Consider the following 120,747-nt stretch of genomic DNA (forward strand, 5'->3'; position numbering starts at 1 on the left):
ATGTTGTGTCTGTCCACTATGTTTGTTATTGCAAGGGTTTTGTAATACACATACACCCTGGTGTCATTGCAATGCGTTTTTTATTCTTTCTTATACAGTAAAAAGGGGGAAGAACACTATATCGTGGGTGTTCATATGACTTGTATTCTGCTTACAGCTTCGAAATTCCACTTGTTTCGTTTAACGTAAAGCCTTTTAAATATAATCAAAACGTTCCCGTGTTTCTGCGGTCTGTGCGCAAAATAATAACGAGTTGAGCTATGCGGAGCGCAGTCAGTCAGTACACCCCGTATATTCCGATAACGCTATATAAACCATGCTGCATTCATTCTGAGAGAAAGATCTATTATTCCAAATGCTATTTATAGGGTTTTGACCATAATTACACTACTGTTGCTATTTTACAATGAACTATAATGAATTACGGTTCATACAGAACATGCCAGTGTTGAAACTAATGCACAGAAGCTCATTTCCTTGTTGTAATAATATATTCTACCAACGGGCGCCAGGTACGCATGGTCCGAGCTGTGCGTAAATATAAGCACGAAGTCAAGTTCAAGTTGAAATTGATGAATCCCACACTCTGCTTAGAAATGGTCGTACGCACAGCTTAAGCACATATCTGTGCGTAAATCACGTTGATGAATGAGGGCCCAGGGCTCCCTAGACCGACCAGTGGGGGGCACATGCGCGCAACGACCAGGAAGGGGGGGGGGGGGGGGAATTGGCATAACGACAAAAAATTGGGATGGGAGGAAAATACAGAAAAATAGGAGAAAAAGTGGATAAAAAAATAAGAAATAATCGCTTTCAATCATCCCCTATGACCCACTAGAGGTGTGTGGAGATATCTGTATCTGCAGAGACCCTTCCTTCTGCCTGGAACTTCTTGTGTTCAGGACGTTTCTGGAATACAGAACAGCTGGCTTGTGATGGAAATCAAGTGCACCATCTCACTATGAGCAGCAATACAAATGACTTGCAAGAGCCCAGAGCGTTATATGCACCTGTATCGTGTTTTTATTATCTGCTTTCGTGGACCACTGGAGTAGGACCCAATATATTGCCTTCAGTTGTACCTTGTGTTTTTATTTACTTTCGTTTTTAAAAGCTTGTCAGTCGTCCGTTTTCACTCGACTCAAGCCGTGGTATTATTCTGTTGCATCCAATTTTTCTGTTTCAAGTGGATTATTGCTAATTCATCATACCTATTCTGAAATCAAATCAATGGAAAATATTGGTTTTGCACAAGATGAGTGAAATCTGTGGTAGAAAGAGATGCTGAGGTGAGAGGTGTTTTCGGTGTGCTGTGCACATGTCGGATTTAGTTCACACACAGGATTAACAAAAAGTAGTCATGAAGTATGTAGTTATTTTGTATAATGAATGTTTTATTGAATTTACAGAAAACATACTATATTGTGATAGACCGTATATTGTTATTGAGATATAAAATGTCCCATATTGTGATAGAAGATTTTGTCCATATCACAAAGCCCTATTTCTGACAACATTTTAGGTGATAAATCGGATATGCAATTGCTGGATCTTAATTCGTATTTGATCTGCAACACCTAGTTTGACAGTTTGATCTGAATTCCGTGAGCCGGGCTCGTCATTCCGCTGTGAATGTTGTGTTTTACTAAGAACAACAAATGCTAACCTTTGAATGTTGTGTTTACTAGAACAACAAATGATAACCTGACTCATTGTGCCCTTCATGTCATGGTCCATTTTACCTTCATCAGAATCAGACAGATAGCAAAATAAAAAGGTGGAATAGAAAAATAAATTGCATATAAACTAAATTAAATAAGAGCACAATATAATATTTAGAGTATAATTACAAGTAAAAAATGTAAGTAAAAATAGGCCAGGGCTGTACACTGTGGTCAAGTATATACACTAATTCTAATAAAATAACAATAGTGGGATGGGATATTTAGCAGGGTTGTGCAATTGGGCAGTTATGTGCAAAAAGTATGAACAGTGAAGTATGAACAAGTATGTTTTGATTGTTACAATGCAGCATTGCGTTTGAAGAGACAATGCTAGCAAAGTAAAATAAAAAGTAGTTAGTCAGTGTTCGACTCCTATAGTTGGGTTCCCATTCATTGTTTTAACCTCGGCTTCCCATTCATTACTATCCAACTCTCAACGATGCCCAACACACATTTAAAACCATTGCTCCTGGGCCCTATTCCCCGTACCTGGTTCAACTAAGTAGATCAAAAGTCCCATTATCCAGATTCAATTAACCCGATGTTTGAATCCAGGCTTTCCCTGTTCCTCGAACGCTGATTCAGTCTCGTTAATTTGAACCAGACTTGATACTCTGGATAATTGCGCGCAGCCGCCTCTCCTGAAAAGACAGCAGGTGTCGATCGCAGAAATCCTGATTTTCTAACGGCATTGATTGATTGAAAACTTTATTAACAGATTGCAGAATGGGTACAATACAGTACGGCTCAATAGCCTCGCCGACAAGTTAAATGCATAATCTATAGGCTAATTGTAAATCCCTCATTACCCCAATCAATCAGATTATATTTCTTTAAATGTGCCTGCTGGCAGTAGGCTTAATGGAATGAATAATCAAATGAGTTCAACTCTTTCAGAATAAGTAGATAAAAACAAGCCCAAAGAGTATCTAATTGATGCAAATTATATTACGAGGATATCTGTACTGTATGTGCTCGGCTTAGGTATCATGTACTTTATATATAAATACAGGTTCCCAAAGTTTTCAAGGCGCGACCCCCGAAATAACTGTCAGAGAGGCTTGGAGGGAGGCTATACAGTTTCACTATTAATCAGGTTTTAATCTGTTTCGGACATCATCCATACATGCATTGAATTGATTAACCTTTGGTTTATACCAGTGACACCTCATGTTCATCATCAGATAGCAGTGCTTGAAAAGATAAATGCATTTTCTCAAATTCATTCATCAAAACATCAAAAGCTCATTCAATCTATCAAGTCACGTCATCAAATCCGTCAAACAGCGCATCTCCTCATATATTTTATACCCAGTTACAATATCACAATGTGTGAGTGACAGTGATACAATTCAACAATCCACAGATTCAGATTCCTCGTAATTCATATCCACAATCCACAGATAAAGACGCTTCAATTTATGCTTGAATGAAACACAATCCGGGCGCTCCGTTAAGCAAATACATAAACCGCAGAGAATATGAAACGAATCAGAGCCAAACGCCCGATAGGTTTCATTCATTAAAAATATCCCAGCGGGATTCACATTTGCAATGTTACGTTATTAAAATAAACAGTGTGTGTCGTGTTCGCGAGCGCCGTATCCGTATAACTATGACGTGCATTATTTAGGACAAAGTAAATCAATAGGCTGAATATGATTTATTGTCAGAATTTTAGGTCTATTATTTTACATTTCAAAAGCCCCCTCTAGAAAAACAAAGCACAAAAACATAATTCAGAATGGTATAATGGGATCTAGACTGAGAATTATTTCAGGAATCGTGCGTCGGGGGACCGAAAGATCTGGCTTAAGTCAAGTTATCCTGAAAATTATCCGGCTAACTCAGTTAGCCAGGTACGAGGAACAGGGCCCTGGCCACAGTCAAATCACAAACCTTAAACCTTTGCAGGCCAAACAAGCTAGCAAGCACGTCAACATTAGCAACTTAAAAAAACATGCTGAACAATCTAACATTATTCAACTGTTTAAAACAAGTTGGGAAGAAAGCAAAATCTATAAACCAAATAAAAACTACCAGTTACCAGCCAGCAGTGACTAATATTTACATTTGAAGGATAATGTAACTTCAGTGTTGTGGTAGATACTGAAAAATAGTAACTAGTTACCATTACTAGTTACTTAATTTCAAAAACTCAGTTACTTTACTGATTACTTACACCAAAAAGTAATGTGTTACTGTGAAAAGTAACAGTTTAGTAGGGATGCCCCGATCACGCTTTTTGCCACCGATACCGATCACCGATAGTTTGTGAGCCATATCGGCCGATACACTGCCGATACTACTCGTTTTTGGTTTTATAAATATAATTTTTTTTTAATATATATATATTTTTTTATTAATAAAAAATATATATTATATAATTATACTTGTAGTTGTATTATCTGCGAGACATCGCCACCACGCAACAAGTCAAAATGCTCGCTATCTGCAAACAGCTCCACTGTCTGTGTGTATACTCTGACTAACAGGGTCTGAAACGTATAAGATGTTCGCAGTGTTGTTATGAAGCATGATAGCTAATTAGCCAACAGCTGCAAAAACGAATAATGTCAATTATGTTATAAGACATTGATATCAGGAGCCATCTGTAGCTACTGCTAGCCGGCTAGATAGTTAGACAATGCATCATGTATTAAACTAAAGTGAACAATTTAGTTTACTGGGTAATTTAGTTTAAACAGTGAGCTAACGTTAGCTACCTAGCTAACGGAGCTGCTCATGCAGACTATTGGCAGAGCTTGTTGATATCAGGAGCTATCAGTAGCTAGCCAGCTAGATACCGTTAGACAATGCATCATGTAATAAACTAAAGTGAACTATTTAGTTTACTGGGTCAATTCGTTTAAACAGTGAGCTAACGTGAGATAACGTTAGCTACCTAGCTAACGGAGCTGCTCATGCATACTATTGGCGGAGCTTGTTGACATGAGTCTGGGAGGGGGAGGGGCAGTGCGCTGCAGCAGCAGCAGCTGTGTGCCTGAGAGAGAAGTCAGCGAGTGAGAACTCCGCTGAGAATTGGATCATGTTTTCCGCGCGTCTTCGATCGGTTTTCACGATCGGCGAAAATAAAGCATTATCGGAATTCACCGATCTCATATTTATACCGATCGCTGGCCGATCGATCGGGGCATCCCTAGTTTTTAGTTACTTAAAAAACAAAAACAACATTATTTAAATAGCTCCCATTAATGCCCTTGACAGTTTCTATTCATTTGCATTCACATCACTGAACTCTGCTAAGCAATGTGGTCATACAAATTTAAATTACCCCATTGTATAGAGTGGGGTAGTGTTGTAAGATTAGGGTGTTGCCTGCTGATGCGTTGTGGGATATATAGGTGGTCTACGCAAGCAGCGAATAGTCAGAGTGTATGCGGGAACGGTAGAGAAAGGTAGCATTTAATTTGTGTGTAACGTTAGTCAATAACATTAAGAATAGAGAGCTGTTGTCAACCCTGCAAATGGAAATAAATGCCCAGTCCTCGAGAACGGTTTCCTGGTTTACTGTCACCACCTTACAGAGGGAATTACCCCGAAGTCCGGCTAGCTGTAAAAAGCACATTACATGACCGGCACTTCGGCCCTGGAGGGCTAGGAGAACGCTCCCCTGTACTCTACTACGGTTCAGATTAATTACAGGAAAAGGTAACATTTTAACAATACATAAAAATAACGCAGTAACGAACCATTTAGTAACGGTAATTGAGTTACTGAATTTAAAAAGTTATGTGTTAGAGTACTAGTTACTACCAAAAGTAATGGCGTTACTGTAACGTGTAACGCGCTAGTCCCAACACTGTAACTTACATTATTCTGAGTTTCGGCCATTTAAGTTGTATTGTTATTAAACCTGCAAGTGCTACCATGTGAGGTGACTTGGGGGTCTGTTCACAGCTTTTCTACAACATAGCAGAGAGCAGCCTATTCAAAATACTCACCTCCATTAACTACCATTTGAACGTAAATATGATCCTGAACATAATATAACCCCTTCAGATGACAATGTTATCTGTTTTGGGGAGCTCTGATAGACAGAAGGAAAAATAGGAGAATATTGAAATCATTTTCCAGAACAACTCAAGATCGTCCAGGATATTCTTCCTTTTCCATGTTTTCCATGACTGGAAAATTGGTCAATTGTTTTCTAGGATGCTTGGGAACCCTGCTTTATGTTTCTTCTCCTGTATGAGTACGCTGGTGTCGCCTTAAAACAGATATTGTTCTAAAACACTTTTCACACTGGTCACAGTGGTAGGGTTTTTCTCCTGTATGAACACGCTGGTGTTGCAGTAAATTAGATGACTGATTGAAGCACTTTCCACACTGGTCACAGTGGTAGGGTTTCTCTCCTGTATGAACACGCTGGTGTTGCAGTAAATTAGATGACTGATTGAAGCACTTTCCACACTGGTCACAGTGGTAGGGTTTTTCTCCTGTATGAACACGCTGGTGTCGCTTTAAATCAGTGAAGCACTTTCCACACTGGTCACAGCCGTAGGTTACACAGCAATATGGTATGAGATTCCTCTCTGTAGTAATGTTTGTCCCAAACTGGTCAAACCATTGCCTTGGTCTGTCGATGTTCTTCTGTTTGTTAGTGGAGGGAAGACCAGGGAAGATATCTGTGTTGGATAAAAGAGGGAGGAAGAAAAGAGATTTAACTCAAATAACTAAGAGAACATAGAGGTTCAAGCATAAACAGGGACAACTAGACATTTACAATCAAAGTTATATATATATTAGTGCTGTCAGGCAATTAAAAAAATGTATCTAATTAATTACAGGATTTGTAATTAATTAATCTAATTAATCACATTTTAATCGCATAACAATTTTAGGCCTGATATTCATTCTATAATCATATTTCAAATTGCATGTGTCCGGATGGCAGAATTCAGTACTGCAGTGGTTCTCAAACTGTGGTACGCGTACCACTAGTGGTACTTGGTGGTACTGCTGGTGGTACTTAAAAAATTATTCAATAATTTTTTTGAATATTTTTATTTTTTTGCAGTCAGGCCACTGAACTTAGAAGCAGGCCAGGCCAGTGTTTCTAGTTGCGGCGGTGCGATAGTTAGATAACCTAAGTGGGGAACAACCAAGAGATCACTGTGACAGAGAGTAATGCAGTCTAAACAGTCACAAATCTTTTATTAAACTTCAGCCCTGATCATAACTCTCTCTCTTTCTTCTGTACCGAGCTCCAAATATAAAAACAGCCTTGGACCACTCACGTTAAAGGGGAACTCCACTTTTTTTGGAAATTAGCTTATTTAACATCTTCCCTGGAGTTAGACAAGAAGATGCATACCTTTTTTGTCTCTGTGCGTCCATTTTAGCTTTGGGAATAGACGCTCCGTTAGCATAGCTTAGCTTCATCACTGGAAGTGAGGCAGGACAGTAGCCTTACAGTGCCTTACAGTGTATTGCAAGGTCTGACATTGACCAAACTTGATATGCATGACCTTGGTGGGCTCTAGGTCAACTCCTGAAAAGGGGGTCAATGGCAGACCTTGCAATCAAAAGTTAGGGGGCGCACTGAAATTATGGCAAGGGTTATTAGCCCCCTAACTTTTGATTGCAAAGTCTGACATTGACCCCCTTTTCAGGAGTTGACCTAGAGCCCACCAAGGTCATGCATATCAAGTTTGGTCAATGTCAGACCTTGCAATACACTGTAAGGCACTGTAAGGCTACTGTCCTGCCTCACTTCCAGTGATGAAGCTAAGCTATGCTAACGGAGCGTCTATTCCCAAAGCTAAAATGCACGCACAGAGACAAAAAAGGTATGCATCTTCTTGTCTAACTCCAGGGAAGATGTTAAATAAGCTAATTTCCAAAAAAAGTGGAGTTCCCCTTTAAGACAAAAACAGGATTCTTAATGTATCAAATAAAAACTCAAGCCTCCCACACTCTAAAAAACAATGGAAAATATTTTCCACACAACCACAGAAAGGACATTCATTTGAAACATTAGGATTCATAACCTAAATAAAAGCATTTACAGCAACAGCACCATGGAGAATCCTCCACTGTAAATCCCCAGTCCTTTTTTTTGATGGGAGTTTGTACAAAGCTCTCCATCCTGGACTTAAAACACAGTCCACATCAAAATGTTTTCTCCACACAGAGTCCTCTCTCCCATTTAGCTTGCCCGCGTTGAGAGCTTTGACACAACAGTTGTAAATAACTTTACCACCGACAGTATATAAATCCAGTCCTTTCGAACCTGTTTCGTCCAAAAGGCGCCCAGAACAACCATTAACATCAGTATAAAGTTCCACCTCTGGAAAAGGGTCCTCTTCATCTGGGATCTCCTCCCCCGCACAGTACATCCTCAAAAGTTCGAAATCTTCCCACCGTTTTAAAAAATAATCCATTTTTCGAACTGAATTCAGACCCAGCAGTTTAGCCACAGCATGTCCTCTAACCTTGGCCCAGCTATATCCACAATTTTCCCCAGCGTGAGTATTCCGTTTTTGCACAGTATATGTCTGAGTCCTGGTGTCGAACTGCCCGTAACATCCAATCTTGCCCCTCCGACAAGAGGTTCTCCCAACAACCAATACAATGAAAGAGCAGGTTCAGACACTTTTCTTTTAAATAAATTCCATGCTTTAAAAACCCCTTTGTAAAATGGAGACAATTCTGACAAACTTAACAAATGACCATCCATTAAAAACAAACCAGCATCAACACCGAACCCATTTGCCCTCCTTAAAATCACACTTGCAACATTCCTCCACACTAGAATATTGCCTGCATAAGTGAGGTACTTTTGTACAAACTGAAGATGGAAAGTTGCCATCCTACTCTCTAAGTGTATTAACCCTTGCCCCCCCTCATCCTTAGGCAAAAACAGAACAGCTTGAGGTACCCAGTGTAACTTGTCCCAAAAAAAATCCACTAAAATGGCTTGCACGCTTTTTAATAATCCACTAGGTGGCTCCATACAAGCCAAACGATGCCATAGTGCAGAGGCTACCAGGTTGTTTATTATCAACACCCTTCCTCTGAAGGACATCTTTGGTAACAACCACTTCCATTTATCTACTCTTCCTTTCATCTTTTCTATTAGCCCTTCCCAATTCTTTTTTACTGTTACCTCATCACCTAAAAAAATTCCCAGATACTTGATACCCCCTCTTTTCCATTATAATCCCCCTGACAAGACTGGTAAACCACCAGACCACTTCCCCACTGCTAATGCCTCGCTCTTTCCCCAATTTACCCTTGCCATTGTTAAAAAACTAAAATCACTAACACATTCCCCTAGAACATTAACATCTTTTTGGTGTGTGACCAGGATTAAAACATCATCAGCATATGCAGATAATATCTGCGCATTTTTCAAACCTGGTAAAACCAGACCGGAGATTCCAGCCCGTATCCTATACAGTAGAGGTTCAATTGAAATAGCGTACAACATTCCTGACAATGGACACCCTTGCCTAACCCCACGTTCTACATTGAACGGAGCACTCAAACCCCCATTGATCTTCAATACACTCTCAATGTCCCGGTACAAAACTTTGATCATCGCTATAAGACCTGGGCTGAGACCAAAACGCTCCAAAATCTTCCAAAGATAGAGGTGCTCAACCCTGTCAAAAGCTTTTTCTTGGTCCAGTGAAATAAACCCAACATCTAAGCCCAAAGAACTAGAGACATCCAAAACATCCCTAACTAGAGACACATTGTCTGTAATGGATCTGCCAGGCACACAGTAGGTTTGATCTTTATGTACGATTTCCCCAATCACCTCCCTGAGTCTGTTGGCCAGGGCTTTCGACAGGAGCTTGTAATCCGAACAGAGAATCGCAACAGGCCGCCAGTTCTTAATGTCTTGCAGATCTCCTTTCTTGGGTAACAAAGTTATCACCGCTCTCCTGCAGCTCAAAGGAAAGGACATTTCCTCAAAACTCATTGAGCACCTCCAGCAGATCTTCACCCATCTCCTCCCAGAAAGCTTTGTAAAACTCAATGGTCAGTCCATCAATGCCAGGGGCTTTCCCCCCCTCCATTCCCTGCAGTGCAGTGTACAGTTCGTTCAGACCCAGAGGGTCCCCAAGACCGGTATTCTCTTCCTCAGAGATCTTCGGAAGACCCTCACAAAAATAATCAAACAGCGGTTCATTCTCCTTATATTCACTCTTATACAACCGTGAATAAAAACTCACAGCTTCCTGACGAATCTCTCCGTCCTCTATTAGCTCTCTTCCTTCAGCCGTTCGCAGAGTGTGCAGAAAACGTCTATGCCCATTCTTCTTTTCCATACCAAAAAAGAAACTGGAAGGTGCATCCATCAAATTAGCACTTTGGAACCTCGACCGAACCAATGCTCCCTGTGCCTGTATGCCTAGCAGATCCTTAAGCATATTTTTCTTGGATTTTAGAACCTCAAAATATCCTCGACTCAGTGTGGACTCAAACATATTCTGAAGGCCCTCAATCTCAGCCTCTAGATCCCTCATTGACCTTGTAATGCCCCGTGTGACATTAAGAGTGTATTGCTGACACAACTGTTTAATTTGAACTTTCCCACAGTCCCACCACTGCCTCAGGGACATAAAATCCTCTTTTTCACCCCTAAACATTTTCCAACGAAAAATAAAGGTCTCCTTAAAATTAACATCACACAGTAATGTGGAGTTAAAATGCCAATATGCACTCTTTGGTTTTACCCTTGAAATAAAAACATCACTTAAAACCAACGAATGATCAGTAAAACCCACAGGCATAATTTTACACACCTTAACAACTCAACAATGATGTTTAAAACAATAAAACCTATCCAACCTAGCTAGGGAAATAACATTTTCTCTAACATGAGTCCAAGTATATTGTCTCTTGTTGTCATTTAACCTTCTCCAAATGTCTACAAGATCATGCGTCTCTACTATTTGATTTAAAATCCTCTGCGATTCTCTGAGGTTCAATGTGATTTCTGTCTAAAAAATTATTCTGAGTGCAATTAAAATCACCACCCAGAAATAAAAAATCATCAGAATTACAACTCCTCAGAGTGTCATTGAGCTCATTTAAAAACAAAGCTCTCTCTGAACCAACCACGGGCGCATAAATATTAATAAAAACCATAGTATGCCTTTCAAACTTGGCTGTTACTACCATCAGTCTCCCCTCCACTTTCGACTGTATATCATAAGACAAAGGTACAAAACGTTTTGAAAATAAAATGCCAATCCCCCCACTCACTGAGGTCAGGGAGTTTAAAAACACCTCACCCTTCCATTCTGTATTCCAGTCTGTTTCATTTGACATATCACTATGCGTTTCCTGCACCAACATAACATCAATGCTTTTCACTTTGATCATTTCATATAACAGAGCTATTTTCTTTATGTCCCTTGCCCCATTCAAATTCAACGTGGCCACTCTAAAATTACTGCTCATAAAAAAAAAAAGAGTAAAACACCCATGTGAACAAAATCACCAAAACAACAAAACTATACCGATTCCCCCCCATCATCATCTTCTTTGTTGAGGTCCTTCTTAACCCCCTGTACCAAAACCCTCAACCGGTAAAGGGACACCTTAAAATGTCCATCCCCAAGTGACAACACACCAGTCCTGTCAATTGGGACCTGAGGTAAGAAAATCAGTGATTGATTGATTGATTGATTGAAAAGTTTATTAACAGATTGCAGAATGGGTACTGTAACTGAGGGGTACAATTCCCTGACTGTATTACTAGATATGATACTTACTACCACTACCTTTGTACTTTATATTCGGCCACCCAGTACTCGGCATAAATATATTATGATAAACACTCTCACGTAGATGAAACGGATCCAACACAAATGTACGAAGTCGAAGTATGCGTTTATTACTACACAGCAATGGTGTGTAGAGCAAGCACTTAATCACTTAATTACATTTATGAATTGAAATAGTATGCACTTTTATGGCAAAGAGTATTCGTTGGTATATCAATAGAGAATGTCCAATCTCTGGTGGCGCAGGCGGTAAATATACGACCTGGAATAGTTAAGGAATAACAGCAATGATACTTTAATGATTATAAGACTGGATACACTAGGGGGGTTAATCCGGTCGCTTGTAAGACAACAGGAGTAGGAGGGGGGGGGGGGGTAGAGTCTGGCTGCCTCGTCCGGCCAAGGGTATCCTGGGTGAACCCACAGTTGTGCAGCTCGGTGCGCCAGCGATCCTTGGACCACAGATGAAAGCAGGTGGACTCTCTGTGAGCCGGCTCTCTCCGGTCCACGGGGGAGAGACGTGAAGCGACCTCGTCTTGCAGAGCGTCTCCTCACCTTGCGTCCTCTCCAGGGGGGGGGGTTCCAACACACGGCAGTGTCGGGGGTCTTTATCCATGGAATAATCACTGTATACAAAGCATAATCCGTGCCTGGGAAGGCGGGCTGTCGTCGGTAGAATAATCCGGTATACAGGTCCACTCGCTCGTCGGCTCTGGGGCTCCTCAGATGCAATCTCACATGGGGTCGACCATCCTGGATAAGCAGCCAGTTCTCTGCCCGAAACGATGGGGTACTGACTACGGTAGTATTCTCACCGCACGAAGCACTATATATTAACAGACTATTATTAGCTTAATAGACTACGTCCAACTCGACGATATAGTGCCAAATATGACTATTCAAATATTAATATACACGATGTCTCAATACCGATGGTAGGCCGAACTTGGCCTTACTCCCACACGTGGCGTCGCGGGGAGGCTTTACGTCTGTCACTCTATTGGAGGGTAAGAAACTGGACTGAAAAGGAAATCCTACTTTAGTAGCGCAGTATATATACGCACTATGAACAAATAGTACCGTTAGTGGTGCGGTAGCCAGATTCCTACGCGGAACTAGGACTTGTTCGTACATGTTGAGCGGTACGTTTGAACTGGGTCTGGGGGGTATGGCAGCCTGGCACCAAGGTCTCGACCAATAGTAGAATGGAGACTATTATGGGATGTTCAGTAGGCTAGAATGGATATTCAATGCATATTGTACAAGGAATATACAAGGGATATCAAGGAATATTAGAGAATATACAAATACAATTAAATATATATATACAAATAAATATATATATTCGGTTTAATCTGGCCCTTCACAACAGCCACCCCCTGATTGGTCCCAGACCTAATCAGTTAAGCAGAGACAGATTAATCGCGTTGTCTATTTACACATAGGGGTTTGCTGTAGGGGTCAGTCAACTTCACAAAGTCATAGGGTTATGGGGTCATGGTCATCATCGATTGTGTCTGGGAGTCGGGGCAGTTCTATGAGCCTCGCCACGGGACGGGTGTAAGTGCGACCCTGGACAAGCACTTCAGCTGCTCGGACCTTGCCGTCGGCACCGGTGATCACTTTGCTTACGCGGCCGGCCGGCCACATAGCTCTGGGCAGTGATTGATCAATAATCATGACGACTGTTCCTTCTGTCAAATTGTCTCTCTCCTTTACCCACTTCTGGCGGGTCTGTAGAGACGGTAGGTAGTGCAGTCGGAATGTCCTTTGTTGTGCACTCTCTATGGTAGTGCAATCATCTATGTTGGGGTCTGCGGAGATAACAGTGCTCAATCCACAGAACACAGGCTTCTTATTCTCAGCCTCCTCCTGACTGGCTTCCCTCGGGATAGGCGTGGGCCACTCTCCTTCCGGGAGCTTTAGGAATGCTGGGCCGTCACTGTAGACATTGCGACGGGTGAGGTCATCTAGGGACATTCCCCGGGTGATGACGTCAGCTGGGTTCTGTTTTGTATCAACGTAGCGCCACTCTGTTTCTCCGGTTAACTCTTCGGTTAAGTCTTGAATCTCGGTGACTCTGACTCCCACGAAGACTTTGTACTTGCATGAGTCCGATTTGATCCAGGCGAGTACTGTCGTGGAATCTGACCACAGGATTGTTCTAGACACCGGTATGGTGAGCTCACGTTGGATGAGCGTGGCTAGGTGCGCTCCGGCTAGGGCTGCGCAGAGCTCTAGACGTGGGATAGATTGTTGCTTGCGTGGGGCTATTCTCGAGCGGGCGAGGACAAATGCTGTGTAGATCTCTCCCCCCTCTTCTTGGGCCCGCAAGTAGGCTACTGATCCGTATGCGACCTCTGAGGCGTCACTGAAGACGTGTAAGTCCATTTTACATGTCTCTGGCCTCACCGTGGGTGGGAAGTAGCTTCGGCGCATATTAACGCCTGGGAGTGAGTGGAGCTCCATCTCCCACTCTCTCCAGGTGGATGCAAGGTGTGCGGGAATGGGGTCGTCCCAGCCCTGGTCCTTGTCCCACAATGCTCGTACAATCATTTTTGCCCTGGTGGTGTACGGTAGAATACATCCTAGCGGGTCATATTGTCGGGCGAGTGTTGTGTACACACTCCGTCTGGTGGTCGGCGCCGCCGCCGGCCTTCCCTGCTCCGTAGTCAGGGGCTTGTGTCTGTAGTGAAGCGAATCTGTTTTGAATCGCCACACCAATCCCAGGGTCATCTCCTGGGCTTCTCCCGGGATTGTAGCCATCCAGGTCTCGCTGCTGGCTGCCTTGTCCTCGGAGGAGAGGCTGCGCAGTACTTGTGGATCGCTGCTGGCCCACTGCCTGAGATCAAAGCCGCCTTTGATCAATGAGGCGCAGAGTTTAATCAGGAGAGCCTCGGCTTCTTCCTGGGTTGAAAGGCTTTGTAGACAGTTGTCTACGTAGAAGCTGTTCTTTACGCTGTGTCGGACCTCTTCGTCCGCTGCTGGGTCCTCTGCTACATGTTTCTGTAGTGCAAATGTAGCACAGCAGGGGCTGCACGTCGTTCCGAAGGGGAGGACTTCCCATTGGTAGATGGCTGGGTGCTCATCTCCTGGCTTCTCTCTCCATAGGAACCGTAACAGGGGCTTGTCCTCCTCTACTAATCTCACCTGCAGGAACATTCCTTTAATGTCCCCGCTGATGGCCACCTTTTCCTGGCGGAAGCGGAGTAGAACGCCGAGTAGGGAGGGGCCGAGTGTGGGACCGGGCAGTAACTCTTTATTCAGATTTTGGGATCCGATCTGGTAGCTGCAGTTAAATACTATGCGGTCTTTACCGTTGTGATGGACCTTGTGGTGAGGCACGTACCACGATTCAGTGGTCTGGTCAGCCTCTTTAATGTCCATCTTTGTGACGTGTCCCGCTGTGATGAGCTTCTCAATCTCAGCGCGGTATACACTCTCTTGGGCGGGGTTCTTGGCTAAGCGCCGCTCCGTGTTCAGCAGGTACCGTTCTGTGGCGTCTGTCTTGGCGTGGAAAGTAGGCATTCCTTCTCGCCGCAGGAGTGGCGTGGCGTATCTCAACACGCCGTTGACCGGGACTCTCTTGGTCCCTGTCTCGAGGAGGTGAATGGCGTAAATGTCATCTTTAGAGCGAATGTCTTTCTTTCCGTTCTTAAAGGGCATTTGTTCCAAGGTCCATAACCGCTCTACGTGTTGCAGGAGTGCGGTTTCTCCCTCTGTGACTCGGGAGTGGAGACATCTAGTGGCTGTACTTCGGTTGAGAGATGTGGCGAGCGGGCCTTGGAGAGTCCATCCCAAACGGGTCTCGACTGCTGCAGGACAGCCTCGGGGTCCGGTATGAACCCGGTCTATCGGGACAATGAGGTCTGCATGGTCGGAGCCTATCAACAGGGTCGGCATAGCATTGTCTATGAGCGGGATCGGTAACTTGCGCAGATGTGCATATTTCTCCATCAGCTTGGCGACGGGGTATGTGTACCGCGACAGTCCTATTTCTTGGCTGGTGAAAGCGTCTGTAATCTGGTACCGTCGCTCAGGCTGGCCGCTTGCTGCGATAGAGAATGAGACATTCTCGCCCTTTATCGTCTTCAAATCTCGTCTTATTGTCCGAATTGTCATTTGGGTTTCGCTTCCCCGCAGCCCTAGCTGGGCCGCAGCGGAGGCGAGCAGAAGGGTCTTCTCTGACCCGTCATCGAGGACGGCGTAAGTGTCCAGGACTTTATTCTGGTAGCTTAGTGTCACACGCACTACTTTTAGGAGTACTCGGGCTCCACTGCTGCTGGCGGGATCGATGTACATGACGCTCGCTTTGCTGCTGGATGGTGCGGGTGAAGGGCGCCGTCTGTTACTGTCGTGAAGTATGTCCAGATGGGCTCCATCGCACTTGGTGCACCTTTTCTTTAAGCGGCATTCGGCTGCCATGTGTGAGCGCGCACAGCGAAAACAGCGCTTGTTGGACTTTATCCATTGACTTGCTTCCTCCGCGTTCAGCTTGGGGAAGGAGTCACATTGCGCTAGCCAGTGTTCTTTCTCACAGTAGGGGCACACTATCTTCCACTTCTCCGTTCTGGAGGGGGTACTGTGGCTCCTGCTGCTCGGTACTGACTCCGATTGGTGCATCACAGTCACCGATCTTCTTCCATCATTTAGTCGTCTGGTTCCTTCTCTGGAGCCAGGGGTGCTCCGTCCGAATGTATCTAGCCGTAGGCTGCCGACTTCTCTCGCCAGGAAGTCTGCTAGATCGAGGAGGTTCGGTTCGGGGCCATTCGGGTCTCGGTGGTCTCTCTGCCGCCTGAAACGCTCCTGTCGAGCGGGCGGCAGCTTCTCCAAGATCCTTTCCACATTTGAGTTGGCGTAAAGTTCATGCCTCCCCTTCTCTCTCTGCGCTCCCAACATCCCTACCAGGGACTGCACTCTGATGGACAGGTCGTCCAGTGCTCGATTGTCTATTGCTGGGGGTAAGCGGTCGATGTGTCGGATCTCCTGGATCACGTAATCCCATATGCGCCCATACCTCTGGTCCAATGCTACCAGCGCTGCTGTGTATGGGGTGGTGGAAGTCGCTTAGGCGAGCGCTATATTATGTGCGCGGGGTACCTTTAAGTGCTTCAGTAGGATGGCGTATTTATGGCGTTCATCCAATACATCCACCAACATGGTCTCCAGACACATGCAGAGTTCTGTATACTGGGCCCGGTTCTCTTGGGTGAAGTCGGGTACCATAGGCGTGCCAATGTATGACGCTGACTGTGGATACATCGGCGAGCGTTGGGGGAGAGGCCTCCTAGGCGAGTCTCCTCCCGCTCCTTGGTATGGGCTGGTACCGGCAGTGTACCATGGCCCGCTTGTCCAGGTGCTGTTCCTCGGTGCGGGTCGTGCGTCGTGCTCACCCGTGTATAGAGTCGGGGGTCTGTAGCGCAGCTCCGCGGGAGTATAGCCTGGGCTGTACCGGACCTCCTGGTCCGGTAGAGTACTGTGCTGTCGTCGGGCGTGGTTCTCCTCCTCTTCCTCTTCGTCTTCAGTTAGGTCATCCAGTGCTTGTAGTCTCTGGTTTAGCCTCTCCACAGGATATGCTGCTCCTTCCCGGTTGCTAGGTCTCGCTTGGACCGGTGGGGGGAGGTGGTCTGTGGGGGGTATAGACCTCGTCTGTTGGTCAAGTTCAGGGTTGTTTACTCGGCTAGGGGATGCCGCCCTGGAGGTGTGTCTAGACGAGTTCCTGGAGCCTCTGGCGGAGGGAGAGGGTGTTGTCCGTCTGATCAGCTGTTCTATTAGTTGCGCTTGCTGTCTGTCGCGCTCTGCGTCCCGTAGAGCAGGGGTTCCCAAACTTTTCAGGCCGGGGCCCAGAAAATAAGGCGTCAGAGAGCCGCGGCCCAATCGTCTGGCTTTTTTTTTCTTTTTTTTTTGTCAGGCGACCGATTTTTTAAGCCAAATATCACTTCAATCCTATTAAGTTAGTTCAAGTTAGTTATTCATTTATATGTGCTATTTATGAGAGGGCTAACTTGTTGCAAAATAATAATGATAATAATAATAGCCTCATTAAAATACTATTGTTGCTTCGGTTGTTTTCAGCGTTTTATGTGCATAATCTGTTATTTAGTTTGAAATGTTCGTTGAAATAAGTAGATTTTTCGTTTTTGTTTATTTATTAAGTTAATATAAAACCATATAGTCACATTTTAGAATACAATAGAATAGAATTTTAGAATACAACTAGAAACACTGTCCTGGCCTGCTTCTAAGTTCAGTGGCCTGACAAAAAAAATTAAAATTAAAAAATTAAAAATTAAAAAATTAAAAATTAAAAAAAAGTTTTTTTTTATTTTTATTTTTTATTTTTTTAAATCATCTCGCGGCCCATCCGTGGCTGCTCGCGGCCCACCTTTGGGTCGCGACCCCGACTTTGGGAACCACTGCCGTAGAGCACCAGCAGCTGCTCGCTGGCTGTCTGCTCGGTCTCGGGCCACATTCTCTTCCCTCTGAATGAGTCTTATTTCTAGACGTATATGCTCTTCTTCGCTCCGCTGCTGGATCTGCAGTCGGTCGCGTTCAGCAGCGGCGTTCAGGCTGATGAGGAAGGCCTGCTGTAGGGTCCTCTCTGCCTCGCTGGGAGAAGGCGGTTGTATAGGGGAGCCTTCCCTCGGGGTACTCCTTGCGGAGCCTTGGAGCTCTATCTCCACGGTGCTCTCCCCGTCTTCTTCCGTGCCGAGTTCTCTCTCGGTAGCGTTGTATTCCTCCCGGGACTCATCGGGGACTACTTCTTCAGTACTGGCGGGGTGTGAGGTCATGTCTGGTTCCCACTGGTCCCCACCGTGAACTTGGTCAGTTACATTAGAACCCGTAGGGGCCTCTATGGTCGGGGTAGTCTGGGCGTTGGGGTTAGACATACTTTTACTTTCTAGTTTTACCGCGTTTACTGTTAGTAGAAGACTAGGTTGTTGACTGACAGCGTAAGCCTCTAAGTACTGAGGGAGCCGTCGTTCGCGCTGCGGGTGTTGGTTAGGAGGATCGTTTCGTGGAGTGTTCATCATAGGCCATTTCAATATTAATAACACTATATTAATATTACACTAATTACCATCCGGCTCGAAGGACCAATTGTAACTGAGGGGTACAATTCCCTGACTGTATTACTAGATATGATACTTACTACCACTACCTTTGTACTTTATATTCGGCCACCCAGTACTCGGCATAAATATATTATGATAAACACTCTCACGTAGATGAAACGGATCCAACACAAATGTACGAAGTCGAAGTATGCGTTTATTACTACACAGCAATGGTGTGTAGAGCAAGCACTTAATCACTTAATTACATTTATGAATTGAAATAGTATGCACTTTTATGGCAAAGAGTATTCGTTGGTATATCAATAGAGAATGTCCAATCTCTGGTGGCGCAGGCGGTAAATATACGACCTGGAATAGTTAAGGAATAACAGCAATGATACTTTAATGATTATAAGACTGGATACACTAGGGGGGTTAATCCGGTCGCTTGTAAGACAACAGGAGTAGGAGGGGGGGGGGGGTAGAGTCTGGCTGCCTCGTCCGGCCAAGGGTATCCTGGGTGAACCCACAGTTGTGCAGCTCGGTGCGCCAGCGATCCTTGGACCACAGATGAAAGCAGGTGGACTCTCTGTGAGCCGGCTCTCTCCGGTCCACGGGGGAGAGACGTGAAGCGACCTCGTCTTGCAGAGCGTCTCCTCACCTTGCGTCCTCTCCAGGGGGGGGGGGTTCCAACACACGGCAGTGTCGGGGGTCTTTATCCATGGAATAATCACTGTATACAAAGCATAATCCGTGCCTGGGAAGGCGGGCTGTCGTCGGTAGAATAATCCGGTATACAGGTCCACTCGCTCGTCGGCTCTGGGGCTCCTCAGATGCAATCTCACATGGGGTCGACCATCCTGGATAAGCAGCCAGTTCTCTGCCCGAAACGATGGGGTACTGACTACGGTAGTATTCTCACCGCACGAAGCACTATATATTAACAGACTATTATTAGCTTAATAGACTACGTCCAACTCGACGATATAGTGCCAAATATGACTATTCAAATATTAATATACACGATGTCTCAATACCGATGGTAGGCCGAACTTGGCCTTACTCCCACACGTGGCGTCGCGGGGAGGCTTTACGTCTGTCACTCTATTGGAGGGTAAGAAACTGGACTGAAAAGGAAGTCCTACTTTAGTAGCGCAGTATATATACGCACTATGAACAAATAGTACCGTTAGTGGTGCGGTAGCCAGATTCCTACGCGGAACTAGGACTTGTTCGTACATGTTGAGCGGTACGTTTGAACTGGGTCTGGGGGGTATGGCAGCCTGGCACCAAGGTCTCGACCAATAGTAGAATGGAGACTATTATGGGATGTTCAGTAGGCTAGAATGGATATTCAATGCATATTGTACAAGGAATATACAAGGGATATCAAGGAATATTAGAGAATATACAAATACAATTAAATATATATATACAAATAAATATATATATTCGGTTTAATCTGGCCCTTCACAACAGGTACAGTACAGCTCAATACATACAATTGTTAAGAGGATGCAGACCTGAAAAAGACTTTAGTCTTGTTTCCATCAGGGTCCCCCATTTTCAATTCATCATATGACACACACGACATACAGATAGACAGTACTGCTTCATCTATACATTTATGACATACCAGATTTTCAAATACAGTACTGTTTGTGATACTAAAAAAATCCAGAAATATTGGCGATATTAACGTTAACATTGGAGTGGATGTGGGCATTCAAGGGACTAATAAGAAATTACACTTGGGCAGTCAAAGTGTTAAGATTGGGCTCTGAAAGTGTTAAAGCTTGGTGTATTGTTTTTATTGACCTATAGTCCATTCATGCTGAGTGAATCAGTTCCCCCAGCCACATTTGTGCATAAAACTTTTTGGGGGGAATTAACTGATCGAAAATGAATCTAATCTAATCGTGGTCAAATGAAGAGATTTCATGATGCATTGAATCGTTACCTGAAGAATCGTAATCGAATCGTTGCGGGGCCAAATATTTACACCCCTAATGTTAACGTATGCCAACACTGAAATGCAGAAGATTCTGAGTCGGATACAGATGTGGTGGGGATTGATGTGTGGGATGTTTGGGGGACTGGCTGTTCCGGGGGGGTTCACATGCCTTCGAGCAACACTGTACTTATTTTATGCCTAACCTTATGTCTGCACGTCGTCTACAGTACGTTGCACTACTTTTATTGTCTTTTATACCTATTCTTATGTCTGCATTTTATGCATTGTTTTTATTCTGTCAACTGTGTGTAGATTTTATGCCTATGTTCATTTTATACTAATTGCTGTGGGGAACTCTGGACTGCGGTCCATGTGTGAAAATGCTATAAAGATAGTTATTCATATTTATTATTATTATATTGTAAAGAATGTATGTTTCCGTAGCATATAGATTTGATGTTTGCATGTTGAAAGACCAGTCAATAAAGAAGAAATTCACAATACAACTCCGGAACAGATACCAAGCTCTCTCCAGTACTACAAGGGATGATAATGTTGATGGGATTGACATCAACAAGCATTGGGAAAATATTGTTGAAACATACAAAGAAACCAGCAAGAAAACTATTGGACACAGGAAAAAACAGAATAAAAAATGGATCAGTAATGAATCATGGAAGACCATTGAAGAGAGAAGGAACTTGAAATCCAGAATAAATAACACCAAATCATCCAGGATCAAACAAGAACTTCAAATCCAGTACAGAAATACCAACAAACAGGTGAAAAGGCTAGTAAGGAGGGAAAAGAGAGCCTACCTAGAAGAGCTGGCAAGCACAGCCGAAAAAGCAGCATCCCATAACCAACATGGAACGGTCTACAAAATCACAAACCTGATATGTGGAAGAAAATTCAGAAACACCAAACACATCAAAAGCAAACGAGGGCAATTACTCACCACAGAAAAAGAACAAGAAGATCGCTGGACAGAACACTTCAGAGAGATTCTCAACAGAGATCCCCCTCTATACCCAATAGAAGCACAAGAAGCCGTAGAAGATCTGGACATTAACATCAACCCACCAACAAAAATAGAAATCATCCAAGCCATTCAAACACTCAAAAACGGAAAATCCCCAAGCGCTCATAATCTAAACACAGAACTCTTTAAAGTTGATCCGCAGATAACTGCAAACATCCTACTCCCACTATACACCAACATCTGGGGTGGAAGGGAAGATACCATCAGACTGGACAAAAGGAGTAATCATTAAGGTTCCAAAGAAAGGCACACTATCTGATTGTAACAACTGGAGGGGCATCACACTTCTTTCTGTTCCCAGCAAAATATTCTGTAAAATCATTATACACCGTATTACATCAGCAGTTGACAAAGTACTCCGTGATGAACAAGCCGGTTTTAGGAAAGGAAAGGGATGTGTCGACCAGATCTTCAATCTCAGGAATATCATCGAGCAGTGCAGTGAATGGCAATGACGGCTCTACATAAACTTCATCGACTTCCAGAAGGCTTTTGACAGCATCCACCGTGATAGTCTCTGGAAGATCATGAGAAGCTATATCCCGCCAAGGATGTGTGATGTGAGCATTACTTTTCAACCTTACAATAGACTGGGTTATGAGAACCACAGAAGACAAGGCAAAGGGGATTCGTTGGACACTCTATTCCACCATTGAAGACCTTGACTTTGCGGATGACCTGTCACATACACACACACACATCTCCAGGAAAAGACAGACAGACTCCAACACTATGGCCATCAAGTTGGACTGATTATAAACAACAATAAAACCAAAGTCATGCCCATCAACACCAATACATATAACAATAGAAGAACAGGTCTTGGAAAATTCAGATAATTTCACATACCTTGGAAGCATCATTCACCATGACATCCAAAACCGGATTAACAAATCATACACAACCTTCATAAGACTTAAACAAATCTGGAAGTCAAGCCAATACAGCAACAAAACAAAACTCCGGATCTACCAAAGCTGCATACTCTCAACACTACTATACGGTGCAGAATGCTGGAAAACCACAGAAAGCAACATCCATAAATTATCCACTTTCCACACCTCATGCCTGCGCAAAATCCTACGTATATTCTGGCCCAAGATCATCTCCAACAATAACCTCCTCAACATTACCCAACAAGATGACATGCACTGTATAATTAATAAACGAAGGTGGACCTGGATTGGCCACGTACTCAGAATGGACACCAATGCAATCCCAAGAGTCGCATTACACTGGACCCCAGAAGGCAAAAGAAAGAAAGCGAGGCCTAAAACGACATGGCGTAGGAGAAGGAGCTCCAGCAAAACCACCAGAGCTGGGGGACCATAGAGAAGATGGCCAAAGACAGATGCAAGTGGAGAAACTTTGTTGCTGCCCTATGCGCCAGCCGGCGTAATGTGGATAAGTAAGTAAGTAAAAGAATGTATGCATTGAAATGTTTGCAAGTCTCGACGACATTGAAAATGAGGGTGACCTCAATTGTCCTTTTGAAAATAAATAAAGGTTTGAACCCATGAGCACAACCTACTTTGATAGACAGGCAGTTAGCTCGTTAGATTTCAAGGGAGACCAATCAATTTGAAGTACAAGAGCATGCTTACACGCTTCTTCAAAAGAGTGTTGTCATCTACTGTAGCCTATACTGTGCACTGCTTGGAAGAGGTAGAGAGAGAGAGACAGGTGGAGAGAGAGACGCTCAAACCGAACACTTGCAGTTTAGCTTGCCCAGCAGATTAAAATAGAGTGGAATGGAAAATGTACACTTGTTGTGTATTCTTTGAACAAATATTGGAAGTTATTGGAACCAATGCAACCTAAAAGGGAATTAATTGGCACATCTAAGTAAAAAGGTGCAAAATAAGGACGATCATCTGTTTCAGTGAAGTAAAGCCACTGGAGAACGTTTTGCTTTCGACATGATGCTATTGCTATTATTATTCAACTACCTATAAGTAACGCAGTGGAAGTTTAGATGCTTACTTGCCCGCCTGCCTGCAACAGTCTGTAACTGTTTTAGATTTACTTATATTAGTTAGTCTTTTGTACCTATTCTTATGTCTGCATTTTATATGATGTTTTTTATTCTGTCGACTGTATGCAGATTTTATGCCTGTGTTAATTTTATGCTATTTGCTCAGGGGCACTTTGGGCTGTGGTCCAAGTGTTAACTCATTCCCCGCCAACAACTAGTTTACTCGTTATTGGGAGCCGACGCTTGAACGCCAACAGCGAGTATACTCGTTATTTGATAGTTTTTCCTTTTTTCCGATATTTTTATTCATTATTCATCCAGGGACCTTAGTGTTACCATAGGGAATGAGTCTGAGATTGCCAAAGTGCAATACCGGCCGCATCCAGCTAGACGGCAAGTGCAATACCGGCCGCATCCAGCTAGACGGCGGTATCAAGCACCCTTTGAAACCTTGTATCTTGGCCTGTGCAACGGTCAAATGTCACCGGGCGAACTTTTCTTTGTCGGGCGAATGGAGCGGTTATAATGTTCGGATTGAGAAGCGTCAAATGCTCCCGATCCATGATGTGTGGTGGATTATGTTGGCGACACGATCGACACCAATACTGGGACTCGCGATCAGATAATTGGAATATTCTTTTTGGGGTACATCCTAGTGAAGGTAAGGGCTATATGATACTAGGGGTGGGGGGGGAAATCGATACATAGTAGTATCGAGATACTTTGCGTGGCGATACTGTATCGATACAGGGACGCCAAGTATCCCTTTTTTTCTTTTTTTGTATAAGGAAGTTGCATTGTTCATTTCAATACCTGTAATAGTACAGTAGTCCACACACATGTGGATTCAGTTAAGTTGGAATATGACTGTAATACAAACAGTTCAGTTTGTCAGGTACATGCAACACAGATTACAGTGTTTACATCTGTCTGCTTAAGAAAATACCATGTTCTGCAATGAAAATGATTGAAGTGAGATGAACAGACTGAGCTTTATTTTATTAGATAAAACATGTTGTCAAAGTTTTACTTTGCAGTTGAAAAAAAAGGTAATAAATAAAATTTGATAAAAGAAATAATAATAATAATAATATTTTTTTCCGCAATACTCAGCGTATCACGATATATTTAGTATCGCAATACTATCGTATCGTGACCCAAGTATCGCGATAGTATCGTATCGTGAGGTCTCTGGCGATTCCCACCTGTATATGATACCAATCCTGCCTTGATCCAACCATGTCTTCACCCCGATCGCAACGTACGTGTGTAACGTTACTCCACAACGTATGCCGTTGGTGACGATCAAAGCATAATAATAATAATATGAATTTGTATTGCACTTTTTGTTCACTGGGATCCCAAAGTGGTACAATTAAATTGTTTTTATAATTATTAGTAAGAAATTAAATACAGAATAAAAATAAGATAAAAATAGAACATAGTTAAAAACATAGTATAAACAGAACATTAAAGACAACAGCACAAGAAAAAAATAGTATCACAAGAAAAAAAGGAAAAGAAAAAAACGCACCCCCCCCCCCGTCATGCATTCACGATGAAACATAATACCTATGACATAGATTTGATTTGGGAATAGTAGTGTGTACAGGCAAGAAACTGCAACGTTTATAGTAGAATTGACGTATAAGGCTATTACTCAGCCTTTCGGGAATTACCAGACCACGCTATAACTATACTTATATTCACCATGGTATAACACAAGAACGTATGGATGAGAAAATGTATTCTTTTTCACATATTGAACCTATTGATAGATAGGTGATTAGGTGATGTATTGATATAGGTGATGTCAAATGGGCCATAGTATTGTATCCATAGCTATAATATAGAATATAGTTATAGCTCTACAAACAAGGTGACGCACTCTTTTAAAGCGTGGCAGTGCTACCACGGGGCCTGTCTAATCCATGGAGGTCAATGAGTTAAGAGTGCTTATAGAGACTTCCGGTTTAGCGAGGAACAGGTAGGCAGCTGCAGGACAGAGCTCCTGGGATAGGAGAAAAATAGAAAAATAAGGAGAAAAAGTGGATAAAAAAAAGAAAAAGGTAATAAAAGGTTCTAAAACACGATAAAAAGTAACAACTCGAAGACAAGAGAACGATGACAAGACCCAGTGCACAAAACTCAAGGATAAGTGAGAGAAGAACGACTCCCGACAAAGAAAATACAACAAAGGAAAAGGTACAACACGAGGAGATGACGCAACAGGTAAAACAAGCTAACGTAACGTTAGATAACAGCGAGGAACAGCCCGGCTGGGTGACGAAGCTACAAGCTAACATGGAAGCTAACACGATGAATATTGTTCTGAAGGTCCAGATTAACACTGAAAGTCTGCGTTTATTATTTTGTATAACTTATATATTGTTTATATATATAAGATATATATCTTTACGTCGTCTGTTTGCCTAACAGTATTCATCATTCGCTTATTGTATATGTCCCATTCTTAATGCCGTAGGCGCCAGGGCGACGTTCTGAATATAACTATTCATCAAAGACTTCATGCGGGTTAGCCTAGCACCAAGGGCTAACTAGCTATCAACCATGCCAACGGGTGTTTGGACTACTAGCTATTAATCCTGCCATCGGGCGCTAGGAATACAAGGACCGGTCCGTACGAGACCCATTCTCCCAGTGACGACAGGATCATCCCACCAGTCTACAGTTTCTCTGGAGCCGGAGCTCTAGAGAACCACCGTCTCCAGCCACCATCTTGCTTTTCCCTGTTCTGCGTGCTTCGTCTCAATCCACTCCATTCAGAGCTCCACCGGTTCGGGTACCCGTAGCATAGGAACTATCGTTACCGCGGACATTGTGGCATTGATATTAAAGTAATAAAGGAGAGCTGTGTTATGTAATATGTATGTTTACTATTAACATTAAAGTGATTGTTTACCTCAGTTTCACTGTCCCCTCGCAGTTAATGGAGTGTCTGCCATTTGGTCTACCTATACTGTCTGGCTATTAACATTCTTTAGCAGTGGTTTAATCTAACATATCTCAATACAGTCAGGGTTGTGTAGCCCCTTAGCTACAAATATGCAAGCTAGCATACAGACCGGACTAGATGCAATACAGAACACTATAGATGCTAACAATAACATGCAAGCTAACACGCAGATCGGACTCGATGCAATACAGAATATTCAGAGGAGCATGGAGACTAATTCAAAAGAAGTAAAGGACGGGAAGGACGTGGGGACGTTGGATGCACCTGGACCAACCGGGATTCGGGCAGAGATGCAATCACTGGAGATCGCCCAGACCAGCCAGGATTCAAGCATTGAGGCCACGCCCACCAACCGGGATTCGGGCACCGGGATCGACCGGACCAGCCAGGATTCGAGCACTGAGGCCACCCAGACCAACCAGGATTCAAGCACTGAGGACACTCAAACCAACCAGGATTCAAGCACTGAGGTCACCCACACCAACCAGGATTCAATATCACATATGCATATTATTTGATAATAAATGGATGTTATGACTCGAGACACATTATAAGTACCACACAAACCACTGAGAAAGGCAATTAAAAATTTGGATTTGGAATACGTACTACGAATACACATTAGCTGAGAATAAATAGACGCTTTGATACGAAAAACAATTCAAGGTTAGAGTTAGATGGATGTTTGGATTCGGGACACATATTATAAATAACAATTAAACTAAGTGGAACCAGATAATTTAAATATATACAAATAAGGGGGAAAATAAAACAATTCAAGTTCTGATTTGGAATACATACAAGGTATACATATTATTTGAAAAGAAATTGGGGTTTTGATTCGGGACATATATAAAAAATATCACATACTAGGGATGCACGATAATTATCGGGCCGATATCAGCAATTATGACGTCATCCCGATAAACCCGATAAAAGTATTGATAGCTCCAATAATAAAAAATAAATTAAAATTAAAAATAAAAGATTTACACATTTTTATTTTCATGTCAACGTTCACACGCACAATATATGCTTACTTAGGATTTGACTTGATTCAACAACAAAGCAGTCGGGGCAATGGCAAGCCGAAAACGGTCGAAAATGTGGTTATTTGAAGTTTGGATATTTTTTTCCACAACTGAGGTAGGTAGATTACATTTTTAGAGACTAAAGTACCGAAAAAGGGTACCGTTGGGTACCGGTATCGATTCACAGGTACAGGTACCGTATGCCTGTAGCCTTTCTCCAACGTGTTCGTGTTTCCGCGTCTCTGACTGGCCAGGTCATGTGACATGTACGCCCAATCGTGGGACCGCAAGTTTCTACACTGGTTAAGCTTAGGCGCTCTTTCGAAGTTGGTTATGGTTGGAGTTTGTCTTAGAGCATGGCGATAGAACGCCTGCCCTGATTCCAAACTCTAACCATAACCAACTTCGAAAGAGTCGCCTAAGCTTAACCAGTGATAAACTAGGCATTAGGTAGTTTGCAGGCTGTTCGACCCGGAAATAGGCGCAGAACTTGCCGTCCCACGATTGCCGCACATGTCACATGACCTGGCCAATCGGAGCGCAAAACGGGAACCCGGAAACACGGACACGTTGGAGAAAAGCTACACGCGTACCGTATCGGTTCAAATGTGAACGGTACCCATCCCTACTGACAAAGCACAATACATGTTGGTTTTTAGTTCACTCATTGTTCAGGGAAACACATTGTTAATGACATTGACGGATTGTGAATTTTGTGATTGACTCAAATTATATTTATTTGGAAAAATAAATATAGTCACTTTATTTGAAGAGTCAAAACTGTTCTCTTGGCTTTGTTTTGTTCATAGTAGTAACGCCCATGTCATGATAAATCTGGTTAGGTCAAAACGACAGGAATGTACATAAATTTTTTTTTATAATACAATAAATATATATATATATCGGTTATCGGTATCGGTATCGACCTTGAGGAAAGTTATCGATATCGGGATCAAAAAAACTATCGTGCACCCCTATCACATACTAGACTAAACTGAAGGAACTAACACACATGACGCCGGGGGGAGCGCCGGCGGGGGGGGCCATAGTTTCGGCGGTTCGGCCCGGGAGAGGGGGGCCCGGCGTGTTGTGGGGTCGGTGTGCGTGGGGTGGGGTTCTTTTTGGGCCCTCGGCCGCTACATCTGGGCGGTTTCGTCTCTGGGCCGGGGGGCCCCAGACTTGGGGGGTCTGGGGGCCATTGAGGCGTGGTGCTCTGGCCTTCTGAGGGCCTGGGTTTCTCGTGGGCCAGGGTCTGACGGTCGGGGAGGGGGCTCTGGGTGCTCGGCTCCACGCATAGTGGACCTGGGATATGGGGGTGTCCTGTTTCTCGGGGGGGGATGGCGGGAGGGAGGGGTTCCTCTTATGGTGGTCAGAGCGGCTGAGCTTTGCCCAATCGTCCGTGAATAATTCAAGGGACCCATGTCATTACATAATAATAATAATAATAATAATAATGGGGCGGCTACGTGGCGTAGTGGACAAGGCGCTCGCCACGAAATGCTAGAGACGCTGGGCTCGTCAGTTCGAGCCCAGCGCTCCACATTTGCTTTCAGTTTAGCTGGTCGTCCGTACTAATACACATTGGCCGTATTAGGGGGTGGGAAACTGATGGGTGGGGATCGGGCGTTGTGGACAGCGACTCCTACAGGTCGGTTGGTGCGCCTGCGCAGTAGAATCAGGAAGTGTCTGGGGCAGCGTGAGCCTCCCACGCGTTACTCCTCGCCACTGAGAGATCGAGCTGCGCAGGTGAAAAGATGCGACTGCTGTTACCTCAAGTACCGGAGGGGACTTGTGCTATGTATGACTTAAGGCCTCTACATGCTACAGCAAATTCAAAGCAACTTCAACACAACATCGGCGCGATTTCAGCGCGCTTGTTGCAGACAGTCTTGTAGACTGTGTTGCGAGGACGTTGCGTACCTGTCTCCAAAATCTAATCTAAAGACCCGTTGCGTTGGTATTGCGTAGCAGTGATTGGTTGGTAGTGAATGGGGGCGGGGCTGTCTGTCACTTCTAGTGTTTTCCTGGCTCGAGACCAAAAGAAAACTTTCTGACAGGAGCTCGAGACCAAAAGAAAACTTTCTGACAGGAGCTCGATAGCTAGTGTATTGTTTCATTACACTTGTTTAATTGTTTGTTTAAAATGAATCAAATGCAGGAACGTATTGCAGAGGAGGTCCGAAAGTACAAACATTTATATAATAGCGGGTCTAAAGACTACAAGGATAGCATTATGACGATGAATCCGTGGAAGGAGATTGGGGAAACAATGGGGATGGACTGGGTTGATGTGGCGATATAACTATATTACACTATATACAAGAACACAAGCGAAAACAAACATAAACAGGGCTATTATTATACTAACGATGTATGGTTGAGAAGGGAAATCCGTTTGTAATTGCTAGAGTGCGCACCTTCGGCTGCCCAAAGTATTCAGGCGGGCTGGGCGCGCTCGAGCCGCACATCCGGGGTACATTTTGTTGCATCATAGGCTGCGCGTTGATTTTGCAGAAGCATAAAGGTAATGTGTCTGCAACACCGTTGCTTTGTCGATGTTGTAGTTGCTTTGAAGTTTCTGTAGCATGCAGAGGCCTTTAGTCCACATTGCAGCCGGCTTGTGGGAGGCAAGAAACAGCGTTTGTGACAGGGGAGGGCTGAATTGGATGATACGAAATTGGGATGGAAGAAGAAGAAGAAGAAGAAGAAGAAGAAGAAGAAGAAGAAGAAGAAGAAGAAGAAGAAGAAGAAGAAGAAGAAGAAGAAGAAGAAGAAGAAGAAGAAGAAGAAGAAGAAGAAGAAGAAGAAGAAGAAGAAGAAGAAGAAGAAGAAGAAGAAGAAGAAGAAGAAGAAGAAGAAGAAGAAGAAGAAGAAGAAGAAGAAGAAGAAGAAGAAGAAGAAGAAGAAGAAGAAGAAGAAGAAGAAGAAGAAGAAGAAGAAGAAGAAGAAGAAGAAGAAGAAGAAGAAGAAGAAGAAGAAGAAGAAGAAGAAGAAGAAGAAGAAGAAGAAGAAGAAGAAGAAGAAGAAGAAGAAGAAGAAGAAGAAGAAGAAGAAGAAGAAGGAGAAGGAGAAGGAGAAGGAGAAGGAGAAGGAGAAGGGAACCGCGGCGGCGCGCGAGGGGCCGGAGCCACACACCGCGCTCAGGTTTTATGGCTCACGTTGTACCTCACTGCAAGCGTCAATAAACAGTGTTCACTGTTCAGTAGCCTATGTTGTCTGTGTTTCACTTTCAATAACGCTATAAGCTATATGCTATAAAGAATAGACTACAAAAAAAATTAAAAAAATGCATTCAAATTTTTTTTTTTTTGGTTACCGCAGCGGTTTGAATAGCTTCGCAAATTTGTGAGGTAAGGAAAAAATCAATACCGCGGCAGCCCTACTTATAGAGTTATTATTATATTATTTTAAAATGTATGCAATAAAATTTCTGTAAGTCTCGACGACATTGCAAATGAGGGTGACCTCAATTGTCCTTTTAGAATAAATAAAAGGTTTGAAATGAAATATTCAGCTTATGTCTGTGACTTTTGAAGTGCATGTGAGGCTGCTGGCTGGGCAGCAGGTGAGATGAAATTAGTTTTGTGTCTTCCCATGCACTCGCAAAGCATGTCGCATTTTAACTTGGACACTCAAAAAAATTACCGCAGTCTAGAGCCCTTCTTATTGTGCACAGCTACATCCTTCTCATCTCTGCTGTGTGTGTGCAACATTATATCTAATGGGTTGGCAATGTTATGTTATAGCTTGCCATTAGTTACTTAATCATGAAATCAATCCTATGAATCAAATACTCAATGTGATGTCACTGTCAAATAGTCCAACATGATATGTTACCTTATAAATATGCAGGGATATGTTTTTCGTTGTCGTTTTTTTTAATTCTTTTTACAACCTCCGACATTTAATTGTTGCTATATTTGTGGTCTATTAAATATGTGTCTGTCATCACAATCAACCAACTGCATTATACATAGAAATCACTATTTTGCCAGCACATAACGTTAGTTAACATTTGCTAAAATTCCATCTCTCGCTGAGGTATCTCTGACGGTTGACTCAGACTACCGATAGATAATGTTAATGTTACTCTTGTGGAAGATGAGCGATAGAGAGCTTTATCTTTCTGTCTGTAACGTTACTGTTTTAGGCCACCGCTACATATTAATGCGACGTGACTGTTATGAGTCAATAAATGTTATGATAAAGGAACATTTCTTACTTTGACTTCTCTGGTTGCCTGGTTGACACTGCTTGAAATGTTGTTTTTGATGAACGGGGCTAACTTTTTTATGTAGGCGGGCTCGTCTCTGCTACATTTTAATGTGCGGGCCAATCCCGAATCTGGGAACATGGAACGAAAGCACCTGCGCTCCCCTATAAATGTTTGTGCGTTCCATACAAGCTCTCGCCAGATGCACCAAGCTCCCGGTAGCCCCGCAAAAAACAACAACTTGAATACAAAAACATTTCATATATTTTATATTATTTCATCTCCCAACAGCCAGGCTGCCCCCCAAAAATCGTATACCTGTACAAATTAAAATTAAGACATTGTAAAGGCCTTAAGAATTATGAATTTAAGACTTTTAATACCCTGCAGATACCCTGTAGTAGGAGGTTTGCCCCCTGCTTAACAGCTTTTCTTGGGAAACCCTGATGTCTCAAACTTAAGTAGGTAAATGTGAACAGTAGGTTGTCTTATAAATGATAGAATGACAAGAGATAAAGATATAGAGAAACAGTCTTATAACTGATATAATGAGAAGAGATGAAGATATAGAGAAACAAAGTCTTATAAATGAGAGAATGACAAGATTAAAGATATAGAAAAACAAAAGTCTTATAAAATGTGAGAATGGTAGAAAGAGAAAGTAACATACCGATATCCTGGTCTGTGTCGTCCTCCTTCATCTCAAAGGAAATATCCCCGGGTGGGTCAAGTGTGCCCTCATCCTCTTCTGTTTTAATAATCGGTAGGTCGCTGGCTGAACCTGGGGCAGAGAGAGACGGTAACTAAGTATTTATAGTCTACTACTTTGTTTATTATGCTCATCCGAGTAATAATTTAAGATAAGATAATATGTACAGGTATAGGCAGGGTAATAGAAGAAATACATAAATATACAGTTGGAAATAAAATTGTATCTGAATATAAAAATAAAACAGAACAAAATAAACAGTGCAAACAAATGTACAGATGAGGATCATTTATATACGTTACAATAAATAGACAATACAATTTATTTATTTAATAATTATTTTTAAACAAAATGTTTTGTTTGTGTAAAAAAAGGTATATTAAAAACAGCATTACAAACTTCTGAGGAGACGCCAGAGACGGAACTTGATAAGACTCACACAATATGCAAGCTTTGCAAAACGACAAGTGAAGTATTTGGGGAATATTACACTATCACTGATACATGATCCACACTTTAATTGAGCCCAGGTATATCATCCTATCTCCTTTTTTACTCAGAAAGCGGTGCCAAGAGACAAAGAAAAGGGTTGCAGCAGCCATCAGTCATTTGTTACCTTCACTACTTACCGGTACTAACGTTTTATATCACTGATGACTGGTAGCTTGAGTCTTGTCTTCTACAAACTAGCATGAAAGCCACACAGGTGCAAATGTGAGACGTTTCATACCGTCACATATAAACTCACAACTAACAATACCGACCTGGTAATATGGATAATGCTGCTCACATGCTAGCTTCTACACAGCTTGGTAACGTGACAAACTCTGAAGCTGCCCTCCATGTCACGGGAGGATGAGGTGAATCAATGGATTCTTCTACTGCAGCCTCATCACAAATCATGTCCTTGAGCAGAAACAGAGACAGACTACTGTACTGGAGCTGCCACTAGGGCTGCTTGATTACGCAAACTTCTATTTTGATTATGATTTTGGCTTACCACGACGATGAAAACAAGATCATCTACATAAAAGGTTCAGTGTTTCCCCTGAAAAAAAAATCAGCAGCGGTGCTGTGCCTCTTTTTTACATTTTAAAGTTAAATGCATCAATCTGGTGCACTTTGAGAGCAAAATAAAGAGGCTAGATCTATGATGAACTTTGTGCTCAAAACACAAAATCGACTAGACTGCAGTGCTTTCTCCCTGCAGCCTTTTCCTCAGGTCAGTCTTTTACATTAAGCACCCCCCATAGCCGAAATGAAATGATTAAAAAAAAAATATATATATACCGTATATATATAATTATTATATATATATATTTTTTATAAAAGAAATGTAATAGTCTAGTACTCTAGTTCATAGCAGCGGCGGTCCTAATTCAGCAGCACCGCAGCTGAATGCATATAGGGGAAACACTGACGTTTCTGCAAGCAAGGAAGCACCTCCAATATGACAAAGCATTTGCTTCAACCCACGTGCACCATTTTCGTGTTGCGATACCCAACCCTACTGAAATAATTACGGTACTAAATGTTTTCACTGTGCTCCTAAATGTCTTAGTTTGCTCCTAAAATGTGCCATTTGTACTTTCTCATTTAGGAGTAGGCCATGTGCTCCTTGGGAAAAAGGTAAATGTCAAGCCCTGTGATGTTCTCAAATCAATGAGTAATCATGTTTAATAATCGTGATTTCAATTATCAAAATAATTGTGTTTATGATTTTTGTCATGATCGAGCAGCCCTAGCTGCCACCCCCCCAAGCTGAAGACTTGTGAGAACAATATGGAACAGCTCATTTGAGATGGCAGGCAAGGTTTACATTTGATTCTTGTGACTCCAAGAATCAAAATTCCTTTGGAGTACCACCTCTGACCAGCGTCATCTTTAGGACATATTTAAAATTGTTCACCCCTAGCACCATCTCCTACATACCAATTATGTTGGTAAGATGATCAGTAGAGTCCATGCTGTTCATACTGCATACTCACAACTCTGGCTAGTTAGACACAAAACTAATGTTATGTAATGCTGTTCATACTGGATACTAACAGCTCTGGCTAGTTAGACACAAAACGTTAGTTAACATTTACTAAAATTCCATCTCTCGCTGAGGTATCTTTGACGGTTGACTCAAACTACCGATAGATAACCTTAATGTTACTCTTGTGGAAGATGAGCGATAAAGAGCTTTATCTTTCTGCCTGTAACACAAAACTAACTGTTAGACAATAGACACAAAACGAATGTTATTATTAAGTAATGCTACTCATACTGGATACTCACAACTCTGGCTAGTTAAGACACAAAACGAATGTTAAGTAATGGGCCGGGCCACGCTTCAGTCTATTAAAAACCTGAAATAAGGGGCGCCCTCGTGGCGCATACCATAGTGCCTCGCGCACCTACGCGGCCGACCCGGGTTCGATCCCAGCACCCGACGTTATTTGTCGCATGTCCTCCCCACCTCTCCTCCCGTTCGCCCTCTCCTCTGTCGGTCCTGCGTGACCAAGAAAAGCTGTAAAAATGCTAAAAAAAATAAAAAATAAATAACTGAAATAAACACTATACTGCGCACACAACACTAAAATAAGTTTGTTTTTGAGTATGTTGTGTTTTACAGTGCTCCCATTCATTTCACATTAGTTTTGTAGGAGGAGCTTGGTATCAAGTATGAAGTACAGGGTATCTGCAGTTTTCAAAAAGTTAAATGGAAGACTTTTTAAGACCTCCAGTGGCAGCATTGTATTCAGCGTGCAAACCCTCTCTCTCAAAACCTATAAGGCATTTCTTCTACTTTGTTGTCCAAAAACTGTTAAAACTGTGGCAAAGGTGAAGGAAAGAGCATTCAGCAAGCTGTATGAGAGGTTGGACACCAAGGAAGGAGAAAAGAACCTATGTCAACTGGCTAGGCAGAGGAACCAGCAGGTCAGAGTGATAAAGGATAAGGAGGGCAAGACGCTGACCAGCGAGGACAGTGTGGTGAGAAGGTGGAAGGAGTACTTTGAAGAGCTGATGAATGAAGAAAAAGAGAGAGAGGACGGACAGTGTGGAGGCAGTGAACCAGGAAGTGCAACAGATCAGTAAGCAGGAAGTGAGGGCAGCTTTGAAGAGGATGAAGAGTGGGAAGGCGGTCGGCCCAGATGACATACCAGCAAAGGTCTGGAGATGCCTATGGCAGGTTTTTTTCTAGCACGATTGTTTAACAACATCTTGGAAAATGAGAAAATGCCAGAGGAGTGGAGGCAAAGTGTGCTAGTGCCGATTTTTAAGAGTAAGGGAGACGCACAGAGTTGCAGCAACTACAGGGGAATAAAGCTGATCAGCCACAGCATGAAGCTATGGAAAAGGATAGTGGAGGCTAGGTTAAGAGTAGAGGTGAGGATTAGTGAGCAGCAGTATGGGTTCATGCCAGGTAAAAGCACGACGCCCTTAGAATGCTAATGGAGAAGTATAGAGAAGGCCAGAGGGAGCTGCATTGCGTCTTTGTAGACCTAGAGAAGGCGTATGACAGGGTACCAAGAGAGGAGGTGTGGTACTGTATGAGAAAGTCAGGAGTGGTGGAAAAGTATGTGAGAGTAGTACAGGACTTGTATGAGGGCAGTGCGACTGTGGTGAGGTGTGCAGTGGGAGTGACTGAGGGGTTCAAGGTCGGGGTAGGACTGCACCAAGGGTCGGCCCTCAGTCCATTCTTATTTGCAAGAGTGATGGACAGGCTGACAGACGAGGTCAGGCAGGAGTGGACCATGATGTTCGCACTTCGCAGATGACATCGCGATCTGTAGTGGGAGCAGGTGGAAGAGAACCTGGAGAAGTGGAGGCATGCACTGGAGAGAAGAGGGGTGAAAGTGAGCAGAGGCAAGACCGAGTACAACATGTGTGTGAATGGGAAGGAAGACAGAGGGGTGGTGAAGATGCAAGGAGTAGAGGTACCAAAAGTGGACGAGTTTAAATACTTGGGGTCAACTGTCCAAAGAAATGGGGACTGTGGTAGGGAGGTGAAGAAGAGAGTGCAGGCCGGGTGGTGCGGGTGGAGATGGATGACAGGGGTGATCTGCAATAGAAGTGTACCAGCAAGGGTAAAAGGAAAGGTCTACAGCAGGGTAGCGAGACCAGCTATGCTGTATGGTCTAGAAATGGTGGCACTGACCAACAAGCAGGTGGCGGAGCTGGAGGTGGCAGAGATGAAGATGCTAAGGTTCTCTCTGGGAGTAACAAGGTTGGACAAAATAAAAAATGCCTACATCAGAGGAACGGCCCATGTTGAGCAGTTCGGGCAGAAAGTGAGAGAGGCAAGACAGATGGTTTGGACATGTGCGGAGGAGGGAGGTGGGGTACATCGGGAGGAGGATGCTGGAGATGGAGCTGCCAGGAAAGAGGAGGGGAAGGCCCAAGAGGAGGTTTATGGACACAGTGAAGGAGGACATGCAGGCAGCAGGCGTGACGAAGGACGACGCAGAGGACAGGAACAGATGGAAAGGGATGATCCACTGTGGCGACCCCTGACGGGAAAAGCCAAAAGAAAAAGATATAATAACATATTGCTAATATCAATAACTGACTGAAAAGCTGTTCCCTAGCAACACAATTCCAGTGAAACCATCTATACTGTGGGTATTTATAATGAGTAAATATGCATATTGTCCGTTCAAAATGATCAGTAGGGCAAAATGACTAACTGGTTGAATTAAATATCGAAATATGTTTATTAATGTGAACAAATATGTGTCCTTAATGATATTAATCACTACAATAGTCTTACAGCCAGAGTCTGTAATGAACAAAGGGCTCCTCTAGGCCTACTTTTCACAATAGTGTATTGTGCTACCTGTACGAGTGTGGCTTCCGTGGTTGGGTTGGCCATGTTGAGACTATATCAAGGTAGAAGTAATTTAGAACATGGTTGTATTATGGTGGTTCTCTGTTTCATAGTTTATACATAGCTTTTAAATAAATAGATGACAAAATAAGAACATTTAGCCTAAAGGCAGTCGGTTGTCATAATAAATCTAGTCAACTTCCTCTTGTTGAAATGGACCTACTTTTTACAGATTGTCCTTTGCCCAAATATTGGTACCGTTAAGACCATTTTCTACCTGGCAATATTTCAGACACACTGGGGCGACAGTGGCTCAGGAGCCGTAGAGGGCTCATCTGGTAATCAGAAGGTTCCCGGTTTGATTCCCGCTCCCGGCAGTGTGTCGAAGTTTTCCTTGAGCAAGACACTTAACCCCTAACTGGTCCCGGTGAGCACTGAGCAGGTTGGCACCTTGCATGGCACCTCTGCTGTCGGTGTGTGACTGTATGGGTGAATGGGTGAATGTGAGGCATAAATTGTAAAGCGCTTTGGATAAAAAGCACTATATAAATGCAGTCCATTTACCATTTAGCCTCCATTGTTCCTCGCATTTATATTCTGAATAGGGAATGAATGAGGGACAGTGCGATGCGAATCAGCAGTTCAAGTGATGGTTGCAATGACACTTGTTAACTATCATGAATGAGACTTGGTCTGAAATACAGGCGATTAACAGGAGAAATGGCTATATGAGCACATAGGGAGAGCCATCGGTCAGGGTGTTTGCAGGTTAGCTAACTAGCCATCTCTCTATACCATCCATACAAATGCAGACGCAACAGCCAATCACGGGAGAGTGGACAGAGATAAAGGTCAACATCTGAGAACACAAATAGCAAACACCAAAGACTAACGTGATATAAAGGTTTTACTTATCGATTTCACCTAAATATTATTTTCCAGGCATTTGGCGCTTGCCATTCATTTTAGACCCTGCTTATAGCATTCAATAAATACATATTTAAGACCTTATCAAACAGAGGACTATTTAATGCTTTTAAGTCTTTAATTAGTCAAAGTGAATTTTAAAACTCTTTATGGACCAGCAGCCACTTGTTACACAGAAATAAACTTAACTTACAGATGTCCTGATCATCTGTGGGCTCCTCCTTCAGTCTGGTGGAAATGTCCCTGGGTGGGTCAGGAAAGTCCAGAGTCTCTTCTTTGATGTTCAGTATAAAGTCTTGTGGGTCTCTGGGTTCCTCCTTCAGTCTAGTAGTGGAATCATCCATGTCTCTGGGTAGATCTGGGGGGGAAATAACCCATTACTTTACCAACTGCAGTTTGAAACTTCACTTGTGTGCACCTATATGATGACAATATAATGTTTTGGTATAGTCAAAAGGCAGACAGGGTTTAATTACCTTCACCAAGGAAATTAAAAATATAGTTTTGCCCGGTGTGTGTGTGTGTTGCACCCACCTGCCCACCATCTGCAGTTCATGCTACAGCAACGTAATGTAATCTGCAAACAACATAAAAGGTATGAATTTGCGCTACGGTATGGATTTTGACTATATTTTCATACCTTGTGACCGGTAGACTAGAACAGCTACAGCAGTAGCAATGACGTTAACGCTACTTGATGATTCACTCAACGTTTGCAGTGGTTGCATAGTGTTTAATTGTACCGAGTTTTTCTCCACTTGCTCACGGACCTTGCCATATAGTTTGGGCATTTCAATTTGGCTAAGGAGGCGAGTAGCCTCCAGCTGCAGCCCCGGAGATGTTCTCTCACGGGCAACTTCCGCCAGCCACACGACATTTCTGCCGCTGACAGGACACACGCTGATTGGCGGAAAGTACGGAAGTATCTCGAAGTACGTCTAACGTATCTCGAAGTACGTCTGACGTATCTTCAGACGTACCAGCTAATGGGGATCCGTAATAAAATCAAATCGCTTAGATCAATAACACTTGTGTTACCTAAAAGCTGTAAATAGTTATGTAATGCCATTAGATTTTAAACGCATTTTAGCATTACAACCCAATAACTGAACTATGTTTGTATTTGTTACACCTTATCCTCAGTATTTTGAGACACTGGGTAACACCATTAACCTCTCATCTAGGGACATCTATGGATCTCAGGTATGGACAAATCCATTATTGGAATACAGGTAGGTACAGAGCAAACGCTGTCTGATTGACAGGACTCCCTGGAAGAAGAGATCTTGTATCTCAATGGGACATTCCTGGATAAATAAAGGATAAATAAATTGATTGATTGAAAACTTTATTAACAGATTGCAGAATGGGTACAGTACAGTACAGCTCAATACATACAATTGTTAAGGGGATGCAGACCAGAGAAAGACTTTCGACTTGTTTACATCAGGGTCCCCCATTTTCAATTCATCATATCATATATGACACACACACGACATACAGATAGACAGTACTGCTACATCTATACATTTATGACATACCAGATTTGCAAATACAGTATTGTTTGTGATACAAAAAGAGTCCAGAAAAGAGAGTATATACATTTGACGTAGAAACTGTACATTGGAGGAGGTTGGGTAGGTGGGGGGGGGACTGTACATTGGAGGTGGTTGGGGGGGGGGGGGGGGGGTCGGGTAGGAGGGGTGGGTGGGTGGGGGACAAGCAGGCATGCGTTCTTCATGGGACGGGGTTGCAACCCCAGATAAGTACTCGCTATTTGCATATCAATAGCGCCGGTCGTCAGGTGTGTTAAATACGTTCTCAGATACATTCACACCTAACTTGTTGTGAATGCCATGTGTTACATTCCATTCGTAGAGGCAATTAGGCACCGTCTTTAGTCTGTGCTCAAGCGAGGGGACATTAAATGCGCATTCGCGGGAGCGCGCGCACCGTGCATGCATTAGGTATAATAATAATAATTTATAATTTAGGACCTGCTCAGAGGTCATCAATCGGCACACATGCGATGCATGCATGCAATTCGTATCTGCGATTAACCCATCCCGTCGTCCTTCCCCCCCAAGGGCAGCCGGGAGCAGACAGGCGTCAACGTGAGCCGCGCCAGGGGACCAATCCAAGTGCTCCTGTCCGTCTTCGTCAAGGACGCCACAGCGTTAGCGATCTATTGTTGTGCATGTTTTTCCATTGGGTTTATCTTATCGGGGGGGAAACCCTTGCGAGCACGGGGAGAACATGCAAACTCCACACAGAAAGGCCTGGGAGATACCCCACCTGGGTAACTGGCATCATGGAAACCTGGTCCCCAAGCGGGAATCGAACCCTGGACCTTCTTGCTGTGAGGCGACAGTGTTAACCACTACACCACCGTGCCGCAACCCCAGATGATTTCAATAACGCACCACTGTGTACAAGCAAAACTGTACATTGGAATATTGACAACCATACTTGGTCATTTACTGTACATTGGAGGGGGTTGGGTTACAACACAGGAGCAGAGTACAGTACAGGAATGATAAACAGTCTAAATGGGTTTTAACATTTTAGTTTATTTCATGCGGATATGATCTGTAATACCTGATCGGTACAATATCTACTAACCTGATCAATACAAGCCCCCCCCCCCCTCTCATGGAACAAGGAACTCTTCAATCAATCACTCTCAACAACCGCACGTCAGCGCAGACGTACTTGCTTTTGACGTTCAATTAACGTTCGCTAACGGACGTAGAGAAACGTCAGATGTACTTCGAGATACGTCAGACGTACTTAGAGATACTTCCGTACTTTCCGCCAATCAGCGCGTGTCCTGTCAGCGGCAGAAATGTCGTGTGGCTGGCGGAAGTTGCCCGTGAGAGAACATCTCCGGGGATGCAGCTGGACCGTGTCTCTACATTTCGTAGCCGCATTTCTGCAGACCCCTCTCTGATTGGTTGAACTCCATTTCTGCAGACCCCTCTCTGATTGGTTGAGCGAAGCCCCTCTATGATTGGTTGAGCGTCATGTGAGCGAAGCCTCTCTCTGATTGGTTTAGCTCGTCACGCGGTAAAAGGCGGATGTAATGTTATCATATCAAGAAGATAAGCAGAAATGTACTACCAGATTCGCGTATAACGTTATTTATTTCCCGTGACTTCGCGGTTTATTCATAACGTTATGCACATTTCACAACACAATGTTATGGCGTAATCAATACTTCCATGCGTATAAATTGCGTTCGCGACCTCCATGTTTTGGGGCTATTCATCAGAAAACTCGGATCCGGGATTCGGCTCCCATCCGTCGGGCAACAACTGTGGGTTTTCAGCCTCTCTCTCTGGAGCTTAATGGAGTTTCGACTCCTGGCTAGAGGAGCTTGTTGCGGCTCATGCGCATGCGCACGCTCGGCCAATCAGAGAGGGGTCTGCAGAAATGGCCTCAACCAATCAGAGAGGGGTCTGCAGAAATGCGGCTACGAATTGTAAAGACGCAGCTGGACCCTATTGAAGGAGGCTGAGAGGAGACTTGCTTTAGCGCAGCAACAGGCTAACGTTATCGTTTAAGCTAACGTTCTAATGTGACTCCGCGGCACCAGTTTAATTAGTGAGGAAAGGGGGGGGGGGGTTATATTGACGAGGCTTGACAACAGAGGTTCAAAGATAACTTCACATTTATTGGCTATTTGTTTCTTTATATCGCTTTATCCATCGGGCTGCTCTCGTTTCCAACTCTATGTGTTGACAATGACATCCTGGTGTGACATCATCAACTACGGCAACTTAGGACGCTCAAACCTCAAACTCAAACCTATTACATCACGCTCTCTCTCTACGTTGTCAAACATGTATTGTGTTTGAGTTGTTTGAGGGAAAGAAACCTCCTGTCCTGCAGTAGTTTTTATTTTCACTTTGTGCCGCTTGATTTGATTGTATTTCATGAAAAAAGTGTTTTTCAGAGATGGAAGTAACTTGAGAAAAGGTTTAGCATTTTTCTATTGCAGTTTTGCACAATAAATGTTCTTAAAATACCTCTGTACTATGTGAAATATGTCGTAGTAATACAAGAGTACAGTAATAGCTGCCAGTGTTTACCCCTTCAGAAGCATTTATAGACATTTTAAGATAAATGAATATACCGTGATATATACTGTTACCATCTATGCTTCAAATTATAACGTGATATAAATTTTAGACTATCGTCCAGCCCTACAACGCTCTCTGCAACATTTGTAACGCGATGTGCAAAGCAGGGAAGGGTAATACAAGCAACTTGAGGAAACACTTGGTCAAACACAGCATCTTTTTGAAAGCTGAAGATTGTAGCATCTTTGATGCAAAGAAATGCAAGCCTAATGAGCCTCTCTCTTTGGGTGTTTGCAATTCATGGGGACTGGGGAGCAGGCACGTGTCGTGCACACATAGAGGCCAAGGGGTGCTTGAGCACCTGCCTTTTTGAGCCTCATCAAAAAAGTGCCCCTATTGAAAAAATAAATAAATAAAAAAAGAAAATTACCGTTACGCATATAGACTGCCCTTCCAACTGAAAAATGTCAGGATAGAATCAAAATATTAGGTAAAGAGAGAGAGATGCCCCATATTCCATTGCAGTTTGCACGGACTCCTCAGCGTGCCTCTCCGCGGACCTATATATTTTATGCATAGCGTGGGTGGTGATGATGATGATGATAGAAACCGCTGTGGCGCATACAGTTGAATGCTGGTATTACACTCATTGAGGGACACGAAGAAGTCAAGTCCGATGGGATTTGGGAATCTCAAATACAAATCGGGATTGGAATAAAAAATTCAAATTTATATTAAACAATACAGAATATACAGCACTTCTTGGGGTATGTAGGGTAAGCACTTATTCCCTCCCCCCTGAACATTTATGGAGATGTATGGGCCTTTTAAGTCAGTGATAAAAGTGTCTTTCAAGAATAAGTGAGCTCCTGCACTGATTATTATAGTTCAATATTCAATATTTGATCACCAAAACCCCCCAAAAAGCATAAAAAGGGGGCCCCCGCCCGAAAAGGGCCCTTAAAAATCGCGCTTGCGCGCTCGGTTAATATATACACACAAGTGTAGTGCCCTTTTCAGCCTTTGAGCACCTGGCCCTCTAAAGTCCTGTGCACGTCCCTGCTGGGGAGTATATGTCTCTGATATCTTGGTAGTGGGCAGGTTGTTAGAAAGTGTAGCTCAGTTTCCACATCTGCTCTGTCTGACATGGCTGTTAGCCTAGCCACAGAGCGTCTTTAGAGGAGAGGAGATTGAATCCGGGACACAACGGTTACGGGACACTGGCTCTGTTCATGGTCACGAATGGATTCCAGCTTCATTTATTTACTACAGATGACAAACGTGTTGTTTCTGTTTTTCTTTTTTACATACTTGCCCCACACGGAACAACTCATCACTACAGCCCAGCATCATATTACTGTATGACGTAAGTAGCCTAATGTTTGCCTAATGTTGGCCACTTAGAATGGCCGCTACATTAGATAGGCTATGCAACATGCACTATTGGGCTTAACGCTATCCCAGTGATCGTGGGGACTGGGGGAAGCTACTAGGGGTGGGAATCACCAGTTTCATCACGATACAATACGATATCGATTCTTTGGACAACGATACGATATTATCCGATATCACACAGTCTGCCACGATACGATACGATACGATTCGATTCAGGTGCCTGCGATCGATATGAGACGATATTATATGCCCATTTAACACAATCAACAAACAAAAAAGGCAATGGAAATATCATTTGACATTTTTATTATTGAGCTCTTCCAGACATTTAAATGAAAAACAATCTATTGTTTTTAATACAAATAGACCTCCTGTTCACTGTTTTTGGTTTGTTTATCTTTTTTTTTTCAATATTAATATCCTATTCACTGTCTGTCACAGAGCTGTATTTTGGCTGGAAAAGGCATATTGGGAGTCCGAAGGTGCAGTACCGGCCAGATCCTGTTAGTGGGGCTATCCCGAGAATGCACCCTCCTTCCCAGTCCCCACTTCTCTCTGCCTATGGCTCTGGGTTAGCTTGTTAGCTTACGCTAACGTAACGTTATCTTTGATCTTTAACGCGACGTGGGCATAATCGAGTGGCGAGGATTGCAAAGCAGGTTAGATGCATTGGACCCGTTGCGGAATAAAACAGCAGGGACATGTTTTGGGTCACAGAATAGGCACACTAGTCTTGCTCTAGTGACGCTCTAGACGCTACTGCTGTGTGCTGTTGATCCGAGCCGAGCGGATACCAGACATGGGATTTTCAAAATAAGAGATATGAATTGATCTTTTTACGTTGCATCGATCCTATTTGATTATTGATAATAGATCGATATATCGATCTGGATCGATGTATCGTCCCACCCCTAGAAGCTACATGACATTGTGTACTCCATGTTTAACTGAAATGTGCATTTCTCTCACTTTTCTCACTCCTTGCTGGTTGTTCCAACATTCAGAATCATTACTCATTACCTGTTACCTGCATCACTTACATTTACACTAGGGATGCACGATAATTATCGGGTCGATAATTATCGGGCCGATATCAGCAATTATGACGTCATCTCGATAAACCTGATAAAAGTATTGATAGCTCCGATAAAAATAATAATAAAAAAAAAAAAATTACCTTTTTCTTTTCATGTCAACGTTCACACGCACAATATATGCTTACTTAGTGTAGGATCCTGAATATTCTGCTAAGTATTCAGAAGTGCTGACTAACTGTTACTTCCCCTGTGTGTGTATAAAGTGTGATAAACAGTGTTCCTTTTGATATCTCGCCCGGACTACTAATGATGCGAGGTGCTACTCTTTCTCCGGCTTCGATATGGATCACTAACATAACATTGAAGCATCTTTCTCCCTTTCTGGAGTGGTCCTATAGTGGGATCAGTTGCGGTTGCCAGCAGGGGGCAGTGGTGGCAGGTGGAGCGGAGGAGAGAGAAGCAACGAGCAAGAGATGATTACCTGGAGGGCGGAGCACCAGGAAGTCCTCTTTGACAGTGAACTCGGACATGAACGGTCGCAACGGGTGTGTGCTCAGGAAGAGCCCCGTTGGAAGAGTGATGTTGAAGAGCCCCGTTGGAGAGAGACGCGTGATAGAGAGTACTTGCTAGATAACGTGTTATCCTAGAAGTACAAGCGATAGTGCAGTGTGTGAGTAAGCGATACGGAAAGAAGGACCAACGTCCATAGATAACGTGTTATAGTAGCAGTGTGTGCGGTGTATTAGCATGCTGCTAACGGCTATATTGACTCAAGTATACTACCGGGCGCGCGGCGCTGAAGACCGGTGGTGCATACAGCCACGTTGCGTTAGTAGTACAGACGATAGCAGGAGGGTTCACTAAGACCCACAGTTTAGCTGTGTTTAAGGTAGCCAAACAGTTTAGAGCGCGCCAGCCCAGACAGCAGCCCGCAGTGGACGTCTCATCGACGCTGCAGAGGACACCTCTCCCCACCAGCAGAGGTCACCACAACACAGCACGCTCCTCCAGTTTCACCACTGCTTATGCTTTCTACCCCAGGCCGCTGGCTGTGCTCGCGGGATCGCCCGACGCCATCTTGTCACCCGGACGAGAGGTGATGAGAGTGGGTCCGCCATCTTGGCTAAGTACAACAGTACCTTGTGTGCCCACCACAGTATCCATTCGAGCAAACATTAACGACCAGTGTCTAGGGGTACCCCAAACATTATAAGCCGGCTTTAGAGTAGGTTTTATTTGGTAACGTGTAGGGATGCCCCGATCACGTTTTTTGCCACCGATACCGATCACCGATCGTCGTGAGCCATATCGGCCGATACCGATCCGATACCGATCGTTTTTGATTAAAAAGAAATTAAAAATTATTTTATATAAAAAGTTTTTTTTTTTTAATAAAATATATATATTATATAATTAGACTTGTACTTGTATTATCTGCGAGACATCGCCACCACGCAACAAGTCAAAATGCTCGCTATCTGCAAACAGCTCCACTGTCTGTGTGTACTCTAGTAGCCCTAGCTCCAAAAAGGATTCTCCGGCGCTGCAGCGGGACCCTATTGCCTTGGTAACGTTATGCTTTGGTCATTTCACATTCAGCAAGCCCTCAGCTCGAATACGCATTCAATCAATGTTATAAGACATTGATATCAGGAGCTACTGCTAGCCGGCTAGATGACATTAAGACAACTATTTAGTTCAATCGGACATTTCGTTTTGAACCGTGAACTAACGTCAGCTAACGCAAGCTAACGGAGATATCAACATGGGCTACTAGACTTCCTGGGGCATTTGTTTATACAAATCGCATATTTATACTGATTATCGGCCGATAACGATCGGTGGCCGATCGATCGGGGCATCCCTAGTAACGTGGGCCCACATTTAAATGATTTATTTTGTATTTGTGCATTACTGTGACGTTCTTGAATTCCCATTGAACTACTTACCTTGTGCCTGGGTCTCCCCTAATCCAAGCAGGGTTTATTATTAATGTATTGAGCACGAGGTGCCTATGTGGGGAATAGTGTTCCCCTACACAGGGCTGTACAGTGCGACGAGCTCGTCGCAAATTGCCCCTTTAATTGGCCGTTGCGATTGGTAAATAATATTTGGGGGCGGGCTTGCGAGTAGGGATTTCAAGCCTTGCATTCGCATTTCACTCCTAAATTATCCAAGCCGTGTGATGACGCCACTCACGCGAGCTGAGCACTCAGGTATGAGAGTGGGGAAAATCGATTGAGCACTCTTTAGCTATGCCTATGAAGAAAAGTAAAGTTAGTATTGCTTCATATTTTCGACGCGTTCCACCTCCTAGTGAGCCGTCGAATGAAAATGTGACCGTCGAGAACATTGAGCCAGCAGTGGCAGTAGCCACCACCGCAGACCTGCCTTTGTACTAGGGTTGGATGCAGTTCCCTGTTGGTCAGTCTGTGTCTGTTATTCCATCTTCTTCTGCTCTGTTTAACGTTATACACTTCAAATAGTGCAGCATGTTTGAGAGTGCTCCCTTGACTGAGAGGATGGCTAGAGGATGGCCGGAACCACGAGAACTTTTATTAAACATTCTATTAAACATTCTGATATTTCCGCGGGTCTCGTGCAGTGGTCTCGTGCCACTGTCAACTAAAGCGAGCACTCGGAAGACACGCACCGTTTGACAGTGATATGCGCACTGACAGTCGGCGCAGTTGACATTTTCCAAGTGGGGGAAAATAAATCCTCTTCGTCCCGACTGTGTCCCGGCCCCGTGGAGGATTTTTCTTCATCCCAAATACATATTTTATTTCCCCTGGGACGACGGGACGGTGTTAGTCTCAAGCCCTGTCGTCGTATACCATTATCGATCCCCAGGTACTGGTTCAAATGTGAACGGTACCCAACCCTAACTGTTCAAAACGAAACGTCCCATTAAACTAAATAGTTCAGATAGCTCCTGATATCAATGTCTTATAACACTGAGTCGATGCGTATTCGAGCTGAGGGCACGCTGAATATAGTCAATAGGTTCCAGCTGCAGCGCCGGAGAATCCTGGCCGTAGCTGGAGGCTACAGTATAGGGTCCAGCTGCAGCTCCGGAGAATCCTGGCCGTACGTAGCTGGAGGCTACTCGAGTACACACAGACAGTGGAGCTGGTTGCATATAGCGAGCATTTTGACTTGTTGCGTGGTGGCGATGTCTCGCAAATAATACAACTACAAGTATGATTATATAATATATATATTTTATTAAAAAAAAATATATAAAATTATTTTTTTTATTTATTTTTAAATCAAAAACAATCGATATAAATAATGGTAAAATTGTTATTTAAAAATGTGCCCCTAAAAAATATTTTTTGCCCCTAAATTTCTCATTTAGGGGCAAGTGTGCCCCTAGTGAAAAAGCTTAGCGTACAGCCCTGCTACAATACAAGTGAGAGCACCCGGTGCCGTTTATGAATACATGCCATATGAACCACATAAAGTACAACTTGTAACTGATAATTGACCAGGCTTATATAAAGTAGATGTAAATGGGCCTGGTCTACAAGATACACTATACGACTAAGGTACCCATGTACATGTCAAAATACTTCCCAAAGGTCAGTGAATACCACAACCACTACACCAGAGGAAGCTCAACAAATCATGTTAAACCCAGATTCGGCTCAAACAAGGGACTAAATACGTTCCGCAATTATGCCACATCAATGTGGAACGCCCTACCCAAAGCTGTAAAGGAATGTGAATCCCTACCCACATTCAAAACCGCTCTTAAAGAGCACCTACGGGAGGCTGCAATTCGAAACTGGCCACCGTAAATGCCCAAAACCCCCACCACCTCCTAATAGACAGTCTCCTCCCCACCGCATGTATATATTCCCTCCCCGCCGTATGTATATCTCTCTCCCACCCACCCATCCCCTCCTAATGTACAGTCCCCTCCCCATCATATGTATATACTCTGTCAGGATCTAGGGCTAACAGTACTGTATATTTGAATACCGTTTATGTCACAAATGTATCAGTACTAAATACCTATATGTCCCTATGCCATAAATGTCATGTATGTTGTGTATGTCATAAATGTCTATATGAATTGAAAATGGGGGACCCTGATGGAAACAAGACAAACGTCTTTCTCAGGTCTGCATCCCCTTAACAATTGTGTGTATTGAGCCGTACTGTATTGTTAATTTGTACCCATTCTGCAATCTGTTAAATAAAGTTTTCATTCATTCACGGTGTGTGTGTCTATTTCTGATCATATGCTAATCTTGTAACCGGGTAAATACTTGTGACTGGTATAATTATTTAACCCTTCCACCCCATTCGCAGCATATTCATTGAGGGTCTATACAGGTTTAAGTTTAAGTTTATTTGGATCCCCATTAGCCACAGCAGTGCTGAGGCTATTCTTCCTGGGGTCCATAACACATAAAATACAGTTACAGACTTATACACTCACAACATTTACATGTCATACAGACAATTAAAACAATAAAAACCCTAATCAAATTCATAATACAATACAACAATATATACGCCTTATGAATTCATAATTCAATACAATAATACCTACTCATAATTCATTCATAATACAATACAGCATAATATACTATTTAGCTTTTACATACATTATCTATGTTCATATCAGCCAATTATACAATATTTTAATAATATATCCCTATCAGACACATGCCTTTTCATCCACCTATCTCTTTATCAGACACATACATTTTCATTTACGTACACACTATCTATTAGGGAATGTCAATTTCTTTGGTTGAAAATGTTGTTTTGGTCAAGGAAGGGTACTGCTTAAAGGGAAGCCCAATATAACTATTGAACTGACAGTCACCGGGTGTGGGAGGGCTGACGGAGGTACTGGGGGAAGTGAGAGTGTGTGGGGAGCTACTGCTGACCGCCTTGGAAGGCGAGGAAGACCAGAGTACCACCCCCAAGGTTAGTAAATCCTGGGCCCCATCCACTCCTGCTGCACGCCCTCCAGAACGACGTTCCGGGCCAAAGACGGGGGTACAGATAGATCCAACTCTATTGTATCCTGCTACCAGGTGGCTGTGTATCACTACTCCCATAAGCAGGGATAATCCACCCTTCTACATTAGGATTTGACTTGATTCAACAACAAAGCAGTCGGGGCAATGGCAAGCCGAAAACTGTCAAATGTGGTTATTTGAAGTTTCACAACTGAGGTAGGTAGATTACATTTTTAGAGACTAAAGTACAGAAAAAAGGTGCCGTTGGGTACCGGTATCGATTCACAGGTACCGGTACCGTATCGGTTAAAATGTGAATGGTACCCATCCCTACTGACGAAGCACAATACCTGTTGATTTTTACTTCACTCATTGTTCAGGGAAACACATTGTTAATGACATTGACGGATTGTGAATTTTGTGATTGACTCAAATTATATTTATTTGGAAAAATAAATATAGTCACTTTATTTGAAGAGTCAAAACTGTTCTCTTGGCTTTGTTTTGTTCATAGTAGCAACGCTCATGTCATGATAAATCTGGTTAGGTCAAAACTACAGGAATATACATTAAAAAAAAAGTTATAATACAATAAATATATATATATATATTGGTTATCGGTATCGACCTTGAGGAGTAGCAAGTTATCGGTATCGATATCGGGGTCAAAAAATCAATATCGTGCACCCCTAATTTACACATCTGTACACTAGCTGTCTCCCTTTCTCTGTAGTATCCCCACCATGATGTTGTCATTGTGAAAGTCCATGTACTGTGTTTGTCCACGTAATGCAATGTCTGTAAAGTGCTTTGAGATACCATATGTAAGGCGCTATATAAAAACACATTTATTATTATTATTACGGCTTGTGTCTGTGTTTTAACAGGCTGGCTTCATGCATGTTGTCCATTTGTAAAAATTTACATTATGAAGGGCGGCTCATTATTACCGTTTTGTATTTCTCTGTTATGTAGCACAGTGTTAACAAGGTTACTTATGACATTCTTCCGCAGCCCTGTAACTCAAACCATTTTCTGATGCCCCAAAAATAAATAAATGTAACTATTCACTTTTTATATCATAAACATGTGATGACTAGTCAACTAATGGCTTGAACTGACAAGTAGTGGTCGACCAAAAGAATCTTTAGTCGGGGGCAGCCCTAATAACAATAACAACCCATGATGTTGGGTGATGTTTCCTGTTATAATGTGAGCATTATATAGCTAGGATTTATATTGAGATGCAATAGCTATGTTTTCCCACCAGGGGGAGTTATCGGTTAAGGGATATTATTTCTAGGACTATACAGATGTATTTCCGGGTTATCTAGGCCATTCCCTGCAGCGTCTATGCTTTAGGCAAGTGGCTTGTCCTTCCGCGTTGCTCTGATTGGCCACTGATCTACGCTAGTTTCGCCCCCACGCTAGTTTTGCCCCCAAGCCGGTATGAGCGAGCGCATGAGCCTAGATAATAATAATAATAATGCGCGAGCCCTCGCACACACGCAGGTTTTGCCCCCACGCCGCTAGATAATAATAATAATACTTAGACAAACGCACGCAATTGGCACAAGTGTAAATTATGCATTCGTCACTCAGTTTTTACATCGATGCACTTAGCTCAACTCGTTAGTCAGCTGGCTGTGGAGCCTATGGTCACAAATTCAAATCACTCTTAGTTAATTTTTTTTTTTTTTTTTACGTTTAATTAACACTTTGGTTGCCTAAGGTTAAATTAATGATATACCATAGATTGCCAGCGCTATTTGTCTATGGAGAAAGTCCCCTTCTTTGCAGGGCTATAACTTTTTAAATTCTATTGCTACATTGCCATTATTAGGGCCCATTCAAAGTCCTATATGTATTGTTCATTGTGTAGCAACGTTAAACTTTTTCATTCACATATTCATAGTAAAGTATGGTCTAATGTATAAGTATGTTTTCATCTCTTTCTGCAGCTTTCTCCAGAACGTGATATATAGCCCCAAATGCATTATATTGATGATGAAATACAGTTTGATGGCAATCAGCGCGATATAAAAAATTCCAACTAGACGTACTTCTAGAAGTTACTACACGTCATCTGATGTTGACCGGATGGGCGAGGGGGCGTTTATAATTCCGTGGGCAGCGTTATACCAATCATCTAATGTGGGTCAAATGTTGATAATATCAGTTATTATCGAAGACGGTAACGTTACACGCTGAAACTCACCCCAGTCTCCGCGCGCCGTTGGGCGATCATCGTCGAGTAGAAATTTTATCATTATGGGATATATTATTACCCGGTCCATCTCCAGCTTGTATAATGGTATATACGTCCAAATCATGTTGTTTATCGAGTTATTGGCAATCGATCGCTATGTAGAGTGACGAGCTAGAGTGCCGGAACCTATCCCGAGTGGCCGGAAGTACTACGGACATCTAGCACAACCTCTACTGCGCTTCCTGTTAAGCGCTTGCGCCGATCGGCCACCAGATGGCGCTCCTGAACCGCCAGAGAGCTCAGTGGGTCCTGCTGGTGAATCTCAGGCCAGCGGAGGGACATTATGAATCCGATCGCAGATTTTTGAAATATTGATATAAAGACGACGTACAGCGTCCCCCGGCAACTTTAGCATGGCCAGCAAAGACGTCTAAAGACGCCCCCTGGCAGTCAAAGTGTTAATTTATCATCCCTCTATATTAACGTAACTAGCTATTCATATCAATCGAAAATGGGGGACCCTGATGTAAACAAGACGAAAGTCTTTCTCTGGTCTGCATCCCCTTAACAATTGTATGTATTGAGCTGTACTAATAAACTTTTCAATCAATCAATCAATCAATCAATCATGTAACCTACAGCACACCAGGTTTTAGAATAAAATGCATTAACAACACCCCTTAGCTGTTATAACTATGTACTAAAATGTACCTCTGCTTTGGCTTGGCTGAATAGCAGTGATCGTCCATCTTAGTTAGTTAGGCGGCGTCTCAATACAATGGACCTGTCTCAAAACCCTGCCCTCTTTTCTTGATCCTCCAATCACAGCTGTCGCTTACCTCTGACTTCCTCGTACAAACAAAGTTTGTACGAGGAAGTCAGAGGTAAGCGACAGCTGTGATTGGAGGATCAAGAAAAGGGGCAGGGTTTGAGACAGGTCTATTGTTAAGGGGATGCAGACCAGAGAAAGACTTTCGTCTTGTTTACATCAGGGTCCCCCATTTTCGATTGATATGAATAGCTAGTTACGTTAATATAGAGAGATGATAAATTAATTAAACGTAAAGGGGAAAAAAAATTAACTAGTGATTTGAACTTGTGACCATAGGCTCCACAGCCAGCTGACGAACGAGTTGAGCTAAGTGCGTCGATGTAACAACTGAGTGACGAATGCATAATTTACACTTGTGCCAATTGCCGGCGTGGGGGCAAAACCTGCGTGTGTGCGAGGGCTCTCACATTATTATTATCTACCGGCGTGGGGGGAAAACCTGCGTGTGTGCGAGGGCTCGCGCATTATTATTATCTAGGCTCATATGCGCGCGCTCATACCGGCGTCAGGGTTTCCGTTAGAAAAAATTGTTGCCGGTCTCAGTGTCCGGTAGATTTCAATCTACCAGACAAATGGGATCAATTCCGGTCAGAGTTTATTGAGCTTAAAAACAATTGATAGGCAGGCTATATAAAGAATGACATCCTCAAGGCATGTAGATTTATAATATTTTAACTTAAAGGGGAACTCCAAAATTTTGGGAAATTAGCTTATTTAACATCTTCCCTGGAGTTGGACAAGAAGATACATACCTTTTTTGTCTCTGTGCGTGCATTTTAGCTTTGGGAATAGACGCTCCGTTAGCATAGCTTAGCTTCATCACTGGAGGTGAGGCAGGACAGTAGCCTTACAGTGCCTTACAGTGTATTGCAAGGTCTGACATTGACCAAATTTGATAAGCATGACCTTGGTGGGCTCTAGGTCAACTCCTGAAAAGGGGGTCAATGTCAGACCTTGCAATCAAAAGTTAGGGGGCGCACTGAAATTATGGCAAGGGTTATTAGCCCCCTAACTTGTGATTGCAAAGTCTGACATTGACCCCCTTTTCAGGAGTTGACCTAGAGCCCACCAAGGTCATGCATATCAAGTTTGGTCAATGTCAGACCTTGCAATACACTGTAAGGCACTGTAAGGCTACTGTCCTGCCTCACTTCCAGTGATGAAGCTAAGCTATGCTAACGGAGCGTCTATTCCCAAAGCTAAAATGCATGCACAGAGACAAAAAAGGTATGTATCTTCTTGTCTAACTCCAGGGAAGATGTTAAATAAGCTAATTTCCCAAAATGTTGGAGTTCCCCTTTAAAACTAGGCTACTTTTGTGTATATAGAGTCATTAATATATTCCAAATAAAATAAGTCCCTCGAGACATCGTGCTGCTGCCGACTTGAAATCAAATAGGTGTCGGTGGGCAGTCGGCCCGACATTAATAAACAGCAGTCTGTTATAAATAATTACATTTTTATGAGCTAACGAATTCCGTTATATTGGACATTTGTATTAATTATATCAAGCGAAGAACTGAGAAATTTGGCAGAGAAAGACGGCAACATTATCGTGGGTTTGCGTGATGACTATCTCCACCTCCCAACGACTTGGTGCTGGATTTGCAAGAGCATGCAGCTGCAGAGCCGCAGAGCCAGCTGTGTTTTCAGGTCCGGTCTGGGGACCGCTCAGCAGCGCCCCCCACCCAACAGCTGAATTGCCAATGGCTGAATTGGAGTATTGCACTGTGCGGGCACAGCTCTGTGGGCTCTGCGGCTCTGCAGCTGCATGCTCTCACAAATCCAGCACCAAGCTCCCGCTGACAACATCGTTGTCATTATTAGACCTGCTTGGTGAAGCAACCATGAAACAAATGTAATGATTGTTTCGTTCATCGCATAGGCTATTTAATTTTAGCCTATTTTAATACAATTCAAATAATCAAATTGTGCTTAAAGGGAATTATTTTCACCGGACATTATGACCGGAGAGATTAAATATGTCGGACTTCCAACAGATTTTGCCGGTCAAAAACCGGTAATTACCAAACAACGGAAACCCTGACCGCAGTGACCGGCGTGGGGGCAAATCTAGCATGGGGGCGAAACTAGCGTAGATCAGTGGCCAATCAGAGCAACGCGGAAGGACAAGCCACTTGCCTAAAGCATAGACACTTCCCGGCATTACAAGCTGAGCAGTCAACTAACGTATGTGAAAATGTCAATATGATTACCAGGTGCAGAGCAAGTTGCAGTTGGTATGGTGAAGTTGATCATGATTTAAGATCAATGTGGAAAAATACTGCTATGGAGTAGTCGGAGGCCACGAGTAGAACTATTCTACACCTATTTTATTTAACTATACTCGGCCTATTATCTTTGAAAATCGATGATCACACAGTCACACAATAAATGTTTCATCTCTATTTTAGGACAAGATGTGGTATTCATTCAAACCTTTATTTATTCTCAAAAAGGACAATTGAGGTCACCCTCATTTTCCAATGTCATCGAGAGTTAAACATTTCAATGCATAATTATTTTTACAATATAATATAAGTAATAATAACCATCTATATAGCACAATTTCCCCTACCCTCACTAGATTATGCCTCTAGTGAGGGTAGGTTTAACTAATAATGTGCCACGGCTTGGGACACAACTGATGTAGACGGCAAAACTATTTGCCCCACTTCCATGTCACTTGCTCCATGTATTAAAGGTGTCAGTCTCTCCCCTTCTGAAAAGACCATGACACAGCATGGCTGAAAGGTGGAGCCCATTTTGGGCCTTCTCATGATGCACGCACGGAAAGGTGAGCAAGTGCGTGTGATGCCAATTTTGAGACGCCATTGGAAGGAAAGGCTGGCCAACAGCTGAGTCACACTTCTACGCATTTCCAGGAACAAAAGCATTAATTCTGAAAGTTACATTGTTGATGCTTGAAATGTCTGAGCTTCCACGTTCACGTATGGCTTTGTTTTCACTTAATAGCGAATGTGAGATAATCCAACAAGCAAGCAAGCTGGCTGCTGTCATTGTAAAAGCATTCATTCTGAAATGTGAGCTTAATGAAACAACATGACAAACGTGCAAAACATTGCTACCATGTAACATCTCAGGTCCGTCTTTCTTTTCTGTTCTCCCAGCTGTTATGCTAGCTGGCGAGCTGTACCCAGCATGCCGTTCAGCGGTGTGTAACAGTTAATAGGGTCCCCTCTCAATACACTACACAGTGTAGTTAGTAGTTACCAGTAAAAACAAGGGGAAATATATTTTTCGCATAAACTATCCGATTTTGTTAATTTAACAAAATCCCTACAATTGATTTTATATTTATCATGCAAATTGAGGCGTAACGTTAAGCTAGCCTATTTCCCATATTGGAGGTATTCGGGTAGCTATTAGTGCAAACAAGTAATGCTACTACCATTTCAACCTGTGCACTGCACACTGCAATACACATGTTTATAGGCTGCTCCAGTCCTTTCCTATTGACTTTTCAATAGCAAATTGATTAGGGGGAGGTGGATGTGTCCACTGTATCTCACTGCAATACAAATGGTTATTGCGTAATGCTGGGCCATTGGCTCTAGTGTGTTAAACTTATTTTGTTTCATTATCTACTTGCTTCAAAAGTGAAAAACAATATTACTGTGACCACTGACCAGTCTATATAAGCCTATAAGACAAGTAGAATAAGAAATTATTGAATCTTGGATGTAGCTTTATGGTGTGTAAATAGATGTCTGGGTGATTATGGTCAAATGAATGGATAGTGATGGTATATAATTTCCTTACATTAGTGTCATAGAAAATCCACACCAGTGCTGGTGTCAGCTGTTGATCTAGCATTGTGTTGGCAGCTAGGAAATATTCATTATTTTAAAATCTACGCTACGCTACGCTACGCTACGCTACAATAGATGTTAATGACAGCCTAGCTGTTCCCCTGACATGTCCACGATATTGGATAACTTGTTTGGAAGAAAAAAGTTAAAACACTGCTGGCAACCTATGCCATTAAGTTGATATCATTCAGGAATACCAAAATCAATAAATACTCAACTATTTCTAATACATAATATATAAATAAATACTAAACTATCTAGAGATAGATAGCACTGTTAAGAACTGCTTCGAGTCCCTTTATATAGGCTAGCTCAATGGAAGATCTCTGTCCTTGTCTCATGTGAAGACTTGGGTCCACAAACCATAGAAAGCGTTCGAGCGGCGAGTGGGCGGAGCCAAACGCCACCGGTCTTCTGTTAGACTGCAGACGACCACGCAAAAGTGAAAGACGGCTCACTTGACCGCAGTCTTCTGTTGGGGGATCGGTTAGAAAGGCCCATAGACACTGTTGTGTATCAAATAATATGTTATGGTTTTGAATAATTGTCGTGCTATAAATATCCGCGTTGTTCTGTGGTTTTAAATGAACTAAGGTAAAACATTCACAAGATAGCCGAGCATTTGTAAAATCAGCATATGCACTCCATCGTTGATAAATAAGAAATACAACTTACTCAGGAGTCAGAACAGGTAGACATATCCCGCTAGGAAGATTATCACAACTTTGATCCCACGATAGTCTAGTCGTCATAATTACAGGAACGAGTGGTGGGCGTCATGTTAGTTAGACGTTTAATGCAGGCTTTTGACCAAACGTTTTCTAAATGATCGGCAAGACAATGCTAATGGCGTCGTCTCTCAAGACACACTGTTCCGCTAGCGCGAGTAGAGACACCAACAATAAGATTTCCGGTGGGACTTTTTCCAAAATAAAAGAACTCTGCATAAGTCTAAAGCACACGTTTCCCCCCCAAAAATAATTGTAATACTTCAATTCAAACAATAAACTAAGCTATAATACAAATGAAGCAAGCAGTAGAATGGTTGTTCACATCAGAAGCGTATTTCTCCTCTTGCTCTTTATAATTACACTTAGAGCTGATCTTTATTATGGGTATGTAACAGCCTCATCAATTTATTATTGTATTTGAACAATATACACAATTCACTATCTGTAGCTTCACTGATTTACAATTGACATATTAAAACATTAATAGTGTGTTTGTTCATCCAGTTTTGATGTTTTGGTATGTGTCGTATTCGCTAGCAGCTCACTGACTGACATCAATCATGTGATGTATCATCTATCTCCAGGGCAGCCAGCGTCGATGCTAACCTTTCGGGAGACTTCACGGCAGCCAAACTAAGGACAGCAATGAAAAAACTGTAATTACAAATAACAAACTCAGCAAGACCGACGGCTTAAAAAAAAGTCAACCAAAGAACTCGATTCTTGTACCGGATCTCCTCTCTGGTAAACAGGAATACCCTGAAGACTCTGGCAGGAGCACTCATTCAAGGGTACTACGACTATGCTTGCACCTCATGGTACCAAAGCACCTCAAAGGCGCTAAAAACAAAATTACAAACATCTCAAAACAAACTGGTCAGACTACTGCTTGACCTTACTCCTAGAACCCACCTCACCCCTGCCCACTTTGACAACCTAGGATGGCTTAGAGTAGACGACAGAGTACAGCAACTTGCAATGGGCCTGGTCTACAAGATACACTACACGACCAAGGTACCCATGTACATGTCAAAATACTTCCCAAAGGTCAGTGAATACCACGATCACAACACCAGAGGGAGCTCCACAAATCATGTTAAACCCAGATTCGGCTCAAATAAGGGACTAAACACATTTCGCAATTATGCCACATCAATGTGGAACGCCCTACCCAAAGCTGTAAAGGAATGTGGATCACTACCCACTTTCAAAACCACTCTCAAGGGACACCTACGGGAGACTGCAATTCAAAACTGGCCCCTGTAAATGTCCTAACCCAACCCCCTCCAATGTACAGTCATTTACCTAGTATGGTTGTCAATAGTCCAATGTACAATTTTGCTTGTTTGTACAGTGTCTCTCCCCCCCGCCCCAATGTACAGTTTTGCTTGTTTATACAGTGTTTCTCCGCCCCCCCCCCCCCCCCCCCAACCACCTCCAATGTAAATTACCCAGTATGGTTGTCAATATCCCAATGTACCCAACCCCCCCCCCACCCAACCTCCTCCAATGTACAGTTTCTACGTCAAATGTATATACTCCCTTTTCTTGACTCCTTTTGTATCACAAACAGTACTGTATTTGCAAATCTGGTTTGTCATAAATGTATAGATGTAGCAGTACTGACTATCTGTATGTCATGTATGTCATATATGTCCTGATGAATTGAAAATGGGGGACCCTGATGTAAACAAGACTAGTCTTTCTCTGGTCTGCATCCCCTTAACAATTGTGTGTATTGAGCTGTACTGTATTGTACCCATTCTGCAATCTGTTAATAAAGTTTTCAATCAATCAATCAATCAAACACCAGGTAGTTTAGATATCTATGGTTTGCACTGCAGGCTGTTCGATGCGGAAATGGGCAAAGACACAGCTCGTCACGCGATTGGGCAAACATGTCAGTGGCCAATCAGAGAGCGTCAGTCAGTGGCCAATCAGAGAGCGTTTCCGAGAAATGCGGCTAGAAAAAAAATAACGCCCCCCGGAACAAGCTGGCTTCCGCCAAGGCAGGTCAACAGTCGACCAGGTTACGCTACTCACTCAGGACATTGAGGACAGCTTTCAGGACAATGAGAAAGCTGGAGCAGTATTCCTGGACCTCACAGCCGCCTATGACACCGTGTGGCACCGTGGACTACACTTGAAACTCTTGAGGACAATCACCGGCCCGGCATATGGTGAGGTTTATCATGGAGATGATATCCAACCAGAGCTTCATCCTACAGACCAGCGATGGCCAGACCAGCAGGCTCAGAAGGCTGAAGAACGGTGTCCCGCAAGGCTCCGTCCTTTCTCCAATGTTGTTTAACATCTACATTCATGACCTGCCATTAACAACATCTACTAAGTATGGCTATGCGGACGACTTGGCCATCATGCTTCGACGCCCAACATGGAAGGCTGTTGACAGAATCAGGCTATAGGGCAACAATAATGTGGTCAAGAGGCATGGTTTCTATCTTTAGCCTTTAACTGGCGTGGTTTATTTATTCACATGGTATGAGCAGTAACACATGAGTCCTCCTCTCTGTGAGAGGTAGGTGGGGGAGAGAGGTCGAGTAGGAGGAGACATCCCTATTTATACTCGCCACCTGGTGGTGTCTTGAGTGGCTCCGCCTAGAGCGCCCTCTAGTGGAAACAGTTACATATGCAGTTAGACAGTTAATAACAATCCTACCTAGAACCTCTGACTTCAACAAAGGCGATGGAAGATGGCCTCAACCAAGATATGGACATTCTGGCAAACTACCTCCAGAAGTGGTATCTTCAGCTCAGCATTGGCAAAACAGTGTCTGCAGCTTACCACCTCTTTAATCGGGAAGCAAGGAGGGAACTGGATGTGCATGTGGGCAACCACCGCCTGGAGTTCCAGCAAGCCCCCAAGTACCTCGGCGTATGCTTGGATCGGACACTCTCCTACAAGCAACACCTAGATGAAGTGAAGGCCAAAACAACAGCAAGGGTCTCGCTCATCCGCCGCCTAGCGGGTTCTACTTGGGGAGCTTCCCCCCAGACCCTGCGCATATCCACGCAAGCCCTGGTCCTGACCGTAGCAGAATACTGCGCCCGCCTGGAGCAGAAGTCCCCACGTCAACAAGGTAGATACTGTCATCAACAGCGCCCTCCGGACAGTAACTGGTTGCCTGAAACCCACCCCTGTGTCCTACCTGCCAGTCCTAACTGGTATCGCCCCAGCCAGTCTCTGACGTGATGCGGCTACCCGCACCCTGGCAAGAAAAGCCCAGAAGTATGACTGGCACATCCTGCACAAAGCCACAACAACACCGGCACCACCAGGCAGGCTAAACTCTCGCACTGGAGTCGGGCGCTTCAAGTCTTCCATGAAGAAGTGGGGCCTCACAGACAGTGCGGCATGCAAGTGTGGCGAGCCTGAACAGACTGCCGAGCATATAATCACTGGCTGCCCCCTCTACAGCCCGCCCTCAGAAGCTGGTCTTTTCGACGTAGGACCAGAGACGAGGGTGTGGCTGCAGGTCACGGAGTTGGCCATCTGATGATACACGAAAGAAGAAGAAGCAGCTCATGGCGAAAATAGACTAGAAACATCATGTCAACTGTCTTAAAAGCGTTGGACAGATCAGTAAAGAGTGAAGCACAATATTGTTTCTTGTTAAGTGCAACAGAAATGTAGCACCTTCAGTGAAGCTGTGATGTGCTATGTTTTGTTTCTTCTAAAACATTTGATTGGCATGTTGATAAAATGTAAAATGTCATTGGTATAACAACTCCTTTAATTCATCACTCGCAAGGGATTCAAGAATTTTATATACTCAATTTGATTTAACCAGAAATTCCCATTGAGATACAATATCTCTTTTACTAGGGAAATCTGGCCAAGATAACAGCAGCAGTAAATATACATTACATACACAAAACATAAAGTATACATAACAACAAAAGTGTATAGCTGAAAACGCTACAGAAATAATCATTGGGGATAAAAAAATCACTGAAATCAACAACACTCTTCCTTCAAGGAGCTCTGCAATTAATATTAAAATTTGCCAAGTGAGGCCAAGTCATTCCATGCCAGAGGTATAAAGTGGGAGAAGGCTGTCTTTCCTAGTATTTTTTATCTACCTTAAACGGATCTTTTTCAAGTTCCAAGTTTTAATACTCTTATCAACATGAGTCAAAAATGCTTGCTTTATGCAGCCATTTAACACAAAAGGATGACCCTCATGCATTGCAAATTTGCATCAAATTCAAAACAGAGTGATGCACAAAATAACTTAAAAGAAAATAATAATTTAAAACAATGAATAAAGTGTGCATGAAATAATAGGGGAAAGAAAACGTTAGGAACTTGTTACATTCACTCACACAAGGGCTGAGTAATCACCCCCCCCCCCTCTCTCTCACACACACACTCTCCCAGCTCTTTCTCTCTTGCCCCTTCCTCATCTCTCTCACCCCTCCCCCTCTTTCTCTCTATATCTCACACACACACACACACAATTCAGAAACAAACATAGTATCAATGAGAGCATCAATAATACACCTGAGTGAAGTCTAGTTTTTTTTCTTAAAAGTTAATCGCGAGTTAAAAAAATAGTGGCGTTAATAGAATCGGGCGATAACGCGTTAATACTGCGTTAACTTTGACAGCCTTAATATATATATATATACACACACACCCTTCTTCTGATAGTATGAAACATTTACATTGCCGTGCAAATTCCCTCATTTTATACTTTGGGAAAAACAGGATGAACTAAAAGCAAATTTTCATTGTATAACAAAACAGTGCATATTTGATAAAAACATATTTGGTAAACTAGGCTACATACATCACATACAAAATATAGTTATACATTACAACAAAAGACAAAACTATAAATAAGGCAAGGGGTAGACTACCATAGACCTGTTCGCTGTTTGTTCGAGCCAATCAGCAATACCAACTGAGTCACATGACTAAGTTGCCCACTACCTGCACGAGCTTCTGCGCTAAAAAAGTATGATGGGGAGAAACCATGACACTGCCCTGACTAAAAGTTGTTTCAAACTAAAATGACTGGATGTCATTTAGCCAAATCAGCATGGCTGTGAGTGTGAGTCTTTCACCTTTCCATGAATAGGAACATCTTGGAAAAATAATGCAGGATTCCTTCTGGCTTGAACATGTCAGATGTGAATGGTTTTTGTTCAAGTATCTCATTGTTTTATGAAAACGCGTGATTATAGCCCTGAATTTGTGCTCGCCAACAAAAAGCTCCAGATCAGAGGCAACCCGAGTAACTCACTGATGTGTCGCAGTCACCCGACAGAAACTGTCTGGGAGACCAACAGCCATATAATATAAATATAAATAATATAATATGAGTGAGTGAGTGAGTGAGTGAGTGAGAGAATTTAAAAGCTGTCTTGTCTGAATCAGAACAAGAAAATTATTAAACTGTTCAGTCTATTGCAATGTTTGATGACCCGGCTGTGTTATTAGAGTCTATTAGTTGTGATTCATGATTTTAGGGACATTTTAAAAAGTGGATGGGCGATTGAGATCTGGGAAATAGCCTACTATACAGCCCATGGGGGAAATGACAGACATGGAAAGATTGACAGCTCATTCTCTCAGAGAAAAAGAGTGTGGTAGTGAAAGGGTTAACCATGTGTAGTGTGGTAGTGAAAGGGTTAACCGTCTGTAGTGTGGTAGTAAAAGGGTTAAAGAGGCCAACTGTGAGCTACCACTACAAAAGTTCAAAAGGCACGAGTAGATTCTCCTAAAAAACTATGTATAGAAAATAATCTCATACAGAAATAATCGCTCTCAATCAGCCTTTATGACCCACTAGAGGTGTGTGGAGATATCTGTATCTGAAGAGACCCTTCCTTCTGCCTGGAACTTCTTCTTGTGTTCAGGACGTTTTCTGGAATACAGAACAGCTGGCTTGTGATGGAAATCAAGTGCACCATCTCACTATGAGCAGCAATACAAATGACTTGCAAGAGCCCAGAGCGTTATATGCACCTGTATCGTGTTTTTATTGAATACAAATGCATTCATCTGCTTTCGTGGACCACTGGAGTAGGACCCAATATATTGCCTTCAGTTGTACCTTGTTTTTATTTACTTTAGTTTTTAAAAGCTTGTCAGTCGTCCGTTTTCACTCGACTCAAGCCGTGGTATTATTCTGTTGCATCCAATTTTTCTGTATCAAGTGGATTATTGCTAATTCATCATACCTACTCTGAAATCAAATCAATGGAAAATATTGGTTTTGCGCAAGATGAGTGAAATCTGTGGTAGAAAGAGATGCCGAGGTGAGAGGTGTTTTCGGTGTGCTGTGCACGTGTCGGATTTAGTTCACACACAGGATTAACAAAAAGTAGTCATGAAGTATGTAGTTATTTTGTATAACAAATGTTTTATTGAAGTTACAGAAAACATACTATATTGTGATATACCGTATATCGTTATTGATATATAAAATGTCCATATCACACAGCCCTATTTCTGACAACATTCTAGGTGATAAATCGGATATGCAATCGCTGGATCTTAATTCGTATTTGATCTGCAACACCTAGTTTGACAGTTTGATCTGAATTTCGTGAGCCGGGCTCGTCACTCCGCTAACTCTGAATGTTGTGTTTACTAAGAACAACAAATGCTAACCTTTGAATGTTGTGTTTACTAGAACAACAAATGCTAACCTGACTCGTTGTGCCTTGTGCTCAGTAACAAACCATTTAGTAACGGTAATTGAGTTACTGAATTTAAAAAGTAATGTGTTAGAGTACTAGTTACTGCCAAAAGTAATGGCGTTACTGTAACACGTTAGTCCCAAATCTGTGTAACTTACATTATTCTGAGTTTCGGCCATTTAAGTTGTATTGTCATTCAACCTGCAAGTGCTACCATGTGAGGTGACTTGGGGGTCTGTTCACAGCTTTTCCACAACATAGCAGAGAGCAGCCTATTCAAAATACTCACCTCCATTAACTACCATTTGAACGTAAATATTATCCTGAACATAGCATAACCCCTTCAGATGGCAATGTTATCTGTTTTGGGGAGCTCTAGTAGACAGACCTAGTAGTTCATTCTCAACTAAAGGAAAAATAGGAGAATATTGAAATCATTTTCCAGAACAACTCAAGATTGTCCAGGATATCTTTCCTTTTCCATGACTGGAAAATTAGTCAATTGTTTTCTAGGACACTTGGGAACCCTGATTTATGTTTTTCCCTGTATGAGTAAGCTGGTGTTTCTGTAAATGAGATGAATGACTGAACACACTGGTCACAGGGGTAGAGTTTTTCTCCTGTATGAACACGCTTGTGTTGCCGTAAATTAGATAACTGATTGAAGCACTTTTCACACTGGTCACATTGGTAGGGTTTTTCTCCTGTATGAATACGCTGGTGGTTCTGTAAATCATATAACCGATTGAAGCACTTTCCACACTCGTCACAGCCGTAGGAAAATAATGCAGGTTCGATATTCCTCTCTGTAGTAATGTTTGTCCCAAACTGGTCAAACCATTGCCTTGGTTTGTCAATGTTCTTCTGTTTGTTAGTGGAGGGAAGACCAGGGAAGATATCTGTGTTGGAGAAAAGAGGGAGGAAGAAAAGAGATTTAACTCAAATAACTAAGAGAACATAGAGGTTCAAACATAAACAGGGACGACTAGACATTTACAATCAAAGTTATATATATTAAAACCCATTTAGTTAATTTTCACATATCAGTGCCCACATTCATAAATCTTTAAAAAAAAATATGAATTTGTGAAATACATTATCAATACTTAGTCAGACAAGTTAACCCTTTCACTGCCGCACTACCAAACGGTTAACCCTTTCACTGTGACAGCCGGTACAGAGCATCTTAAGTTTCACTTTCATTTCTAGTAGTAGGGTAGATTTAACTTCACACAAAGGAGAGAAAGAAGGGTCTAGAGGCAACACAAGGATTTGGCAATGTTATGGATTTAAATCCTGCAGAAACTAAAGCTCGACTGGAGAGGAGCTCAGAGGATCAGTCCAGACCAGCAAAAGTATGTTTGAGCAATGCTTTAAATAACAGCTACAGTGATCAGTCAGATCAAAAATTGATGGAAGGTATTACTGTCCGTTGGTTTATTTTTAAATTAGAACGTTAACTCTGTCCGTCCAACAAATGGATACTAGTAATTAAAAATGTATTAAAAGTAAAACAGACTAGACACACAGGATGTAGCGCTGTAAGCGCTCTACACATATTGAGTCATTATGTAAAATGTCTGGTGTCACTGGTAATACTGGTGTTGTCATGAGTTTATTAGTCATGTGAAGTTTCCCATCACCGCAGCAACCATCTCATTATTCCGACAAACTCCCACACAGGCAAATTCAATTAAATTAAAGAAAGTGTATTAGTCCCGCAAGGGGCAATTTAGAGCATGATACGGCAAACAGCTGCATTTCTACACATTCAAGACTAAACCAGACGAAACAGGGACAAGAGACATACATGGCACTTTAAAGCATGACACTGCCAGAATGGGATCCCTACATTGTTGATCTGTCAAGTCCAATAAATAAATAGATATTTATTAAATATAAATAAATTGGTCAGTACAAAAAAAGTGCATTTTCGTCAAACATTTTTAAATCAAGGGGTCAAAGGGTGCATGTTAGTAAACTGACCATTCCTTGTACTGTGGCCATTCACCAGTCGAATGGCCTCTGGAACAAACCCAAACTTTCTTCTGTTTGTTTTACAGGCAGGCTGTCTAAAGTGCTTTCCTGAGGGCAGCAGGTCAAAACTCACATGAAGGACATGTGTGGAGTCATCAATTATATTATGTGCTTTCTTGAGCACTGTAAAACTGCATTAGGGATCTTTGTGTTCTGCCGAGGTTGACAACACCTTGCAGTTTGTTCTCGTCTCTTTGACAGAGGGATGTGAACCAGCATAAAAATGAAAAGGTTAGAATGCTCTCAATAAAGGAAGAATAAAACATTGTCAGAATTCTCTGGTCGACTCCAAAGGAGTTTAGTTTACGAAGACAGTACAGATGCTGATGAGCCTTTTTTATTATAACATCTGTGTTTTGAACAAACTTAATGGCATAGCTTGTATTTGATGATATTCTTCTTTGTTATTTACTTGAATGGGTTGATCATTGATTGATAGAGTAATATGGGGTTCTGATAAACTAAAATTATTTGTTAAAATAACATAAGCTAACATATATTTTTACATCTATGCAAATGCATATGCAATATGTGTAACTTGAATGAAGTAATAAATACAGAAACAACATGTTTAACAATATGTAAATGAGTAGCTACATTTATTTTACATTACATTAACATTGATACGGCCTTTGGCCATTTGAGGGCAACCATAATGCTGATGTGGCCCTCTGTGAAAATGAGTTTGACACCCCTGGTCTATGTGTTTTGGTGAGATAATCATTTCTTTGGTTTTGGATACATTTAAATCCAGAAAACAGCCATCACACCAGTCTACAAAGTCTTGTATTATGGGTCCATGTGATCTATCTGACTGACTGAGAAGAGATAGGATAACACTGTCGTCAGCTAATTTTACAATATGGTGATTTATATATTTGCTAAGACAGTCGTTTGTGTATAAAAACTAAAAGAAGAGAAGAAAGAACACAGCCTTGCGGTGAGCCAGTGGAGATTAGAATTGATTTGGAACTTTTTCCATTTATACTTACTGTCTTGAGTTCTATATGTAAGAAAACTGATAATCCATCTGATAAATTGGTGATCCAAATGAAAGTAATTTCTAAGTTTTTCTACAAGTATGTGAGGCTGCATTGTATTGAAGGCTGACGAAAAGTCAACAAAGAGTAATCTTGCATACGTGTTCTTTTTTTCTACATGCTCATGTACAGAATTCAAAATAAATAATTTCAACACCCCTCTCAGGCCTATATGCACATTTCATGGGGTCAAGAGCTGATCTGGTTGCATCAACAATTTCAGATTTAACTATTTTCTCCAGACTTTATTACTAGTGATGTTAAGGCAATAGGCCGCAGGTCGTTGAGGATTTGGGGTCTGCTGATCTTTGGAATTGGAATGATGATAGAATTCTTCCAGAGATCAGGAACCACTGCTGAGTCCAAGCAGAGCTGGAATAGTCTTTGAAACACTTGACTCAGTTGATCAGCACATATTCCATCTGGCCCTTTAGCTTTATTTACCTTAATCTCTTTAAAATATTTACCTACTGACTGTGTAGAGACTTCCAGTGGATGTCCAGGTGAGAACTTATTTGCCTCGTCTGGTAGGGAGTTCTGGCTACTATTTCCTATTTGTATATTTTTAGGGTCTGTATTGGTGTTTATCCCGGACATAATTTTAATTCCTTTCCGGTCTGAACACATGTCACCTTGATTATATTTATCTGCTATTTTATTCTTATAGTTTAGCCATGCCTGTCTCACTGCTCGTTTGACCTCTTTATTAACATCTTTCTTCTCCTCGGGTGTCCCACAGAAAAATATCCTTTTATTTTTATTAACCCATTCTTTGCCAGAGCTTATACTCATCCTTGTAGCCAGTCTGCCGGCTCTATTTCTCTATGGAGATGTTCACCTTCTTTGCAGGGCTATAACTTTTTAAATTGTATTGCTAAATTGACATTACTATGGCCCATTCAACATCAAGTATCTATCGTTTAGGATGTAGCAACGTTGTACTTTTTCATTCACACATTCATACTAAAATACGGTCTAGAGTATAAATATGTTATCGTTTTCTGCAGTATTTCATAAAACATGAGTTATAGCCATAAATGCATATATTAGATGATCAAATGCAGTTTGATACCAATCAACGTTATATTAAAAATGTCAACTGTACACGATCCTAAACGTCATGACTGGTCATCTGCTGGTGACCGGAGGGGGGGGGGGGGGGTTGTTTATAATTCAATGACCGACGTTAAATGATTCATGTAGTATGGGTGATATATAGATCAGAGCAGTTTGTATGGATAATAATAATCAAAAACGCTGAAACTCACCGCAGCTTCCTCGTAGCGATGGGGGATGATACTGGAGCAAAAAGATCATTATTATGGGATGTCGATCTAGATCAGGGGTAGGCAACCCTAGGCACGCGTGCCTGCATAGGCACGCGGGGAATTTTCATAGCCGGCAAATAAAACTCTTGACTTGAGGTACGGCGAGACACTAGCGACACACTGTGGTTATTTGAATTTCGGTCGGAGATTGGCAAATGTATACTTGTTGCTAGCTAGCTCAAATTCAAAATGAAACGTTGGTTAATAACGGCCAAAAGCAGAGAAGCAGAGAAGCCAGCGGAGGAGAGTCGAGAAGCAGTTCCACCGCCAGAAAGGCCATCAGCTGACACGGGATTGAGGTGATAGTCAAAGTAGCCATGTGGATGATGTGGGACCAGGGCCGTGTGCGACACAAAGAAGCACCCACCCAAAGTTGGACCAGCGGCAGCCTATCTATAGTCGAAAATATCGTGAGGAATATATCCAATATGGATTCATATGTAATGTTGTGAACGAGGTGCAACTTCCTCAATGTGTCGTGTGTGCCGACGTCCTTTCAAATGACTGCTTAAAGCCTTGCAAAATGATACAGCATTTAAAAACAAAGCACCCCTCCCTCGCTGAGAAACACGTTGATTTTTTCCGCCGAAAAGAGCGAGAATTGCTAGGCCAAAAAAAGGTGATATATACACAAACATCAGTCCCTGCGAAAGCACAAAAGGCCTCATGAGGTGGCATATTTAATTGCTCTGGCAAAAAAGCCACACACAATCAGGGAAACTCTCATCAAACCCGCTGCTATAGCTTTGAGTCGGAATATGCATGGGGATAAACTGGCTCGTGAAATTGAATCAGTGCCGCTCTCTAACGGCACAATTGCCCGGCTTATCACAGATATGGCCCAGGACATCAAGTGTCAGCTTATTGACAGAGTGAAGCAAGGCAAATATGCTTTGCAACTAGACGAATCGACAGATATCTCGAACTGTGCCCAGTTGCTTGTATTTGTGAGGTACAAATTTGATGGGAAGCTGGAGGAGGACATGCTTGTGTGCACTGTACTGGAGGGAACATGCACAGGTGAGGATGTTTTCCTAAAACTGGATGAGAAACTGAAAGAGGAGGGACTGTCTTGGAAGGAGTGTGTTGGTGTGTGTACCGACGGCGCTGGGGCGATGGTGGGGAAAAATAAAGGACTGAAAGCCAGAGTCTTGCAAGTGGCACCTCACGTGAAGTTCACACACTATCATTCACAGAGAAGCTCTTGCAGGCAAAACGCTCGATGCAGAGCTTAAAGGTGTTCTTGACACAGCCATAAAAATAGTCAACTATATAAAATCTCGTCCACTCAACACCAGGCTGTTTGCATCTCTCTGCAACGAAATGGGCTCTGAGCATGAAGGCCTGCTGTTCCATACTGAGGTGCGGTGGCTTTCACGAGGAAATGTCCTCACGCGCCTGTTTGAGCTGCGGGATGAGGTGTGCTTGTTTCTGGCGGAGAATGCGCCCCAGCTCGCTGCCCACCTCTCCGATCCTGGCTGGATAACAAGGCTAGCCTATCTGTCTGGCATATTTGATCAAATGAATGGACTTAATCTCTCACTACAGGGTGAAAATACAAGCATCCTGTCGCTCAATGACAAAATACTATCGTTCACGAGGAAACTCGAGCGTTGGATTGCACGGGTAGCAATGGGCAGGATTGATATGTTTCCAGAGCTGGATGAGTTTATGGGGGGAAATGAACTCAGTGTGAACACAGTGAAGATGTCCATAACCAGTCACCTCAAAGCCCTTCTTGAACGATTTAAAAAGTATTTCCCAGAGGAAACAGCACCAGAACAGCATGACTGGATAAGATCCCCATTCACAGTAACAACAGCATCACACCTGCCATCCGACCTGGAGGACACACTTGTTGAACTGTCAAGCGACCAAACCTTAAAGACAGAGTTTCAGTCCAAGCCGCTGACTGAGTTCTGGATATCCGCTGAGGGGGAATACGCACATTTGGATCGACATACCAATGCTTATTACTGCGTAACGTTTGCATGTTTCACAACCACCTCCTATGGCTGTGAGCAGGGGGGAAACGGTCAGAACCATAACATCGTTGTTATACTTTCTCATTCTCATTCAGGTGTGAGGCAGGCGTCCATAAACGCACCACAGGAGAGGAGGTTTGACAGACTGCGTGACAGCATGGGATCACACTTTGTTAGAGACAGCCAATGTCCACGCAATAAATATGCAGCATGATGGATAAAATAATATTGAATCTGTGACAATCAGTCTGCAGTCTACGAGTGATAATAATCTCTTTATATATAGCAAACTACTGTGATGCTTTTAAATAGTTCATTTTCTGAAGTACATAGGCCTACACGTTTTTCATAATCATAGAATCTATATGTAGGGCCTATATTCATTTCATGGTTGTTTGGTTATTGTGTTGTTTTTGTTATTGTGTGTAGTTATTGTGCATGTTAATAGCACAAGGTGGAGCACACCCAAAAACGTTTAAGAGGTGCAGACTGACAGAACGTACTGAAAACGATAAAGAAAGTTGCACACTCATTTGTCTCCTCTTTGCAGTTTATTGTCACCAATGTTTCGGCATTTGCCTTCTTCAGGTGAAACTTGTTAATAGTGAAACTGTTAATAGCCGCCAATGCTTATTAGTGCGTGTGAAGTTTGCGCGTTTCAACCACCTCTGCTCCTATCCCAAAGCAGACGGAAGGGGAGCGACTGCAATAACAAAAAAAGTCACTCGCCACTTAAAAAACATTAAAAGCATGCATTTACACATTCTAAAATGTGACTATAGTTTTGTATTAACTTAATATATAAACAAAAACGAAAAATCGACTTATTTCAACGAACATTTCAAACTAAATAACAGATTATGCACATAAAACGCTGAAAACAACCGAAGCAACAATAGTATTTTAATGAGGCTATTATTATTATCATTATTATTTTGCAACAAGTTAGCCCTCTCATAAATTGCACATATAAATGAATAACTAACTTGAACTAACTTAATAGGATTGAAGTGATATTTTGCTTAAAAAATCGGTTGCCTCGCAAAAAAATTAAAATAAAAAAAAGCCTGACGATGTGCATTGGGCCGCGGCTCTCTGACGCCTTATTTTCTGGGTCCCGGCCTGAAACGTTTGGGAACCCCTGCACTACTGCATACATGAGTTGCGGGAACTCTCTTGGTAGGTAATGCGAGGAAGAGACACAGTCAGCATTTCTATGTCAGCTGTACATATTGTATCCCGTACAGTAACAGTCTTACACCACTTTTGGTTTATATATAAGCAGACACCTCCCCCTTTCTGCTTACCGGTGATGGTCTTATCTCTGTCGAGTCGGTGTGCCAAAGCCTTCAATATACTACTATGAAACAAAGTCTTATAAATGAGAGAATGACAAGGGATAAATATATAGAGAAACAAAGTCTTATAAATGAGAGAATGACAAGAGATGAAGATAGAGAAACAAAGTCTTATAAATGAGAGAATGACAAGAGATAAAGATAGAGAAACAAAGTCTTATAAATGAGAGAATGACAAGAGATGAAGATATAGAGAAACAAAGTCTTATAAATGAGAGAATGACAAGAGATAAAGATATAGAGAAACAAAGTCCTGTAAAATATAGAATGACAAGAGATAAAGATATAGAGAAACAAAGTCTTATAGCAGGCCTTAATGACTACAGACCGGTGGCACTCACCTCTGTGGTCATGAAATGCTTTGAGAGGCTGGTCAAGGACCACATCTGTGCCTCTCTCCCTAGTAACATGGACCCACTGCAGTTCGCATATAGGACAAACAGGTCCACTGACGATGCGGTCTCCCAAGTACTACACAACACACTATTTCACCTTGACAGTCAGAAGGGGGGCTATGTGAGATTCCTGTTCATTGACTATAGTTCAGCTTTCAACACCATAGTCCCCACCAGACTGGTTGACAAGCTGATCGATCTGGGTCTGAGCTCCGCCATGAGCACCTGGATCCTGGATCCCGGACTGGGCTAATCGGATGCGTTAAACAGCAATCAATTAATTTAATATAACAGTCCGGTTCTGTGTTTGTTTGTGTCTGTAGATTGTTGGTGAACAACTAACTTTAGGTTAGTTTAACGCGTCCGTGTCGATTAACCCCACCGTTCATTGTAAACAATGATGCATGTAGTTACTGTGTGTTGTTGTAGCCACCGGGTAAATCGCGATTTTTATTGGTTTGTCATGACAAACCAGTTACATAATCCAACATATGTGTAAAGAAACAACATATTCCAGTTAACGGTATATTTTTTTAATGATTCGTTACGGCGTAATCAATACTTCCATTTGTATAAATTGCGTTCGGGACCTCCATGTTTTGGGGGTATTCATCAGAAAAATCTGATCCGGGATTCGGCTCCCATCAGTCGGGCAAGAACTGCGGGTTTTCAGCCTCTCTCCTCTCTCCTGGAGCTTAAGCGGAGTTTAGTATTCCTGCCTGGCTGGCGAGCTTGTCGCGGCTCATGCGCATGCAAGCGCTCGGCCAATCAGAGCAACGCGGAAGGGCATGTTGGTTGCCGAAAGTATTCACGCTGGGGGGTCATACCTCCAGCAAAATCACCCTGAGTATCGGGTCCCCCCAGGGATGCGTTCTGAGCCCCCTGCTGTATTCACTGTACACACATGACTGTGTGGCCAGGTTCAGCTCCAACTCCATAGTGAAGTTTGCGGACGACACGTGGTGGTGGGGCTGATCTCTAACAATGACGAGAAGGCCTATCGGGAGGAGGTTGATGAACTGGCACGCTGGTGCCGGGATAACAGCCTACTCCTTAACATTGGTAAAACCAAAGAGCTGATCGTGGATTTTAGGAGAATACAGCGGGGGGGGGGGGGGGAGGACACACGCCACTGTGGATAAATAGGGCTATCATGGACAGGGTAGGCAGTTTCAAGTACCTGGGAGTCCACATCACAGAGGACCTGACATGGTCTACAGTCTACACTAGGGGTCAGCAACCTTTTTGACATGAAGTGACTGTTTGAAATATAGTTGTAACTAGTGTGCCATATCAACAATATTCCATGCATCGTAATATTTTTTTCTCATAATCAGGTATTTTTAATGATAATTTTTACATTATTACATCATTAAAAAATAAATAAAAATAAAAATAACCTAACCACACACAGCCTGTCTTCAGGGAGCCACAACCTCCAAAACGACTAATCACACACACATGGAAAGGGAGTCATTCCAGAACACATAAATCAACGTCACAGAATTGTCCCAGTAATGAAAGCTAACTAGCCGCATGTGGCGGTCCTCTCTTTCACCTTGCATATCCCCTCCCCTTCCGGCCCCTCGTCCAATGCCCTTGCTCATCCTGCCTCCTCCGCCACGTGTCTCCCCCCCTGTGCACTCGCGCGAGAGAGAGAGAGAGAGAGGGCGGGGCCGGCCGATAGATAGATGATGGCTGGGCCTGGGTTCAGCTTTCAACACCATAGTCCCCACCAGACTGGTTGACAAGCTGATCGATCTGGGTCTGAGCTCCGCCATGAGCGCCTGGATCCTGGACTTTCTAAGTGACAGGCCCCCAGGTCAGGGTGGGGGGTCATACCTCCAGCAAAATCACCCTGAGTATCGGGTCCCCCCAGGGCTGCGTTCTGAGCCCCCTGCTGTATTCGCTGTACACACATGACTGTGTGGCCAGGTTCAGCTCCATAGGTCCACATCACAGAGGACCTGACATGGTCTACAGCAGGGGTGGCCAACCCGCGAGAAATCTAAGCAAATGAATAAAGGGAAGATGATTAAACAGAAGGTTTTGTAGATACAGTACTGAATTCTGCCATCTTTTTTATAATGTACATTTCTCCACCATTTTTCATCGTATTGCAACACCGTTTTTTGCAAGACGTTCACAGAAAGGTAGAGAAACTAACTGCGTTCTGTTTTATGGCAATAACGTTCAGGTTTGTGGGAGATAATCCTAAAAAAATAAGATGATTGACAGGGGCTGGTGTGAGCTGGGTAGGGTAGTTTTTCGAAATTCGAAAGCCCTGAGTCTCTTCCTTCAAAAGACTACACTCACTTTTGGCTGTGCCACTTCCTCCTGTCAATATGCGCCGGTTTCCGACTCAATGCCCTGAGATTTCTATAATCTTATATTTCACTAATAACAGTTAAAATAATTGGTAAACAAACGTAATGCTGAAAATATACACTTTTACTGTATATCTCGGGCTTAAGAGGTTAACCCTGTGAGGCCCAAATTAAAAAGACATTAGCAAATTCAGAGGCAGAGGGTGGGACATATAAACACATTTACTATCAAATAGCATTGTGAGGCTGAACAACAGGACCAATTGACTATATATGTGCTTAACACTTTAGACTTCAAACACATAACGGACAACAAAGGATACCTTCTCACAGTGAGACACATCAGTTGTTTCATCTACAAGTATTGAGTAGATGTTTGCCTCCTTCATCTCTTTCCCTATCTCTCTTCTAGTGAATGTGGCCAGGGCCTTTATGAGATCATTTTGTGTCCTGTTTGAGAGTAAAGAAACCCAACTCTTCTTCTTTCCAACTTTCTTCTCTTTGACATGATCTAAATGTAGCTTCAGTACACTGTCGTATTGGCTGAACATTTTCACAAGTTCAAGGAAGTTGCCCTGGTTTGAGCTTTCAGTAGACTCATCATCACCCCTGAGAGCCTTTCCCTGTCGTGCAAGATATGAAATGATGTCAATCAATCTGGTCAAAATTTCTCTGTTCTTTTGTTTCTCTCGCTCTCTTATCGCTTTGCCTTGAACATCCGACACATCAAAAGCTGCTTGACAAGCACTCTTTTTGTATGTGTTCCATCGCACCATGCTTGTTAGGTGGGCCTCTGAGTTTGCATGCTCTTGTATAGATTCAAGCCCTTTTCTCCAACTGTTTAATCCAGCCACTCTCCAAGCAGACTTGCTGTACTTCTCTCCAAGGAAAAGCAGACAGCTGAAGCAGTACATTGTGTCCTTGTCTGGTGAATACTCTAACCAGGGCCTGGTAGTATACCAATTTCTTTGAAATGAACATCCATCTCTGTTTTGGGGACATCCAAGTAGAGGTTGACTTGGTCCTCTATCAACACACATTTTTACATAACTGGCATTACATTTGAGATCAAAAGCTTGTTGGTGGGCAGGATCTGTAGGATACTTTAAGAGTGCAATTTTCGATAGGACCTCTTCTTCTACATTACTTGTACAGTAGGCCCAAGTACTTCTACATCTTCCTCCTCTCTTTCAGGTTCTTCTACATCCTCCTCCTCTCTCTCAGGTTCCTCTACAGCCTCATCCACTCTCTCAGGTGTTGGTTTTAGCCAGGCATTCATAGACCTGCTACCCTTAGCTGCTTCCTGGCGCTCTCTCTCTTTCATTTTCTGATATCTTTCTTTTTTGGGCATATTTCTGCAGGCATAATTAACACAAATCCAGTTTAATTACAGATGGTAATATTTTAAACTCAGAATGTACAGCTGCTGAAATAACTATTTGACCAATTAATAATTTATTGCATTATTATAATAATAATAATTACAATAATACATTATTATTGTTATTATTATTGCTATTGTTATTGAGAGAGAGAGACAGAAACAGAGAGAGTGTTTCACGAGAGCCGCATCTTGCAAGTGAGGTGCTGAGACCGTGAGATGAGAATGTGATCAAGCATAAAGTAAAGAGATAATGCAATGCCACCGCGGTATGAATAATAACAAATGTAGTATGGGGGAAGTGCAGTGTTGCCACTTCTAGCCTGCCTGCCTGCCTGCCTGATTGCATGAGAGAAAAGCACAGACAATCACAACTTCACAAGGCATGCCCGGAATATACAGTGCACTGCAAACCCGACATTTTATTTTGTTGGGCAAATACCTTACCTGATGATGAAGTGTACTCTTGCTTTGTTTTAAGTTGAAATAGTAACTGTAAAAAAAGAGGTCTCGACTCGAGTATGAGCTCAACAGCTGGATATCAATTTCGTGTTCAGTGCACTGCTGGCCCGGCTGTCAGCGCGCGGTTTACATCATCTCATCATCACCCACCCACGTGCTATGCGTAAATAATAGGTCCTTCCAGGAGAGGGGCATTTCTCTCTCTTTCTTTACCTAATATTTAGATTCTATCATGACATCTTTCATTTGGAAGGGCAGGGCAGTCTATCTATATGTGCAACAGTAAAAAACTTAAATAAAAAGGGGGCATAAAAAGGGCACTTTCTAATGAAAAATGAAAAAGGCAGGTGCCCGGGCACCCCTTCATGTCTATGTGTGCACGTGCCTGCCTGCAGGACTTATATAACAGGAGGTGCAAATCCAGAGCCTGCAGAATTATGAAAGACCCCCACCACCATAGCCATAGCCCATGTGCTGCACACAGCAGCATCACACCTGGACAAGAGGCAGGGGAACTATGTGAGAATGCTATTCATCGACTACAGCTCAGCATTCAATACCATAGTCCCCCCCAAACTCATAGCCAAGCTCAGGGACCTGGGCTTGAACTATGACCTCTGCCAGTGGGTCTTGGACTTCCTGACGGGCAGACCCCAGGTGGTGAGAGCAGGCAACTGCACCTCCTCATCCATCACCCTCAACATAGGGGCCACCCAGGGCAGGGCTGTACAGTGCGATGATATCGTCGCGAATTGCCCCTTTAATTGGCCGTTGCGATTGGTAAATATTATCTGGGGGCGGGCTTGCGAGTAGTGCTTTCAAGCCTTGGATTCGCATTTCACTCCTAAATTATCCAAGGCGTGTGATGACGCGATGACGTCACTCACGCGAGCTGAGCAGTGAGCACTCAGCAGGTATGATCAGCGAGCTGCGGCGTCTGCTCCTCCTCAGCGCTCTCGCACCCGTGGCTGTTGTAAACACTGGGACCTAGGTGAGCCTGCCAGCCGGCTAGCTACTGATAGCTATCAACAAATGCTTCAGTAAGTCTAGTAGTGCATGATAGCTTGCGTTAGCTTACTGTTCAAAACGAAACGTCCCATTAAACTAAATAGTTCAGATAGCTCCGTCCTGATATCAATGTCTTATAACACTGAGTCGATGCGTATTCGAGCTGAGGGCACGCTGAATATAGTCAATAGGGACCAGCTGCAGCGCCGGAGAATCCTGGCCGTAGCTGGAGGCTACAGTATAGGGCCCAGCTGCAGCTCCGGAGAATCCTGGCCGTAGCTGGAGGCTACTCAGTACACACAGACAGTGGAGCTGGTTGCATATAGCGAGCATTTAGACTTGTTGCGTAGTGGCGATGTCTCGCAGATAATACAACTACAAGTATGATTATATAATATATATATTTTATAAAAAAAAAATTATATAAAAAAAAAAAAAAATTTAATAGACAGCACCGCACAAGACCGAAGCAGACTACAGAGAGTGGCACGTTCAGCCGAACGCACAATTGGAGGGGGGCTTCCCACTCTCCAGAACATTTACAACAAGCGGTGCAGGGGTAAGGCTAAGAGAATTATCAAGGACTCCAGCCACCCAAACAACTGCCTCTTTGAACTGCTGCGGTCAGGCAAGCGATACCGGAGTCTCATGGCAAGCACAGAAAGACTCAGAAGAAGCTTCTATCCCCAGGCCATCAGGTTGCTCAACGAACAATAACACTATGCAACAACCATCAAATGCACTCACAGCGCACACAACCACACGCACACACTCACTTTAAACAAACACACTGTAGCACCCACTCTCCACACTTTAGAACACCTAAACACACTTTATATTTATTGGTAAAGGATTTGCACTACAACCCATACCTCAGTACACCTTACTGTAAATTGTACCTAAATTGTACCTCATCCCATTTCTGCTTTGCACTATATAGTATTGTATATTAGTATATTGCATAGTGTAACTGAGGGGTACAATTCCCTGACTGTATTGTTAAGTATGGTATTATTAAACCACTACCTCTTGTACTTTAACTTCTGGCCATCCAGTACATGATATAGATATGATGAACACTTTCCCACCTGATGAAACGAAGTCCACACAAATGTACAAATCGAATATTTAATATAGCAAAAGGTATATACAACGTTCACTTGTTTACACTTATGATTTGAAAGGCACTTGTATGGCAAATGAGTATTCGTAGGTAAATCAACATTGAATGTCCAATCTCTGGTTACGCAGGGAGTGAGGCCCCGTCCACACGAACGCTGGGTTTAATGTAACCGTGATTGTATGTGCGCAGTTGCACTGTTCGGCCACACACAACCGGGGATTTGCTACACTGCAACCGCGGTCTTTTGAAACCGGTGGCCAGGGTGGAGTTGTGCGGTTTTGCAGTTGCGTGTGGGCATAGCAACCGAGGTTATTCCCAGTGTTTACAGCAGAGCTGTCGCAATTATTCCCCATGTTCACGGCAGACCGCGGGGTAGAGAGATTAGAGCAGAGCCAACTACACCAGTGTTTACAGCAGAGCTGTCCCAAGTAGCGTTATATGAAAATGATTGTAACAAACTTTTGTTCAAAACGTATCGTCTGTGTTGAAGAGTGTTGTGATCGACTGATGTCTGTTGACGCTCAGAGTAAACATGTAGCTGCAGCTAAACTAAACTCATGTGTTGTCAAGTTATTGTTATAACTTATAAGGAACCCAGTCCAGACTGCATCCCCTTAACAATTGTTTGTATTGAGCCGTATTGTATTGTACCCATTCTGCAATCTGTTAAATAACGTTTACATCCATTTCATATCGGTAACGTTACTTCTTCTTCTTCAGTTAATTAATGGCAGATCGCGACCCAACAGGAAGTTTAGTGAGCGTTCAGTCTTTTCTGATTGGTTGAAATGGCCTTCATGGCTGAACAACATCGCCGCCTACTGCTTTGGCATTGTATTACATTGTACTAAATGTATCGGTTGCTGGGTTCCAGCTCTGCCGTGAGTACGCAGTTATACACGGTTGTCCACCTGTGTTCACCGTGTGGACGGAGTTTTATTTTTTCAAACTTCGGTCATATTAAATCCAAACTCTCGTGTGGACAGGGTCTAAGTATACAACCCGGTTATTTAGGGAACTATAGCGATGGTACTTAAATGATTATAGCTGGATACACTAAGGGGGGGGGGGGGTCCCGCTGGTTGTAAGACAGTAGGAGGGGGGGGGTTAGAAGAGCCGCTGGCGGTATCCCATCTGGCCGACGATTTCTTGGGAGAATTCAAAGTCTTGAACACGGTGCCCACAGAACCTCGGTCCGCAGATGAATACAGCTGGACCCTCTGGTGGACGGTAGCTGCCGGTCCACAACGGAGAGACGTGAGGCGACCTCACTGGTGTAGAGCGCCGTCTCACCTGGACTCCTCTCCGGGGGGTAGTTCCAACACTCAGCAGTGTTGGCCGTTATCCATGGAATAATCAAAGCACCCAAAGCATAATCCAAGCCGTGGAAGGCTCGCCGTCGTCCGGGTAAAGTAATCCAATGTACAGGTCTCCTCGTCCTGGCCCGGAGCTCCTCGGATGCAAGCACCACTAGTGGTCTGCCCAGCCTGGTTAAGACTCCAGATAACGTCAGGAACGATGGGGGTACTGATAACTTTATAACTCTAACCGAACGATGCACCATACATAAATAGACTATTATTAGCTTAATAGAAATACGTCCAACTCGACGGTATAGTGCCAAACTATGACAATTCAACTATTAATCCACACGATATCTCAATGCCTATTCTGAGGCCAAGTAGGCCTTACTGCACCACACGTGCGTCGTGGGTGAGGCTTCGCGTCTGTTACTCGGTTGGAGGGTAAAGAACTAATGGACTAAAAGAAAGTTCTACTTTACTTGCGCCATATATATATGCGCTGTGAACAAATAGTACCATTCGTATTTCGCCAGACGTATTCCTACGCGGAACCGGGCTTGCCACGACATGTTGGGTGGCACGATTGAACTTGAACCTAGGGGTATGGCTGCTGGCGCCAGGTTCTCGTCCAATGGTAGAATGAAACTATTATGGGCTGTTTAGTAGACTAAAGGGATATTCAGTGCATATTGTACAAGGAATATACAGGGGATATCAAACGATATACAAATACTATTTAAATATATATATATAAATAAATATATATATTCGGTTTAATCTGATCCTTCACAACACATAGTATATTGTATATTGTATGGTAACTCAGTTACTTCTATTCTGCATCGAACATTGTACATATGTATATACTGAACACTGTGTCTACGTACGTGACTTCTATTTTTACTTCTATTTTTTACATGCTATACTATTTTATTTCATACTTATCTTTTGTCTAGCACAGTCTCTGGAGCGTAACAGAAAGAAGCATTTTGTATAAAAGTATTCTGTACTTCTGTATGACAACTATTAAAGAAACTTGAAACTTGAACCCAACAACAGCATGTTCAAGCTGCTGCGGTCAGGCAAGCTTCTTCCCCCAGGCCATCAGAACACTGAACTCTCCACTCACAAGTACACATGAGCACACACAACACTCATGCGGCAACCGCTAAAACAATCACTTTAAACAAAATGTCACTTTAAAAAATAGAAAGTCACTTTAAAGGAAGGAGGTACTGTATAGTATAGTTTAGATACTTTAAGAGTTAAAATGATAAATTGTATATTGTAGAGTAGTGTATATAGGAACCAGTTTCTCAGGAACTTAGCATGTCTTTTTTACCATGCATATCTTGTGTCTTACCTATTTATTTTTATTGTTTCTATGCCTGTTTTTTTTATTGTATTTGCACAATCAATGTGAGCATGACCACCCGCATTTCACTGTATGCCCTGGTATGTATGTGACAAATAAACTAGGGATGCACGATAATTATCGGGCCGATATCAGCTATTATGACGTCATCCCGATAAACCCGAATTATTGATAGCTCCGATAATACATGTTCTTTCTTTTTTTTTACATTTTTATTTTTATTTAACTTTTTTCTTTTCATGTCACGTTGTCAACGTTCACACGCACAATATATGCTTACTTAGGATTTGACTTGATTCAACAACAAAGCAGTCGGGGCAATGGCAAGCCGGAAACGGTCGAAAATGTGGTTATTTGAAGTTTGGATATTTTTTTTCACAGCTGCGGTAGGTCGAAGTACCGAAAAAAGGTACCGTTGGGTACCGGTATCGATTCACAGGTACCGGTACCCATCCCTACTGACAAAGCACAATACCTGTTGGTTTTTAGTTCACTCATTGTTCAGCGAAACACATTGAATGACATTGACGGATTGTGAATTTTGTGATTGACTCAAATTATATTTATTTGGACAAATAAATATAGTCACTTTATTTGAAGAGTCAAAACTGTTCTCTTGGCTTTGTTTTGTTCATAGTAGTAACGCTCATGTCATGATAAATCTGGTTAGGTCAAAACTACAGGAATATACATTAAAAATAAAATATTATAATACAATAAATATATATATATCGGTTATCGTATCGGTATCGACCTTGAGGAGCAGAAAGTTATCGGTATCGATATCGTGCACCCCTAAAATAAACCTTTTGATTCTTGATTCTCTTAAATGTGAGAATGGTAGAAAGAGAAAGTAACATACCGATATCCTGGTCTGTGTCGTCCTCCTTCATCTCAAAGGAAATATCCCCGGGTGGGTCAAGTGTGCCCTCATCCTCTTCCGTTTTAATAATCAGTAGGTCGCTGGGTGAACCTGGGGCAGAGGGGGACGGTAACTAAGTATTTATAGTCCACTACTTTGTTTATTATGCTCATCAGAGTAAGAATTTAAGATAAGATGTACAGGTATGGGCAGGGTTAGCCCCTTTCGTGACTTTCGGTTTGCAAGCCTGGGGCTTTTGTGACCGAAGTCACTTCTTTATGTGACGCCACCACTTCAGAAAATACCAACCAAGCGTGAATGTGTGGATCACGTTGTGTCAAAAATATATCAGATATGAATTTCAAAGATACCCAGCGTACAATATGGGTTTAACATAGCTTTACGGTGGGGTCTGGAAGCTCGGAGTTGCTAATAAACAGTTTAAAATATTGTTACTCGACGAGTGGTACTTACAGACCGAACGTCCATTTCCGCCGTTGGTGTCACAGCGCATGCGCACCAGGCAGCCTAATAGCGGCAGAAGAAGAAGACGCCATCTTGCCAGAGTTTGTTGTGAGTACCACTTGTTTTTCCTAACAATGTTTTAAACTGTTTATTAGCAACTCCGAGCTTCCAGACCCCACCGTAAAGCTGTGTTAAACCCATATTGTACGCTGGGTATCTTTGAAATTCATATCTGATATATTTTTGACACAACGTGATCCACACATTCACGCTTGGTTGGTATTTTCTGAAGTGGTGGGTGGTGGCGTCACATAAAGAAGTGACTGCGGTCACAAAAGCCCCAGGCTTGCAAACCGAAAGTCACGAAAGGGGCTAGGGCAGGGTAATAGAAGAAATACATATACAGTTGGAAATAAAATTGTATCTGAATATAAAAAGATAACAGAATAAACAGTGCAAACAAATGTACAGATGAGGGTCTGTATGACCTATCGTTACGATAAATATAGACAATACAATTTATTTATTTAATAATAATTTTTAAACAAAATGTTTGGTTTGTGTAAAAATAATTAAAAACAGCATTACAAACTTCTGAGAAGACGGAACTTGATAAGACTCACACAACGTTGGCTGCTGAGGTCAGGCAGACGCCTGCGAATTCTAGAGACTAAGACGGAGAGGCTTAGGCTAAGCTTCTTCCCCCAGGCCATCAGAGCCTTGAACAATGAACATTGAGAGACACAGAAACTGAACTATCCACACACAAGTACATACACGACACGCACGCTGAGCACGCTCACACACTAGCAGCCACTTTAACACTCATGCCGCACACACGCACACTTATGGCCAGAGGAAAGGCCACTTAAAGTAGTATAACATCAGGAACAGTGTATTGCACTACTAAAGCTAACTAGCATGTCCTATATGCTCTGTAAATACTAATGTACAGATACCGAGATGGCACACCATGTACCTGTTTATTGCACTGTTTTATTGGATTCTATTAATATGTTGTACCACTGTATTTTTATTGGATTCTATTATATGTTGTACCACTGTATTGCACATCGTCGCGGGCAAGACCAGCCGCATTTCATTGTATACCTGTATGCCGTGACAATTAAAACTCTTGAATCTTGAATCTTGAATCTTGAATCAATATGCAAGCTTTGCAAAACGACAGTGAAGTATTTGGGCAAATTTTGGGGAATCTTACACTATCACTGATACATGATCCACACTATAATTGAGCCCAAGTATATCATCCTATCTGCTTTTTTACTCAGAAAGCGGTGCCATCAATGAGTAATCATGTTTAATAATAGTGATTTCAATATCAATCAAAATAATTGTGTTTATGATTTGTCATGAATCGAGCTGCCACCCCCCCCCCCCCCCCCCCCCCCCCCCCCCCCCCAAGCTGAAGACATCCCAGGGAACTAATGGGATAACTGGGGATGTTGTTTGCTCCTGACAAGAGTCTCAAAGTCTGGGATGATGGTATATAGACAAAGCAACTCTGAGGTCATGCTCAATGTCGAATCTGTTCCTCTGCTTTGTCTTCAGCTGGACCAGAGCTGAGAAGCCACTTTCACAAAGATAGGTAGCACTTTTTTTTTTTACACACACATCCGCGACCCACTCAAAATGGCCCCGCGACCCACTTTTGGGTCGCGACCCACCAGTTGAGAAACACTGCACTAGAAAACTAAGACTTTGAGGTGTCTGTCTACAAGTATTAAGTTAAAGACTTTTTAATGCCACAGTTTATATTACATTTAAGGCAAATTTTGCAATAAAAATAAGCAATAAATGTGAAAATAGACAGTTTCAAATCGACAACAAAAACATTCTAAATGGACCCAAGTTTATTTCCTGCTGCAGTGTTTGCTAATATTTGCTAATATTATATAATAACATATTGCTAACCCAGCCACTTTCGAGTGCCGGTCCCAAGCCCGGGAAAAATGGGGAGGGTTGCGTCAGGAAGGGCATCCGGCGTAAAACCAAATTGCCAAAATTATTATGCGGATAAAAAATCAGATTTCCATACCGGATCGGTAAAGGCGAAGGATACACAGCAGGTCAGAGTGATAAAGGATAAGGAGGGCAAGGCGCTGACCAGCGAGGACAGTGTGGTGAGAAGGAGGAAGGAGTACTTTGAAGAGCTGATGAATGAAGAAAATGAGAGAGAGATGAGCACAGACAGTGTGGAGGCAATGAACCAGGAAGTGCAACAGATCAGTAAGGAAGAAGTGAGGGCAGCTTTGAAGAGGATGAAGAGTGGGAAGGCGGTCAGCCCAGATGACATACCAGCGGAGGCCTGGAGATTGTTTAACAACATCTTGGAAAATTAGAAAAAATGTCACTGCCACACGACAGAAGGTTAACCCTTTACTATCACACAACCGACGGTCGCCGGGGTTAACCTGCTGTCGTGTGGCAGTGAAATGGTTAACCCTCTGTGTATTGTCGCAGTGAACGGGTTAACCGTTTTGGTAGTGTGGCAGTGAAAGGGTTAAGAGTAAGCCGGGAGGGGAGCTCCAGTAGCTCACCGCGTACCTCGAACGCTATTTCGGCGTCGGGGACAACCGTGCACGTCACGGATCTGGGGTAGCGAGTTCGACTCCCGGACTAGCCGTATTTTCTCAGAGTGTCTTTCTCCCCATCTATACCCCCATTCAACCTGTTTCTGTCGGTCATACTTGACCAGAAAAAGCGATAAACGCGAAAAGAACCAGCTGACTGGTCAAAGTTTAAAAAAAAAAAGAGTAAGCCGGGAGACGCACAGAGTTGCAGCAACTACAGGGGAATAAAGCTGATCAGCCACAGCATGAAGCTATGGGAAAGGATAGTGGAGGCTAGGTTAAGACTAGAGTAGAGGTGAGGATTAGTGAGCAGCAGTATGGGTTCATGCCAGGAAAAAGCATGACAGACGCATTGTTCGCCCTTAGAATGCTAATGGAGAAGTATAGAGAAGGCCAGAAGGAGCTGCATTGCGTCTTTGTAGACCTAGAGAAGGCGTATGACAGGGTACCAAGAGAGGAGGTGTGGTACTGTATGAGAAAGTCAGGAGTGGTGGGAAAGTATGTGAGAGTAGTACAGGACATGTATGAGGGCAGTGCGACTGTGGTGAGGTGTGCAGTGGGAGTGACTGAGGGGTTCAAGGTCGGGGTAGGACTAGGCATGTGCCGGTAACCGGTTTCACGGTTTAAAAATGTCGCGGTGTCAAAACCTTTAAAATTACGTTCAGACGGTAGGCCCCGACGGTATGTTGCAAATCTGCCTGTCTGTTTACAAACTGTCAGTAGCTGGCTAACTAGCTAACTTAACGTTAACTAGCTCCCGTTAAAACAAACGGGTTGGTATGGCCAATGCGTTATTTATACTTGACATTAGCTATTGATGGGTGGAATATTCTGATTCTAGCTCACTAGATCAGTCACATTAAACGTTCTTTGTCTATAGCTTGCTAGATATGTAGCTAACGTTAGCTAGGCTAACGTCGGAAGCTGTAGCTAACGTTACTGTCCAGTGGCCATGCAAACCACTCGTCGAAGGGCTAACGTTAGCTCACGTTAATTACCCCCCTGTGTATAGAGCATTATTTTCAGATAACTAACAGCACACCACATCATGTATGATCCATTACAGCTAACGTTTTAACGGGAGCTAGTTAACGTTAACTAGTTAGCCAGCTAGCTAGTAGTACCGGTGAATCATGTTGCTAATTGATTTAGGGTCGACTAACGTTAGCGAGATTGGCCTACGTTCCGTTACATATTCATAATCATGAGAAGGATAGGAGTCTGAGGCGGGGATGTCGAAAGACGACGATAAACATTTATTTAATGTTAAACTCTGTTGACGTTAAGCTAACAGTTAGTGTGCTGACAGGAAAGTAACAAGTGTCGTGGAAATATATTATCATGTCCTTATAGATCTGTGTTGAGATATCATGTTATACAGCTTGACTTTCAGTGTGACCAGCTTGACTGGTTAATGTGTGTGTGTGTCTCTTTAAGAAGACTCCAAAGTACGGACATCTCCCCAGTCATAACAAAGTTGTTGTTGCTTCCAGTGACTGAGAACCATTTTTGTTTACCTTCGTCATCATATCTGATGAACAGTTAGACAAAGCTGTTTTGCTTTCAGATCATAGCCATAATACAGTCGTATTATTAATGTCTCTAAACAGCCATTTTGTTTCTTCTACGTCATTTTCATGTATTTAATTGTGTGTCTGACCAGAGCTCTGGATCATTCTATGGTCAGACACTACTGTATTAACATGTTGTCTCTGATTGTAGACTGATCTTTCATTTGTGGCCACAGATGAAATAAACTTTCTTATTTACTATTAATAATGACTCAGAATCATTAATGTAAACGGCTCATCGTTTGTCTCTTTAATATTTCCCATTACATAAGCAATATGGTCCGTGCGGAACCCTTATCGCCAACACAGTTCCGTGGGTGGTTGTTGATCTTCCACAAAAGATGAATTGTTTAAATGTACGTTTAATCCAGTAAGAATAGTACTAGGCTATATAACATACATACAACATCTGTGCAAGTAGATTACATTACATTAACAGAAACCTCCATCATACTGCTGAACACCTATAGGTCTGGTGGAAGTATTTTTTATTCTGTACTTAGTTTGAAAGTGGTCAGACAGTTCCCTCTGTGTGTAATACAGACAGTCTTCACACATTCATAAATAACACTTACAGAAAAGCTGATTTGTGCACTGTAATAAAAGAAGTTTTGTTCAATGGGATTTTTATTTTAATTTTTTTTCTAATACCGTGATATACCGTGAACCGGGGTATTTTTGCCAAAGGTTATTGTTGTGAAGGGCCAGATTAAACCGAATATATATATTTATTTATATATATATATTTAATTGTATTTGTATATTCTCTAATATTCCTTGATATCCCTTGTATATTCCTTGTACAATATGCATTGAATATCCATTCTAGCCTACTGAACATCCCATAATAGTCTCCATTCTACTATTGGTCGAGACCTTGGTGCCAGGCTGCCATACCCCCCAGACCCAGTTCAAACGTACCGCTCAACATGTACGAACAAGTCCTAGTTCCGCGTAGGAATCTGGCTACCGCACCACTAACGGTACTATTTGTTCATAGTGCGTATATATACTGCGCTACTAAAGTAGGACTTCCTTTTTTAGTCCAGTTTCTTACCCTCCAATAGAGTGACAGACGTAAAGCCTCCCTGCGACGCCACGTGTGGGAGTAAGGCCAAGTTCGGCCTACCATCGGTATTGAGACATCGTGTATATTAATATTTGAATAGTCATATTTGGCACTATATCGTCGAGTTGGACGTAGTCTATTAAGCTAATAATAGTCTATTCATATGTAGTGCTTCGTGCGGTGAGAATACTATCGTAGTCAGTACCCCATCGTTTCGGGCAGAGAACTGGCTGCTTATCCAGGGTGGCCGACCCCATGTGAGGCTGCACCCGAGGAGCAGTGGACGAGCGAGTGGACCTGCATACCGGATTATTCTACAGACGACAGCCCGCCTTCCCAGGCACGGATTATGCTTTGTGTACAGTGATTATTCCATGGATAAAGACCCCCGACACTGCCGTGTGTTGGAACCCCCCCCCCTGGAGAGGACGCAAGGTGAGGAGGCGCTCTGCAAGACGAGGTCGCTTCACGTCTCTCCTCCGTGGACCGGAGAGAGCCGGCCCACAGAGAGTCCAGCTGCTTTCATCTGTGGTCCAAGGATCGCTGGCGCATTGAACTGCACTACTGTGGGTTCACCCAGGATACCCTTAGCCGGACGAGGCAGCCAGACTCTACCCCCCCCCCCCCTCCTACTCCTGTTGTCTTACAAGCGACCGGATTAACCCCCCTAGTGTATCCAGTCTTATAATCATTAAAGTATCATTGCTGTTATTCCTTAACTATTCCAGGTCGTATATTTACCACCTGCGCCATCAGAGATTGGACATTCTCTATTGATATACCGACGAATACTCTTTGCCATAAAAGTGCATACTATTTCAATTCATAAATGTAATTAAGTGATTAAGTGCTTGCTCTACACACCATTGCTGTGTAGGAATAAATACATACTTCGACTTCGTACATTTGTGTTGGATCATCATATTATCATAATATATTTATGCCGAGTACTGGGTGGCCGAATATAAAGTACAAAGGTAGTGGTAGTAAGTATCATATCTAGTAATACAGTCAGGGAATTGTACCCCTCAGTTACAGTTATCATACCTTAAAAATGTCATACCGGTACATGCCTAGGTAGGACTGCACGAAGGGTCGGCCCTCAGTCCATTCTTATTTGCAAGAGTGATGGACAGGCTGACAGACGAGGTCAGGCAGGAGTCCCCGTGGACCATGATGTTCGCACTTCGCAGATGACATCGCAATCTGTAGTGGGAGGAGGTGGAAGAGAACCTGGAGAAGTGGAGGCATGCACTGGAGAGAAGAGGGATGAAAGTGAGCAGAAGCAAGACCGAGTACATGTGTGTGAATGGGAAGGAAGACGGAGGGGTGGTGAAGATGCAAGGAGTAGAGGTACCAAAAATGGACAAGTTTAAATACTTGGGGTCAACTGTCCAAAGTAATGGGGACTGTGGTAGGGAGGTGAAGAAGAGAGTGCAGGCCGGGTGGTGCGGGTGGAGATGGATGACAGGGGTGATCTGCAATAGAAGTGTACCAGCAAGGGTAAAAGGAAAGGTCTACAGCAGGGTAGCGAGACCAGCTATGCTGTATGGTGTAGAAACTGTGGCACTGACCAACAAGCAGGTGGCGGAGATGGATGTGGCAGAGATGAAGATGCTAAGGTTCTCTCTGGGAGTAACAAGGTTGGACAAAATAAAAAATGTCTACATCAGAGAAAAGGCCCATGTTGAGCAGTTCGGGCAGAAAGTGAGAGAGGCAAGACTGAGATGGTTTGGACATGTGCGGAGGAGGGAGGTGGGGTACATCGGGAGGAGGATGCTGGAGATGGAGCTGCCAGGAAAGAGGAGGAGGGGAAGGCCCAAGAGGAGGTTTATGGACACAGTGAAGGACACACATGCGGGCAGCGGGCGTGACGGAGGACAACGCAGAGGACAGGAACAGATGGAAAGGGATGATACGCTGTGGCGACCCCTGACGGGAAAAGCAACACAATTCCAGTGAAACCATCTATACTGTGGGTATTTATAATGAGTAAATATGCATATTGTCAGTTCAAAATTATCAGTAGGGCAAAATGACAATAACTGGTTGAATTAAATATCCAAATATGTTTATTAATGTGAACAAATATGTGTCCTTAATGATATTAATCACTACAATAGTCTTACAGCCAGAGTCGGAAATGAACCTGCAAAGGGCTCCTCTAGGCCTACTTTTCACAATAGTGTATTGTGCTACCTGTACGAGTGTGGCTTCAGTGGTTGGGTTGGCCATGTTGAGCCTATATCAAGGTAGAAGTCATTTAGACCATGGTTGTATTATGGTGGTTCTCTGTTTCATAGTTAATACAGAGCTTTTAAATAAATAGATGCAAAATAAGAACATTTAGCCTAAAGGCAGTCGGTTGTCATAATAAATCTACGGTAGTCAACTTCCTCTTGGTGAAATGGACCTACCGGTACTTTTTAAGGATTGTCCTTTGCGCAAATATTGGTACCGTTAAGACCATTTTCTACCTGGCAATATTTCAGACACAGTGGGGCGACAGTGGCTCAGGAGTTAGAGGGCTCGCCTGGTAATGAATGAATGAATGACTTTATTTGACAATATAAAAAATAAACATGTGACAGAAGAGCACAGTCAGGATATACTGCCAAACACAAAAAAGCTCAGAGCTTATTTCCATTGTGGTCCTTGTAGGGGGGTGGGGGAGTATGATGCTTAATACATGCATCATACAAAACGTGACATCACAACACATCACATATACCATTTAACATTTATATACATAACAGACTCATACAACATGCAAGGGTGCCTTAAGCTAAGTGTCTAGGTCAAGTATAGTCCCTTTTGAGCCATGTCTTCAGGCTGGACTTGAATCTAACGGCATTGTCTACGATTTTCAGGTCACTGGGCAGCCTGTTCCAATAGATAGCTGCTGAATACAGAAATGACTCCTTCCCCATACAGCTCCTAAATCTGACTGGCACAAAGTCAGTTGAGCTGCGAAAGGTTCCCGGTTTGATTCCCGCTCCCGGCAGTGTGTCGAAGTTTTCCTTGAGCAAGACACTTAACCCCTAACTGCTCCCGGTGAGCAGGTTGGCACCTTGCATGGTCACCTCTGCTGTCGGTGTGTGAATGTATGAATGAATGGGTGAATGTGAGGCATAAATTGTAAAGCGCTTTGGATAAAAAGCACTATATAAATGCAGTCCATTTACCATTTAGCCTCCATTGTTCCTTGCATTTATATTCTGAATAGGGAATGAATGAGGGACAGTGCGATGCGAATCAGCAGTTCAAGTGACGGCTGCAATGACTCAAATCAAATCAAATCAAATTTATTTATAAGGCCCGACAACACACGTTAATGTCCCCATGGGCCGTACAGGTCTTCTTTAAACAAGTCAAGAAGAAAACATAACAATAAGTTATAAACAGAACAAGAACACCATAAGGTCCAACAAATTTATAATAAATGCAAATAAATGAAAGAATGCAAGCACTCCAAGACATACCCCACGCGAAGGTAAGGAAAAACTCACTAAAACCTAACAATAGGGAAAAATGCTCCACAGGCAGTGTGGAGGAGAGAAACCTTAGAAGGGCCATTCAAGGGGGGATCTCCCTTCTTAGATGTCGGTGATAGTAGTGGTGCAGACTATCAGTTGGTAAGCATGCACTCAAGTGTGTAGTACTGTAGTGAAACACAGATGAGTGCATGCAATAGCAACTGAACATTTTGAAAGATTAAAGATAGAGCTGATAGCGATAGCAACTGAACATTTTGAAAGATTGAAGATAGAGCTGATAGCTAATCTATTTGAGGCACAGGGGCGGCGCAAAGAGGGTTGCGTCCTCCCAGTCTTAATCACGGGACATTCAACACTCCGGTCATTGCTCAGGGACAGCCGGAGACAGGGAGATAGGGGGCGGCGCAGAGAGGGTCGCGAACTCCCCGACATCATCGCGGGACGTCCGGCACTTGTTAACTATCATGAATGAGACTTGGTCTGAAATACAGGCGATTAACAGGAGAAATTGCTATATGAGCACATAGGGAGAGAGCCATCAGCCAGGGTGTTTGCAGGTTAGCTAACTAGCTATCTCTATACCACCCATACAAATGCAGACACGACAGCCAATCATGTGAGAGTGGACAGAGATAAAGGTCAACGTCTGAGAACATGAATAGCAAACACCAAAGACTGTAACATGATAATGAGATATAAAGGTTTTACTTATCGATTTCGCCAAAATATTCTTTTCCAGGCATTTGGCGCTTGCCATTCATTTTAGACCCTGCTTATAGCATTAAATAAATACATATTTAAGACCTTCTCAAACAGAGGACTATTTAATGCTTTTTAAAGTCTTTAATTAGTCAAAGTGAATTTTAAGATTGTTTATGGACCAGCAGCCACCTTGTTACACAGAAATAAACTTAACTTACAGATGTCCTGATCATCTGTGGGCTCCTCCTTCAGTCTGGTGGAAATGTCCCTGGGTGGGTCAGGAAAGTCCAGAGTCTCTTCTTTGATGTTCAGTATAAAGTCTTGTGGGTCTCTGGGTTCCTCCTTCAGTCCAGTGGAATCATCCATGTCTCTGGGTAGATCTGGGGGGGAAATAACACATTACTTTACCAACTGCAGTTTGAAACTTCACTTTTGTGTGCCGATACAGTATGATGACAATATAACGTTTTGGTATATAGTCAAAAGGCAGACAGGGTTTAATTACCTCCACCAAGGAAATTAGATATATAATTTTGCTCGGTGTGTGTATGTGTGTGTGTGTGTGTGTGTGTGTGTGTGTGTGTGTGTGTGTGTGTGCGTGCGTGCGTGTGTGTCTGTGTGTGTGTGTGCAGTTCATGCCACAGCAACGTAATGTAATCTGCAAACAACTTATATGACTTTACCATGGACTCCAATTGCTAAGCTAACGTAAGTAGCCTAACGTTAGCCACTTAGCATGGCCGGCCGATACATTAGATAGCCTAGATCAGTGGTTCCCAAAGTCGGGGTCGCGACCCAAAGGTGGGCCGCGAGCAGCCACGGGAGGGCTGCGAGATGATTAAAAAAAAAGAAAAAAACGTCAAAATATATATATATTTTTTTTGTCAGGCCACTGAACTTAGAAGCAGGCCAGGACAGTGTTTCTAGTTGTATTCTAAAATTATATTCTATTGTATTCTAAAATGTGACTATATGGTTTTATATTAACTTAATAAATAAACAAAAACGAAAAATCTACTTATTTCAACGAACATTTCAAACTAAATAACAGATTATGCACATAAAACGCTGAAAACAACCGAAGCAACAATAGTATTTTAATGAGGCTATTATTATTATCATTATTATTTTGCAACAAGTTAGCCCTCTCATAAATAGCACATATAAATGAATAACTAACTTGAACTAACTTAATAGGATTGAAGTGATATTTGGCTTAAAAAATCGGTCGCCTGGCAAAAAAAAAAAAAAAAAAAGTCTGACGATGTGCATTGGGCCGCGGCTCTCTGACGCCTTATTTTCTGGGTCCCGGCCTGAAAAGTTTGGGAACCCCTGGCCTAGATAACATGAACTATTGGGCTCAATGTTATCCCAGTGTTCGCGGGGACTGGGGGAAGCTACATGACCTTGCATACTCCATATTTAACTGAAATGTGCATTTCTCTCTTTTCTCACTCCTTGCTGGTTATTCCAACATTCAGAATCATTACTCATCACTTACATCACTGCATCACTTACATTTATACATTCTGTACACTAGCTGTCTCCCTTTCTCTGTAGTATCCCCACCATGATGTTGTCATTGTGAAAGTCCATGTACTGTGTTTGTCCACGTAATGTCTGTAAAGTGCTTTGAGATACCATATGTAAGGTGCTATGTAAAATACATTTATTATTATTATTATTATTATTATTATGGCTTGTGTCTGTGTTTTAACACTATGCCGTCCGTCCACGAGTATATACGTGTTTCGGTGCCATGCGTTGTGGACCAGAGCCACGTATATACTCGTGGCAAGTTGTTATTGTTTTATTCCATATTTATAACGCTATTAACGTTCGTGATCGAGGCCCATGACCTATCCACATATTTGATTTTCGAAACATGCAATACCGGCCAGATCCGCTTAGGGGCGCCATCGCTCCACTGCAGTATCATTGAGGGGATTAAAAAAAAATTATTTTACAGTCCTGTGGGCGGATCATATGAGCCTCGATTCCAAACGAAGACCCTCCATCTTTGATCCAGTTACCGAACGTATTTTTCAGCCTGGAATAATGGGATTTATGATTAGCCAATGGACATATCGATCTACCAGAATCCGATGACTAATGAAGAAATGCTGCCGGCGATCACATGGGCTGACGGTAGGACACTATTCCCCCAAATTACAGCTGGATTGGACATTGTTTTAAAACCTAACGTGATCGATCAGTGAACATGGCTGATTGAACGCACACTATATTGCTAATCAATAATACTAATCAGCGTTAGCAATGTCTACTGTCGTGAACCATTTTAAATTGGGGCATGTAGAGGAGTTTCGGGACCAAGTAAAATGTGCAGGTCCTCTTCTCAGACCTGTGGGGCAAGCACTGAACACGCATCATGCCGGCTAGCAAGCTAGCTAGCTACACGTCACGGCCTGCTGATACCACGATAGCTAACTAACGTTAACGTTACAAGCTCAAAAACCTTATAACTACTACTGTCGTGTCCATAAGTTCCCTGGCAGAATACTTTGTTTGTGAGGACAAAAGTATACAAAGAGGAGAAAACCATTTTAAATCGGGGCATGTAGAGGAGTTTCGGGAATGGCTAGCAAGCTAGCTAGCTACTAGGGATGCCCCGATCGATCGGCCACCGATCGTTATCGGCCGCTAATTAGTATAAATATGCGATCGTGGGAATTCCGATAATTAGTCATATTCGCCGATCGCGGAAACTGATCAAGTGGATATCTCACTCGCTTGTCTCAGACGCACAGGACCTGCAAACTGCTCCTCCTCCCTAGCCCCGCCCGTACCCGTGTAGAGTTTGTAAACACAGAGGAGGCGGACCTCCTCTGCTGAGTCTAGATAGTGCATTCGACCTGAGCTAACGTTAGCTACCTAGCTATCGTTACTGTTTAAACAAAATTACCCAGTCAACTATTCACTTTTAGTAGGCATTGTCTAACGGTATTTAGCCGGCTAGCTACCGATAGCTCCTGATATCAACAAATGCTCCAGCAAGTCTTGTAGTGCATGTTGATACCTCCGTTAGCTTGCGTTAGCTGACGTTAATTCACTGTTCAAAACGAAATGTCCGATTGAACTAAATAGTTGTCTTAACGTCATCTAGCCGGCTAGCAGTAGCTACAGATAGCTCCTGATATCAATGTCTTATAACATTGATTGAATGCGTATTCGAGCTGAGGGCTTGCTGAATGTGAAATGACCAAAGCATAACGTTACCAATAGGGTCCCGCTGCAGCGCCGGAGAATCCTTTTTGGTAGCTGGAGGCTACTAGAGTACACACAGACAGTGGAGCTGTTTGCAGATAGCGAGCATTTTGACTTGTTGCGTGGTGGCGATGTCTCGCAGATAATACAAGTAGAAGTCTAATTATATAATATATATATTTTATTAAAAAAAAAAATTATAAAATAATTTTTAATTTCTTTTTAATCAAAAACGATCGGTATCGGATCGGTATCGGCCGATATGGCTCACGACGATCGGTGATCGGTGGCAAAAAACGTGATCGGGGCATCCCTACTAGCTACTAACGTTATGTAAAAAACAATAACGTTATAAACTATAGACAATATGTACAACGAAACAATGATTTACTAGGGATGCACCGAATATCCGGCCACCGAAAATGATCGGCCGAAAATGGTTAAAAAGGGCACTTTCGGCCGAAAGGGTTTTAGCACCGAAAATATATCACCGAATGTCAAATAACTGGGTTACGTTCGTAACCTAACGTGTTGTTGTGATGAAGTAATGAAAACGCGGCTACAGACATAGCATGCGCAACGTGTAACGTGAGCAGCTTGGCAGCTCTAACTGCATTCTACAGCCTGTGATAACTCCTCGTCTTGGGAGTTGCACTGTTTCTATGTAAACTCTGCGAGCAACGCATCCAATAAATGAGTCTTTAACATACTTTATATCCTCGCCATTACTATATGCCCGTCGCGGTTAAAAACCTTTTAAACTAATGTTAGCGTTAAGCTAGCTAACAACGCTTCCATTCCTCTTTCACTAGTCTCTCTTAAGCTATGTCATCCCCCACTAAGAGTCACAGGAGATGTAGTAAATACAACAGTCCTTCAGGGCGGCTACGTGGCGTAGTGGGCAAGGCGCTCGCCACGAATGACGGAGACGCTGGGCTTGCCTGTTCGAGCCCAGCGCTCCACATTGCTTTCAGTTTAGCTGGTCGTTCATACTAATACACATTGGCCATATTAGGGGGTGGGAAACTGATGGGTGGGGATCGGGCGTTGTCGACAGCGACTCCTACAGGTCGGTTGGTGCGCCTGCGCAGTAGAATCAGGAAGTGTCGGGGGCAGCGTGAGCCTCCCACACGTTACTCCTCGCCACTGAGAGATCGAGCTGCGCAGGTGAAAAGATGCGACTGCTGTTACCTCAAGTACCGGAGGGGACTTACTTGTGCTATGTATGACTTAGTCCACATTGCAGCCGGCTTGTGGGAGGCAAGAAACAGCGTTCGTGACAGGAGAGGGTTGAATTGGATGATACGAAATTGGGATGGGAGAAAATATAGAAAATGGGAGAAAAAGTGGATAAAAAAAAATACAACAGTCCTTCCATGTAGGCTAGAACGCAGTGAATTATGACTCAGTAACCACTACAGTAACATCCAACTTGCAGGTTGTATTTTTGTTCAATAAACAATGTGACTAGGGCAACGCTGACTTTCATGAAGAGAAAAAAAAAGTATCGAAATTGACCCAGTTTTAGCGTTTTTATCAAACATTTTGTCGACTAAACCACAGCCTCCACGCACACGCATATTTTAATCCATGGATCAATAACGTGCATGTGTCATCTTAATGCTGACGTCACGTCAGGTGCAGGGCAGTGAGGGGCTCTGAGAGTCACACACAGCTAGTGGCAGGAAGCAGAGAGCCTTGCTAGTACTACTAGCCGAGGAGTAATGAATGAAAATGTATCTGTTTCACCTAACACTATTGCTCCGTGATCATCCATCTCTAAAGCTAACTACTATTTGTAAAAGCCACAACCACGTTACCATATTTGTAATAATGAAAATCATTGTGTCGTTGTACATATTGTGTATACACCGTTAGAAGCTAGCTAAGTTAGCTAACGTAGCTTAGCTTGCTAGCCAGCATTCTCGAAACTCCTAACATCACCCGATTTAAAATGGTTCTCTCCTCTTTGTATACCTTTGTCCTCACAAGTATTATGCCAGGGAACTTATGGACACGACGTGTTTGAGCTTGTAGCGTTAGTTAGCTCATAGCTATCGTCACTGATGCACCGAGTGGAGCTAAAGGGGCTACTATCGTATCAACATGCCGGGATGCATAGCTTGCTAGCCAGCATTCTCGAAACTGCTAACATCACCCGATTTAAAATGGTGTGTGTGCAGTGCTTTGTCCCACAGGTCTGAGAAGAGGACCTACACATTTTACTCGTTCCCAAAACTCTTTTACATGCACGACAGTAGATGTATAATGCTAGTTAGCGGGGTAGCGTTAGCCAGAGCGATATAGCCAGCTTGGTACTATGACCCGGGGATAGGCGACAGCCCGCGGACCAGTAGCGCTGCTGTACTGAACAACAGGCTGCCTAGTGGTAAATGTAGTTATTTTTTTACGACATTAAAAACATTATAACTACCTTGTTTCAACCAGTTGTTGTAGCTGGTCCATCAAAGTCTCAGACGATTAAACCCATTTGCGTCTTGTAAGGCGTCCATTTGGATCAAGGAAATAGCTTTCTGCACTCGTCAAAACTCCTTGTAGTGGATCAGAAGTAGGGGAAAGATACCAGACGTGATGTCATGGCCCTGATAGCTCTTATAAGCGTTTTAATTTGCTTGTGCATGTTATTCGTGCATGGACATTTTTAACCATTTCTGAGTGGCATTTCCGGCGTCAAATGGAAAAAAATAAATAATGAAATTATATACCAATGGGGCACCCCTCCATAGTGATTATTAATATTATTTAAGTTAAGTTTTGCCATAATAATATCTTTTGCCATAATCAGGTAGCAAAAAAAAAAAAAAAAAAAAACATTATATATTTATATTAATCATTTTCGGCCTTTCGGCATTCGGCCAACTGTTTCCTATTTTCGGTATTGGGTTTCGGCCAAGAATTTCCCATTCGGTGCATCCCTAGTATTTACAGTGATTTAACACTTTCTCTGCCAAGGACGCCTAAACTCGTCATTCCCCGCCATGCTCATTCTGCCAATGATGCCGTAACACGTCATTGAGATCAATATTTCAAAAATCTGTGATCGCAATCATATTTCTCCCCCGGAGACTTGAGATCTACTGTTGATCCCCTCTCAACTCTCCAACGGTTCAAGAGCGCCATCTGGTGGCCGATCAGCGGATCGCCCAAACCGGAAACGGAAACTGGTGCTCATTCCAATTCGGTCCGATCACTCGCTAATAGTCCCGGGACTCGAGCTAGACACAATGGATAGCAATCCGTTACCAATAACTCGATAAACAACATGATTTGGACGTATATACTATTATACAACCTGGAGATGGATCGCATATTTCAACATCCCATAATAGGAATATTTTTGCTCCACGCTCATCGCCCAACGCTATGAGGAAGCTACGGTGAGTTTCAGCGTTTTTTTTTTAACGTGTTCGATACAAACTGCTCTAATGATCATATCACCCACACTAGATGAATCATCTAACGTTGGCCACGGAATTATAAACGACCCCCCCCCCCCCATCCGGTCAACATCAGATGATAAGTAGTAACTTCTAGAAGCACGTCCATTTGAAATGTTTTATCTTGCGCCGATCGCTATCAAACTGTATACAATCATCAATATAATGCATTTAGGGCTATAAATCACGTTCTGCAGAAAGCTGCAGAAAACGATAAAAACATATTTATACATTAGACCGTATTTTAGTATGAATATGTGAATGAAAAAGTATAACGTTGCTACACCCTGAACAATAGATACTTGATGTTGAATGGGCCATAGTAATGTCAATTTAGCAATACAATTTAAAGTTATAGCCCTGCAAAGAAGGGGAACTTCTCCATAGACAAATAGAGCTGGCAGAGGATGGTATAATGATGTACATAAGCCTGGCGAAGAAAGTGTTAATAACGTTATACAATTTAAATTATAAATACAAATATTTAAAAAAAAAAATGGTGGTTGGCTATAAACTGGTGTTGGGTGAAACAGATACTAGCAACAGATTCAGGGTCAGTTATTTTCCCATTGTACGAATTGTTAAGCTCATCGAATGTAAGGGAAATCTGATCCTAGGTCTGCGACTAAAGCCAGGCGTCTACGCTGTGGTGACATCAGTCAGCTCAGCAGCGCCACATAGCAGTGTAGTTTCCCAGCGAACGAAAACATAAACGTTGTTATTTTACTACCTTTACGATTAATTGCGAACAGGGAACAAAATAAGTACCAGCCAACCGCCAATGGCTGGTAAAAAATCTGCCTGGCTGGTAGTTTTTAAAATCTACCAGCCAAATGGCTGGTAAGTCAAAAAGTTAAGTTTGTTCCCTGAGAGCAAGTTTCAAGTTTCTTTAATAGTTGTCATACAGAAGTACAGAATACTTTTATACAAAATGCTTCTTACTGTTACGCTCCAGAGACTGTGCTAGACAAGATAAGTATCAATAACATAGTATAGCATGTAAATTAGAAGTAGAAAATGAGGTCACAGTGTTCAGTATAGACATATGTACAATGTTCGATGCAGAATAGACGTAACTGAGTTACCATATAATATACAATACTATGCAGTGTACTAATATACAATACTATATAGTGCAAAGCAGAAATGGGATGAGGTACAATTTAGGTACAATTTACAGTAAGGTGTACGAGTTGTAGTGCAATCCTTCATCAATAAATATAAAGTGTGGGGAGTGGGTGCTACAGTGTTTGTTTAAAGTGAGTGTGTGCTATAAAGTGTGGGGAGTGGGTGCTACAGTGTGTTTGTTTAAAGTGAGTGTGTGCGTGTGGATGTGTGTGCTATGTGCGTTTGATGGTTGTTGTGTAGTGTTCATTGTTCGTTGCGCAGCCTGATGGCCTGGGGATAGAAGCTTCTTCTGAGTCTTTCTGTGCTCGCCTTGAGACTCCGGTATCGCTTGCCTGACTGCAGCAGTTCAAAGAGGCAGTTGTTCGGGTGACTGGAGTCCTTAATGATTCTCCTAGCCTTGCCCCTGCACCGCTTGTTGTAAATGTTCTGGAGGGTGGGGAGCCCCCCTCCAATTGTGCGTTTGGCTGAACGCGTCACTCTTTGTAGTCTGCTTCGGTCTTGTGCAGTGCTATTCCCAAACCAGGAGGTGATGTTGCCAGTCAGGATGCTCTCTATTGTACATGAGTAGAAGTTCTTAAGGATCTTCTGACTGACTTGGAACTTCCTTAGGCGCCTGAGGAAGTAGAGGCGTTGTCGTGCCTTCTTCACAACACTGTCAATGTGTGTGGTCCATGTCAAGTCCTCGGATATGTAGGCTCCGAGGTACTTAAAGCTGTTCACTCTCTCGTCCACTCCGACCAAACGGGATTCATTCCTGGCAGGCTTGCTTTTTCTAATATTCGGAAATTACTAAACATATTGTACTCTAACCAAAGAAAGGACACTAAGCCGGCGATCATATCACTTGACGCTGAAAAGGCATTCGACCAGATCGAATGGAAATATATGTTCAGTGTCCTCCAGCGCTTTGGTTTCGGTGACAGGTTTCGTTCTCTTATTGGAATGTTGTATGCTCATCCCAGAGCTTCCATTCTTACCAATTCTAATAGATCTGACTCCTTCCCACTCCATCGCGGCACCCGACAAGAATGTTGTATTAGTCCCTTACTGTTCAATTTAGCCCACGAACCCCTGGCTATCAGTATCAGGAGTCATCCCAACATCACAGGAATAAAGTTGGGAAAGTATGAGAGCCGTATTTCGCTATATGCGGATGATGTGGTCCTGTATCTTGCTGATCCTGCCTCCTCCGTCCCATGCCTCCTAGATTTAATCAGGTTTGGTACTTTCTCTGGTTACTCCATTAACTGGGAGAAAAGTGTGTTCATGCCCATCTCAGGGAGCCTAGACTCTTCCTTTACTGACAGCTTACCCTTTAAAATAGAATATGACCACTTCACCTATCTGGGAGTAGTTATAACAAAGGATCCCAAACTCCTATTTAAACTGAACTTTGGTGAAATGGTCTCAAAATTGAAGAAAAATATGGAGAGGTGGAAAATTTTGCCAGTGTCTTTGGTGGGGCGTGTGAATGTCATAAAAATGGTGGTTCTCCCCAGGTTCCTTTACCTTTTTCAGAGCGTGCATATTTTTTTGACTGCCTCTTTCTTTAAACAGATAGACACTATACTTCTGCCATTTGTCTGGGGCTATAAAGCACATCGTATTTCAAAAGCACACTTGCAGAAGCCAAAGCATATGGGGGGGCTGGCCCTGCCGGTATTCCAGCACTACTACTGGGCTGCTAATGCAAGGGCCATGACCTTCTGGCAAGATTACTTCATAGGTGATGCTACAGTAGCCATGGACGCCCCCAGGTGGCTAGACATGGAGGCGCATGTGAACCTAAAAAGCTCTCTTCCTGCAATGTTATTTTCTAAGTGTGATACGATTAATAAGATGGCTCTCAACAATTTTATCCTTCGGAACTCACTGAGAATATTGAGTCAAATCAAAAAGGTTTTCAAAGTACCTTCAACCTCGGCATATGCTCCAATATGTGATAACCATAATTTTCCCCCTGGTCAATCTGATATTGTTTTTTCATTATGGAAGGGAAAGGGACTGGCCACTATTAAAGATCTATATGTTGATCGTCACTTTGCCTCATTTAACGAACTTAAGTCTAAGTTTAATCTTACAAGCTCACACTTCTTTCGTTACCTGCAGGTTAAAAATGATGTCCGCAGTAATATCCCAGACTTTGAGACATGTCCTGCTGATTACCAGTTTTATAATCTCATGAGCCGATCACCAGTTTCAAAACACCTGATCTCTGATTTTGTTTCATATTTCTCTGTCCAATCTATGGCTTCCTCCGACCATATTAAAGATGTATGGTCCACAGAGCTTAGTATGGAAATCTCTGATGAGATGTGGGAGGAGGGACTTAGCAGGATACATAAATGTTCTATTAATGCCAGAGTCCAACTTATACAGTTTAAGGTCATTCACAGACTACATTACTCTAAAACCAAACTGCATAGAATCTATCCCTCTGTATCGCCTATCTGTGATCGTTGCATGTCCGCAGAGGGTAATCTTTCACATATGTTTTGGTTTTGTCCCAAGCTATTTAAGTACTGGGTAGACATTTTTGACTGGTATACCAAGGCGTACAAAAGAGAGATTGCCCCAGACTGCCTTCTAGCTTTACTCGGCTGTTCAGCTAACACTGCAGAATTACCTTACAATGAGCAGGAGGCCCTGATGTTTGGTATGGCTGTGGCCAAAAGAATTATCCTGAAGGAATGGAAAGACACGTCGTCTCCAAATTTTAAAAGATGGCTCACTGAGATGGTCTCCTCTCTGCAGCTGGAAAGCATTCGTCACAGTAGGTCTGAGACCTTGAACAAATTTGAAATGATATGGGGTCCCTTTTTGGAATGCTTAGCTAGAACATAAGTGCTTCTCAATGTCCTCCTGTGTATTTTCTGTACTATGTATTGGTGTTGTCAGGATAGTGGAATTTCGAGCTTCGATGCGATACCTTTTTCGATACCACAGGGAAAAAGGTTCAATCTTAACACTTTGGCTGCCATGGGTTAAATTCATTATCAACCGTAGGTTGCCGGCTGTATTTGTCTATAGAGAAAGTCCCCTTCTTTGCAGGGCTATAACTTTTTAAATTCTATTGCTACATTGCCATTATTAGGGCCCATTCAAAGTCCTATATGTATTGTTCATTGTGTAGCAACGTTAAACTTTTTCATTCACATATTCATAGTAAAGTATGGTCTAATGTATAAGTATGTTTTCATCTCTTTCTGCAGCTTTCTCCAGAACGTGATCTATAGCCCCAAATACATTATATTGATGATGCAATACAGTTTTATGGCAATCAGCGCGATATAAAAAATTCCAACTAGACGTACTTCTAGAAGTTACTACACGTCATCTGATGTTGACCGGATGGGCTAGGGGGTGTTTATAATTCCGTGGGCAGCGTTATACCAATCATCTAATGTGGGTCAAATGTTGATAATAGCAGTTAGTATCGAAGACTGTAACTTTACACGCTAAAACTCACCCCAGTCTCCGCGCGCCGTTGGGCGATCATCGTAGAGTAGAAATTTTATCATTATGGGATGTAGATTTACCCGGTCCATCTCCAGCTTGTATAATGGTATATACGTCCAAATCATGTTGTTTATCGAGTTATTGGCAATCGATCGCTGTGTATTGTGACGAGCTAGAATGCCGGGACCTATAGCGAGTGCCCGGAAGTAATACGGCCGTCCAGCACAACCTCTATGGCACTTCCTGTTAAGCGATTGCGCCGATCGGCCACCAGATGGCGCTCCTGAACCGCCAGAGAGCTCAGTGGGTCCTCCTGGTGGATCTCAGGCCAGCGGAGGGGACATAAGAATCGGATCCCAGATTTTTGAAATATTGATATCAAAGACGCTGTAAAGCGTCTTCGGCAACTTGAGCATGGCCGGGAATGACGTGTTTAAGCGTTTCCCGGCACCCAAAGTGTTAAATTATAATTTTTTTTGATAGGTTTTGCTTCTGTTGCTGGTTGGTTCTCCTCAGCTTCTCTCTGGTACTGTAGGAGAGGATAGATATGGCACTTTTGAAACCCTTTGTTTATCTTTAGATCATACATTTGGAAATAACTGTTCATCTCACTTCAATCGTTTTTTGTTGCAGAGCATGGTGTTTTCTCAGGCAGACAGATGTAAACACTGGTCTGTGTTGCATGTGCCTGACGGGCTGAACTGTTTGTATTGCAGTCATGTTCCGACTTAACTGAATGCACATGTGTGTGTGTGGACTGCTGTACTATTGCGGGTATTGAAGTGAACAATGCAACTTCCTTTTTTTTTTTTTTTTTTTTTAATCTTTTTTTATAAATGATTAGGTGTCGATATTTCGGGAAATGAGTATTGAAACAGTTTTGGGTATTCAGAATCGATGTCGATTTTTCGATATTTTCGACAACACTACTATGTATGTGTGTATATATATATGTATATATATATGTATGTGTATATATGTCAGAGAATCAGCCCCTTGCGTCCTTAGTGTATAGCATATGACATGGTGTATGTTTGTTCATTGATGTGACGGTGTCTGGCAACATACTGTTTGTGTTCTTTTTATTTATTTTTTATTTTCTTTGTGTTTGTGATTTGTCTTGATGTGTGTTTGTGAAACTATAAAAGCTGAAAATAAAATATTATAAAAGCTGTTCACTCTCTCAACCGGTGCCCCGTCGATGCTGAGGGGGCTGTAGTCCTTGACCCCCGACCTTCTGAAGTCCACAATCATCTCCTTTGTTTTGCTGACGTTCAGGGAGAGGCTGTTTTCCTGGCACCATCCCGCCAGGACCTTGACCTCATCCAGGTAGGCCCTCTCGTCGTTTGCAGAGATCAGGCCCACCACCACTGTGTTGTCAGCAAATTTGATGATTGTGTTGCTACTCCGCTGAGCCACACAGTCGTGTGTGTACAGGGAGTAGAGGAGGGGACTCGGAACACAGCCCTGGGGGGCCCCTATGTTGAGGGTGATGGATGAGGAGGTGCAGTTGCCTGCTCTCACCACCTGGGGTCTGCCCGTCAGGAAGTCCAAGACCCACTGGCAGAGGTCATAGTTCAGGCCCAGGTCCCTGAGCTTGGCTATGAGTTTGGAGGGGACTATGGTATTGAATGCCGAGCTGTAGTCGATGAATAGCATTCTCACATAGTTCCCCTTCCTCTTGTCCAGGTGTGATGCTGCTGTGTGCAGCACATGGGCTATGGCGTCCTCCGTGGACCTGTTGGGGCGGTATGCAAATTGCAGGGGGTCCATGTTGATGGGGAGGGAGAAGCAGATGTAGCCCTTTACTAGCTTCTCAAAGCACTTCATGGCTATGGAGGTGAGAGCTACAGGGCGGTAGTCGTTGAGGCAAGCAGGCTTGGATTTCTTGGGTACAGGGATAATAGTGGACTTCTTCAGGCAGGTGGGGATGACAGCCTGTTCTAAGGACAGGTTAAATATGTCAGTGAATACCGGGGCCAGTTGGTCGGCACAGACTTTTAGGACGCGGCCGGGGATGCCGTCCGGTCCTGCTGCCTTCCTGATATTCACTTTTTTAAAGGTCCGCCTCACCTCATGCTCTGTTACCTTGAACACTGAGTCTCCATCAGCAGCAGACGCCCCCCCCCCCACCCCCATTGCCGTGGCTTGTGGGCTGGTGTTGTTATTACCAGCATCAAACCTCGCATAGAAGGTATTGAGGTCATTTGCTACACAGCAGTGCGCCTATTTTGCGAGCCGAAATAAGTCTGTGGTTTTTTCTTCTTCTCACAACGGGTCAAATGCATCTAACATGCATTGCATCGTCGCCATTCCTTTATGCCCACATCGCCCGAAATGAACGTTATGTTAGCGTAAGCTAACAAGCTAATCCTGATCAGCGGCAGAGCCATAGAGAACAGCAGACAGTGTGGACTGGGGAAAGGGAAATGGGGGGGGGGGGGAACTCTCCCTTTCTCTGTGTGTGTGCGTGCGTTTGGAAAGACGATGAAGTCACTAGTCAGGACTCAGGAGAGGAGTATATTGTAGTAAACTGAGGATTACTGAGGATGCACAGATAATGTTGATATTCAAATATAAAAAGGTTTCGAGAGGAGTGGAAGTTTGAAGACAGACTAATAGACTACAATATGATGCGGGGGTGGTGAGTTGAAACAGTGTGTGTGTCCCCGACCCCACTTCTATGTTTCAATAAATTATTTGCATTTAAAACTATTAACGCTGACTCATTCCTTCAGTCCACTCAAAATTATGCTAATATTCCTTATGTTGTTTATGATATTAATTGAAAATAGCATATGAGAGTATTATATAGTAATAATAACACATGGCGATATACTAAAAAGCTATTTTAAATTTTTGGCTGGTAAAAAATCTGCCTGGCTGGTAGTTTTTAAAATCTACCAGCCAAATGGCTGGTAAGTCAAAAAGTTAATTTTGTTCCCTGAAATTTTGCGAATATTTTCATGTTGAGCTATAGATTGTGGATGAATACGCACAGAAAGGTACACCATGCCAATGTCCTTGCTTTATTTGTTTTAATAAACGAACCGTTTTAGAAATGGGCAATGGGGAAATACATTAAGTGGAACAGAGGGTGGAACAGGAAAAAACGAATGACATAACCACTACACCTCCCTATAGCGAATGTGAGATAATCCAACAAGCTGGCTGATGTCATTGCAAAAGCATTCATTCTGACAGTTGCATTCTGATGCTTTAAATGTGAGCTAAATGAAACAACATGACAAACGTGCAAAACATTGCTACCATGTAACATCTCAGGTCTCTCTTTCTTTTCTGTTCTCCCAGCTGTTATTCTAGCTGGCGAGCTGTACCCAGCATGCCGTTCAGCGGTGTAACAGTTAATAGGGTCCCCTCTCAATACACTACACAGTGTAGTTACTAGTTACCAGTAAAAACAAGGGACAATTTATTTTTCGCATAAACTATTTGATTTTTAAAATAATTTAACAACATCCCTACACATGACTTTATATTTATCATGCAAATTGAGGCCTAACGTTAAGCTAGCCTATTTCCCATATTGAAGGTATTCAGGTAGCTATTAGTGCAAGTAATGTTTATAGGCTGCTCCAGTCCTTTCCTATTGACTTTTCAATAGCAAATTGATTAGGGGGAGGTGGATGTGTCCACTGTATCTCACTGGCACTGCAATACAAGTTTCGTTCAAGTTTCAAGTTTCTTTATTAGTTGTCATACAGAAGTACAGAATACTTTTATACAAAATACTTCTTTCTGTTACGCTCCAAAGACTGTGCTAGACAAAAATAGATAAGTATAAAATAAGTATAGCAAGTGTAAAATAGAAGTCAAGTACGTAGACAAAAGTGTTCAGTATATACATATATATAATGCAGAGTTACAATACAATATACTATACAGTACAAATCAGAAATGGGATGAGGTACAATTTAGGTACAATTTACAGTAAGGTGTAATGAGGTATGGGTTGTAGTGCAAAATCTTTACCAATAAATATAAAGTGTGTTTAGGTGTTCTAAAGTGGGTAAAGTGGGTGCTGCAGTGAGTTGTTTGTTTAAAGTAAGTGTGTGCATGTGGATGTGTGTGCTGTGAGTGCATTTGATGGTTGTTACATAGTGTTATTGTCATTTAGCATTCTGATGGCCTGAGGATAGAAGCTTCTTCTGAGTCTCTCTGTGCTTGCCATGAGACTCCGGTATCTACTACAAATGGTTATTGCGTAATGCTGGGCCATTGGCTCTAGTCTAGTGTGTTAAACTTATTTTGTTTCATTATCTACTTGCTTCAAAAGTTAAATACAATATTACTGTGACCAGTCTAATACGCCTATAAGTAGAATAGGAAATGATTGAATCTTGGATGTGGCTTTATGGTTTGTAAATAGATGTCTGAGTGATTATGGTCAAATGAATGGATAGTGTGATGGTATATAATTTCCTTACATTAGTGTCATAGAAAATCCACACCAGTGCTGGTGTCAGCTGTTGATCTAGCATTGTGTTGGCAGCTAGACAAAGCTAGGAAATATTCATTATTTTAAAATCTACAATTCTACACTTGGAACAAAAGCTACGCTACAGTACAATAGATGTTAATGACAGCCTAGCTGTTCCCCTGACATGTCCACGATATTGGATAACTTGTTTGGAAGAAAAAAGTTAAAACACTGCTGGCAACCTATGACATTGAACCTATGAAGTTGATATCATTCAGGAATACCAAAATCAATAAAAACTCAACTATTTCTAATAAATAATATATAAATAAATACTAAACTATCTAGATAGCTAGCACTATTAAGAACTGCTTCGAGTCCCTTTATATAGGCTAGCTCAATGGAAGATCTCTGTCCTTGTCTCATGTGAAGACTTGGGTCCACAAACCATAGAAAGCGTTCGAGCGGCGAGTGGGCGGAGCCAAACGCCACCGGTCTTCTGTTAGACTGCAGACGACCACGCAAAAGTGAAAGACGGCTCACTTGACCGCAGTCTTCTGTTGGGGGATCGGTTAGAAAGGCCCATAGACACTGTTGTGTATCAAATAATATGTTATGGTTTTGAATAATTGTCGTACTATAAATATCCGTGTTGTTCTGTGGTTTTAAATGAACTAAGGTAAAACATTCACAAGATAGCCGAGCATTTGTAAAATCAGCATATGCACTCCATCGTTGATAAATAAGAAATACAACTTACTCAGGAGTCAGAACAGGTAGACATATCCCGCTAGGAAGATTATCACAACTTTGATCCCACGATAGTCTAGTCGTCATAATTACAGGAACGAGTGGTGGGCGTCATGTTAGTTAGACGTTTAATGCAGGCTTTTGACCAAACGTTTTCTAAATGATCTGCAAGACAATGCTAATGGCGTCGTCTCTCAAGACACACTGTTCCGCACTTCCGCTAGCGAGTAGAGACACCAACAATAAGATTTCCGGTGGGACTTTTTCCAAAATAAAAGAACAACTCTACATAAGTCTAAAGCACACGCCCCCCCCCCCCCCAAAAAATAATTGTAATACTTCAATTCAAACAATAAACTAAGCTATATAATACAAATGAAGCAAGCAGTAGAATGGTTGTTCACATCAGAAGCGTATTTCTCCTCTTGCTCTTTATAATTACACTTAGAGCTGATCTTTATTATGGGTATGTAACAGCCTCATCAATTTATTATTGTATTTGAACAATATACATAATTCACTATCTGTAGCTTCACTGATTTACAATTGACATATTAAAACATTAATGGGTCAATATCGCTGTAGGGTGCATTTTGGTGTCCTGTACATAAATAATACATTTGTCATGTCAATTTAACATAAAAATTACTATGAAAGGGTTTGGTATATTGGGCTAAGTCTTTATATTAATAAAAAAGCATTACCTGGCTCTTTAAATACATTTTCCAGATTTTTTTCCAGTTTTGTATGAGAGGATGCATGCTGTTTTGCTATGTCCCATGCACTGCTCATTCAATTTCAATGTGCGTAAAAAATAGTCAAATCCAAAAAAATAATTATTTTGTTTTCATAATATTATTTAGTTAAATAAGATATTACTCAACTGACCAAGCTTAACATGTCCACCCTGTCAGCATAAAATATGCTGGAAGTGATTAGAATACAATATTTTCAAAATATGTAAGTTTAACTATACCAAATTCTCTTCAACAACCAGACTAGCTAGTTAGCTAGTCACAGTTTGTTGTAAGCTAATATGCTAACTGAAGCTCAAAATGTCCACCCTATCGTTGTCCCAAAATGTCCACCCTGTCGGCCACTTAGACCCGACAGGGTGGACATACACATGACAGGGTGGACATATAGTTAATTTGTAGATGGATGTTAATTTATCATCCCTTTGATAATGGACTCAACCACACACACACACACTAGGTCATATTAGTCTATATTATTGCTTATTCCTTGTTGGGTCAAGTTGTATATTAAGTGTAGCATCATTATGCATTAATAAAGCCTTAATAAACATGAAATAACTATTTTCTTCTTCCCTGTCTCTCTAACACTCTAACTCTAATGTTATTAAGCATACTGTCATATATGGAAGTATATAAGATATACGTGGGTAGTTCTAAGGCCTGCGCATTGATCTGGAGTTATATTGTTACACTGAACGTGAATGAGTCAGTGGGTTACTGCATACGGAAGTTGTCAATAAATTAGCAGAGCTCGCACCAAGTCAAAGCCTCCAGACGATTAATCTACAATAAATGGTGTCAGAAGTAAAGTAGACAGAAATGGCAAAATTTCACCCACCGGCGAGTTTTCCTTTCGACAAACCAAGAGAATGGCCCGATTGGAAGCAACGTTTTGTGAGATTCAGAACGGCTACCAAGTTGGATAAGAAAGATGGTGCCGTGCAGGTTAGCAGTCTGATATATGCTATGGGAAGCGAGTCGGAGAATAAGTCTCCCGTAAGTTGCAGCTGACAAGGGACTTGACACTCGCGCTGACCATAGAGACGGTCAGGCAGTCTGAAGAGGTTGCTTCGCAGATCAGCATGCAAGGAGAGACAGCCGGAGGCCGGCCGATACACAAGGTCACTCACAACAAGCGCTACAAAGGCAATGGCAGCCAGGGTAAGCCACAAGGGGGCGACAGAGGACAATGTAGACAATGTGGAAAAGCGTGGCACAGTAGAGATGAGAACTGTCCAGCTAAAAAGTCCACATGTAATACCTGCGACAAAGTAGGGCACTGGAGCAAAGTGTGTAGGAATAGGAAAGCAGTACGTGAGGTCAGAGAACAAAAGGAAGTGCAGCAACAACAGCAGGACTCCGGGTCAGAAGATGGGTACTACATGTGGGAAGTGAGTAAAGCAGGTGGGTCACCAAAGAAGTGGGCCGTCAAGGTGTTGATGGGTTCCACACCGGTCAAGTTCAAAATCGACACTGGGGCGGATGTGAGCATCATTCGCGAGGAGATCTACCACTCACTCATGCCAAACAGACCGCTGGAGCCTGCGGAAATACCACTGGACAGCCCAGGTGGCGAGCTGCAGTGCATAGGACAGATCCAGAGCACTGTGACCTACAAGGGTAAGACACACCCACTCACAGCTTATGTCATCCGGGGGCCTACAGTAAACAATCTACTCAGCAGACCAATATCAGTGAAAATGAATCTAGTGAGAAGAGTGGAGGAAATGGTGAGCAGCAGCGGGAAAGATTTACATTTGCAGGCAGGCATGGGACATTACAAACTGAACCAGTAAGAATACTGCTGAAAGGTGGCGCCCAGCCGTACGCTGTATACACAGCGCGACGTGTACCTCTCCCTATGCTGCAGAAGGTCATGGAGGAGCTCCAGAGGATGGAGGGGAACGACATCATCGAGAGGATGACACAGCCTACCGATTGGTGTGCACCCATGGTGCCGGTCCTGAAGAGCACAGGCAAAGCCCGCATCTGTATGGATCTCAAGAGGCTGAACGAGGCTGTTAAAAGAGAACAGTACACCCTGCCCACTACCGACGAGATCACAGCAAAGCTAAGCGGGGCCACAGTCTTTACGTCACTCGATGCCGCCAGTGGATTCTTCCAAATCCCGTTGCACCCAGACAGCTGTAAGCTCACCACCTTCATCACGCCGTTTGGCAGGTTCAACTTCAAGCGACTGCCATTCGGGATCACAAGCGCGCCTGAAATCTTCCAGAGGAAGATGATGGAGACCCTGGACGGGTTAGAGGGGGCGTCGAGATCTTTATGGAAGACATTCTCGTCTATGGGGCCACAGAAAAGGAGCATGACAGTCGCCTGGAGGTGATGCAGCGCATAGAGACGGCTGAAGCTGAATCGAGAAAAGTGCTCCATCAAGCAAAGTCCGCTACGGTTTCTCTGGCACATCATCGACCAGTCCGGGATCCGGCCTGGCCCAGCGAAAGTGGAGGCTATCCAGCAGCTGGCGCCGCCAACAGATATGCAGGAGCTGAGGAGGGTGCTGGGAATGGTGAATTATCTCGGCAGGTACGTCCCAGACCTCTCAACAGTAGGACAGCCGCTGTATGAGCTCCTGAAGCACAAGAATGCATGGGCATGAAATTATGCCCAGCAAACAGCTTTTCAGAGGATCAAAGAGCTGTTGACCACAGCACCAGTACTCGCCTTCTACGACGTGAGCAAGCCCACCGTCGTGTCTGCCGACGCAAGCAGTTACAGGTTAGGGGGCGTGCTACTTCAACTTCATGGCGAGCAGTGGAAACCTGTGGCGTACTGCTCAAGATGCCTCACCGAAGCAGAAACGCGCTACGCCCAGATTGAAAAAGAAGGTCTGGCGGGCGTGCAAGAGGTTCGACCGGTACCTCAGTAGCCTGGACCAGTTCAAGCTAATAACTGACCACAAGCCCCTTGTACCTCTCATTAACACTCGCAGCCTGGACAATGTGCCTCTCCGATGCCAGCGACTCCTCATGAGGCTCATGAGGTTCAACGCGGTGGCAGAGTATGCTCCTGGAAAGACTCTGGTCGTCGCAGATACTCTGTCACGCAGCCCAATGGCCAACATAGGTGCAGACTTGGACACACAGTGTGAGGTGGCATGCTATGTGGTTAGTGTAATGGAGGGGATCCCAGCGTCCGCAAGCAAGATGGACGAGATCAGAGCGGCCACAGCAGCTGATGCCGAACTGCTGTCAGTCGCCAGACTCATCAAAAAGGGATGGCCTGAACACCTAGCCGAGGTGCTATGGTATGTGGTATATTCTATGGTGTGTGGTATGTTATATGGTGTGTGGTATGTTCTATGGTATGTGGTATATTCTATGGTGTGTGGTATATTCTATGGGATGTGGTATGTTCTATGGTATATTCTATGGTATGTGGTATGTTCTATGGTATGTGGTATATTCTATGGTGTGTGGTATATTCTATGGGATGTGGTATGTTCTATGGTATGTGGTATATTCTATGGTATGTGGTATGTTCTATGGTATGTGGTATGTTCTATGGTATGTGGTATATTCTATGGTGTGTGGTATATTCTATGGGATGTGGTATGTTCTATGGTATGTGGTATATTCTATGGTATGTGGTATGTTCTATGGTATGTGGTATATTCTATGGTATGTGGTATGTTCTATGGTATGTGGTATATTCTATGGTGTGTGGTATATGGGTATATAGGAACTATAATGGACCTTGTCCTGTTGATTCTGATTGTTTGTACCCTGTGGGCGTCACTTCCCATTTCTCCTTTCAACCTTTTACACAGTCAGCTGTATTTGATGCTTTGCAATCAATTGATGCAAAGTGTTCTACAGGTGAGGATAACTTAGAGTCTTTTTTTATTAAGTTGGCTGCACCAGTTATCGCTGAACAGATTACTTATATTTTGAATCTCTCTATCTCATCAGGTAGATTTCCTCTAGTTTGGAAATCTGCATGGGTGATTCCTTTACATAAGGGAGGTGATAGGGATAACTTAGATAATTATCGTCCTATCTCCAGGCTACCTTGCTTAGCTAAAGTCCTGGAAACACTAGTAAGTAAACAACTCAAATATTACCTTTCAACTAACTCCATACTTAGCTCTCAACAATCTGGTTTTAGAGCCAAACATAGTACAACATCAGCCATCACTTTGGTTACAAATGACATTATTTCAACATTAGATAAGAAGAAACATTGTGCTGCCCTCTTTGTTGACTTATCAAAAGCATTTGACACAGTTGATCACTACTTACTTCTAAAGAAACTATCTAACATTGGGTTGGATGATAATGCCTGTGTCTGGTTTCAGGATTATCTATCTTCTAGGCGGCAGTGTGTGAAGTTAGGTCAAGCACAATCTGAATTCTTGGCCATGACTAAAGGTGTGCCACAAGGTTCAGTTTTGGGTCCTGTCCTTTTTACAATTTATATTAATGATATTGTTTCTTCTTTGTATGGATGTCATGCCCATCTGTATGCTGATGACACAATTGTGTACTGTATTGCAGACTCTGTACAGCTGGCCTTTGAGAAATTGCAACTTTCCTTTTATGCTCTACAGGATGCCCTTACTAGTCTTAAATTGGTTCTTAATGCTAGTAAGACAAAGTTTATGTTATTTTCAAGAGCAAGGAATATTAACCTTGATGATGTGAGGATATCTACTGTCAGTGGCTCTTGTATAGAGAGAGTCACTGAGTATAAATATCTTGGCCTGTGGCTTGACGAGAAATTAACATTTAAGTTCCATGTGGAAAATCTTGCCACTAAACTGCGACAGAAAATTGGTTTCCTGTACAGAAACAGATCCAATTTTCCTCTATTTAGTAGAAAAAGAATTGTGGAATCAGTCTTCTTATCAGTTTTGGACTATGGTGATGTAATTTATAGGCATGCTGCGGCATCAACTCTTAAACCTCTGGATTCTGCATATCACTCAGCTCTCAGATTTATAACTGGTGACAGATATGATACTCACCATTGTGTCCTGTATGATAGGGTGGGTTGGCCTTCTCTTGCAGAAAGGCGCAACAAACACTGGTATTTATTTATTTTTAAAGCCCTTATTGGTAAACAACCTGTTTATATCTCCTCACTGTTAAATTGGAATATTGGAACCTATTCAACTCGATCGAATGACTGGATGGTTCTTAGGGTTCCTCAGATTTGTTCTGAGCTAGGGAAGTCAGCCTTTTCCTTTGATGCCTCTAACTCATGGAATGTCCTTCAACTCACGCTAAAATTGGAGGTTCTCCCTTCCCTTGGAATGTTTAAATGTATGATTTCAGACCATTGTGTGACTACCTGTAACTGTTTTAGTTGATATTTTAAAATTCTTTTTAAACGTTTTTAATTTGTTTTACTCTGGTGTTTAAATTTCTGTGAATATTGTTTTTATTATGTACTGTACAATCGTCGTTTCTGTAAATGAGGGAAACCTCAGATGCTTACGATTTTAAATAAAGGTTGAAATGAAATATTCTATGGGATGTGGTATGTTCTATGGTATGTGATATGTTCTATGGTATGTTCTATGGTGTGTGGTATATTCTATGGTGTGGTATGTTCTATGGTATGTGGTATGTTCTATGGTATGTGATATGTTCTATGGTATGTTCTATGGTGTGTGGTATGTTCTATGGTATGTGCTATGTTCTATGGTATGTGGTATGTTCTATGGTGTGTGGTATGTTCTATGGTATGTGATATGTTCTATGGTATGTTCTATGGTGTGTGGTATGTTCTATGGTATGTGCTATTTTCTATGGTATGTGGTGTGTGCTATGGTGTGTGGTATGTTCTATGGTATGTGATATGTTCTATGGTATGTTCTATGGTGTGTGGTATGTTCTATGGTAAATTATTTATTTCAAATAGATTGAGAATGTACCCATTTTCAAAGTTGAATAAATGTTTCATTTTCATATTTTGTGATGCTTTGTGTGTTCTGCTTTATGTGTCCACCCCGTCATGTGCTGGTCCACCCTGTCATGCACTGGTCCACCCTGTCATCTTGATATTTTTTAATAATAATTCAATCATACTGTGAGATATCTGTTTAAATAATCTAGTGTGTTCAATAGCTAAGTGGGGGGCAATAATATGCAAATAAAAAACTGCATCCAAATATTTTCTCCTAATTATAAAATATATATGTGCGAATTGTATGCGTGTCTTTTAAAAACAGATGGTTTACATAAAATCTTTTATTTATTTATAATTTAAAGCAAACAAATAACCCTGTTCAGGAAAGGGACATCATACCTTTCTGAAAAAGTAATTTTCATCTTAATATTGCAATGAAAACATATTTAACAGTAATGTATTATGTCCATGACAGGGTGGACATATCTCATGGTTTATTCTGCGAATATATGCCCATAATTATCTGAAAATATGTGTGGGAGCTCAGCTTATATATATTTCTACAACTTGAGTATCTACTATTTATGATAAGACATAAAGGGAATGGGAAATTAAGATAAAAATGTCTGAGTATTGTGAGGGTTGAAAGGCACTCTATGGTGATATTGACCCAATAATGTGTTTGTTCATCCAGTTTTGATGTTTTGGTATGTGTCGTATTCGCTAGCAGCTCACTGACTGACATCAATCATGTGATGTATCATCTATCTCCAGGGCAGCCAGCGTCGATGCTAACCTTTCGGGAGACTTCACGGCAGCCAAACTAAGGACAGCAATGAAAAAACTGTCACCCGGTCAAGACAACATCCACCCAGAGTTTGTCATGCACCAAAGTGAAAGAACATCCCAGTGGATTTGCGCGTTCTTCTCATCATGCTTCCGGAGGTCCAACATCCCAAAGACCTGGCGCCGTGCCTCCGTCATAGCCTTGCCAAAGCCAAACAAACCCCCTGGAGACCCGAAGTCCTATAGGCCCATCTCTCTGCTCTGTGTCCCATATAAGATTCTGGAGAGGCTTATACACAGCCGGATCGAGCCAGTGGTGGACCCACAACTCCCCCCGGAACAAGCTGGCTTCCGCCAAGGCAGGTCAACAGTGGACCAGGTTACGCTACTCACTCAGGACATTGAGGACAGCTTTCAGGACAATGAGGAAGCTGGAGCAGTATTCCTGGACCTCACAGCCGCCTATGACACCGTGGACTACACCTGAAACTCTTGAGGACAATCCCGGACCGGCATATGGTGAGATGATATCCAACCGGAGCTTCATCCTACAGACCAGAGATGGCCAGACCAGCAGGCTCAGAAGGCTGAAGAACGGTGTCCTGCAAGGCTCCGTCCTTTCTCCAATGTTGTTTAACATCTACATTCACGACCTGCCATTAACAACATCTACTAAGTATGGCTATGCGGACGACTTGGCCATCATGCTTCGACGCCCAACATGGAAGGCGATGGAAGATGGCCTCAACCAAGATATGGACATTCTGGCAAACTACCTCCAGAAGTGGTATCTTCAGCTCAGCATTGGCAAAACAGTGTCTGCAGCTTACCACCTCTTTAATCAGGAAGCAAGGAGGGAACTGGATGTGCATGTGGGCAACCACCGCCTGGAGTTCCAGCAAGCCCCCAAGTACCTCGGCGTATGCTTGGATCGGACACTCTCCTACAAGCAACACCTAGATGAAGTGAAGGCCAAAACAACAGCAAGGGTCTCGCTCATCCGCCGCCTAGCGGGTTCTACTTGGGGAGCTTCCCCCCAGACCCTGAGCATATCCATGCAAGCCCTGGTCCTGCCCGTAGTAGAATACTGCGCCCCTGTCTGGAGCAGAAGTCCCCACGTCAACAAGGTAGATACTGTCATCAACAGCGCCCTCCGGACAGTAACTGGTTGCCTGAAACCCACCCGTGTCCTACCTGCCAGTCCTAGCTGGAATCGCCCCAGCCAGTCTCCGACGTGATGCGGCTACCCGCACCCTGGCAAGAAAAGCCCAGAAGTACGACTGGCACATCCTGCACAAAGCCACAACAACACCACCAAGCAGGCTAAACTCTCGCCATCCCTACAACAAGGCAGCACAAGAAATGCTAGTCTATATCTGATATCTGAGGACTTGTCCAGAGACGCCTGGCTGGCAGCATCCTGGAAACGATCATGGGAGTCGGCTGGGCCCTCCCGTATCCAACGATACATCCAGGACCCAGGAGGTGGTGTAAAAGGAGACGATTTGCCACGCCATCTATGGACCTCGCTGAACCGTCTACGCACTGGAGTCGGGCGCTTCAAGTCTTCCATGAAGAAGTGGGGCCTCACGGACAGTGCGGCATGAGAGTGTGGCGAGCCTGAACAGACTGCCCGAGCATAATCACCGGCTGCCCCCTCTACAGCCCGCCCTCAGAAGCTGGTCTTTTCGACGTAGGACCAGAGACGAGGGTGTGGCTGCAGGTCACAGAGTTGGCCATCTGATGATACACGAAAGAAGAAGCAGCAGCTCATGGCGAAAATAGACTAGAAACATCATGGTCAACTGTCTTAAAAGCGTTGGACAGATCAGTAAAGAGTGAAGCACAATATTGTTTCTTGTTAAGTGCAACAGAAATGTAGCACCTTCAGTGAAGCTGTGATGTGCTATGTTTTGTTTCTTCTAAAACATTTGATTGGCATGTTGATAAAATGTAAAATGTCATTGGTATAACAACTCCTTTAATTCATCACTCGCAAGGGATTCAAGAATTGTATATACTAAATTTGATTTAACCAGAAATTCCCATTGAGATACAATATCTCTTTTACAAGGGAAATCTGGCCAAGATAACAGCAACAGTAAATATACATTACATACACAAAACATAAAGTATACATAACAAAAATGTATAGCTGAAAACGCTACAGAAATAATCATTGGGGATCAAAATTACTTAAATCAACAACACTCTTCCTTCAAGGAGCTCTGCAATTAATATTAAAATTTGCCAAGTGAGGCCAAGTCATTCCATGCCAGAGGTATAAAGTGGGAGAAGGCTGGCTTTCCTAGGTCAGTAATTATTCTGGGATATAAAAAAAAATTCCAATAGCCATCTAGTGGACTTGGTCTGGTATCTACTAGAGGCAAAGGAAAGTAAGCTACAGAGGTATAGGGGAAGCTTTAGGATGGCCTTATATATAAAGATGTACATGCAGGGGTGCAGTGGTAATATCCAGGGGTGCAGTGGTCATGGCACGCGCTACCGCGCCGTCCTACCACTTTTCTGAGCAGAAGTACACGCACGGATGTGCGCGCGCGCACACACAAAAATGCGCTCCACTCGACTCGTCGTGCGCCAAGTACCGGTACTTATCTAGCTACTTGTCTTTGCATAACAATAGGATAACAAAGAACGAGAAGGGCCAAACCAAAATACAAGCCCTGTGGAGGTTTGCTTGAGCTGTGGAGCTCTCACTATGTGATAATGGTCCCGACTGGAAGGATGAGACATTTCTTAAGTTGTGCTTCAGAAGGAAACTGTCCTTCTGTAAACTGTAAGTTACATTGTTCACTTTAACCGCCGAAAACGCGGTCATTCCCCGCCATGCTCATTCCGCCGAGGACGCCTTAACTCATCTTTGATGTCAATATTTCAAAAATCTGTCATCGAAATCATATTTCCTTTCCGGAGCTCTGAGACACAGCAACATCTCCTCTCAACTCTCTAGCGGTTCAAGAGTGCCATCTGGTGCCCGATCGGCAGATCGCCAACCGGATATTAACCTTTGAACCAGTAGTACTCATGCAAATGTGGTCCGGCCACTCTCTATAGCTCCCGCGACTCCATCTTGAAACACTGGATAATAGATTGCTCGCCCTAACTCAATAAACAACGTTATTTGGACGTATATACTATTATACAACCTGGAAATGGATCGGGCATTTCTACATCCCATAATCGAAAACCGTCTGCTCCACGCTGATCGTCCAATGGCGCGAGGAACATACGGTAAGATTCAGCATTATATTCTAACGTGTTCAATATAAACTGCTATGATGAACATATGACCCACTCTGGATGAATCATCTAACGCTGCCCACGGAATTATAAACGATCCCCCGCCCATCCGGTCATCATCAGATCATACGTAGATCATTCTAGAAGTACGTCCAGTTGAAATTTTTCATCTCGCACCGATCGCTACCAAACTGTATTTCATCAATATAATGCATTTAGGGCTATAAATCACGTTCTGAAGAAAGCTGCAGAAAACGATAAAAACATACTTATACTTTAGACCATATTTTAGTATGAATATGTGAATGAAAAAGTTTAACGTTGCTACACCCTGAACAATACATATAGGACATTGAATGGGCCATAATAATGGCAATGTAGCAATAGAATTTAAAAAGTTATAGCCCTGCAAAGAAGGGGAACTTCTCCATAGACAAATAGAGCTGGCGAGGGATGGTAAATTATGAATTTAACCCATGGCGATCAAAGTGTTAATTTAGTTTGTATTTACTTTTCTAGTTTAAGTTAATTCAATTAAAGAAATTGTAACTACAATATTGACTACAATTACATTTAAAACATTGTTAGTTTTTCAACAATATCTGTTGTCAATATAATTTCTTTATATATTGAATGCTACATCCTGCTACCTTTTTCAGCTTCTCTATTTCAAGGCAATATTTACAAAAACTAAACTAAAACTAGTAATTTCCTATACAAACATGTTTCCTACTATTTATGCATAATAATCATGTTCTGTGCGCACGCGAGGCAACATGTATGCGCATGCGTGCACGTGACATCATTATAAATATTAGCAGGGAGGAGGCAGTATGTCACCATAATAAATCACAGATAACGTGGCATGAACCAGTTTTTTGCTGCGAAAAAATAAACAAGGTTTTAGTTTAAGTTTCTTTACACGATTTTCAATGTGCACCTTAAAAGAAAGCTTTTCATCCAACCACAGCCCAATATAATTGTAGGAGGAGACCCTTTCCATGGCTGCCCCCTTTACTGATCATTTAAATATTGGCCTATAGTATAGTAATACTTTTAATAACGGGAGAACAAAATCGTGTTTCCATATCCTTGGAATTTTCCACTGTAAGGTTAAAAAGATTTGTAAGAGGATCTGCTATAAATCAGCTGCCAATTTTTCTTTCAGAATCCTTCATAACAGAGGTAGATACAGATCGAGTTATTGCTCACAGAAAGGACTTTTTATAGTCACTTAGATTTTCTGTGGTGACAGGGACAAGTTGCAGGTTGAAAAGCCCTCAGCTCTGAACTCAGCAGAATCTGCACCTGGCTCGCTGATAACAAACTATCATTACACCTGGGTAAAACAGAATGCATTCTCTTTGGATCAAATAGCAAACTCAGCAAGGCCAACGGCTTCTCTGTTACAGTGGGGGACAATATTGTCACAAGCAAAGATGAAATTACCTACCTGGGTTCCATCCTAGAGGCAAATATTTCCTGTGACAAAATGGCAACCAATGTAATAAAAAAAGTCAACCAACGAACAAGATTCTTGTACCGGATCTCCTCTCTGGTAAGCAAGAATACCTTGAAGACTATAACAGGAGCACTCATTCAAGGGTACTACGACTAGCTTGCACCTCATGGTACCAAAGCACCTCAAAGGCCCTAAAAACAAGGCTACAAATATCACGAAATAAACTGGCCAGACTACTGCTTGGCCTAAACCCACCATACCCCTGCACATTTTGACAACTTAGGGTGGCTTAGAGC

General features: G+C 42.7%; 2 long non-coding RNA genes across 2 annotated transcripts; both read right to left on the minus strand.

Moving 5' to 3' along the window:
* Nucleotides 1-2,709: 2,709 nt before the first annotated feature.
* Nucleotides 2,710-57,388, minus strand: LOC311234334. The gene is made up of 4 exons (XR_014620092.1): nucleotides 57,239-57,388; nucleotides 38,387-38,551; nucleotides 32,412-32,522; nucleotides 2,710-6,373 (listed from the first exon to the last, which is right to left on the minus strand). It is a non-coding gene; the product is annotated as an uncharacterized lncRNA (long non-coding RNA).
* A 6,302-nt stretch (nucleotides 57,389-63,690) lies between these two features.
* LOC311240810 lies at nucleotides 63,691-108,501 on the minus strand. The gene is made up of 4 exons (XR_014620498.1): nucleotides 108,321-108,501; nucleotides 92,068-92,229; nucleotides 81,952-82,062; nucleotides 63,691-64,865 (listed from the first exon to the last, which is right to left on the minus strand). It is a non-coding gene; the product is annotated as an uncharacterized lncRNA (long non-coding RNA).
* Between the last annotated feature and the right edge of the window lie 12,246 nt (nucleotides 108,502-120,747).

The sequence above is a fragment of the Notolepis coatsorum genome (genome assembly GCF_963971535.1).
Source record: "Notolepis coatsorum genome assembly, chromosome: 1".
Lineage (NCBI taxonomy): Eukaryota > Metazoa > Chordata > Actinopteri > Aulopiformes > Paralepididae > Notolepis > Notolepis coatsorum.